At 53.5% G+C, this 118,546-nt stretch overlaps 2 protein-coding genes and 1 non-coding gene across 11 annotated transcripts; 1 reads left to right on the top strand and 2 right to left on the bottom strand.

Moving 5' to 3' along the window:
• The first annotated feature begins 22,910 nt into the window (after positions 1–22,910).
• On the top strand, positions 22,911–30,635 carry COMP (cartilage oligomeric matrix protein). Its single transcript, XM_025989849.2, has 19 exons — positions 22,911–23,105; positions 23,344–23,429; positions 23,795–23,846; positions 24,294–24,463; positions 25,137–25,274; positions 25,557–25,631; positions 25,726–25,884; positions 25,992–26,096; positions 26,184–26,291; positions 26,517–26,676; positions 27,268–27,386; positions 27,602–27,654; positions 27,754–27,935; positions 28,098–28,276; positions 28,382–28,430; positions 28,775–28,971; positions 29,602–29,774; positions 30,217–30,356; positions 30,445–30,635. The coding sequence occupies exons 1-19, from the start codon at positions 23,027–23,029 to the stop codon at positions 30,489–30,491; spliced, it is 2,271 nt and encodes a 756-aa protein (XP_025845634.1). The 5' UTR covers positions 22,911–23,026; the 3' UTR covers positions 30,492–30,635.
• A 443-nt stretch (positions 30,636–31,078) lies between these two features.
• CRTC1 (CREB regulated transcription coactivator 1) lies at positions 31,079–109,264 on the bottom strand. Of its 9 annotated transcripts, XM_072721164.1 has the most exons (16): positions 108,864–109,264; positions 66,550–66,666; positions 65,285–65,332; positions 63,595–63,732; positions 62,522–62,583; positions 60,687–60,781; positions 58,162–58,247; positions 53,815–53,855; positions 53,080–53,300; positions 47,630–47,763; positions 44,692–44,844; positions 44,533–44,583; positions 42,320–42,424; positions 39,188–39,274; positions 38,395–38,575; positions 31,079–36,687 (listed from the first exon to the last, which is right to left on the bottom strand). In XM_072721164.1, the coding sequence occupies exons 1-16, from the start codon at positions 108,987–108,989 to the stop codon at positions 36,476–36,478; spliced, it is 1,857 nt and encodes a 618-aa protein (XP_072577265.1). In that variant the 5' UTR covers positions 108,990–109,264; the 3' UTR covers positions 31,079–36,475. The 9 variants fall into 9 exon arrangements, with proteins under 9 accessions (XP_072577265.1, XP_072577269.1, XP_072577266.1 ...); XM_072721168.1 differs by lacking the exon at positions 65,285–65,332; XM_072721165.1 differs by lacking the exon at positions 44,533–44,583.
• On the bottom strand, positions 57,852–57,953 carry LOC112913332 (U6 spliceosomal RNA). The gene has a single exon (XR_003233663.1). It is a non-coding gene; the product is annotated as a U6 spliceosomal RNA (small nuclear RNA).
• Positions 109,265–118,546: the final 9,282 nt, after the last annotated feature.

Here is a 118,546-nt window from a genome sequence, read left to right on the forward strand (position 1 = left end):
AGGATTATGAGTTTAAGCCCCACGTTGGGCTCCATTCGTATAAAAAAAGTGCGTATATTTTTTAGTTGGATTGTGTTTAACTTTATAAAGGTCATCAGGCTATCTGTGATCTTAGAGGGACTTACTCTTTTTCAGGTGGTGATTCTATTTCTGAGCTGAGGCCACTTTGACATCCATCCCTCAGGGCATGCTTCTTGATGGCTTTCTGACCTCATTCAGCATGGAGGTAGATTCCAGGTTTGCCCGGCTATGGACACCTCCAACACATCCCTCAATTGCTCTTGGGCAAATCGCAGGGCACGTGAACATTCCATTGGCGGAGGAAGGACCAGCTGGCTTCAACACGGCCACCATAACACACCAGGACCGTCACCCGGGAGGTGAGAATCCTCCCGGGAGCCCCATTCCGACCACCCTGGGCATCATCTCAGTTGGTCACTTCTCCTAAACAACCAGATGCAAAGTGGTAGATGACGGAGATACTCGGGTTATTCTGATGCACCACTTTAAAAAATTAAATTTTTTAAAAAATTGAATTTAAAAAACTCACAAAACATAAAAGTTACCACTTCAGCAGTTCTAAGGTGGGCAATTCAGGGGTATTTAGTGCATTCACAGTGTTGTGCAACCATCAGCTCTATCTAGCTCCAGAATATTTCTATCACCTGAAAATGAAACCTGGTAACTTAAAAAAAAAATTTTTTTTTAGGTTTTATTTATTTATTCATGAGAGACACAGAGAGAGAGAGAGAGAGAGAGAGAGAGAGAGAGGCAGAGACACAGGCAGAGGGAGATGCAGGCTCCATGTAGGGAGCCTGATGAGGGACTCGATATCCCGGGACCCCAGGATCACGCCCTGAGCTGAAGGCAAAGTCTCAACCACTGAGCCGCCTGGGCGTCCGAAACCTGGTACTTTTTTTTTTTTTTAATTTTTATTTATTTATGATAGTCACACAGAGAGAGAACGAGAGAGGCAGAGACACAGGCAGAGGGAGGCAGGCTCCATGCAGCGGGAGCCCGACGTGGGATTCGATCCTGGGTCTCCAGGATCGCGCCCTGGGCCAAAGGCAGGAGCCAAACCGCTGCGCCACCCAGGGATCCCGAAACCCGGTACTTTTAATGAGACTTCTAAAAAAAAAAAAAAAAAAGAGACTTCTGACCAAAACAAAGCTGCTGTCTAATGGGCATTTAGTTTTTGTATGTTTTTCCTATTGGGGAGAAAACTGGAAGTTTTGTGTGTATGAGATGGAGGGTCCCCCACTGTAAAAGGAATATATTCTTTTTTTTAAAGATTTATTTATTTATTTATTTATTTATTTACTTACTTACTTACTTATTTATTTGAGACACAAAGAGGCAGAGACACAGGCAGAGGGAGAAGCAGGCTCCATGCAGGGAGCCTGACGTGGGACTCGAACCTGAGTCTCCAGGATCAGGCCCTGGGCTGAAGGCATCACTTAAACCACTGAGCCACCCAGGCTACCCAGGAATATATTCTTGATTGTTAGGAAAGAAAAAACAAATTGGACAGAACAGAAAAGTAGGATATAAGACACTGGAACCTCACAACCCAGAACACAGTGTCAAGCGTGATCCCCTACTCCCACGCTCACAGGAAAAAAGCTGACACTAGCAAGTGCCGACGAGGGTGGGAGGAACCAGAACTCACGTCCAGGCTGCTGGAAATGCAGAATGGTGCAGCCGCTTGGAAAGGCAGCTTGGCAGCTTCTGCAGGAGTTCATCATGGACCCACCACAGAGCCAGCCTTGCCCCTCCTTGGGGTTTCCTTGAGAGAAAGGAAAAGTAGGTCCATCGAGGGCCTGGTGCAACTGCTCACGGCAGCTTTATTTGTAATTGTCCTGTACTGGAACAACCGAACCATCCGTCATCGGGGTGATGGGTGAACCCACAATAAAATACTTCTCAAAGATGACAAGGCGTGGACTAAGGACACTTGCCACAACACGGATGTACCTCCAGGGCATTAGCCGAGTGAAAGAAGCCAGACCCAAAAGGCGACACACTTTGCCATTGTAGGAAGTGTGAAGTACTGTAAAGTGACAGGAAACAGATCAGAGGTTGCCCTAGGAGAGGCGAGAGGGACGGATGAGATAGGGCAGGAGAGAACATTTGGGAGTGATGGCTGTGTTCACTATCTTAATCAAGGTGACAGTTTCATAGGTGTAGACATATGCCAGATGTATCAAACTGTATACTTTAGGGCCGCCTGGGTGGCTCGGTGAACTAAGCATCTGCCTTTGGCTCGGGTCATGATCTCAGGGTCCTGAAATCGAGCCCCGCATCAGGTTCCCTGCTCAGCAGCGACTTTGCTTTTCCCTCTTTCTCTGTGATCCCTTTCGATCTCACTCTCTCTCAAATAAATAAATAAAATCTTAAAAAAAAAATTCATCATTGAAATTTAAAAGAAAAGTCATTTCGGACCATGCCGAAGCCGCATGGAGCTTCCGCCACAGGTGTGTGTCTCTCTTGGCCCAGGCAGGGTCTTGGGTAGGTCTTGGCCAATCCCAGGCCCATCCCACTTGGTGACTTTAGCAGAGCTGAGCTCAGGTTGCACTCCTGAATCCACCCGCCCAGGTCCTGACTTCACAGCTCTGCCCCACATCCTGGTCCAGCCCCTCCTCCAGTTCCCTGCCAGCCTCTGCGGCCAGGAAACTGGAATTCTTCTCTCGTACCAAGAGAGGTCCCTCAAGGGTAAGCAGCGGCAGTGGCTGCTGCAGGGAAGTTCCACGACTTTGGAAAAAAAGCATATTTCGGATCATGCAGCTGCTTCTCCCAGCCTAGCCAGGAGCATTTCTGAAACCCCCTCTCTTGGGGTCCTGACTTCCGCACATGTGGCCCTCACCCTGCTCCTGCTGGGAGGGAGGCAGCTCCAGCAAACCTGGACCCCACTTAGGGATCCCCCCAAGAACAGTGGGCTCTTGTGGGTTTCTGTGGGCACCCCTCTACGGCCCCACTCTTGCTTCAAAGGAGCCCTTTGTGGAACATGGATGTGTGGCCAAGGCCCCAGCGACGCCGGTGGGGAACAGAAAAATAGGCATGTGTGTCTATTTTATAGCTCTTCTCTGCTCTCTGAACGGCCTCTTTGAAGGTAACGATGGGTCACAGCAGGCCTCGGGTGGGAGGACAGTGTGCGGCCACCTTGATTCTAATTTGACCATACGTTGCTTTTTTGGGGTATGCGCTGGGGTGTCTGGAGAGGTGGGTTTGGGCTTGGCCTCAAAGCTCTGGTTCCCACAGAGACTCAAGGCTCCCATTGTGGGCTGCCAGGCTCCAAGGAGGAAGGCAGCCCCTGGGGACCCCCTTCTATTCCCGCACCAGGCTGCACGCCGGGATATATTTTGGATGGAATTCCACTGTGGCTATTTTTGAAGGTGCTGGGGTGGGAAACTAAATCACCCCTTCTCGCAGGCCCCGACCCCATGTCACTGTCCCCAGTTCACAGCAAGCTGTGTGGCCTCTTCCAGCAGGGGGACGGACGACCAGCAAAGTCATCCTGAATCAATAACTGGAGTAGCGTGTCAGGAGGTGACCATAGAATCAGAAGGGGAACGGACCTCATCACACTCACAAGGACGATCGTCGTCCAAAGTGGAAAATAACAAGTGTTGTCAAGGATGTGGAGAGACTGGAAGCCTCGTGCACCGCCGGTGGGAATGCAAAACGGGGCAGTGGCCGTGGAAAGAAGTTTGGCGGGTCCTCAAAAAGTTAAACATAGAATTATTTTATGAGCCAGAAACTCTGCTTCTGGGTGTGTACCCAGAATAATTGAATGTCGGGTCTCAAAGAGATTCTTGTACATGTATGTTCACAGCAGCATCGCCCAAAGGTAGAAACACCCCAAGTGTCCAGAAACAGAGGCGTGGATAAACACTGTGGTCCATGCACACGGAGGAATGTTTCTCAGCCATAAAGAGCACTGAAGCTCTGATACATGTCATATCATGGATGAACCTCGAAAACATCGTGCCGAGGGAAAAAAGCCAGATACAAAAGGGCACATCGTGTGTGATTCCATGTGTATGGAATGTCCAGAACAGACAAACCCATGGACACAGAGAGCAGGTTAGTGGGTGCCAGGGGCTGGGGGAGGGGGAGCTGGATGACAGCTAATTGGGATGGGGCATTTGTGTGGGACCAATAACAATTATCCGAGGGGTATCTGGGTGGCTGCTCAGTCAGTTGACTGGCCAAATCTTGATTTTGGCTCAGGTCATGATCTCAGGGTCATGAGATCCAGTCCTGAGCCAGGCTCCATACTGTAAGAGTCTGCTTGAGATTTTCTCTCTCTCTCTCCCTGTGCCCCTCCCCCTGCTTGGGTGCTCTCTCTCTCTCTCTCTCTAAAATAAATAAATAAATCTTTTAAAAAATCATTTGAGGGGCAGCTGGGTGGCTCGGTCGGTTAAGTGTCTGCCTTCGGCTCAGGTCATGATCTCAGGGTCCTAGGATCAAGCCCCACATTGGGCTCCCTGCTCCGCGGGAAGTCTGCTTCTCCCTCCCTCCGCTCTTGTCCTCCACTTGCTCTCTCTCACTCTCAAATAAAATAATACATAAAAATCTTTAAAAAAATAAAAGAACACACAAAAAAATAAGTGTTGGCAAGGATGTGGAGATGCTGGAACCTTTGTGCACTGCTGGTGGGAATGTGAAATGGTACAATCACTGTGGAAAACAATATGGCAGTTCCTTAAGAAAATTGAAATAGAATAAATAATCCAGCAATTCCACTTCTGGGTAGATCCCCAAAGGAATTGAAAGCAGGGTCTCAAACAGATACTTGCACACCCATATTCACAGCAACATTATTGACAACAGCCAAAAGGCAGAAGCAACTCAAGTGTCCATTTACAGATCAATGGATAACCAAGATGTGGTGCGTCCATACAGGGGAATATTATTCAGCCTTAAAAAGGAAGGCAATTCTGACCCAGGCTATAACATGATGAACCTCGAACATTACACTGAGTGAAATAAGCTGGTCACAAAAGAACAAATATGGGATGCCTGGCTGGCTCAGCCTGTTGAGCATCTGCCTTTGGCTCAGGGCATGATCCTGGGTCTAGAGATCGAGTCCCGCACCGGGGTCCCTGTGAAGAGCCTGCTTCTCCCTCTACCTGTGTCTCTGCCTCTCTCTGTGTGTCTCTCATGAATAAATAAATAAAATATTTTAAAAACCCCACAAATACTGTGTGGTTCCACTTACATGAGGTTGCTAGAACAGTTGGATATATGGAGACAGAAAGTAGAACAGTTGGGTGCCAAGGGCTGAGGTAGAAGGATAGGGAGTCAGTGTTTAGTGGGGTTTCATTTTGGAAGATGAAAAAGTTCTGGAGATGGGCGTCAGGGTGGCTCAGTGGTTGAGCATCTGCCTTTGGCTCAGGTCATGATCCCAGGGTCCTGGGATCAAGTACTGCATCAGGCTCCTCGAAGGGAGTCTGCTTCTCCCTCTGCCTATGTCTCCGGCTCTCTCTCCGGGTGTCTCATGAACAAATAAAAATTAAAAATCTAAAAAAAAAAAAAAAGAACCCAACCCAAAAAACCCTTTGTTTTCTGGGTGTGCATGTGTCTGTCTTGATAAATCTGGCACCCCTACACTCAGGACCGTGCTAACCCTCCAGCATGGGTCTTGGGGGTTGTGTGACACATGGGGACAAGGCAGTGGTTGTGGTCCAGCCTTATGCAGGGGGGCCTGAAGGACAGTGGAGGGACATCCTTCCCCATAAGCAGAGCTGTGAGGGCACCCCTGGCCACCCACTTTGAGGGAGGGGGAGGTGACTCGGGATAAGAGTGTGCATGGATTCCTGGGCTGGGGCCACAAGGAAAAGGACAGAGGCAGGTCCTCCAGGACCTCAATGTCCTCCAGGAAGCATCTGCCACAAGGAGCTTGGAGCCACCACACAAGCCACAAGACTTGGCCAGGTGATATTGGCTGCCTTGGTCATTTGTCACGTGACAGGCTCATGAACAGAGGGGTCTTGGGTCAGAAAAAGAGTGGGACATAGGGCAGCAGCAGGCACCCTCACTTACGAGGTTGATCCAGCTACCACTGCTTCTGGAATAGTCCAGCTTATGAGCAACAGAGAGCAATGCTGATATGAGGCAGGGCCAGATGAGGACTCCTTCAACCTGGCCTGGACCTTCTCACAGCTCCCATCCCTAAGGCTCTCCCCACCCCCCTTCCTCCTCTCCTTCTCGGGTGGCACCTGAGTGGTCTGATGGCCCTGTCAGCCTCCATCAGCCCCCTCAAACCTCTACCACCTCTAGTCCCTTCTAGGCGCCCCTGTACGTAAGGTCCCTCCCTAGACATCATCCATGCTCACAAAGACATGTGTCTACCTCTTTGCAGGCATGGGGGTCAAGAGGGTACACTGCCTCTGCCCCAGCATGTGCTGTTTTTCCCACTTACAACGTATCCTCCAGGTAACACTTTATCGATTCTCACAGCACTATTTGTCCTCTTTTCTTTGAGGTGACAAATGTCACCTCATATAACATAAAATTCACCCTGTTAAAGAGGACAATTCAGTTGGCATTTAGTACATTTGCAGTGATGTGTAACTATCACCTCTCTCCACTTTCTTTTTTATTTTTTTAAGATTTTATTTATTTATTCATGAGAGACAGAAAGAGAGGCAGAGACACAGGCAGAGGGAGAAGCAGGCTCCATGCAGGGAGCCCGATGGGGGACTCGATCCTGGGACTCCAGGATCAGGCCCTGGGCCGAAGGCAGACTCAACCGCTGAGCCACCCAGGCATCCCTCTCCACTTTCAAATAATGTGTTTAAAGATTTTACCCTGATGTGGGGCTAGACACCAGGACCTTGAGATCATGACCTGAGCAGAAGGCAGACGCTTAACCGACTGAGCCACCCAGGCGTCCTTGTTTTGTTTTCTTGACAGCAGCCACCAGATGCGGATGTGGAAATATCTCATTGTGGTTTTGGTTTGCATTTCCCTAATAATTAGTCCTGTTAAGCAGCAAACACCTCTGGGACATACTGATCCTTTAAAAAAAATTCATTGTTGATCTGAATTCAAATTCAGCTGGGCTTCCTATATTTCTGTTTATTTTTTCCTTGCAGTGAGGTACACAGGATGTAAAATTTGCTATTTTAACTATTTTTAGGCCCACAAATCCATTGGCATTTAGTACGTTTACAATGTTGTATAAACACCACCACTATCTAGTTCCAGAACTTTTTCATCATCCCGCCACTCCCACCCCAAACAAAATAGGCATCTGTATCTTATCTGGCAATCCTAGCCCTGGGGCAAAAAGTATAAATGCATATTCTTGTTTAGCTCATGGGAACTGAACTATTTCTCATCCTTCTTTCTTTTCCTTTTTTTTTTTTCTCCTTCATCCTTTTTTCTAATTGGAGTAGAAAAGAATGCGTTCACTAACCCAGTGGCCATGTGCCACGTGCAAGTGCCATGTACCAGTGATGAACTCCGGTGAAGCTCCTCCCCACAGCACAGCAGCTGGGTGAGGGCAGCGACTCGCTCAGGCCTGTGGGGGTCCACGCTCATTCCCCAGGGCCCACCTAGTGCCGAGAGAGGCCGAACTGGAAAAGTAAATGGAGATGTACAGGGAGCCACCCCTGCATTCTTCAGGCCTGTGGCGGTGGCCTCTCTGCAGGTGCAATACTGGGTACCTTTTAATGCTCTGGCTGGGGTGGGGGCAGCTTCAGAGGCCTCCTATGGCCTTCCCCACTCATCCCCCAGGCCAGGAGCTCAGTGGTCAGAGGAAGGCCCACCAACTCTCATCAGTTCTAATCACACACTGGGAATCCAGGGAGCTGGTCCACTGTGAGCTGAACTTTGTCCAGGACCCTGTCCATTACCAAGACCCCTCCTCTGCCAAGACCTCAGGCTCTAGATGGCCATGGTACCTTGTGGTCTCCAGGGATCAGTGTCAACTCAGCCTCTATGTCCGATAGTCCTTGAAATGTCTGGGTGCCCCCTTCTGCAGTGAACAGTGCCTCAAGGAAAGGACTGCAGGTCACTATGGGGAGGAACTGGGGCTGTCATAGCACCTGATAGCCCTTCCATCTGGCTCAGGCCTGAGAACCATCCAAAGGGATTGTTCTCAGCGTCCTACTCCTCTCTTCTTCCTTTCTCAGGTTCTGGATGTTAATGAAGAGGCGCCTTCAATGACTGCCCAACCATCTCATCCAGAGAGACATTTGTTAACTCCATTAACCATCTCCATGACTCAGTGGGGGCTTGAGCACCTTGCCTGGCATCCCAAGCATGTTCTCCCAAAGAGGGAACCAACAGGATATGGTATATCAAGAGGCTTATTGCATGGAGCTGGCTTATGCAACTGTGGGGGTTGACCAGTCTGAAATTCGTAGGGCAGCGGGGCAGACTGGAGACACAGGGCGGCACTGATGCCACAGTCCACAGGCTGCCCAAGACTCTCCATAACCGGGATGCCTGGGTGACTCAGCGGTTGAGTGTCTGCCTTTGGCCCAGGGCATGATCCCAGGATCCGGGATCGAGTCCCACATCAGGCTTCTTGCAGGGAGCCTGCTTCTCCCTCAGCCTATGTCTCTGCCTCTCTCACTGTGTTTCTCATGAATAAATAAATAAAAATCTTAGGAAAAAAAAAAAAACAGCTCTCCATAACCAAACCCAAGCCAGGCTCCTCTGAATCCTCTTCTTGACTAGGCCCAAACCTTGACCTATAAAGATTTGAACAAAACACAAACATGGTGTCTAAAGGCTCAAGGCCATATCCCTAGGATGACCCTAGCTCCCTTAAAGTACCTGCTTGAGAACACTCAAGGCTGCTCAAGGAATTGGCCATCTGATCCAGTGACACCTGAAGGTGGGCCCTGTCTCCCAGCCTCTGGGGTATGGGAGCCAAACTTCCAGAAGCACAGTTGGCAAACCCAGATGGGTTTAACAAGGACCAAGCACCCACCCCTCCACTTCCAGTGTTTTGTACTGGTTCACTTCCCTGACTACAAAGCCCCCCTCACCTACCTCCCTGTCCCCCAACATCAAATGGGTGTTGAGTTTGCCTAGTGCAATAGTTATGTTCCTGGGCAGGCCTGGTGGCTTAGCGGTTTAGCGCTGCCTTCAGCCCGGGGTGTGATCCTGGAGACCCGGGATCGAGTCCCACGTCGGGCTCCGTGCATGGAGCCTGCTTCTCCCTCTGCCTGTGTCTCTGTCTCTGTCTCTCTCTCATTCGCTGTGTCTCTAATAAATAAATAAAATCTTTAAAAAAAAATAATAATTATGTTCCTAAGATCTGTCCTGACTTCAGCTAGGGTCTGGCTTTCTCTTGGACAAGGTGGAACTTGCTCCTCCCAAAGGAAACCTCAGTTTTGCTCTTGAGGCCTTTGGGCTAACTGCCACCCTGATTACGTGGGGTCAAACGGCCTGGATGTTAATCCCATCTACAAAATACCTCCGTGGCAACACCCGGGCTGGTGTTTAATAGTGGACGGGGCGTTCTGGCTTAGCCATGTTGACATGTAGAACTGTCCACAGCACTGTCTCAGGATGATCAAGGGCTCTGGCCGGACAGGTCCCTCTTGTTCCCACTTCGTCCCCGGCACCCGACGTGGGACTGGTACACAGGGGGAGTAATTGCAGGTGTTTGTTGAGTGAATCATGGGAAACACATCTGGCTTCAGCCCAGGCCTCTAAGGAATTTCTTCTCCAGTCTTGGGGGGGCAGGGGTGAGGGGAACTTTGCTGTAGCTCCAGCGTCTCTGCAGAGCCCCGACCTCTGAGGAGGGCAGAGGAGGGTGGGCGGGGTCCAGGCCTCTCTGCAGAAGGAACGGCAGCGTGACGAGGCCTTTCCACTCTGCGGTCAGACTCCTGGCCCCGAGAGCCGTAAAACAGCCCTGCTTGGACTGGAAACATTTTCCTTTAATATGTTCCTGGAGGCGTTGGCAGGGCCTGTAAGGAAAATTTCAGGGGAAGAAAGAGAGAGGTCTTCAGCAGCCACTGAGGCCTGGGAGGTGGTGGCCAGACCCGTGGCTTTGGGGGTACCCAAGCATCTTGAGGGGCGGTTGAGGGACCTGGGTAGGACCAGGCAGCTGTCAGTGCGTTATCTGGATCTAGGAGAATCCTGCGGACTACTGGACCTCCCTGAACCTTGTGGTAGCGGGGATGGCGGGTGGCCTCACCAGTCAGAGACAGTTCTCCACAGGAATTTGTGTAAAGCTGCCTGGAGATGGTCTCTGCAAGCATGAGCGTGTTGAACCCACAGGGTGCTGAGGCCTGGGGAGGGAGCCCCCAAGGGCCTGGCACAGGGCAACGGGGTACAGGTCTGATGTGCCTTCTCCTATGGCTCCGCATTGCCCTGGGATGGAACCCAGACGCTGTCCTCCCAGGTGCTGGCACCCCATCCAGCTCTAACACCTCAACTCCCCTCACCCCATGTGGGCCTGGCCCCACCATACCCAGTTCTAAGAACGCTGCCTCGTTCTCTGTCATCTCCAGGACTCTGCTCACTCTGGTGCCCATCACCCCCAAGCACCCTCTGTGGCCTCTGACTTGGCTTATTCTCATCCCTCCTCCAGTTGGAGCTTAAAGGTCCCTCCTCCTGGCCCCCCATGGCTGCCTGTGTGTCCCTTCCCCTCATCAAACCCAAAAGATCCTGACATGTACTGAGAGCAATTCTTGGTTATAAATCCTGGGGTGTTTTGAGGAGAGGTCAGGAGGCCTTGGAGGAATAGACGTTTCTCAAACTTTGTCATTGTGACTGGCATGCCCCTAGGTCCCCAAGAAGATACAACTCCACTAAGTGTCAGGCAAGATAGAATTCACTGGGAATAAAACACAGTTTGTATTTGCATATGAACACACGAAGATGATCATTCCTTTTTTTCAAAGATTTTACTTATTTATTCATGAGAATGCACAGAGAGGAGAGAGAGAGAGAGAGAGAGGCAGAGAGAGAAGCAGGCTCCATGCAGGGAGCCCGACGTGGGACTCGATCCCGGGTCTCCAGTATCACGCCCTGGGCTGAAGGCGGCGCTAAACCGCTGAGCCACCAGAGCAGCCCCAAGATGACCATTTCAAAGACTGGAGAGGGCAGCCCTGGTGGCGCAGCGGTTTGGCGCTGCCTGCGGCCTGGGGTGTGATCCTGGAGACCCAGGATACAGTCCCACGTCAGGCTCCCTTCATGGAACCTGCTTCTCCCTCCGCCTGTGTCTCTGCCTCTCTCTCTCTCTGTGTCCATGAATAAATAAATAAAATTAAAAAAAAAAAGACTGGAGAGTATTTGGAAGAAAGTTGGGTAGAGGTATCTATGCTCAGGGGTTGAGGTAGGTCTCCCGAGGTGCTAACATTTAAGCTGAGATTTGGAGGATGATAGGAAAGCATCATGTAAATATGAAGGCTGAGCATCCCAAACAGAAGAGATGACTCGTGGGGCCCTGGGGCAGGAAAGAGCTTGGGTGCTGGAGGAACACGAACGAGGCTGGTGTGGCTGGAGCGGAGCGAGTGAAGAAGGACGCATGCTAGAGGGATGGGCTGAAGCCGGATCACATGGGGCTTTGCAGGCCACAGAGAGAAGGTGGGTTTTATTATGAGAGAAATGGGGAGCCATGAAGGGTGTGTGAGCAAGGGAGGGGAACATGATCTGATTTATGATTCTGAGACATGCCCTGTGGCTGCTGTGGGGAGGAGGCTGGGGCAGCGTCCAGGCAGGAGTCGGGAGGACAGGGACCAGGGCTGGATGGCAGGAGAGAAGTGGTTGGATTTGTATATTTTGGAAGCTGAGGAGACAAGAGCTACTGATGTGCTGGACACAGGGGGGCAGGGAGGAGTCTCAGACGCCACCCAGGTCTCAGGCCCAGCGCTGAGTGAATGGTGGGGTCGTTGCCTGAGACAGGAAGACTTGGAGAGGTGACGTCAGGGACCAACAGCCCCACCTTGGCCGTGTGCTTGTGGTGTCTGGTCGGACCCATGTGCCTGGGCTGGGCTGGCCAGGCTCCAGATGGAACCACGGGCTTTGCAGGCAAAGAGTGGCCTTTGCTGTCTGGGCCTGGACGGGATCCACCAGGGAGAGGCGGGCAGGGGGCAGGCCAAGCCCCCGACGCCCAATTTTTGTGCAAGCAGGCAGGGCCCACCCCAGGTCCTTTTGTTCCAGCTGGAAACCGGGACCAAATCAAAAAGTCCAGATGTGGAGTTGGATGCAGTCCCGTGACCGTGCGGTTTGGGGAGGCCCAGCAGCCAGGCGTCCAGTGGGTCAGGCCTCCGTGTGGCCTCGCTGGCCACCACCCGGTTGGGTGTGGGGGGCAGGACGGCTTCAGCTTTGAGTCTCTGGCTGCAACAAAGGTTAAAAAAATAATCACCAGCACCAAGACCCGGCCCCTCCCAGCTTCAACCCCAGTGCTGGGTGGAAAAACAGGTCCCGGGACCCCCGCCAGCCCACAGGCCTGAGACTTCCCCAAGGGCCAGGCCCATTCAGGAGCAGGGGCAGGGGTCAAGAGGGCATTAAGCTGGATCCCAATCCCTCTCTACCCTGGTGACTCAGTTTCCCATCTGGAAAATGGGGCATTGCTGTGGAATCACGTCATGCTCAAGTTCTCCTGGAGCACCTCCTGTATACCAAGCCCCCTGCCAGGTGCTGGGAACTTGAATGTCAGACAAGCCAAGGCTGGCTCTGCCCTCACAGCCTCCCAGGCAGGGGGGATGAGACGGAAGATTTGCTGGACAGGGGTGGTCACCTCCCTGGGCCTTCGTTTTTCCAACTCTATGATAGGGAGAAAAATAGCTACCTCTGAGAGTCATCTTTATTCCCGTGACAGCTTCTCCATGCCGGACTGTTAACCATTCAGCTTGGAGCATCCGGTGGTCCCAATCCGGTGGAAGATTCCAGGGCAAAGGGGCAAGTTGGCTGTTTAAAATCAGGTTTTCGAGGGGCGCCTGGGTGGCTCAGTGAGTTAACCATCTGCCTTCAGCTCAGGTCATGGTCCCAGGGTCCTGGGATTGAGCCCTGCATCAAGCTCTGCATCAGGTTCTGCCTCAGGCTTCCTGCTCAGCAAGGAGTCTGCTTCTCACTCTGCCCCTCCCCCATTCCTGCTTGTACTCTGTCTCTCAAATAAATAAATCAAATATTTTTTAAAAAAATTAGTTTTCCTGATCCCAGTTGCTAGGAGGAAACAGTTCAATGCATGGATGAAGAAGACGCAGACCAGTGGCAGGGGCTGGGACAGGAGGAGTGGAGAGGTGTCGTTTAATGGGGACAGAGCTTCACCTTTCAAGATGCAAAGAGTTCTGCAGATGGCTGCACAACAATGTGAACCTGATGCCATTTAAAAATGATTCAGATGGCAATTTTTATGCTATGTGTTTTTTACAATAAAAGCTAATTTTTTTTAAAAGAGGGAAAAAGGTAGAGTTTGGAATCAGGTCTGCCTCCTGTTTACTATGTGGCCCTGAGTGAATGTCTGACCCTCTCTGGGTTTCTGTTTGCTCCCTGTCTCCCTCCCTCCCAGCCCTGGGTCTAGGTCACTGCCAAGATCTTCCAGATTCCCTTCAATTTTGCATTTCTCCATTTCAGCCCTTTGGGGCTTGATGCAGGGCTGGGAGCAAGGGAGCCGAACATCACTTGAGCTGCCTTCGAACTGGCGATGGGGTGAGGAGGCTCCTCCTGTGGGCTCCTCCACTACCCGCCAGCCATTTGGAAATAACAGGCTGGCGGTAGCAGCCGTTCTGGGCAAAGCCCGTTTCCTGTGATGTTCAAGGTTGCCTGGTACCCGGGAGAGGTCAAGAGGCCACCAGAGTAGGGAAGGGCTTTGGAGCTGGGCCTGGAGCTGCCCCCAGTGGCACCTTTCCAGGGAAGCCTGGGTCAGAGCCGGGACTGCCATCTTTCCTAAGGGCAGAGGGCAACAAGAGGGGTCTCTCATAGTGTTTGGAGATGGAGGTAGGGGATGGGAGCTTGGCCCACTACCAGAATCACCCCCATTAAAGCAGGTTGAGCCTAACAGCCTGTGATCCAGAAAGCCCACTGAGGCAGGAGTGAGGAGAGGGGATCCAGTCTCTACTGTTTGCCTATTCAGAGTGGCATCCAGGAGGGACTGACCATCACCACCACCACCAACCCCCCAACACACACACACACACACACACACACACACACACACCCCTAGAGAGGCTGGTCAGGCTGGACCATGGTGATTGGTTCTGGGAGGGGCATGGGACCCATGCTGGACCAGTGAGAGTCAGCCTGGAGATCTCCCCTGGGCCAATCAGGGGAAAGGTGTTCTGTTTCCTCTAGACCTTGGCCTGGAGAAACGTAAGCCTGGCCCCACCTGGCCGCCCCAAAGGGCAGGAAGAGAGCTGAGCAGAGAGGTGCAAATCAGATACCACCTCCCAGCCACTAGGATGGCCATCATCACAAACCTAAAAAAGGATCGTTGTCAAAGATGTGGAGAAGCCGGGACCCTCAGGCATTGCTGAGGTGGGAGCGTCGAGTGGTGTGGCCACTGTGGAAAATGATGCGGCAGTTCCTCAGAAAGTCAAACATCGAGTTAAATGATTCTGGAATCTCACTCGCCAGTTATGCACTCCAGAGAACTAAAACAGGTATTCAAACACTTGGCACAGAGATGCTCATAGCATTCATTACGCACAATCGCAAAAAGGTGGAAACAACCCAGATGTCCATCGACTGGAGAACAGATAAACGAAACGCGGCACACGCGTAAAATAAAATGCTCTTTAGGCATAAAAAGGAACGAAGCTCTGATACAAGCTGCAACGTGGATGAACCTTGAGGACACACTCCGTGAGAGAAGCCAGATGCAAAAGGACACATGTTGTATGACTCTGTTTATATGAAATGTCTAGAACAGGCAAATCCATAGAGACAGAAAACAGATTAGTGGCTGCCAGGGGCTGGGGGAGGGGACAGAGAGTGCCTGCTAATAGGGACCAGGTTTCCTTTTGGGAGGAGATGAACATGTTTTGAGATAGAAGAGATTATTGCAAGGCATCACGAACACAATAAAAACACTAAATTGAACAGTTTAAATTTGTTGAAATGATAAATTTTATGTCCTGCATATTTTACCACAAATTTGTTGGTTCTTCTTTTTCTTTCTTTCTTTATTTATTTTTAAAGAATTTATTTATTTATTCACAGAGACCCAGAGAGAGAGAGAGAGAGAGAGAGAGAGAGAGGCAGAGACACAGGCAGGCTCCATGCAGGGAGCCCAACGTGGGACTCCATCCCCGGGTCTCCAGGATCAGGCCCTGGGCCGCAGGCAGCGCCAAACCTCTGTGCCACCGGGGCTGCCCTTCTTTTTTTAAAGGAAGAAGACAGCTGACAGAGACACAGAGCCTGGAGGTTTCATTTGGGGCTCTGGGTCCAGCCATGTCTGAAGGCAGCCCTCCAGAGATGGGCTTCCTCTCCTTCTAATTTGGCATTTCAGAAAGTCAGCTATGTTTGTTCTTGCCCATGTCCCCATCATGATGGGAAGATCCTCACCAAAGGTGCTGGGGGTCTGAGGAAGGTCTAAACCTCACTCCCTGGCCCACTGCTGTCCCATCTGTAAGATGAGAGGGGGGCAAGCTCTCTCCATTCCAGCAACAGCAGCTCCCAGTTTGCACTCACTAGGATGACATTTCACTGTCCATCACAGGCCTGTGAACAAGATGTCCTGAGCTCAGCAAAGGGAAGAAATTGCCAGGGTATGTTCCTGCCTTCCATGCTGTGCCACCTCTGGAAGCAAACTGTTGGGGCCTCAGGAGGAAGGTGGCTGGGGCCCCGAGAGGCAGCCTGGCAGGTGCTGATGAGCTCATGCTTAGCATCTGATAAGGTGGGGTTCAAGCCTTGGCTCTTGCCCTCCGTGATCCTGGGCCAGCAGTCTCCCCTTCTGGGCCTCAGTTTCTCCTCTCCAAAACAGACAGGTTTTTCTGGGGGTCAGGTGCTGGGTGAACAGTTGCTGTCTCAGGAGAGCTCATTAATACGCGGATGTGTCTGGTGGAATCCGAGCTGGACTAGGAGTACTGGTGTGGCCAGCGACGGGTGCTGGGGAGCAAGGGGGGCGGACAGCTACCCAGTTTACTGCCCCGGCCAGAGGGGGATGTGGCCAGGCTCTAGCCGCCCCTCTGTGCCGTGTTGCTATTGGCTTCCAGAAGGATATGGATGTAGAAGTAACTCGTTGATTCTTTTTCCACTTGCTGCTGAGCACTCAGCGTCCCGGCGCGCCTGGCCGGAGGCTGGCACTGTTTCCAGGCACCTGGACAGCCTCACTTGGCCCTGGCACAGGGACTCACTGAGTGCTTGGCGGTTGGCGGGCTCCGGGTGTCAGCAAATGGCGTGGTCCTTTGCTCCCGTGGCTGCTCCAGAGATGGGGGAAGAGAGCACCTCATAGCTCCCATGGCCTCCAGGAGCCTCCCTGGCCGGCCGGCCGACAGTATGGCCAAGAGAGTGGTTCTGTTGGGGTCAACTCGGAGACTCCCTCCTGTGGCACCTCAGATGTGGGATGCCCCTGTGCCGTGCCTCAGCCTCCCTGGGGTCCTGTGGCTTCCACCGTTACAGCTCTGAGCTTCCACTGACGGGCAGCCACATCACCCTGCGTCTGTGGCTTTGTAACACCATGATCCTGCGGCTCTAGGATGCCACAGTCCTGTGGTTTTAGCATACTGTGGGCCCATGTCCCCACTGACCCATGACACTATGACTTTGTCATTCCTTAGTTCTGTGTCTCCTTGTTCTGTGGGCTCATGACTCTTGGATTATTTGGAAGTTCATGCCTCTAGAAAAGAGTAAGTCATTCAAACCAGTGGGAAACAGAGTCAGGAAGTCTCATGGGGTGAGTGTTCCAGTGGCACCCTCCCCCCAGCGCCATGTGGACCAACAGCAACAATGACATCACCCGTTTTCCAGAGGGTTCCATGTACTTGTCATTGTCCCATAGCTCCCTCTCAGACTATCCTGACCATTGCTGTGGTTTGGCCATTCCTGGAGGGTTTTATCTCCCTTTGTGGCGCAGGAATATGGACACACAGGTCAGAAAGCCTGGTCTGGCCTGAGGGAGTAAACTTTAAGTTAGGCTAAATAGGGGTTGGCTGGGTAAAAAGCAGGAGGAAGAGTGCTCCAGGAAGAGGACACAGCCTGTGCAAAGGTCCTGAGATGGGAGAAGCTGAAAGGTAAAAGGTACAGGGAGGCAGCCAGAGAGGCTGCAGTGAGGCCTAATTGTTCACTTCCCTTTGTCTCAGGTAGGGACTTCAATTTCATTCTTTCATGGACTCCTTATAGTAATCACTGAACGGGGTTGCCACATAGCCAGAGAAGCTCCCAGGGGGTTCAGCCTAGCTAGCCAGCCACCCATCCACCTATTCACCCACCTATCCCCTCACTCATTCATTCATCTGTCCAACCACATGGCTGTCCATCCATCCACCCACCCATCCATTCCATCTATCTACCTACCCACCATTTACGCATCTATCCAACCATCTATTCATGATCCATCCATCTACCCACTCATCCGCAACCCATCCAACAATACAAACATCTATCATCCACCTACCCATCCAATCATCCATCCATCTACTCATCCAACCACCCATCCACTCATCATCCTTCCCATTTGTCCACCCAACCATCCATCCATCCGTCCATCCACCCACCGACTCACCCGAGGAGCCCAAACATGGCTCATGGCTCTGTTCCTGCACAGGGCACCCATCACTGCACCCCTCTCTGTGATCCAGCCCTCCTCCCCCTCCACTGCTCCCTCACCCCTCTGCTCCAGCCACAGCTGCCTCCTCGGTGAATCTCCAATGCATCAGACCCCTCCCGCCTCTGGGCTTTTGCCTTTGCTGTGCCCTCTGCCTGAGGCGCTCATCAGCCAAAGTCCATTCACCTGCCCTGGTCTTGGCACCAACATCCCCCCACAGTAGTCTCCCTGACCCCCTGGGCTGCGTCTCCTCTGGCCCAGCCAGCTCCTACTTCTGGACAGCAAGCATTCCGTGCCACTGCATGCACTTGTCCACCTTTGAGGCCACCCACCTTGGGGCTGAGAAGCCAAGACCACCTCTTCCCTGTTGGCTTTGAGGCAAGGGGTCTGTATGGTGGGGAAATTGTTTCATCTCATCCCACTGATCAACAATCATTTCTTTGGCACCCAATTGTGCCAGTTTTCCTACACTGGGGCTGGGGCTCCTCCTTGCCCAGTACCCTCCCTCCCCCACTGGCCCATGCTCTGGTCTGGGCATCTGCCTGCCAGGCAGTCGGTGGGTAAACACACCCCGCCCTCTGCCTCCTGCCCCATCCATCACTGGCTTGAACAAGGGCCTCCTGTTAATGAGCTGGGGTGGGGGCCAGAGAGGGGTAGGAGGAAGGAGGATGAGGAATTGGGGTCAGGGCTCTGGTTCCCATGCTGTTGCTCACCCACCCATCCTCCCAACAGCTGCAGAAGCCTGGATGGGGGACACTCTCCCTATGGCCTTCATGGGGGAGGGGAGTGTGTGACTGCCCTCTCTGAGCATCCAATGCCCAAACTGAGGCCACAGAACGAACCTATCTCTCTGAGCCTCGGTTTGCCCGTCTGTAGAATGGGGACGTTAGTGACTGCCTCAGCGCACTTCTTATCAACTAATGTATTCAGTTCTCATGACGATCCCAAGATGCAGGGACTCTTCTTGCCCCCACTTCACTGGGGTTTTTATTGCTCCTGTGCACAAAACTTTAGTCATTTCTATTATTCACTTCATTAAACAGAGAAAGAGAAAAAGAACAAAACTCGTGTAGTTAGCCGCACAGGCTATCTCTCTCCCTGTAATACAGACACAGGCTTGTTTTACTATTACCTACAAAACCCTCATTAAACGTGAGAGGAGAGAAGAGCACGGTGATCATTTGCCCTGCCACAGTTGTCTCTGGAAAATTGTAACTTCTTTCTCCAAAATCAGTGCCCACTGAACAGCACATTGGTCAATTCCAGTTGGTTCCTCGTGAGGTTCTTTCCCCCCTGCAGCGACTCTTCAGGATACTCACTAACCTTGAGAATTCAAAATCCACATTATAATACACTTTTGAAAGTGGCTCTGCCTTCCCTCCAAAAAATAAAAGAAAAAAGAAGACACTGAGGCACAGACAAGTTAAGCAATCTGCCTCAGGCCCCACAGCAGAGCTGGGTGGGATATGCAACCCAGAGCTCCCAAGCCAGAGAACAAGACCTTTGTCACTGTGCCCTGCTGCCCCCATGATGGTGAGCTCCTGCCTCCTGGGGCCGGGGAAGGGGGAGCAGGGAGGTGAAACCCATAGAAGTGGTATGGCAAGATTTTGAACCCTTGGCACTTGCTCAATAAAATTGTAGCCACTATATTTATTGTTGTCTCCTTTCTTTATCAGCACCTTTCTGAGAACCTGGGGCAGAATGGGGACAGAGTTGGGGCAGATGGAAAGTGGGAGTGTAGGCAGGGCTTCTTAAAGTTTCCAGTGCAAGTCAGAGGGAGGTGTGCCTGACTCCAGTGCCGGGTGGCACCCTGGCACCCACTCCCCCACCCCCAACTACTTGATCCTTCTGGAGAGATGGGTCCAGTGGGGCCGTCTGAGGCAGGCTGGGTCAGGCTGTCAGCTATGGATGCAGCCGTGGCCAAGTGGCCTCCCTCACTGCCCTGATGAATTCCCCAGACCCTGGGCCTGTGGCTGGGCCCGCCCAGGGCAGGGCAGCTGCCTTCCCGACATACTTTCCCTCTGGATTCACGAGGAGAGGCGGCTGGGTAAGCTGGGGGCGCCCACATGTCTCCTGGCCCAGCAAACCCCTGCCAGGAAGGGCCCGGGGGCCCCATCACACAAGCACCAGCCCCTCTGCCCCAGCCTGGCCAGGGTCCCGGAACCACCGGGTCTGGTGTGATGGGAAGGGGAGCTGGCTGGGGCGCCAGCCAGAGGCTCAGGCCAGGAGGTCCTGGGCAGCAGGATCTTCACAGCTAATGAGGGGCCTGGGCCAGCATTTCTTGTCTGGATTCCGGGGCCAAGGGCAATGGTGGGGGGAAGTGTAAGGGCCTTCAAGCTCCCGCCTTCCCCAGTTCTAATTCCTGCTGTATGACCTCGAGCTGTCTCGTCTCCTCTCTAAGGAAAATGTGAATAAGGGCAATCTGAGTTGTAAGTGACACAGTGTATAAGTTCCCTATTGCATAGCAAGGCTAATACTGGAGCCAGACATCCGGCACAGGTTAGCTCATTCAGTTGTCTCAACAATGATCACCTCCATTTTACAAGTGAGGAAACTGGGGCACAGAGAGGTCAAGCAACTTGCCCTAAATCACACAGCAAGGCTGTGTCCAGCCAACATTTGAACCTAGACCATGTGGCCTCCAAGTCTGTCCTAAAGTACAGTGGGGGCAGGTATTACTCCTATTAACAGTAATGATGTTATGTTAATGACAAGGAATTAGAAGTGATATGCTAATCCTAGGAGGTACCCTCACAGCTCAGCAGCCTCTTCTCACTCTGCACTGAGGGATCCCCAGGCTGTGAGAGAACAAAACATAGACCATCCCAGTTCCCGGAGTCAGGCCATTCCAACCTTCTCTGCCAGGAGTATCCTGCTAGGGGTCCCGGAGAGCCACCAGCCCCTGAGCCTGGCCCAGGAAGAGCACAGAGGGCTTCATGGAAGAAGAGGCAATAGAGCCTGGACTTGAAGGATGGAAGAAGGTATTTGGGGTGATGGGGAACAGTAGCTGCAAAGACCCGGAAAGACACCTAGAGTAAGTTATTCTGTAACGTGAGAATGGTGTGGTGTGCACGAGAGGAGTCACTGCCTGGAAAGAGGATTTCAGGGTTGGTGAGATCCAGGAGGCAGGAGCATGAAACTAGAATGCTCGTCTGGGCCTCTGTTGTCTGCTCTGCAAACTGAGACATCCTCAGGATCTCTGCCTTTGCCATTCCCCCTGTTTGGATGCCCTTCCTTGCATCTCCCCCATGGCCTGGCCATGAACAAGGGCACGTGCATCCAAGTTCCAGCCTCGTGCCCAGCCTGTGGCAGGGGCCTGACTTCCATGCGCCCTTGTCTCAGCAGCATGAGGTACACACAAGCCCACAGGCTCTGCTGGAGTTGTGGTTTTCCCAAGAATTCCAGTGCCAGCCGGGAACGGCCCCCACGTACGGTGGATGCCAAGGAAAACAGGAGGTGAGCTCATGGCCCGGCCACAGGCAGCAGGCAAGGTGGGCACTCTCAAGGCACAGGCTTCACTAGAAATGCCCAGGTTGGGGCTGACTTCTCCCACCCAACCTCCCCACCAGGCTCCCAGCCTTCTCACTCACCCTCTGTGGCTCCCTATTGCCCTAGAAGGCAGCCAGAGCTCCGCACTACTGGTACCACATCTCCTGAGCCCCAACATCTCTCCATCCTGAGATCATTCTTTCTAACAAACCAGGCTCATTTCTGTCTCAGGGCCTTTGCGTATTCTGTACCTCTACCTGGAATGCCTATCACCATCTTTTTGCCTGGCCATGTCCTCCTCAGCTTCCTGGTCACAGTTTAGTGTTCTCTCCTCCTCTGAGAAGCCTACCCAGATTCCCCACCCTAACCCCAGGCTATGCCAGGCACCTTCACTGGAGCTCCCACTGGTGCCTGTGTATCCCCATCACAGCTCTGGCCCCTTTGCATGATTATGCAGCCTCCTCCCCACCCACCTGGGCTCCTGTGGAGGGAGGAGTCCAGTCTGGCTTCTTCATCCTATGTCAGGAGTCCAGCCTACGACATGATATACAGTAGGTGCTCAATGCGTATTTGTGGGATAAATAAATGTGTCTGAAATTTCCCCACCTCCAAGCCATAATTCTGCTGGAATTGGAATTCTCACCTTTCCCCTGCTGATGTGAGTCCTTTCTTTCCTTCAGGCTTTCCTTCCACCTCCTCCAGGAAACCCTCAGTGACTTCTCTGCAGCCTCCCAAGAGAACAGATCTGGCTATGACCCTACTCTGACTTCACTCATGCCCCTTGCAGTGGCTTTAGGCTAGCCACTTCCCCTTACCGGGCCTTAGTTTCCTGATCTGTACAATAGAGGCTTCAAGCACTTGGAGGGTGGGGTGGAGAGGGTTAACTCCAGAAAGTTGAGGTGTTTTGTAGCTCAGGAGCAAGGCTGGGCTGGGAGGGACGGTTTTCCTGATTAGCAGTAATTTTTATTTTTATTACAAGCTGTTCCCACAGCAGCTGGAGCAGAGCTCGGAAGGTATGGCGAAGTCTCCACTAACAGAAGCCCTGGCCACCCCCCACAGATCTCCTCCAGCTGGAGCTCTTTCATTTGTGCACTCCCCTGCTGAGGATGGGCTTCCACACAGCCCACTACACAGATTGGGAAACTGACTGGGCTCCCAGCCAGGCTGCCCCCACCCCCCACTCACTAGCCAGTGAACCAGGGAGAGAGAAGACCATAAATCTGTTCCCAGATTCACTTACAGCTCTCTAGACCTGGGCAGGGAAACTGAGAGTCTCTGCTCTCACTTGAGCCCCATTTTCCTGTAATAATGATAACCATTAACAATGGTACTTATTACCGCCATTGTGCAGGGGAGGAAACTGAGGCACAGAAGGACATCATTCGCCCCATTTTGAAGCAGCTGAGTAAGGAGTGGAGGGCCAGTCAGCCTGACTTAAGCAGAGCGGGGGGTGGAGGCCCTTTTAGCCTCTCTTGATTTTGTTTCCCCAAATGTGAGTTGAGGGGAGCCGCCATGGGGATCGCCTCGCACTCAGCTATGTCCCATCCTTGGCATACAGCAGTCATGCAGTAAATACGGCTGTAAGAGGGCTGGAGGGTGATCACACCTGATAACCCGCCCCACCGACCTCTACATTCAGTTTCCCCCGTGACTCAGTTTCCCCCCTCATGTCCAGGTTCGGCAACACCGGGCGGGGCCTTGAACGCAGAGGCCAGCGCCATCTGTTTACCTTGCGGCTGGGCGCTGGGCAGGGCCGCGGGTGGGCCGTCCCGGAGCCGGCTGCGCCCTCCCGGATAAATAGGCCCCGCGGGCCTCGTGGGCAGCAGAGAGCGAGCTGCAGTCCAGCTCCCCGCCGCCGCCATGGTTCCTGCCGCCGCCTGCGTTCTCCTGCTCACCCTGGCCGCCCTGGGCGTGTCGGGTCAGGGCCAGATACCACTAGGTAAGCCGACCCTTCCCCCACGCGTGGCCTCGATCCCCTACCACACCGGAGGACCCATGGGGCCTAGGGTCGCGGCTCCTAGGGGCCCGGGACTGTTCGCCGGGACGTGCAGGACGGAGAAAGCAGGCAGCAGGGCAGAGGAACGGAGGGCGTCCCGGGTCCCCGCCGAGGCTCCGTGAGCACTGGGGTTGGGGGTCCCCAAACCCCGAAGCCCCATCAGCGCCCCCTGTCGGCGCAGGTGCAGATCTAGGACCGCAGATGCTTCGGGAACTTCAGGAGACCAACGCGGCGCTGCAGGATGTGCGGGAGCTGCTGCGGCAGCAGGTGCGGGCCAGGGTGGGGAGACAGGGAGTGCGGGGGCGCGGAGAGAGGCCTGGAAGAGGAGGGGGAAGGAGGATGGGAAGAGGTCCCGGTGGAGAGGGAGAGGGTTCTGGGTACCAGATCCGGGGAGGAAGTTAAAGAAAAGAGGGAAGGGGGAGTTCCAGGAGTAGAAGGTTCGGCGAGAGAAGGCAGGGGTCTGTAAGGGAGAAAAGGAAGTCCCAGGGAAGGAGGGGAGGGGCTGGGAGGATAGGGAGTCGGGAGGGAGGGGACGGGGGTGTTGGAAGGAGTCTGAGGGAGGGGAGGGGGACCCAAGGGAGGAAGAGACGGATAGGTCCGCGCCGACTACACCCCGTCCCCTTGCACCGCAGGTCAAGGAGATCACGTTTCTGAAAAACACAGTGATGGAGTGCGACGCGTGCGGTGAGCGCAGCTGGGGCGGCAGAGCCGCGGCAGGCGGGAGCTCGAGAAGAGATGGGGAGACAGAGACAGAGACAGCGGAGGAAAGACGAGGAGGAAGAGACAGGAGGAGAGGAGGCTGACAGAGATGGAGAGATTGGATGAGGGATGGAGAGAGACGAAGGAGGGGAGGCAGAGACTATGGGAAGGGAGACGGCGGACACGCGAGGAGAAGCAGAGGCCGTGCGAGGGATGCAGGGAGATGCGGAGACGCTGAGGGAGAAGCCGGAAACGGACGGGCACGGAGATACAGAGGAAACCTGACGGCCGGGAGCGCGGGGCGGGGCGGGGCGGGGGCTGAAAGCCCGGGATCTCGCCACGCCCGCAGGGGCGGCCCCAGGAAGGGACGTGGTCGGGGTAGACTCTGCCCCCGGGGCGGGGCCCTGAGCAGCCCTCCTGCACTCCCCGCAGGGATGCAGCCCGCGCGCACCCCGGGGCTGAGCGTGCGGCCCCTATCCCAGTGCGCGCCCGGCTTCTGCTACCCCGGCGTGGTCTGCACTCAGACCGCAAGCGGCGCGCGCTGTGGCCCCTGCCCCGCGGGCTTCACCGGCAATGGCTCGCACTGCGTCGACGTCAACGAGGTGCGCTCGCCCCCCTCCACCCCGACGATCCCCCTAACGCCTGCCCCCACGACTACCCACCTTCCCAACAATCTCCTCCCCCGATGAGGGCACTCACCCGGAGGACCCCTTCATCTCTGGGGGCGTACGTCCAGACCACCTTACCGGCGGGGGGCACCCACCCCGACCACTTCCCTCACCACCAGGGACGCCGGTCCCGCCAACCCCTTCCGTAGCCAGTGACGCCCGCCCCGACCACTCTCCTACCGCCTGGAGTGGCCCTGCCCAAAGACCCTCCTCACCTCCGGGGCTCACAAGCCCCAGCGACCCTTCTACCACCACGAGGCCCCCGCCCGTAAGACCCTTCCACCGCCGGGCACGCACGCCCCGACGACCACTTCCTCCCTCTGCTGGGGACGCCCGCCCTCGCAACTCCTCACCCCGCCCTTGAACAACCAGCCCGCGCCACTCCCAGCTCGCCCCCCTCTCCGCCAGGTCGCTCCCCTGGCCGGATCAAGGCAAAGTCGTGTCTCACCCCTGGGATGGTGGCCTCTGCCCCACAAGGCAGCACCCCCCCAAGTGCTGGCTAATGGCCTGAATTTTCTAAGCTCAAGCCCCCAAAATCCTGAGGCGCCGCTCTCGAGGGGGCCCACCTCCCGGATCCTCTGACTCCCCGTGGCCCTTCCTCCCCCAGTGCAACGCCCATCCCTGCTTCCCCCGCGTCCGCTGCATCAACACCAAACCCGGCTTCCGCTGCGAGGCTTGCCCGCCGGGGTACAGCGGCCCCGCCCACGAGGGCGTGGGGCTGGCCTTCGCCAAGGCCAACAAGCAGGTGAGGGCCATGGAGGGGTGGGCGCCAGGAGGGAATGGGGGGGGGCTCATTTTGTTCAATAAACTGGTCCTCCAGCCTTGCGGCCAATTTCCTACCTCGCTCCAGCGGGAAGGGGTGGGGACCGCGGCCTGGGGGATGGACAGAGTAAGGGTCCTCATTAGGATGGCTGAGGTTGGAGGAGGAATGTAGGGGAGAGGTAGGATACAGAGGGGACGTGAACCCGGTGGGAGGTCTGGGGGTTTGTGCGTGTGAGCAGTGACCTCTGCGCCCCCTGCCATCCAGGTTTGCACGGACATTAACGAGTGTGAGACCGGGCAGCATAACTGCGTCCCCAACTCCGTGTGCGTCAACACCCGGGTAAGGCCCGGGAGGAGTGGGGAAGGATGGAGACACTGGGGGTGGGTGCGAAGCGGCAGGCAGCCCAAGCTCACTGCCCACGGCCCCGGCCCAGGGCTCCTTCCAGTGCGGCCCTTGCCAGCCCGGCTTCGTGGGCGACCAGGCGTCTGGCTGCCAGCGGCGCTCGCAGCGCTTCTGCCCCGACGGCACGCCCAGCCCGTGCCACGAGAAGGCCGACTGCATCCTGGAACGCGACGGCTCGCGATCGTGCGTGGTGAGTGCGGGCGAGCAGGGAGGGGCGTGGCCTGGGTATGGGGGGGTGAGGTGGGCTGGGATGGGTGGCGATCACGCCGGGGCGCCAACTCGCTTCCCCACCCGCAGTGCGCCGTTGGCTGGGCAGGCAACGGGCTCCTCTGCGGCCGCGACACGGATTTGGACGGCTTCCCCGACGAGAAGCTCCGCTGCTCAGAACGCCAGTGCCGCAAGGTGGGCGGGGTCTGAAGGGCGGGCACGGGACGGCGATGGGCGGGGCTCGCTGGCCACGCCCCTCACGCCCGCTGTGCCCGTCCCTAGGACAACTGTGTGACGGTGCCCAACTCAGGGCAAGAGGACGTGGATCGCGACGGCATCGGAGACGCCTGCGACCCGGATGCTGATGGGGACGGGGTCCTCAACGAGCAGGTGGGGCCTACGTCGGATCCTAGGCAAGGCTGGGTGGGATGTGGCTTGGGTGAGGGAAGTGGCCTCAGAGGATGTGGACTCGGGGGTCCGGGAAGGATGAGGGCGGCTCTGCGGAGGAGGCGGGGCCTCGGAGATGGGCTGGTCTAGGGAGTGACATTTGCCCCTCCGGGCCTGGTTCCCCCCCCCCCCGCCCCCGCCGCCCCCTTAACCGGCCCTGTCCCCCAGGACAACTGTAAGCTGGTGCGGAACCCAGACCAACGCAATGCGGACGGCGACAAGTGGGGTGATGCTTGCGACAACTGCCGGTCCCAGAAGAACGACGACCAGAAGGACACAGATCAGGACGGCAAAGGCGACGCCTGCGACGACGACATCGACGGCGACCGTGAGCGCTGAAGCAGGGGGGAGAAGAGAGGGAACCGGCACGGAGGGGTGGGGCTTGCCTGAGGGCGGAGCTCGCCTAATTTTGGAAGCCGCAGTGGGCGAGCTCCCCCTGGGCTCTGGGGACGACCATAGACTGTGTTCTGGCGGGCAGAAAAACGCAAGCTGGGACAGGGCGCAGAAGGTAAAAGGCAGGAACATTTGGAGGGGGGGGGGGGGGAACGTGGGCCCTGTGTCAGATGCTGCAGGGAGTAGTAAGTAGGAGAACAGACGTGAATCTGGAGTTTAAGGCCAGGAAGGTGCCCATTTTATACCTGGGGCAGACATGTAGGGTGGTGCATTCACAGTGCCAGCGGAGGGTCCCCCTGAGCTTTGCTTGTGAGATGACAGCCAGTCCCCTCACCCATCGTCCATTCATTACGTCTCTGAAGCTTGGGCCGGTAAAGGAGAACTTGATTTAACTTTGTAGCTACTGGGAGCCAGGAGAGGCGTGGGACTCTGTCCCAGGCTAGCCCCAGGTTTGCAGCTGCCTTGCTGAAGTCAGCCTTGCCCCTCCCCCATCTTGGAATCCTTGCTGTCCCCCTACTTCTTGCAGGGATCCGAAATACGGTGGACAACTGCCCAAGGGTACCCAACTCAGACCAGAAGGACAGTGATGGTGACGGTGTAGGAGATGCCTGTGACAACTGTCCCCAGAAAAGCAACGCAGACCAGGTGAGAGCGGGCTACACACCAGCTGGGTTAGATCCCTGAGGTGAACTCTAGACTAGTCTAGACTCTAGTCTAGTTAAGAAGACTGAAATCCAGTCTAAGCATGGTGGGGGTGTCCCATGGGGGTCAGGATGACCTTGGCTCTGGAACTGGGTGTGGGTGGGAGGCTTGTGAATTTCCCTGCCCTGATTTCGGACTCCTGCATCCACCCTCCCCAGAGGGATGTAGACCACGACTTTGTGGGAGACGCTTGTGACAGCGACCAAGACCAGTAAGGAGGCCATGTGGGGTGGGAGTGGGGACCGAGGGTGGGAGGCTCCGACCCAGCACTCTGGGAAATCTCACTCTGTGTCCCACTCACCAATTCTAGGGATGGGGATGGGCACCAGGACTCACGGGACAACTGCCCTACAGTACCGAATAGTGCCCAGCAGGACTCAGACCACGATGGCCAGGGTGACGCCTGCGATGACGACGATGACAATGACGGAGTCCCCGACAGTCGGGACAACTGTCGCCTTGTGCCCAACCCAAACCAGGAAGATGTAGACCGTAAGGCAGGGGATGGGGCCTGTGGTGGGATTGAGGCTGGTGTGGCAACCTTGGCAGTTATGGGCGGGGCTGGGACGTGGTGTGGGCGGGACCGACAGCAGGTGTGGGCATGACTAGGCCTTGAGCGATGTTGGCGCTGACCCCACCGCCTATGTCTCTCAGGGGACGGTGTGGGCGATGCGTGCCAGGGCGACTTCGACGCGGATAAGGTGGTGGACAAGATCGATGTGTGTCCGGAGAATGCCGAGGTCACCCTCACCGACTTCCGGGCCTTCCAGACTGTCGTACTGGACCCCGAGGGCGATGCGCAGATTGATCCCAACTGGGTGGTGCTCAACCAGGTTGGGGCCAGGGCCCAAGGCAGAAGGTGGTGGGAACGCGTCTGAAGCTGGGGGCGGGGGAACCGAGGGCCCACGTGGCCCTCCTGAAGCCCTTTTTCCTGTCAGGGTATGGAGATCGTGCAGACCATGAACAGCGACCCCGGCCTGGCTGTGGGTGAGACAACGAGAGGGGCTAGGCGGTGCAGCCAACCAGATAGGGGGCGTGGCCAGCGGCGGGTCTGAACGCAGGAACCGCAGAGCCAGCTTGGGTCTGGGGTCAGCGGCTGGACTGTTCTGGACTCTGAAGGACCGTGGCTCTGGAGGCTGTCGAGGCTGTCGGCCGACTCAGGGGCGTGGTCATGCCTTCGGCGGTGGGGATGGGGCGGGTCTGTGCGTGGGGATCTGGGGCTAGGCCGCAAGCTGGACTCCGAAGCCACGGGGGCGGGGTTGGACACACCAGGGCCCCGGTGGGGGTAGGGATAGCGTCCTGGAACCCCACTGGTACCCTCCTTCCCCCAGGTTACACGGCCTTCAACGGCGTGGACTTCGAAGGCACGTTCCACGTGAACACAGTCACAGATGATGACTATGCTGGCTTCATTTTTGGCTACCAGGACAGCTCCAGCTTCTACGTGGTTATGTGGAAACAGATGGAGCAGACATACTGGCAGGCGAATCCCTTCAGGGCGGTAGCTGAACCTGGCATTCAGCTCAAGGTGTCTGTGGCCCTACCTGACCTCTCGGTCTTTGTGCTCTCTAGAAAGCCCCAAATCCTTCCACGGACTCCCAAAACCTTTACAGCCCTGTCCCCAGCATCAAGCTACAGACCTCAAAGTCCTCCCAACCACCCCCCTTTGGATTCCCACAGGCCCTCAAACACTCCTCCCAGGCCCCCAATCTTCCTTTGGGCCCCAAAACCTTCTTATGGAACACTAAACTTTCCTTCAGGTTCCAAATTGTACTGCAGGATCTGTGGGCCCTAGTATGTCACTGAAACGCTGCAGCAAACTCCCCAATCCTCTTATCCCATGGACACCCAAAACTTTCTAGAGGTCTCTAAATCCTCTTGCAGACCCCCTCCAAATCCTCTCAGACCCCAAACCTGTCCATGGACTCCCAAATACTCTAATGAGATCCCGGACCATCCCTGCCCCCAATATCCCACCTGCAAATCTCCACATGACCCCTAAGAAGGCTTCCTTGCAGGTTTCCCATCCAGGCACCCTAACCACCCACCCCCCACTGCCAAGACGTACAGCTCCCCACCTGTCCCACAATGCAGGGTTCTGGGGCTCCAGTAGCCTATGCAGTCTCTGACCCTGTTCCTCTGTCCCTGGGCTTGGTAGGCTGTGAAGTCCTCCACAGGCCCCGGGGAGCAGCTGCGGAATGCACTCTGGCACACAGGGGACACAGCATCACAGGTGCGGCTGCTGTGGAAGGACCCCCGCAATGTGGGTTGGAAGGACAAGACATCCTACCGCTGGTTCCTGCAGCATCGGCCCCAAGTGGGCTACATCAGGTCGGGATCTCATCCCTTGCCAATGGACCAGGAGTCCCTTGCTCTGTCCTGGCTCCTAGAGATTCAGGGGGCCTCAGTCCCCTTATCTGTAAAATGGAAATGATGTGGGCAATTAGAATGAACTATGTTTGGCTCTGGGACATGACACTCCTCCTGGGACCCAGGACACAGCAGGTCCTCACATAGAAGGTAGGCTCCCTGTTTCTCAGTCCCCACTCTGCACTGCCAGAAAGTCCGGGCACTCTGGTTAGCACCTGCTGTGTCCATCCTCTCACACAGGTCAGAAGCCCTACCTGCCCTGAGTGTGGTCCAGGCGGTGGGGGGGACATGGCCCCCACTCCCAGATAGGAGGGGGGGAACCCATCTTCCAGGACAGACGCCAAAGTCTCAGAGGGGAGAGCTTAGCCCAGGGCCCTGCCTCACTGTCCTATCCTCTTCATAGAGTGCGTTTCTACGAGGGTCCTGAGCTGGTGGCCGACAGCAACGTGGTCCTGGACACAACCATGCGGGGTGGCCGCCTGGGGGTCTTTTGCTTCTCCCAAGAGAACATCATCTGGGCCAATCTGCGCTACCGGTGCAATGGTGAGGGGAGTGAGCATCTGCCAAGGAGGGTGGGGAGTTCATCCCACCCAGACTCACCCCAACTCACCTGCTTGCCCTTTCTCCCCAGACACCATACCAGAGGACTACGAGACTCAGAGGCTTCTGCAGGCCTAGGGATGGGGGTGGGGACCCATTGCTGGAAGATGGCCACCATCGTGGCTACCCTCACTGCGACAAGCAGGGAACTTGGCACCTGGCTCCAAGAGGTAGCTGCCCTAGAGGGGCTCAGAAAGGACAAAATAAAGTGTGTGTGGTGGAGTGGCTGGCTGTGGTCTCTACTGCAGAGAGATTGGGGGTGGGGCCTCTGAGGGAGGGCTGAGCAGGGACCCCAAACTCAGCTTGCTGCTGACACCCCTCCTGACTGGCTAGGGCCCAGCAGCCTGACTAGGAGTGTCCAACCCCGATATGGGAGGCCTTAGGCCTGCTGCTGCACCCTATCTACGTGAGGTCTTAGGCCTGGATCCCCACCACTGAGTGCCTGCCCCAGGATCCTGGAGGGGGTGGGTCCTTCCCCTTCCAGACAGGCCCAACTAGCTGGCCAGGGGTGGGGGTGAAGGGCTCATGCCAGTGTGCCCATATTCGTGTGTGTGTGTGTGTGTGTGTGTGGCACCTATGTGTGGCTCCCACCAGGTATACCTTACTAGGTCCATGTTTCATCCCCAGTGTGGGGGGAGGCGCAGGAAAAAAGGGGAGGAGGCAGAGACGAAAACATTGGATTTTTATTATGTTTCATTACAAAGGATGCAAAGGTACAAAGACAAAAGCGTCCACGCCAGAGAGGATGGGCAGGGGCCGGCCGAGTGCGCCCTGAGCCGCCCGCCCCCACCCGCCATGGGCACCCAACCCACGGCCCACGGGACATCCACAGCAGAGTGTACATGCTGGGGAGGGGGGCAGAGCCAGCCTGGGGACAGAGGAACACAGGCGGAGCAGGGCTCGGACCAGCAGGTTTGCATATATCAGTGGTGCCGCCCAGGGGGGCAGTTTTCTATGGCGGGGCACAGCGGGGTCAGTGGACCTTGGCTGCCAAAGCCCCCCTTCTCAGGGCCTGGTGGCAAAGGCCACGGCTGTGTCCACCTATCCCAAGTGGGCAAGAGGTCAGAAGTGATGGGCTGGATGGGTTGGGCATCAACTGCCCCCAAACTCCAGAAACCTGCGAGATGGGGATAACACCACTCCCGGGATGTACCAAGTGTCCCTGGCATCTTGGGACAGGGTACTGAGGGCTGGCCAAGAGGACAGAAGGCAGAGGGAACTGTCTGGAGCCAGCATCACTCTGACATTCAGCCCTTACTCCTGACCCTGCCAGGGAAGCTTAAGGGCTCAAGACCCATGGGTCTGAGCCAGTGACAGGAGGGAAACTGAGGCCCGGGTCACAAGGATCTTTTTCCAGTTGCCACCCCCCCATACCTCTGAGGTACCCTAGCGCCCAGGCCTGGGTGGGGGCAGGTCACCTCACCTCCCTCCTGGGGAGTGGCCACTTTGGAGAGAACATGTCTGTGGCCAGTTCCCTGTGGCACACGGAGGGTTATAGAGGTGCCTGAACCCCACCCAACCAGGAACCCTGGAGGCCAAAGGCCAAGAGAAACCATGGACTGAGACAGTGCAGGCTGGGCAGGGCCTGATGGGGGAATGTTCCAGGAACCCCCAGTCACACACCGTGAGACTCCCAGGAGGTGGGGGCCCAGGTTCCAAGGAGAAAGGAGCAGCGACAAATCCGGATGCCCCCATACCTAGGCAGGCCTCCAGCAGTGGGGGAAACATGCATTCCCCACACCCCTGGAGCTCTGCAAGCCAAGTGGGAAGGGCTCAGGTGGCCACAGCTCCCTTACTTGGAGCACCCACAAGCAGTGACAGGACAAGTCCAGGGGCACTGGGTACCCTCGACCTTGCAGCCCCCACACCCTACCCCCACACTGTAAATACTGTGGCCTCTTAACCACGGTTCTATGAGAACCCAGGGAGGGTGATGGGTGCTGCTGCTGCTGCTTTGTCAGGACCAGGGTAGGGGATGAGGGCCCCCTAATACTACCAGGCCTTACCACACCCAGCCTGTACCCAGGAGTGGGGATGCTTCTTTGGGAATGCAGAAAACCCAGAATCCAGTTGGGGGTGGGAGTTTGGAAGGATATTTGAACCAGCTCAGGGTTGGCTGAGATGTGGAGGTCTGGGGAGGGGGGCTCAGCTCCCCTGAGGGCCTCTCGAAGGACAGCCCCTCATAGGGGCTTATCAGGTCCAGGATGCCGGATGTGGGGGAAGGCAGCCCCTGCTGCCTGAGCCCCGCCCAGCTCCCCCACAGACCTGCACCTGCTCCCATCCTGCCTGACCAGGCTGCAGCTAGCACCTGGCATACAACCTGCAAACCGTACACCCACCCCTAGACATAGGAATGGACATAGAGCCTTCTCACCCTCCGTGTGGGGGTCTCATGGTGTCTGACATCCAGCCTTGCCTGCTCCACTATGACACATGGGCCTCACAACAGGGCCCACCTGGCTAGGCAGCCTCCAGGGAGCGCAGCCACCCAAAGAAATCAGGCCACACACAGTCAGAACCCTTCTTCCCAACCTCCAAACCCCAGAAATAGACAAGATCAGAACGCAGCTGCAAAGGCAGGACCCCTGCCCTTAATGCATACCCCTGGGGCAGGCGGGTGGCTCAGAAGCCAGCAGGGAGGTCTATTTGGAGGTGCTGCTGTGGCAAGGGCCACAAACACACACGGCTGTCCTTCCCTTAGGCCTGGCTGTTCCCAGGGAGTCCTATGGACCACAATGGCTGGGCAGACGGGACCCACCGTAATTTTGCTCTGGCTTGGCCCCCACAGGGGAGCGCAAACAGTTTTTGGATGCCGTTAGCTGTGGGCCTCTAACGTTTGCTGAAAGGTCAATCTGCCTCCTGAGCTTTCCACTGCGTGTTCAGAACCCCTTGCCCCAAAGGGCAGGCCACCCCCAGCCCTTCCTGCCCAGTAGAGTGCCGGGAGGAAGCAGGGTATGTGAGAACAGGGAGGCCGCTGCAGGACGCCCTGAAGAGCGCTGCCTACCTTCCCCCTGGAAGGACTCAGTGGGGATGGAGGTTGGCATGGGTACCTGTGACAGGGAACACAAGTCTGACAAGACCCCTTCTCCTCCCCCACATCAGCCCTGGACACTGTGGAGGGTGACTTTGATGGGTACGTGTTGAGGGGACAGGGGCATAAGCCCTCTTCTCTGGAGAACACAGTGAGGGGCTGATCCCAGGCTCTACTTTGGGCCACAAGTGTCCCTGGGGGTAATAAACTGTCTTGGGGGCTGGGGAACAGAGGGTAAACTGAGGCAGGCGGGAACATACTTGCTTGTTCCCGGGGCAGAAGTTCACACAGCTAAGAAGACTGAGATTGGGAGCACTGGGGGGCAGTGGCGGGGGGACAGACTGGCTTGGCCTCTGACTTCACGTGGGCTGAGCATTCCAGGCCTGTCCCGAACGAGCGAGTGAGCAAGCGAGCACACAGGCGGCGGGTCTATATACAATATTCAGGGGCCCCGGCCCACCCCTCATGGCGCAGCTCACCTAAAATCACAGTATTTTCACATCACAAAGGGCTGGTTCCCTTAGGCTGTCCTGTTTCAGGAAATCTTGGCAATTCAAGAATATTTAGTAGAGAAGCAATATTTAAGAAATAAGCACAATCCCCCGTTGCAGACCTCAGGAGGCCTGACCAGGCCCAGGCAGGAGTGTGAACCCTTTGGGGACACAGGGACATCTGGCCACTGGCTCCTGGCTGGGACCCCCTCCCTAGGCAAACTGCACCTATGCCCGTCATGGGCCAAAGTGGCCATGTAAATACAATGTCACCTGTGCCCCTGGCCCAAGGGATGTGGGACATAGGCCGCAGGGGGTGGAGGCCCTCCCTCTCCTGCCCATCTGCACTGAGGACTGGGCGCCAAGCAGACAGGAAGGAAGGATGGGCTGACGAGGCTCCTTCACAGGGTCCCCGATGCCTTGTTTGAAAATTGCATCCAGGAAGGTTGCTTGTAATTTTATTAAGGCCATTTTTTTAAAAAGTTCTACACACAAGTCTAATGATAATCAAACTCTTCTATGTACATGTAGTTTTTCTTTTAAAAAAAAAAATTCTCTTTGCTCCCAGCCCCTGCCTCAATAAGAGGCTGGGCCCTCGACTGGGACGGACTGACCCCATGTCCCCAAGCCCACATGAGGGCAGCAGGGGCCAAATGACTGAGGAAGGAGCCTTCTTGCACCTGTGGCCGCCCAGACGCTTGGCCATGTGCTAACAGCCTGGCCCGGGAACGAGAGGGAGGGATGTCGCTGGGATCAATTCTGGCTCCCACAAGGACGGAGCCAAGGGCTCTCAAGACCTAGAGGCAGTGGCTGCAACACCACAGATAAATTATGCACCGAGCAGAAGGTGCCAGCCCAGCCTGCAGGCCAACGAGCCAGCGAGAGCTCGAGATCCAGCTTTGAAGGGATGAGACAGAAGTTTCCACCTCAGAGCAGCAGACAGAAAACAAAGACACCCCTGCCACTTTACCCCCAGGCCCTGGGGGGCACATGGACAGCCCCCAGCATGGCGGCCAAGCCCAGATGGTCACCTCAGCCTCCAGAGCCACTTCAAAAAGCACTCGGAAAGCTGCCACTACAACACACACTGCTCTTTGCCTCCAAATCCAGCCCTGCCAGGAGGAGCCATGAAAGGGGTGGCTGGAGAGGACAAATGTCAGCCGGTTCTCGGGGGTGGGGTTGGGGGAGAGGGCAGCCTCATCACGGGGTGGGGTGGGGGTGTTAGGGCAGAGGGGCTGCAGCTGCTGCCAGCCTTGGGGTCTGGGACTAGTCCTCCCTGAGGACCGGCAGGCACCTTGAGGGTGGCCAGGCAGAGGTGGATCTTCGAGAGACCCTTAATAAAAGCCGTGGCTCCTTCCTGGGAGTCTGCCACATGGCTGGAGTGGAGGCACCTCCGGCCACTTGGAGCTTCTGCCAGAGACCCTAGCAGGCCCAACCCGCCCTCACTCAGCCCTTCCATTTAGAGATAACGTGCGCCTTAGCTAAAACGGCCAGAGACACAGCTCAGACCCGGCAGGCAGCAGATCGCTTCCAGTTAGCTTAAAAAATATGTAACATGGGATTTCTGGAATAAAAACATGCTCTCAGGCAAGTATTGGATTGAAGGAGTCAGCTACTCATCTACAACAAAAGTGTAAATACAAACCAAAAGAAACAAATAAACAAAAACACAACAAAAATACCCTGGCCACCCCCTCCCCACCCCATTCTTTAAATAACAGTAACAGTGACCACGGTACAGAGAAGAAAAGATGAAAACAAGTTGAGAGATGAAAACAACCCCCAGAAATAATCCTTGCCTCCACATGCAAGCCCTGGCAGGCCCCTTCATCCTGGCCAGGGGGCTTCACTTTCAGGGCAAAGGTGGCCATAGAGGGATCTGGCTGGGGGTGGGCAAAGCGGGAGCATGGGTCCCGGGAAGATTTAGCTGCTTTGCATGCTCTGTTCACACCTTGTAGTCTACCTCCATGGGACGGATTCTAGCATTCTCTGAATGTGCTCAGAAATATAAAAGACAGCAGTCAAAATAGTGTTTATTTCACTTTGTGTCTGCCCCTCTCTGGCACCTTCTCCCTTTGGCAGGGTGGGGCTGGCTCGCTACCTAACCTTGGGCTGGGGGTGGCGGGCGGGTAGGGGGGGCCAGGAACGAAGGAAGGCAGTGAGAGCTGGACAACAGTCGGAAAATGCACCTCAGCCCACCGCCGCCATGGACCACAGCGCCCCCTCCAGGCCGGCGGCCCTGCCCAACATGCTTTCCGCATTTTACAGGGGGACGGCTCATGGCCCAGGGTGGGGGGCGAGAGAGCACGCGCAGGGAGGATCCGCGGGGGTGACACGCGGCCTCCCGAGGGAGGTGGACAGCTGAGGGCGGGCGGGTGGGCAGGGGGCGCTTGGCGGCATTGCAAGCTCAGAATCACAAGCTCGGCCGTTTGCGAAGGACGGAGCGCGGCCGTCCCTGGGCTCAGGGAGACGCCGTCGGGACCACTGACCGGCGGGGTGATGGAGCCGGGGGCTGGGCGGCGATGTGCCAGATGTGCAGCTCACAGACGGTCCATCCGGAAGGTGTCCTCTGTGGCCGGGTCGGCCAGGACCATGTCAGGGTCGTTGAGCATGTGCAGTCCGTCCAGGGTCAGGGGGTCAATCTTGAGTTCATCCAGGGGGAACTGGTTGTCGGAGTCGAAGCTGACGTCACCGACTCCGGCCAGTGTGCTGGTCAGTTCTTTAGAGAGGCTGGGAGGGGACTCTCCCGTCACTGGAGGGGAGGGCACAGGACAAAAGTCTCAGTGTGGCCCTGGCTCCCTGTTCTCAGGTCCTGTGCCTCCAAGCCCCCCTTAAAATGCTCAGGGAAGAGGGGCTTGGGCCACACCAGGGGTGCTGACCTGGGGGTTTGCCAGGAACTGGCAAATGTCTAGGGACATGTTTAGTTGTCCTGACTGAAGAGGGAATGCTGCTAGCATCGGGTGGGTGGAGACCAGGGAGGCTGCTCAGCACCTCAGAATGCACAGGATTGTCCCACCAACCCAGGGAAAGGTCCAGCTCCATGTATTAGCAGTCCAAGGCTGGGAAGCCCTGGGCTAACACCTATGTCACAAACATTCAGTGTGAGCGGGAAGGGGCAAGGGCCTCTCCTGCTCTACCAGGATATTTCCTCTATGTGCATCACTGAGAAGCAAGCTGGGGTGTGATTCCCCCCCACCGCCGCCCTGCGAGACCCAGGTTCAAACCTGGACTCTTTCTTCCACTTGCAGTGAGACCTTAGGCCTTAGTCTCTCAATATGAGACAAGGGCATAAAAGTCCTGGTCTTGGGACTCCTGAGTGGCTCAGCGGTTGGGTATCTGCCTTCAGCTCAGGGCGTGATCCTGGAGTCCCAGGGATCGAGTCCCATATTGGGCTTCCCGCATGGAGCCTGCTTCTCCCTCTGCCTGTGTCTCTCATGAATTTTTAAAGATTTTATTTATTTATTTATGAGAGACACACAGAGTGAGAGAGACAGAGACACAGGCAGAGGGAGAAGCAGGCTCCATGCAGGGAGCCCGATGTGGGACTCAATCTTGGGTCCTCAGGATCACACCCTGGGCTGAAGGCAGGTGGCACTAAACTGCTGAGCCACCCAGGGATCTCCAATAAATAAAAATCTTAAAAAAAAAAAAAAAAAAAAGCCCTGGGCTTTCTAGGCTTTGGGGGGGCAGAGGGGCCTAAGTTTTCTTGTGCATTTGAAGCTACTGCCCCCAAAGCATCTATTGCAGACTGATGCTCACACCCCTCAGGTAGGGAGGAAGCACTACATGTCGTGGTCGGGGGGCGCTTCTGGGCACAGGCGTCTTCTCCATCCTGGAGATGTTAGTGGGACCACGAGGGGGTGTCAATCTTAATCCTGAGACAGTCCTGGCTTGTAAGGAAATCGCTTTCTTTCAATAAAACTCAGAATCTACAGGATGGGGCAGAGGCAGCAAAGGGTCTGGGTTCCATGCTACATGGAGCAGGGACTTACATATGTGCTATGCATGTCCCTAGACGTCTGGGTGCTGTGCTTAGGCTGTCTGGGGATTCTCACTGCAGTGTGTGTGAGTGGTTGCATGTATGCTGGCTGCATGTGACAAGCCCTAGCAAGCAGGGCTCACCCCCTAGTCACCATTATACTCAGCTAATGGGGTTCAGGGACCTGGGTAGCAGAAGCAGGGCGGGGTGAGTGACTGGCTCTGTCCTCTTCTTGCTCTGACCATGGGGCACAAGAAGCCTGGTCCAGGGTCCAGTGTGTCCCCCGGGGCCTATTCCAGAGCCCAGCAACAAGTCAGAGTTGGTGGGGTCTGGCCTTCTTTGAACCAGTCTTAATACGACTCATCCTGCAGGGCAGGAGCACCATCTCCCCTGAGAACAAGGCCTCTTGAAGCTGCCAGGCCCCATGGAGGCACTCTGCCCAAGAAGCCCATCCAGGATGCCACGGCCAGGTGGCCTCACCTGTGAGGATGATGTTGGGGATGCTGCTATGGCTGGGGTAGCCAAGCTGCTGCGTGTCTGGCAGGCTCCCATGGCTGCCTGTGAGGCCCATCATGGCCGCCTGTGAGTAGTTGAGTGTCGAGCCCGGGCTGTACAGGCTGCTGGAGCTGATGGCATTCTCCATCATGTTGAACTGCTCCAGCTGGGGGGAAGCACACAGCATGAGGCTGGCCCTGCTGAGCCCCTGGCTATTGCTGGCTGGCTTGTCCTGCAGCAACTGGGACCAACTCCTCTGCAACAAGCCCAGCGCCTGTACTCAGATACTGAGGGCGCTGTTGAATATGAGACTCTTACCCTAAGGTCTCCCCCTCCTCCCTCTCTGAACCTGCCCAGGCGTGTCCACACACGGCCCCTTCAGGGCTTTGCTGGATGGATGGATTGATGGAAGGATGGATGGGTGAGTGACCTGCTCCAGGAAGAAGCCAACCCTACTCATGCCCACATGCCCTTGACCCTGACCTCTACACAAAGCCAGCTCCACCTCCCAGCAAACCCACATGCACAGCCCACGCTGAGGTGCCAATGCTATAGCCACTGCCTGTCCCTGTCAGTGTTCACTGCCCACCCTCCCTACCCCTCTGCCGTTGGCCTTATTCTGTGGGCCAGGCACAGGTGCCTGAGGAGATAAAGCGAAGCCACCCCTATCCAAGGCCTGGGACAGGAGGGAGCCTTAGGAGCGAAGCTCACGCCCGAGGGGCGGGCGGGGTCCGGGTAAGCGTCTGCTGTGGGCGCTGTGACCCGGGCACCCGCTCACCTGGTGGGACAGAGCATTGGCCTGCCTGGCCGCCATCTGCTGCTCATAGTACGAGTCCCCAAACACGCTGCCCAAGGTGGAGGAGTGCTGCAGACAGAAAAGAGGCCTGCTGTCATCACGGTCCCCAAGACCAGGTCAGGGACTGCTGGGGCACGGTATCTCCCACAGGCTGGTTGTACCCATAGGGAGGCCCTGAAACCCCCCGGGGAAGATGCTCAGGATAAAGTAGGTTGAGCATCTATCTCAGGCCTCCTGGGACAGTCCACACCTTCCAGGATGGAGGAGTGCCCCCCCCAATCCCAGGATGTTTCTTTTCACTACCTGCTCCTGGGGGGCCTCTGTACCCCAATATCCCCCAAAGCACCTTCTACCATCTCCTCTACTTGAGCTCAGGTATGAGTGAATCATGTCTCCATCAGATAGAAGACAAGGGGGCCACAGGGATCAAGAAACCCCCCTGACAGGTTCCAGAGGAAAGCATTGACTGGGGCCAAGGTGTGTGTGTGGGGTGCTCTGAATTTCAGCATGGGAAGTGCACTTGATGACCCTTGTAAGGCCCCCAGCGAGACACGGGACATGGTGGCAGTCCATATACACGTGGACAGGATGGGTGCACAGAGCCAGATGCCAGCTGAGCAAGCACAGGACAGGCACACAGAAAGCTACCTGCCCATGGCTGCCTGCCTGGGGGACCCCAGGGCCCATGGGTGGGCAGGGAGCCCAATCTCCTGCTCCTCTAAGGCCAGCTGGGGGCCAGGTCTGCTCCTGGGAGAAGAGCAGGGGACTAGGGACCCTCACAGGCAGTAGAGATGCCAAGAAAAGGAGCTTGGAGCCCCTGCCAGAGAGAAATGGCAGAATGGAGCCTGGTGGGATGTGGGAGGGAGGAGGGGCAGCCAGTGTGTGGCCAGAGCTCACATGAGGCACCAGGCCTCAGGAAACACAACCACAGCCCAGACCCAAGTCTGTTTCCTCCTTGGTGAGTAGGCTGAGAGCAGAAAAACAGCCAATTTGGCAAAAATGTCACCTTTGCCCTCAATATAGTTAGCTTCAGTTTTGGAAAATGGGGCTGCAAGGTTGTGGCTAGGTTTCCCCACAAAGGAGGAAGCAGGTCTGTTCTGGGATATGTTTCCATCCCCATGGCCTTGGCATCAAAGAGGCCTGTCACAAACAGGGGACCTAGGCTAAGACTTCTTTTGTGAGGCTGCCATGAGTTTGAAGAAAGGTCCGCTCAAAATGGAAGGGAGGAACACAGCACATAGTACCGAAGGCCAGCTGCTTAAGGCCCACGGTACAGACCAGATAACAACGTCCACTTGAGGCTGGGTAGGCTGGGGAGAGGAGGGGAGGCCCAGGCCCACAGGACCACTGAATGCAACCTGGGGACGCAGCTGCAGTGCGAAGCCACCCGGCCTCCACCCGGCACGGTCTGCCCCCCAAGCGAGTCTCTCGGTCATCTTAAGCCCATGTCTGGTTGAGTACAGACAACCTGACAGCCCTGACCTCATGGCTGCTTGAGCTGCCAGCCTCCTTTGCAGCACCCAGTGACTGGATGGACAGACCAACACACAGACATGGGCTTGACGAGACAGCAACACACTTTTTGTCTAGGATGGATGAACCCCCTTTGGTCTTGGCAAATCTCTCCTGGGACAACTGCTCCACCCTTGAATCTCTGTCCTGCTGCCTGTGTAAAAAGGCACATTACTCAAGGACCAGCCCCAGAGACAGGCCCCACTTGCCATTTCCCCTGCCTGGACCCCTTCTCCCATCTCTCAGCATCCCATGACACTCCATGACCAGACTAGCCATTTTTTGGGAGTCACAAGAGCTGGGAGCTAGCATGGATGTATCGAGAGCTTGCAGACTCCAGGCTGACCTCTGGCCTGCCCTGAGCTCACTGATGCCTCCCCACCTGCCTATGGAGCAGGAAGCTACACACTGATGGTCCCAGCAGGACCCCAGGCCACTGCAGAGGAGTCCTAGGAGAGCCCCTCCTATATAGCAGGTGGAACCATGAGGGCAGCCTTCTTGAACATGATACCCACCATCTCAAAACACAGGGCCCAATTTGGGTGCACCTCTGAGAACTGGGGAAGTAAGGACAGCAGGGCACATCCCCTGGGACAAGGGAGCCCAACATTGTTCTTGCATGGTCCTGTCTGGTGGAATAGCTTCTCTCCCCTCCTTAGCAGGGAAGGAAAATCCTATTGTCCCTGGGGCCAAGAAGGAGGCTTCAGGGCCTGGGGCACTGCTCTTTCGCAGCAGCTCCTGGGAGTCTCTCAGCTTGGTGACATTTTGGGGACAGAGAGGCAAGGTCCTGAGGAGGCTCTGCAGTATGGAAATTTCGAGCCCAGATGTCAGCTTTGTGGGCACCTCCTCTCCTCTGGTGGAATACTCCAGTCAGGATTCAGCCACCAGGTGAGTGGTGCTAAGGGGAATTCTGAGGTACCTGGATGTGGGTAGGTATGCATGTATGTGTGCCAGGGACTGGAGTCCAATTGTGTTGGGGGAACACCCAAGTCTGATGGATGTGGTCAAGCCCTGCCTGTAGCGTGAGGCAAGCCTCAGTCTCCTCATCTGTTGAGATGGGGACATAGACCCCTGAGAAGCTGTGGTGCCACTCAGAGGAGCTTCCTTTCAGGACATGCCTTCCTGTCCTGAGGCAGAGGGGAGAAGAATCTGAGGAGTCAGGGTCCCAACCACAGGCCAGCCATCACCTCAGCTGTGTCCCAAAGCAGGAGGAGAACCCCTCCAACTTCTGGAAGTCTCGTATGGGCAGGTGCAGGGGGGCTGTGTGCACGGGCTGTTTGACACATGCTCTGAGCCCCATGCTGAGGTGTCCCCAGCTGCTGGGCAAGAAGCCAGGGTGTGGCCAAAACTAAGGTGACTAATGCGAGTGAGGGGCCCACCACCTCCAGACAGGGCTCTGCAAAGGCCCCAAAGACACAGTGGGGACATGGCAGCTCCTGGGCTGGGCCTGGCGGGCAGTGCCTCCTTCTCCCTGCCCTGTTGGAGTGGACAAGATGGGATGCAATGAGGCATGAGGCACAGGTGATGGGGGACAGATACATGGGGGATGCAAAGCAAGGCTGGAGTGCAGGGTGCTGGGAGAGGGGAGGCGGCGTCCCTTACTTGTGGGGAGCTCCCAGGGGAGAAGCCTTGATTGGAGACAGGTGAGGTGGGAGACTGGTTAGCCGGGGAGCCGGCACTAGCACGGTACTGCTGCAGAGCCGGCGCCTGTGACAACAGACAGGTCAGGACGCGCGAGGGGCCCCAGGCCTGGCATCCTGGGACTGGCCATTCCCCACTGGGCATCCCCCCAAGACACCTCCCACCACCCATCAGGTGAACAGAGTGTCAGGAGTATCTGCAAGAGGTGTGGACCCCTGAGCCCTGTCTGAGCCTGGGGTCTTTTGGGTGCCTGCCTCCAAACCCAGCACCCAGAGGGCTGGGGGGATTGGTCGGAGAACTCAGCTTCACGGAATCACACAGAGGGCTGTGGGAGGGGGACGGCGGGGTCCACCTTGACTCAGCAGGCTTCAGAAAACCCCCATGAATGCACACTCACACCCACACCCACATACATGCGCACACAGCCACATGTGTGTACATACAACAAACACACCCACACACAGGCGGGCATGGAAGGCTGGGGCAGGGAGGTGCTGCCTTCTGCTGCCGACTCTGGGCAGCTCCCTCGGCTCTCTGAGCTCCATCTCTGTGCTCTAGCACATCCTGTCCACCACAGGGGGTGCTGGGACCAACAGCAAAGGCCATATGGGGCACGCCCCAGAATAACCAGTCCTGGGCAATCACTATCATTGGCATCACTTGGGACAAAACTGACTGGTACACTATCCAGAGACCTCCAAGGGGCAGCAACCTCAACTGAAGGACAGAGGGCCTTAGCTTCTCACCAGGGGCAAGATGGGCTGAGTCAGGACCTACTGTGTGCCTCTGGACAAACTGTCTGACTTCTCTGGGTCTGTTGTTTACTGAGGTCTGGATGCCTAGCCCAGGGCCCCATAAATGCTTGATCACCCCCATTTCCTCAGTGGTCTGTTCTGAGTAGTCTGGGATAGGGACTGAGCCTATCCCGGAGGGGTGGCGGTGGGGGGTGGGGATGGGAGCTCAATGAGCAAGGTATCAGTGTTTGGAGGTACCAGCACAGTCACTTGGCAATGACTGACTGGGGGCTTCTCAGAGTTGAAAAGAGGAAAATGTCCAGAGGGATATTCTTGCCTGCCTGCACTAGCAGATACTCAAGAAGAGGCTACAATCCCAAGGGAGCCAGATGTCCCTGGTGGGGGTGCCGGGCAGCACACTCACTGGCCTGAGAGCCTGGGGAGGTAATGTCTGTGCACCTGGCCCGGACACCCGTGCCTCCATTGTCTGCCCAGCTCAAAAGTGAGGCACCACTGTTGGAGGGTGTCAGGGAATGAGGTAGCCTGGCAGGCTCCACCACCAGAGCTGCCTCCACACCAGCTGTGTTTCTGACAAAGAAAAAACTTGCACACTTTCCTGTCTGGGGTACCCCTGGGGTCTGCCCTATGAGGAGTCAGAGAAGTTTGGAAACAGGTCTCCATTCACCCACCTGCCCAGCTCAGGGGGACCTCGTCTTTGCAGAGCACATGATATTCTGATGACGTTTATTTTGGGGTTGGCAGCCAATGGCTGAATGGAGAGGACTTGCTGTACCCCAAACATAGTCCCCGTACCTTGGATAAGGCCCAAGGTAGCTGTGATCACCCCCTTCCCACCAGGGCAAAAGTCTAATCAAGAAGGCTTGGGGTATAGAAGTCAAACCAAGCACCCATTAACCTGAGCCCAGGAAAGGGGTCCCATGGGTTGAATGTCCCTCTTGGCCCAGGGCACTGTGCACTGCATGAACCACAGTGGGGGCTTTATACCTTCTCCCCCTCCACGTTCCCCTCCATCTCTGGCTCCCAGAATCTGTTCTCCAGGCCCTGAGAGCTCTGTGTCCTCCCTGCCTCCAGGGGAGCCATTGCAAGTAGCAAGCGCTGAAGTACTGGACAGCAGGGGCCATGGGGGAACCTTGGCAGCCAGATACAGGGTGGCCCGTCTTGGGTGAAGTTTGGGGCAAAGGATCTATGCTTGGAGTCTCCACTTCCTCATCTATACATGGGATGACCTCAGCCCAGCAGTGTTTGCCTCAGCTCTGACCCCTGGCCACCCTGGCCTTCAAGTGGAGTCTCGAGGAGGCTTCAGTCAGATGCCTGAGTGTCTTTGGGTCTTGGGAGCCCAATGGGGGTCTCCCATAGTTCCCTGGATCCTCCTGCATGAGCCCCCCAGCCAGGCCCCACAAAACCCCATCCTAGGCTTACCGAGGTAATGTCGATCCCCATTGGCGGCTGGCCCGGGTTCTCTGGGGGGGACTGGGGGAGAGAGGACGGTACCGTGACCGCGAGTGGGGGCAGCTGGGGGCCCCGCGTCAAGCTGGCACTTGGCATCAGGGGGCCACCTGGGGGGAGGCCGACGGGCACCTGCGGGGGTGGCGGGGGCGGCTGCTGCTGGGATGCGGGCGGTGGCGGTGGAGGGGGCTGGGGCTGCGGCGGCGGTGGCTGCTGGGAGCCTGCCTGGGTGAAGAAGGCGTAGGGCAGCTGCTGCTCCAGAGACAGGGCATCCATGGCCACAGCCTGGGGGAAGAGGAGGGTGTCAGGTGGGAGGCTACTAGGCAGTAGGGGCCAGACTGTGAAATACCTGGTCCCTAGGGATGCTCTATGGACTAACATGCTCAGCAAAGACGTCACAGATAAACAAAGGGACATCCAGACCCCAGATAGGGGAAGCACAAGCCTAGAGAGGGCAGGCCTTGTCCAGGGCCAGAGTAACAGGTTTGCCTGTGGGTGGACAGGGCCTGGACTTCTAATCCAGTTGAAAGTGCTCTGCACCCAACAAAGTTTTCCTTTGTCTTTGCCACACACCAAGAGGTAGGCCCCACCTTTTGTACCCCCTCAGGCTCAGGAGGTCCCTGGCCTCACTGACCCAGAGTTTGCTCACTGCAGGCAAGCCCAGGGTGCCACATTCCCAGCAACCCAGCAAGCAGCCTGTGCCTAGCCCACTCTGGGCAGGGAGGAGTTAGAGATGGTATGGATGATACATGTGCTGGTGTGGCCACTTGGTAATGACCAGCTCAAGTCTTCTTGGAGTTGGACAGAGGAAAAGTTTTCCCTGATTAGAGGGAAGCCTCCACAGGAGACTGCATGTGACCAGGAGCTATAGGATCTAACTCTTAGCAGAACGCCCAGCCTCTAAGAAGCGATGGTTACTTCATGAACAAAAAAGGAGTCTCTAGCAAAGGAAAGCAGGTCTAAGGGAGAAGAGCAAAGGAACAGGGGTCACAGATGGAGAGACTGAGGACATAGTGCCCAGATTTAGATCCTGGTATTAACAAGTAGAAGGGAACTGGGCCTAGGTCTATCAGAAGATATGAAGCAATGCCTGTCAGTTTTGTTGGAGGTGGATAATGCCAGTGAGGTTATGTTTAAAAAAAAAAAAAAAAGAAACAAAAAAACAACAAAAATGTTATACATTAGGGATCTTTAAAAAGTAAGATGAATAAAAAAAAAAAGTAAGATGAGATGGGCAAATTCCTAGAGACACACAAACTACCAAACTGACACCCCCCAAAATAGAAATTCTGAATAGATCTATACCAAGAAAGGAGATTGAATCAAAAACCTCCCAATGGAAGATATTTGCAAGTGACACAGCTGATAAAGGGCTAGTATCCAAAATATACAAAGAACATACAAAACCCAAAACCCAAAAATCAAAATAATCTAATTAAAAATGGGCAGAAGACATGAACAGGCTTTTTTCCAAAGAAGATATACAGGTAGACAACAAAGATGGAAAGATGCTCAACCATCACCCATTGTCAGGGTAATGAAAATCAGTATCACAATGAGACCTCACCTCACACCTGTGAGAATGGCTAAAATCAAAAACACAAATAATAGGTGCTGGTGAGGACACTGAGAAAGGGGAACACTCCTGGACCGTTGGTGGGAATTCAAACTGATGTAGCCACCATGGAAAACAGTATGGAGGTTTCTCAAAAAAGTTAAAACTAGGGGCGCTCAGGTGGCTCAGTCTGTTAAGCGTCTGCCTTCAGCTCAGGTCATGATCCCAGGGTCCTGGGATTAAGCCCCGTGTTGGGCTCCCTGTTGAGCGGGGAACCTGCTTCTCCCTCTCCCTCAGCTGCTCCTGCTGCTTATGCTCTCTTGCTCTCTCTCCTCTCTCTCTGTCTCAAAAAAAAAAAAAAAAAAAAAAAAAAAGTTAACACCAGAACTACCCTACAATCCAGCAATCACACTACTAGGTATTTACCCAAAGAATACAAAAATACTATTTCAAGGGGATACAAACACTCTGATGTTTATAGCAGCATTAGCTACGATAGTCAAATTATAGAAGCCCCTCAAGTATCCATTGACTGATGAATGGATAAAGATGTGATATATATAAAATAGAATATTATTCAGCCATTAAAATTGAAATCTTGCCATTTGCAGCAACATGGAAGGACCTAGAGAGTATAATGCTAAGTGAAATAAGTCAATCAGAGAAAGACAAAGACCATTTGATCTCAATTATATGTGGAATTTAAGAAACAGAACAAATGAGCAAAGGGAGAAAAAGAGAAAGAGAGAGAGAGAGAGAAACCAAGAAACAGACTCTTGACTATAAAGAATACACTGCTGGTTACTAGAGGGGAGGTGGGTGGGGTGATGGGTGACATAGGTGATGGGGATTAAGAGACACACTTGTGATGAGCACTGGGTGTTGTGTGGAAGTGAAAACCTCTCAGTGAAAATTACCTCAGACCAGTGGCTTTGCTGGTGAATTTTACGAAATATTTAAAGAATTTACACTCGTGCTTCTCAAACGCTTCCAAAAAAACAGGAAGGAACACTTCCTAACCTGTTTTATGATTCTAAACTAAGTAAAAAAGAATCAAATTACTGAAATCAAAAATGAAAGTGGGAATGTTATTATCGACGTCAGAGAAATAAAAAGGATTGTGTTATGAACAGTCGTATGCCAACACACTGGATAACGTAGATGAAAGAGACCAATACCTAGACACACATGAGATACCAAAAAAGCATATGAAACAAAATTATGGTAAACTGAAAAAGGAAAAAAAATCCACCTCTCTAAACATTTTATTTTGGAGAATTTCAACTAGATCCTCGAGGGAAAGTAACACAACAAAAAACATCCACACAATCTGCCCACAACAGATACAGGAAACTCCAGGCCAGTAAGTCATGCTCTCCATGTTTGAAATTTGACAAAAGCCAAAAGTGTTGGGAACCTTTGTCTTCAGGCTTCTATGGCCCCCAGGAAGTAGAGGGAGGTCTCTCAAAGGGGCAGAACCAGCCACACCTCCCCCACCCCACCACGCCCTCACACCTGAGTGATGGGTGACAGCTGGGAGAGGGTGGGTGACACCTGCTGGGCCTGCTGCCTCCTCGCCTCCGTGCTCAGGGACAATGGGCTGACACCAGCTGGGCGATGCTGTGGTGAGGAGCCTGGTGTGCTCATCCCTGAAAGGGAGGACAGGAGAGAAGGGTGGGCATGACGCTAGCCTCCAGAGGGCTGCTCACACATCATAACTGCTGAGAACAGCCCAATCCATCAGACAGAATCCATTGTGTCCTGATCACCAAAGCCATGGTGCCCCCTCCAAGGCCTCAATACCTATGTGGGCTCTGCTCTCCTTCCTGACCCATCCCCAAGCTGCCCAACACTCTCCCACTGATCCTGCCATCTCTCCAAGAGGGGTGTCTCCCACAGGCCCTGCCAATCAGCACTTCCCTGTCTCTGGACCACCACATGATTGGCTCCCAGATAGACAGGTGACCAGACTGGCCCAATGAGAGCCTGCCCTGGGACTCTGGATGGAACTCAAGGGGGGAGGTCTGGAACTGTGTAGAGGGTGGCTGCAAGCAGAAGAGCCAGCTGGAGAATCAGGGGCTGAGGGATAAAAGCAGCACCTGAGCCCCTGATCCAGCCATACTGGTGCTTCCTGGTTTTGCAAGATAATCAATGCCTTTTCAGGATGCCTGAGTGGCTCAGTGTCTGCCTTTGGTTCACGGCAGGATTCCCCCGGGTCCAGGATCGAGTCCTGCTTTGGGCTCCCTGCATGGAGCCTGCTTCTGTCTCTGCCTATCTCTTTCTCTGTCTCTCTCATGAGTAAGTAGATAAAATCTTAAAAAACAAAACAAAACAAAACAAAACAAAACAAAACAAAAAAAAACAATGCCGCCCCCCTCCCTTTTCTTATACCTAAACTAGCTTAGGGTTTGGTTAGCTTCAAGAAAGCTGGTCCTGGGGGCACCTGGGTGGCTCAGTTAAGTGTCTGCCTTTGGCTCAGGTCATGATCTCGGGGTCCTGGGATGGAGCCCCACATCAGGCTTCCTGCTCAGTGGGAAGTCAAGTTCTCCCTCTGCCCCTCCCCCGACTCGTGCATGCTCTCTCAAATAAATCTTAAAAAAAAAAAAAAAAAAAGCTGGTCCTGTCCAGACACTGTAGTTTCTATAGAGCCTCATGCTCTCCTTATCGTCCTTCAACAAAGTTGTACTTTCCTGTCCTGTAACTGCTCCTTCAGCTTGATCTTCCACCTCCAGACCTGTGTATCTGGCAGCCCTCCCCCACCCTTCACCCCTCCACCTCATGTGCTTTCCATGCTAGACCATCAGCCCTGCTAGAAACTCAGTTACTCTTTACCTTCTTCCAATACCCCTGTTCCTGACTGAGCCCCTGCCAGGAGGGCTCCATGTTGCTCCTTTCCTCACCTCGGCCCCTGCCCTCAGCAATCCTATCCCTAGATGTGTCTGTTGTGAAGGAGCTGAGTGAGGTCAAGTTCAGTATGGCAGCAGTTGGAACCTGCTGGGTTATCCTGGGGCACTGTGCCAGAGAGGCAACAGGCCTCCTGATGCTTGGGAGAGCCCTGGGGGCTTGGCCTGATCTCCCAGACTTGGTTTCCTTATCCTTGAGATGGAAATGATAACAGCCACCCTCAAGAGTTCACTGCAAGGGCTGTAATGAGACTGGGAGCAGGCTCTGAAGACAGTCTGGCCTGCAGTCAAGGCAGATGCAGGAGCCTGACTCACCCAGGGTAGCTGGGCCCATTCTGCTGAGGGCATCAGATCAACCTTGTTCCAGCGGGTGAGACAGCAGGTTCACAGGCCAGTGGGAAGGCACCCAGCACACACCGAGGGGAGATGACAGGCAGCCTTCTCTCCACCCAGGGCAGCTGCTCACTGGGGCTGTGTCATCTGTGTGCGGCAAGCCTGGTCACGCCTGCACTTCCCCTCGGGCGCCCTGGCAGCTCCACTTAGCCAGGCACTTCAGGAGGGTCTGGCACCACTGAGTGCTCCCAAGGCACAGCCCCAGATTCTAGGTTATGCACAGACCTTGGGGACCAGAATCAGGCTGCTGCAGACACAGCAACATCAAGGAGGAGCCTTGACAAGAACCCTGAGCAGAAAGAGCCCAGGAGATGCCTGGTCAGAGAAGAGTCAGGACCACGTTCGACTGGCGGGTGGGCTGGGGCAAGGGGCAGGTCAGTCAGGGCTGCTCCCTCTCCTTCTCCAAGTGTCCACTGCCTCCTATGTCCTTCAGGCTGAAAACACCCACATCCAGGGAGCAGATGTCAGGGCTTGGTAATAAGCAGCAGAGGCAAATGTCAGGAGAGGGTCAGTGGGGCAATAGGGGCCTGTGGCAAACTGGACCATGTGAAGGCACAGGACCTCAACCCACCACTGCTGGGCCTTCTGATTCTTCAAGAGAAGCCAGGAATCCAGAGTTTTAAATGCACTCTCCTGATTTTTAAATGTTGATTCAAACATCACGCACCCAACTGTGGGTCAGACAAAATACACCGGTAGGCTGGATCTGGCACTTGGGCTGCCAGCCTCTGTCTATCCAGAATACAAGGGAGTTTTTAATCCTCTGCTGGGCTGCAGAGTGAGCTCCTGGTCTCACACTGGGCGGCCACCACCCCAGGAGAGGCCAGTTGGGCCAGGAGGGTGGACGGATGCCTTGCTGTTGAATTCCTTTTGGCAACCTGGATCACCTTTGGGAAAAGGAGTGAGGCCAGCTGGAAGGGAAGTCTGGGGAGGGCAGGGAGAGCTGCCAGGGGAGGGCAGGCCAGGTGGCAGGGGCCCAGCCTGAGGCACGCAAGCCTTGTGTGCGGGGCCGGCAGGCCTCAGAGCTGTGCCAGGAGGACCTGGGCCTGCCCTCCTCCAGGTTCTGGCCAACAACCAGGAAAACGACCTCAGCAAATGTTTAAGAGGACGAGAGGGGCCGCTGTCTCCCTGGCGGCAGAAGCCTCCCATTCTTCTCGGGGCTCACGTTCGATTGGCGGGTGGGCTGGGGCAGGGGGCGGGGCGGGGAGGCGATCACCACGTGTGCCAGGGGCCAGCGGCTCAGCTTGATTTAAAATGTGCCCAGAAAGCAAAGCCCCTGCCAGGCGAGCTGCTAGAGCGGCAGGTTCGCAAACAACTGAACACATGTCAGACATTACGGGGCTGACGCTCCCAGCCAGGCGGGCCAGGGTCTGGGCCCCACGCTCGGGGTCTGCGCTTGCTCCTGCGTCTATGGCTTTCACATGTGTTGTGTTTTCCTGTGCTTGTTTAGACTCGGCGTGGGCCAGAGGTGCATAGCTCCCGGGTGGGCGCTGGGGGGCTGCCAAGGACCCTCTGGAGGGGGGCGTGGTGCTCTGGAGGCCACGGCGAGACATGAGGAGAAAGATGGGGGGGCCAGGAAACAGTGGTGTCTGCACAAGGGGGCCCTCCCACCGGCATCCGCAGAGCCAACCTTCTGATTTCTTGCTTTGCACAGGCCTGTGTGGATGTGCTGCCTGCCCACCCACATCTCAGGGGGTCATGGGTCTCAGGCTCCCCTGCCTCTGCTCGTTTGGTCTTTTAGGCCTTCCCTGGGTCAGGGGCACAGTGGGGGCTGGCGCCCTCTGCCTGGTGGCTGAGCCTGGGTGGGCCTGGGGCCAGCAGTGCAAAAGCAAAAACAGCCTTGGTGCTGTTAGACTAGGGTCCTGCTCCTCTCCACACTGTTCTGGCCTCCATTTCCTTGTCTGGAAACTGAGAAACACTTGCACCATCCTCAACAACCCTCACTTGCCTCTGGCCCTGTCAGCACCAAAGCCAGGAATGACTCCAAGCTCCTCAAGTTCCTCTGCTCCCCACATTAACCCAGCTCTCAGGCCAGCCAACCTCACTGGCAAGTCTCTCTAGAGCATTCGATGGGGCCCTGCCCTGGCACCGCTGCCCCTCCTGATGGTCCATTCTCCTCAGGCAGCCGCATGGGCTGTGGCCAATGGGAATCTGAGTATGTGATTCTCCCTCAGAAAATCCTGCATGGTGCTGCCCACCAAACTTGGGGCAGAGGTGTGACAGGCAGATGGACAGAGTGAGCATTGGCTCCCAGGCAGGATGGAGGGCACAGCAAGGTGGTGCTCTCACTGGCTGCCAAGTCCTGACATGTGTGGACTCACAGAGGAGCCCCCCACAGCCCATCCTGCCTGTCCCACCACAAGGCTGTCGGGGCTGCCCTATCTCCTTCCTGGATGCAAATCCGCACATTCTACATCAACATGGGTGCAAGAAACATGGCGGGGGGTACATAGGGGTCATAGTGGGGACACAGGAGAGGTAGGCCTGACCCGGGAACAGATGAGAGCAAAGCAGTGACTCAAGAGCAGCAGAGTGAATACAGCAAAGTAATGCAGGGTGAGAGACTGGGGGTGAGGGTGTGTAGGCAGGGAGCCAAGACGGCTCATGGAGAAAAAGAGGTATAAGTGGGCATGGAGTGGGCAGGGGGTCCTGCAGCCACCTGGAGGAATAGAAGGACTGTAAGAGAGGAGCAGCATGTGCCAAGGCCCTAAGATGAGCTCACTGGCTGCAGAGGAGATGGGGGGGGGGGCAGGGGTAGGGGTGGGGACGGGAGACCAAATTGGAGGATAAAGTGGACCTCCCAAGCCCCAGGGGTCTCAGGTTTTCAACAGGAGGGAGCTGAGGACCACTGCAAGGTCCCGAGCAGACAACATGAGGCGATAGCCATTCCAGGTAAGAAAAGGCTGGGAGTTGGAGGGTCGGGTAGGGGGCAGGCAGGTGGAGGCCATGCAAAGTGGAGTGGGTCCAAGTTGGGTCGGGTCCTAATTCTGGGGCTGACAGGATGCATCAACAGGTCAGGGCAGGCAAGAGAACACAGGAATCAAGCCACTGGAAAACAGTACTGCTCGTCCCCAGGGGAGCAGGATTGGGGCAGCACAAGGGGGCCCTCCCACCGGCATCCCCAGAGCCAACCTTCTAATTTTTTGCTTCACACAGATGTGGGTGGGCAGGCAGCACATCCTGGGAGACATTAGGATGGTGAGGGGCCCGTGGGATATTCCCATGGACATGGCTGGTGTGTCCCAAGCAGATGGACACCATTAACCACTGGATGGGAGGGTGTGTGGAGGGAGCAGGTCAGGACTGGTTCGGTCCCTCTGGGAAGAGCTGAAGACAAGGGGAGGCAGGGGGAATGCTGGTCAAACCCTTGGGGACTCCCATCCTAGAATGTTCTGGACTCACCCCGACTCTCTGAAGCCCCCAATATACCCTCAGAACCACTGTCTGATCCCTGGGGACCTCATGAGTTTTCCCACCCCCTAGGCCTTTGCCAAGGCTGTGCCTTCTACCTGAAATGCCAAGCCCCTGTGGTAGGTTCTGCCTCCCATTCCATGCCCAGCACTCTAGATGTCACTCTGCTAAATCACCATTCAAACCCATCTGTCATCTTCACTAGATGTTGAGCTCTGCCAGGGAAGGAAGTTCTCCCACCGCCCGGCCTGGCCTTACCCTGGCTGGCGCCGCCGATGCCCAGATGAGTCAGGTTGGCTGCAAGGTTGCCGGTGCTGCTGGAGCTGCTGAGCGCAGGGAAGGTGGGCTCCTCAGGGTCCAGTGGGGTCGGGAGGGGGGAGGGGAAGTGTATGTTGGTCAGGTCAGGCAGGGAGCCCCCTGTGTTGTGGGTGGCGGGGATCAGGGCTGTAGTGTTTTCCTGGTCAGCGGATGGAAAGATGCTGGGGGGAAGGCCAGACAGAGGGGGGAGGTGAGCTCTCGCCCCGGCCCATTCTCCCCTAGAAACTATGGCGGGGGGTGGGGGGAGACTGTGCCAAAACACTAGGGGGCACAAAATGGTACCCGGAGATTAGGTGCTGCCATGATCAGAAATGACTGTCAACCTGCACCTCCAAGGGGACATTAGGAAGCAACCTCTCTATGCAGGATAGGGGGCTGGGGTGAGGGTCCTCCTGCTGCCCAGGGGACAGGGTCTATCTGATGAGCTCTCAAGCTGGGGCTGAATGTATGTGTGTGGGTGTCTCAGCTACCGCAAGCAGGGAGGGGTATGTGGGCCCCTTTTCCCTGCACCCCCCAACACCCCTCGGCCCCGGACAAGGCTTGTTGGATAGCTGCCAGCGGTAGGGCAGCCCTCTTTTCAGGACTTGCAGCCTCCTGAGTGGACGGGAAGTCCTGGGGTCATCTAAACAGCCCCAAGAGCCCTGGGCATGCAGGGTGGGCCCTGCTGAGACTTACTTGATCCCAGGGACCTCACAGGACTTGGGCCTGGACCCCGTCTGAAAGAGAAGACAGCAGAGGCTGAGCAGACCTCTTGGTGCACTGTAGCTCCTCAGGGCGCAGCTAACTCTACCAGAAGGGCTGAAGATGCTCAACAAAAAGAGAGTTTATCAGGTCCCAGAATGTCTCACAAACCAGAACCAGGTGGCCCTGAAGGCAAAGGGACCTGTCCCAGACATGCCTAGGGGCAAAACCAAGTCTTCTATGAAAAGGAGCCTCTACAGCTCCCACCTCCAGCTTCTGACCTTGGTGGCAGGCAGACAGGCACATCCCAGCCTAGCTCTGCCTGTCCCTAAGGTGGACACAGCAGAGGGGTGACATAGTCCCTTGTCAGAGCAGGCATTTGGGAAGAACATGGCTTGTCCACTCTTCACACCTGAAAACCCTAGGGGCATGCCACAGCTGTTAGACACCAGCTCAGCAATGGGGCCACTGGAAACCCTGACACCCTGAGGCCAATCCATTCCATTTCCAGATCAGAGCCAGTAGGGCTCCTGGGAACAGAGCTGCCTCTGCTCAGCATCCATTTGTGTATAATAGACAAGTACCTCATGCGGGGCAGCATGAAGATACAGAGGGCGCTGTCCATGCCCCTAGCTGATCCACCTACCAGTGGTCCCTCAGCTGTGGCTCCCACAGGGACCCATGGTGCTGTATGTGCTCCCATGCCCTCACCACCTGAGGGTGAAGGCTCTGGCTGCCCTGTGGTCTATGGAAAGGGTCCCAGGGAAACCTTGCCGGCAGCAAGGCCCTCGTTTCCTCCTCTTGAGCTGGGACCATGATGCCACCGGAGAACTGCAGGCTCTAGGTAGACCCCCTAGATGCTCATTCAAGGACAAAGGAGGGTACTCTTCAGATGGTGGCAGACATGACTGGACAGGGCCTACGTGCTGATGGAGGGCTCCAGCTGTGTCACATTCCATAATTCCCTATTCGCCTCGCAGGCCCTCAGGCTGATGTGTTCTTTAGGGATTACCAGACATAAGAAGGTGGATGCACGGCAGAGGGCTGGGCTGGCGGCCTCTCTGTGCATGCCTAGCGTGCGCGTGGTGGTGAAAGGCGGTGTGCTGGCAGTGACTGAGGAAGCTGAGGGGTGGTGTGTGACCAGCAGTGTTAAGCCTCTGCAGAGAATGCCAGAGGAACAGGTTTCTACTTGGCCACGGACTCCTTAATTCTGTGAGTAAACACTCACTTCATTACCGGATTTTTGCAAAGCATGATGACAATGCTTTCTAAAGAATCTTTTCAAAAGCATTCCATGAACATTATGGAGATAACAGTAGATTTCTAAACAGTATTAAAAATTCACCCATCATTGCCCCCCAACCCGAGCCTCACCCCACTCCCAACAAATCCAATGGAATTCCTTTACTGACATCTTACAGACACATCATTTCACATACTAGTTAGAAGTTGAGCCACAATGCTGGGTTCTGCCAACTTTTTCTCACTCCCAGGATGTCAAGTGTGTTTGTACCAACACTCACCATCTTCACTATATGGCTCAGCAGCACATACAGCTACTCATAAGGACCCTGATGTCCGTCCTTATCCATTCCTCTGCAACTACATATTTCAATTGCTTTTCAGTTTTGTTGGGGTTGTTAGAATTCTTTTTGAGTGCGTTTTTCCCCCGAATATGAAAATCATCCGTATTCCCTGTGCAAAACTGGAACATGCAGACAGGGATAAGGGCTGTTGGTGGCACCCACACCTGCCACGCAAGACGACACGCCCCCTCCCCTTGCAGGTCTCCCTAGGCATCTGGGTATAGACAGGCATACCTTGAAGATACTGTGGGTTCAGTTCCAGACCACCCCAATAAGGCAAATGTACCAGTAAAGTCAAATGAATTTTTGATTTCCTGGTGCATATAAAAGTTATGTTTACCCTATCCCTCAATTGAAGTATACAAGAGCAGTATGTCTAAAAAAAACAAAACAAAACAAAAAAACAACAAAAAAAACCCTTATGTACCTTAATTACTTTATTGCTAAATATATTGATCATCATCTGAGCTTTTGGTGAGTTGTAATCACTGATCAAACATCACAAGACAAAAATAATAATAATGAAAAAATGTGAACAACTGTGAGCATCACCAGAATGTGACAGAGACACAACGTGAGAAAATTGCTGTTGGAAAAACCACACTGATACTCATGCTCAACACAGGATTGTCACAAACCTTCAACTTGTAAAAACCATAGCACAATAAAGAAAAGTGCAATAAAATGTCCATTTCTAAATTTTGTATGCCTTTCTAAATAGCTTTATCCTGTTCTTTCCAGACAGTATATTATCAGGAGTGTCACTCATGACCTCTACAGCCATACCACCCTGAACACACCCGATCTCATCTGATCTCAGAAGCTAAGTAGGGTCAGACCTGGTTAGTGCTTGGATGGGAGGAGTGTCACTTATGCCTTTAAAATTCCTTCAAAAATCCCAACTCTAGGGGTGCCTGGGTGCCTCAGTCAGTTAAACATCTGACTCTTGATCTCAGTTCAAGTCTTGATCTCAGGGTCAAGAGTTCAAGCCCTGCATTGGGACATGGGGCCTACATTAAAACAAACAAACAAAAAATCCCAACTCCATGGGATGCCTGGGTGGCTCAGCAGTTGAGGATCTGCCTTCGGCTCAGGGCATGATCCCAGAGTTCTGGGATCAAGTCCCACATTGGGCTGTCTGCATGGAGCCTGCTTCTCCCTCTGCCTATGTCTCTGCCTCTCTCTCTCTCTCTCTCTGTGTGTGTGTGTCTCTCATGAATAAATAAATAAAAATATTTAAAAAAGGGATCCCTGGGTGGCTCAGAGGTTTGGCGCCTGCCTTCGGCCCAGGGCATGATCCTGGAGTCCCAGGATTGAGTCCCATGTGGTGGCTCAGAGGTTTGGCGCCTGCCTTTGGCCCAGGGCATGATCCTAGAGTCCCAGGACTGAGTCCCATGTCAGGCTCCTTGCATTGGAGCCTGCTTCTCCCTCTGCCTGTGTCTCTGCCTCTCTGCCTCTCTCTCTCTCTCTCTTTCTCTCTCTCTCTGTGTGTGTCTCTAATGAATAAATAAATAAATAAAATCTTAAACAAAAATATCCCAACTCCACATATGTGGAGCTTTCCATATGAGGGACTGAGGATAATTTCCTTATGAATCCCCCACTGTTGAACATTCAGGTTGTTTCCAGTTGATTTTAAAAGCTCTGAACACACACGTTTGAGGAACACGTCAGTGTGTGCTCATTTGTCACCTCCTGACGATTTCCTGGAGGGGGATGAACAATTCATGTTGTTGCCCCATTCACCACAACTTGACCAGCAACAGGTTGTAGGTATTTTTTTTTTTTTAATATTCAAAATAACTTTAGTGTTAAGTGCATTCTGTACTATTCAAATTCTTTGAAATCTATATTCTAGAACATGAGAAATTTGTTTCTGGACCTGGAAATAATACAGAAATTCCAATTCAATTGGAAATTCCAAGTAGACTTTGTAGTTTAATAAAAGTTGTAGTTATTGGGCAGATGAATATAAGTTTTTTTTTTTTAAGATTTTATTTATTTATTCATGAGAGACAGAAAGAGGCAGAGACATACGCAGAGGGAAAAGCAGGCTCCTCACAGGGAGCCTGATGCGGGACTCAATCCCGGAACCCCGGGATCAAACCCGGAGCCAAAGACAGATGCTCAACCGCTGAGCCACTCAGGCATCCCAGATGAATGTAACTTTAAGGATGACTGTCAACATGTATAAACACTGACAATTACCCAATACTATGGGTTAGCAGAAAGATCAAAGGTTACGAACTAGGAGGTATAGGTTCTAAACCCTGAGTATCTTTACAGCCTTGGACAAACCACTTAAATCTCCAGAGCTTCAGCTTTTTTTTAAAGCTATAACTGACTTATAATATTGTATTAGTCTTCGGTTATTATGATTCAGTATTTGCATATATTGTGAAATGATCTCCATAGTAAGTCTAGTTAACAGCCAATACCACACATAAAAATATGGAGCATTTCATGAATTTGTGTGTCATTCTTGTGCAGTGGCCATGCTAAGTTCTATATCATTCCAATTTTAGTATATGTGATGCCAAAGAAAACAAGTATTTTAACTTTTCTTGGTTTCTGCCAGTGTAACAAGCCTGTCGTCCATGTTAAATAGGCCGATACAACTGGTCATCTGAGTGAGGTTCACACTTCAGGGAAGGCAAAACTTCCCTGATGTGCTATTTCGTCACTTTCGGCCAGGCTATGCTTGAATAAAAAGATCAAGAAGGAAAATTGTTTTTGAAAGCCCTTAGACTCTTACCTTCTTGGTGTCCCATGCTTGCTTAGAAAGATTCTTATCTGTCTCTGATGTGGTTTCCTCCATTCCTGGAACTGTTAATAGTAAGACTAGGGTGGGGTGGGGTGGGGGAGAGAAGGATAATCAGAACCTTTTTACTTTGAAGCTATGTCGCACCAAGCGAAGAGCTCCTTTGACATATACAGTCACAATCCTGACACAAATGTAACTGCCCCAACAGTAACTTCTGGGGATTGCACTAAAGCACAAGAAAGAATTTGATTCAAAGCAAAACAAAAACACTTAAAATAAGTCAGTGGCTCTGTCAGTTGAGTGTCTGACTCTTGGTTTCAGTTCATGTCATAATCTCAGGGTTGTGGGATTGAGCCCCAAGTTGGGCTCTGCATTCAGTGGGAAGTCTGCTTGGGATTCTCTCTCTCCCTGTCCCTCTGTCCCTGCCCATGCTTAAGTGCATGCATACTCTGTCAAATAAATAAATCTAAAAAAAAATAAATAAGTCAGAGACCCTGTGACTTAAAAAGAAATGAAAATATGGGGATCCCGGGGATCCCTGGGTGGCTCAGCGGTTTGGCGCCTGCCTTTGGCCCAGGGCGTGATCCTGGAGTCCCGGGATCGAGTCCTGCGTCGGGCTCTCGGCATGGAGCCTGCTTCTCCCTCCTCCTGTGTCTCTGCATCTCTCTATGTCTATCATAAATAAATAAATAAATCTTTAAAAAAAATGGGGATCCCTGGGTGGCTCAGTGGTTTAGCGCCTGCCTTTGGCCCAGGGCATGGTCCTGGGGTCCTGGGATGGAGTCCCACATTGGGGTCTGTTTCTCCCTCTGCCTGTGTCTCAGTCTTTCTCTGTGTCTATCATGAATAAATAAATAAAATCTTTTAAAAAAAATGAAAATAGGAGCCCTGGAGCTGAGGACATGTATCAATTCTGCCGCCCATGGGACCAACCCAGGCCTTGGAGGCCTTCAGGTTGCAGAGAACAGCAGAGAAATCCTCCTTCCCTCCTTGCCCCACCCACCACCTTGGAGTCACCTGCCTCCTAGCCCATGATGTTCAATGTCAGTGTGGGGCTGGTTGATCTATTCATTGTAGCAAATTAGTTGCAATGCCAGCCAGCCCTACAGGAGGAGAGGAGGGGAGGGAAGGTCTGAGGAACTAGACAGGCATCCTTTAAGGCCCTGGAACCAGCTATGCCTGAAGGCCCCTTTCTTTGGACCTTTTGGTTAAGGTGGGATTAAACATTTTCTTTATGAGTCCCAGTTTCTTTCTGCCTCTTGGAGGTTTAGTCTTTTACTTGCAATAGAGCCATACTGAACCACAGGCAGATGGGTCAACTCTTTTTTTTTTTTTTTAAATTTACTCATAGAGACACACACACACAGAGAGGCAGAGACACAGGCAGAGGGAGAAGCGGGCTCCATGCAGGGAGCCTGACATGGAACTCGATCCCAGGTCTCAAGGATCACACCCAGGGCCGTAGGTGGTGCTAAACCGCTGAGCCACTGGGGCTGCTCAACTCCTTCTTCTTAAAACCTAGAGAGACCAACTATAGCAGGTGGGAGGGAAGCCAGGCTAACTCCCTACCCTGTCACTGCTTGGGTCCCTCCTAAAGAAACAAGGGCAGTGACATGTCTCCCCTCTCCCCTCAAGGACAACTGGACTCTGAGCGGCCAAGGGCCCCTGGGTTGCAGCTCCCCTCCATGGTCACAGAGTCCCAAGGAATAATGACACTTGCCCTGGAAAGCCTATCTTGAAAGTCTCATTTTCTTGGGGAACCCACCAAGGAGACAGTATCCTCAGATCTGCTCCCAGTTTTGGAAGAGGAGGGAAGAGGAAAGCACCAGGTGCCCTGTCCTCTTCACTCTTGGGGCATCTGGAATCAGCACTTTTATTATAGAGATAGTTCCTTCTATAATCTCACCTTCCCGTCCGATGAGCAGTGATCCCTGGAAGGTGGCATGTGGACAGCCCTACCACTCTGCATGTGCAGAGCTCACTTAGAGAGGAGACTAAGCAAGAGGTGGGAAAGAACCAGCCCCATTTCCCCCCACAGTAGGCAGAAGGGGCCCAGGGTCTGTGAACAAGGAGGGTTCTGAGCTGCAGAGCCAGAAAATGGTCCAGTGGGAAGTCCTAGATTGAGCTCCACCTAAAGCTGAACATCTGGCTCTGGACTGCTTGGTCATGAGTTGATAAATGCCTCCTTTTTGCTTGGGCTTGCTGCCCCCTACAATGAAAGAACCAGGAAGGCCCACATACTATGTGGCCATGCCCTGAATTCATGAATGGAAGCCAACATGTGTTTGCAGGAGCTGTTTTCTCTGCCTAGAAAACTCCTATGCGCTCTTCAAAACCCAACTCAGGCAGCATCATCTCTGAAAATTTTCAAGCCACTCCCCTTGTCCCACAGTAGCACCCACTGACCCTGCCTTTGCAGATCTGTCCACTTATGAGGTTGTGACCTCTGGGAGCACAGGGACCACCCATTGGACTCGCTTGAACCAAGGAAACATGCCCATGTGCCCTGCCAATACCTCTTTTCTGGTGTGCATCCTGGGACCCGCCTGTAAAGGGCTCTGGCTGGGTGGGTGTCATTGTGCTCTGGTGCAGGGCAGAGTCAGAATTGGTCCTGAGGAGAGAAGAGAGACAGTGAGCCTTGGCTCCAAAGGGGACAATGGAATTGTCCTGGCCCCACTCTATCCATGACATGCTGAACAGGACAGGGTGGGAATAGTGGGTTATATATGTGAGCTGTTTTGCATAAAACGCTAAGGACAGTGTTCTCAAAAGGACCACAGGAGTGACCATGATTTTCATCTAAAAAGCCAGGTGAAGACAAAAAACTGCAGAAGAGATGTCTCTCCATTACTAACCAGACCTTCCCCACTCCCATACGGTCTGTGGGCTTCTCTGCTTTGGGAGAAAGGATGGTGCCTTCTTGCTGAAACTCTCTGGAGAGGGGACCCCATGGTCCCACAGTGGCCCAGCCTTGGGAGTACAAGTCCCAGCCCACACTGGGTCCCCTTTTGGTGACAAACACCAGTGGGCAACCCTGCCCCAGGATGCTCAGTTGCAAACCAGGTGTAATGAGAAGGGGAGGCAGTGATATGAGGCTCAGAGTACTACCCAGAAAGAATGCAGTCCCTGGGAAGGGGTGTGGCAGGAGGGCTGCCAAGAGCTCTGCCTTCTGCATCAGGAATAGAGTAATTCAATGTACTCCCAGCTGCAGGTGCCTGGAGAGAAGATCCCTAGAAGAGCTCCTCAGGTCCCCAGGGAACTGTGGGCACCCGAGGGGAGCTGGGCAGATGAACAAAGGGCAAGTCCAGCACGTGACTGGCAATTTGGGCATGAAATAAGAGCAGTAGGAATCCAAAAGGGACATCCCAGCCACTGAAAGTGACATGGAAGAAAGTTCGAGAAGAGCAAGTTACAAAGGGTTGGGCCAGCTGACTCTCTGACCCTGGGGCCAGACAAGCAGTGAGAAGCTGATCCAGATCCTAGACCCCCACCAGCTGTGTGTCCCTGAACAAGTATTCTGACCCATCTGTGTTCACTTTCCTTCTATCTAAAATGTGGAGAATAAAAGTACCTACTCCACAAAGCTCTGTGCATTTTATATCAGTTAATGAATATGATGGCTAAAATAGGGCCTGATATATAATACATGTATGGTAGGAATTTAATTAATTATTAAATTATACATTACATATGATAGTTCATATATATATGTATATATATACATATATGCATTTTTTAAACAACTTACTTTTGATCTTTGGTGAAATCACCTATATTTTTTTCACGTGTGGTAAAATATATGTAACATAAAAATTATCATTTTAACCATTTTTAAGTATACACTTCTGGTGTAAGTAAATAGCAGGATGGTGTGCAACCATCCTGCTATTTACTATAGGTATTAATAACTATGTTGTTATTCTAGATCTTTGTAGAAAATGGTATTATCAATTTTTCCCCCCCTTCTAGGTAAACTTATATGTATTCCTAATCTTCTGGTAATAAATGTATAATACTTTTATAATCACATTTTCAATGACTGTTCAGCAATGTGGGAAACTACTCATAATAATACATGAAAAAAGACAAGTTACAATACTGAATATCCAACCTAATCCCAACTCTGTCTATAAAAGAAAAAAAAGTCATGGAAGAAAAAAAATAAAAATCCCTGGAAGACTCCAAAGCTATGACCTTGGTGTTAGAGGGATAGAGTTGATTTCTAGAAACTTCTGGATACTTCTTAGTTTTGTCATTTTAAAGTGACTGTATATTGGTTTTCCAAGCACAAGCATGATGTAAGTTTGTTTTTCTTTCCAAGAGGGCTGAGGGCCGGTTCTGGGTCACTGACCTTCTCCAGCTGGTGTCCGCGGGCGGCGAGAGGTACACGGTGCCGTATGGGCAGCTGTCCGCTTGAGTGTGAGTTAAGGGGACAGTACTGTTGGCTCAGGCCCCACCTCGAGCCCCAGGAACCTCGTGGCCAGGCTGCTGGGAGCCTGCAAACAGCTGGGGCCGCAGGGCGGGGGCCTTTCCTGCCTGGCTGCAAGCAGCCCCCGGGGTTCGGCCCTGTCCACCTAGCACTCAGCACTCACCCCCTGCAAGCACACGTGCGGGCTGCACCCCTTCCAAGAGGGGCCTCGCCTGTGAAATTGAGGCCCATGGGGGGCAGTGGGGAGTCTAGTTCAGCTGACCTGGGTCTTGACTTTTAATTCTAGGCTGACAGGGCAGCTCCCCAGGCCTGAGGGCTCTGTCTGGGGCCCAGCTGGTTGGGCTGCCCCAGCCACGTAAATGAGAACTGGGAAGTAACAGGCATTCTCTGTTCTAGAATGCTGAGAGTGGCAGGGGGGTCCAGAGAGCAGCCACTTAGACTCTTCTTGATGGAGGAGCCTGGCTGGCCAAGTACCAAGGGGCAGCCAAGTCTTGGGACTTGGGGGTGGGGGAGAAAGTCCCGACAATCTCTTCTTGGCCAAGGTGCAGAGGAGAGTTCTTCGTCTTCAGATGGAGCCTCCCTTGGATCTGTCTGGGTCTGGCTCAGACCCCCACCCCAGCCCTGCTGCCTGGGCTCGGCTACCCTCCACATGGCCCCGACATGTGAACACGTTGCTCACAGCCTTTCTGGGTTCCACTGCCCAGCCAGGCTGCAGACACAGTGTGGTCTGACCTGACCCTCCCCAACCCTCACGGCATGCTGCACGCTCCAACAACCTTGCTTCCTGTGTGCCCCTGTCCTAGTCAAAGGCCTCCAGCTAGCCACCCTGCCTCCTCCAGAGTGGCCCTCAACTGCGCCCTCTCCTGGTGCTGCCTGGGAATCCTGGGGGGCTGGAGCAGCCCTTATTCCAGCTCCAGGGCTGGAGGCTCAGTCAGTGAGACTCCAGGTCCTGCAGTCACCAACAGTCCCACCCCCGTCCTCTGGGTAAAAGATATCTGCCGTCCATGTTTGTCCACTGACAAGGGCCGGCGATGTGGGGAGCCAAGCCGGCCACGCTCTCGGTATACTCTGTCCACCAGCCCGTGGTGCCGGGTGGTTCGGCTGGTGTCCAGGCCTGAGGACTGGAAGGGTGTCTGGGTGAGGAGGGGGAGGGGAGGAGACCAGAAAAGAGAGAGAAACCCAAACAGTTATCAGCTGTGATCTGAGATCCAACCCAGGTCTGCCCCCAGGATCTGACCTCAGGGCCCCCCACTCTTGAAACACCCTTTGTCACCACTCTGCAGCCTGGACAGGCTTCCTCCTGCAGCCAGGGCCCCCAGCCTTTGAGCACTGCCGGGGTAGGGGAGAGCTGGGAATCCTGGGTGCCGGGCGGCAGGCGTGCAGTGCAGCTGGCATGCACGGGCCAGGCAGAGCAGCACAAGCTCGGGGCCCGGTGCCGGCTGGGGTGCCAGGGGTGCAGACGGCCCAAGCGCCCCCCAGCCTTGCCAGGTGCAGACAGGCCTCCGCCTTCTCTCTCTGGGCCTGGCTGGCCTCCTCTTCCCACCTACGTCATCCCTGGAGGGGCCTGCCAAAAGACAGCCCCCAGGGCTTCCAGCCGAGGACGTCAAGGGGCCCACCTGGCCAAGTGCTGGCTCCCCGGAGGCTCCTTATTGAGCCCTGGCTGGTCTTGATTTGAGATGAGCCCCCCACGCTCTCCCCCACCATCTCATCCCTTCACCACTGGAGCCAAGCATAAGCACTTTCCAGAGCCCTGGCCCACAGCTTGGCCGGAAGGGGCTTCCTTCCAGCACCTGGGGCTGGCACGAGGCCTCCGTCCAGCCCTTGCTCCCTCTGCTCCATGCCCCTGGGGCTCCTGGGAGCCTGCTCCCTGCCTATCCTGGTGCCATGGGGCCGCTTGCCATCTGACTAGGGCAAGACTGGCAACCTTAGCCAGCTCTGGAGGCAGCCGGTCCCCTCCAACCCCCACCATCTGGCCCTTGGGCCCTTCTGTCTTCTTTGGGCAGCCAGGCAAAAGCAATTTCCTTCCGGAAGACTGCCACTGGCTGGAATCACTGCTCTTCCCTACCCATCCAAACGCCTGGCCCAGTGTTCAGGGCTGACTGTTCTCCCTGGAGTCTGGGGCCCCCTGTCCCTCTCTGACACAGAAAGGGCCCTGATGGCTTGCGTCTTTCTGCACTTTTGCCTCCAAAAAGGCCTTGGGCCTGGAGACTTCAGGGACTGAGGGAAGGTGGGAACCCTGCCATCCAGGCACAAACACCGGAGGGCAGGGGCTGTCCATCTCCTCCCAGAGATGCCTAGAAGGCCGGAGGGGAAACCAAGGCAGCTGAAGCAGAGCCAGAGGCAGAGAGAAGCTCAGGCCCAGCCACAGCCCAGCTTACCAGGCTGCACCTAGGATCCACACACACACTTGTATGCGCATGTGTCACGAGAACGAACCATGCAGCATTGACGCCCATGCTCGGATCCCCTAGGCAGGGATGGGGTGGGGGAGGTGGGGGAGCTCTCGGCGCAACCACACACATTTCCCCCCACCCCCGTACAGGGCAGGGGGAGGTGCGGAGCAGATTCACTTCCGTTTGGCAGACAGGACACTTCCCGCCAGGCCACTGGGGCAACCACGCAAGGATACCCAGCACCCACGCACGTGCCAGGGACGCCGAGGCCTCAGCCCAGGGGCTCATTTACCAGAGAGACAGGAGCCGCTGCCAGGGCCTCCCCCAGATATCCGCTGGGCTGAAAATGCAAAGAACCGAGACTTTGAGACACTCCTGCCTCGTCCGGCCCCCCAGCAGGATGCCCAACAGGCCCCAGTATACCCTTGGCCCAAGGGGGCTTTACGCCAGCCCTAGCCAGGGCCGTGCTGGGGGAGGGGTGCCCAGAGAGATGCCCTCCTTGATGGAGAAGGGGATGGGGGAAACAGAAGGGGAGAGGCAGGAGAAGGGGAGAAAACTCAAACTAGGAAGGGCCTTGACAAAGAGGTCAGGCTCTTGGAGCATATTCAGAATCAGCACAACAGCCCCACACGTCTGCTCCGGCAAGGAGGCCATCTGGGAAGGGCTATGCTCTGAAGAGCCCAAGGGATGTGGACCTGAGCCAGTCTAGGGAACCCCAGGCCAGTGCCCTGCTGCACCCCAGCAATGATATGGGAGGAGTAGGAGCTGGGGAGTGACTTGAGAGGGTGGGGGGACTGAGCTCCATGAGGGACAGGCCTCGCTCCACCTGGCCTGTCAACACATGGACAGACGTGGCTGTTTCTGAGGCCCTGTCCCAGCAAAGGGGTGGGTGTGTGGCCGTCTGGTGGACCTGTCCCTACAGAGCCCACATAAGCTGGGGGTGGCCCCGGCTCTCAGCTCCACTTCCAGGCTCATCTCACCCCTGCTTCCACTTGCAGACCAGGGTCAGGGCACAGCCTGGGGTAAGAGGCCAGCCCTGCACCCACCGCGTGGGCCTTATCTCTCATTATTTATGATAAGGACGTACACGGCGGCTGTGTGGCCTGCGGGAGCCGTGTTGTGTGCGTCTCTGCCAAGAAACGTTTGCAGACAAGTGGGGTCAGGCCACAGGGCCTCCTTCTGAGAATTGCTGGGCTTGCGGATTAGTGAGGCAGGATGGAGCCAAGCCCCAAAGGCCCCGAGCGGTTCCCGATGCCGCACAGCCGGCCAACAGGTGTAGCGGCTGCCGAAACGCTCTTGGCCAGACCACAGCCTCGCTGCGGGCTCTGCTGACAGGGGAGAGGCAGGGGGGGTCCAGGCAAGGCCTGACCAAGCCATCCCAGGGACAGGAAAAGAGTAGGTGGGGGCAGGGCGAGACAGGCTGCGACAATTATTTGGTGACTCCAGCTATCCGCAGCGGCTGACACACACGCTTGCTCGCTCTGTGTCCAGAGTGGGGCCCAGATATGATGTACACCAGGTGGGAGGCTGTGCAGGAGAGGGGGGATGGGGGCTCACCTGGAAGGGCAGATCCACGGTGCCACTCCCAATCTGGTTCACGTTGGGCAGGGACCCGCCGTAGTACTGGCCACGGCTTGGGCCCAGCTGCAGGTACTGAGACTTCTGGAGCTGGAGCTGAAAGAGAAGCCAGCAGCTACAATGTGGGCCTGAAGCCCTCCAGAGTACATCATGAAGAACGCCACCTCAGGGGGACCAGGAAGGAACCAAGTGATGGGGTCAATGGCACCAATCCAGAGGGTGTGGGACCCTGTGACTCAGATACTCAAAGGAGCCAGGTGTCTCTCCACCCAAAACAGCAGAATCAGAAGCCCAATAGTGTGCCCTGTGGGGAGCTGCCCCCTTGAACTCGGTGGTGGCGGGGGGGGTGGTGGGCGCTGCTGGTTTACTTGCACTGTTTGTGAATGAGCAAGAGAGTATGGGGCAGACCTGGAGCCCAGAGCCTGGGGGGGAGGCCCCTCACCCACCCTGGGGAACCATTTCTTATCAGCCAAAGACTGCGTTCCTGGGGCACGGGCCAGAGGCTGCAAACTGACGCCTGGACAGAGGAGAAATCGTCTTTCCAATGGCCTGAATCCGAAGGGCCGTTTCAGAAGCACAGCGCTGGTTTTCAAAGTGCAGGATGTGTGATCCCTCCGGCACCATACATGGGGCAAACGGACCTGCCAGACCCCACCCGAGTTGTAAGGGGTCCTGCCCAAGCCCCCAGGCTCCTTCTGCCTGGCTTGCTGGCCCACTGGAGCTGGGCCCAGTGGAGAACCTTCATCTGGGATGGCCTCATGCCTGCGGAGCCCTCCACCCGTCACTCACATGGGGATCTGTCCCATGGGGCCACACCTCTGAACCAAGAGCCCAGCTCCCTGACCAGCCACGGCTGCCTTGGGGTGAGGCTGGGACCTGGCCTCCTCCCCCTTGAATAGCTGATTCCACTTTCCTGGGAACAACAGCAGATGTCCCTGGCGTGGTCAGCGCCACTCGTGGCCCTCACAGCTGAAGGTCCACAACACCTGCCACACACACACCCGGGGAGGCAGGCGTCATGTCTAGGGGGTGGTGGCTGGGCAGTCGGGAGGGTGGGCGTCTGTTCTGGCTCTGGCTGGGGCGGTTGCTAGGGTCCACACTGTGTACACAACAAGGCCGGCTCACGTTCCCTCACAAACAGCTCCTGGCAGCACTCTGTGAGCTGGCTGCCCGCACCGCCCCGCTCTCCCACGCCATCCCCTGCTTCCTCAGGGGCCTTGGATACTGGACAGGGAGGTGAGGCCCGGGAACTGGCCGCCCGCCCAGCAGAGCACCTCACCCAGGTACACAGCTGTTTCCTGTAAGCTATAGTGGTGTCAGGAGGGAGACTGCCTTCCTTGTTTCATCCTTCACAAGTGGTTCCTGGGGTCTGCAGGACCTGGCCCAAGGTCTGTCTCTGATGGCTGGAGATGCTCACTGTGAACATCCCACTGCGTTCCTTCCACCCCACAGTCATTCAAGATGGAATAGGCCAGCCCCCGGCCAGGGGAAGGGGGAGACCAAGCAGCTTGGGGCCCCCACCACTGCCTGAGCACAAGTCACCTTAGACCCAAGACATCCAAGTGCTTCCTTGTGTTTGAGCCTTGTGGCAGAAGCCAGCATTGCATCCAACTCTCAAGGACCACGTGGCCCCCTTTTTGGCCTCGGTTTCCCCCTCCCATTTGTCCAGGAGTGTATGGGAATGCCTGGCATGTGAAATAGGAAGTACTTACACCACATGCATTTTTGTCACAGGCTGAACTGCCAGCTCAGGGAGCCCCAGCATCCCATCCAAGCACCCCACAAAACCACCATGTTCCAGTACAGAAAGAGCCTGGTGTTGGGGACAATCTACAGGACTGGGAAGTGACACGATGCTCATGCTCACGTGCTATTGCGACACCAGTCCTCCCAGGCCCTGCCTCTGTATGCACCCTTCTCTCTAGCAATGGCCTCCTACCCACCTCCGCACTTTACCACAGGACTGTCAGGTTTTAGAGTACAGTTTCTGGATTTGGAATGGAAGGTGTGCGGGGCCCTGTACTACTTCTGGGGGACCCTGTGCCTGTCCCTGGTTACATATTAGCTGCACAGGAAAGTGTCCACCTGACCTAGAGAAGTCTGGCCTTTGTCCCCCAGCTCCTGAGAGGTGGAAGCCCTCTGAACATCCTGCCTAACAAGACGATCTTTGTTTGCCTGGGGCCTGGGGTGGTCTACACCAACACTGTGATTTAGGGCAGGAGGCTTGGGTCATGTGGAATCAGCTCGCCCTCTACTGGGGCTAGAGACGGAGGTCACCCATGTGGTAATCAGCCAGCTCCATGTGGGTGAGCCCCAGTAAAAACCATGGACACCAAGGTTCAGGGAGCATCTCCGGATGGCAGTACACCCTGCATATTGTCACACAGCGGTGCTACAAGTGAAAGCTGTCCACACAACTCCACAGAGAGGGGACAACCGGAAGTTCCATGCCTGGAACTCTGCTGGGTGCCACCCCAGACACCTCTTCTCTTTGCCGATTATCATCTGTGTCCTTTTGCTTGTAGTAAACAGTAACTGGAAGTGTAATGGCTTCCAGGGAGTCCTGTGTGCAAGTGAACTGCTGATCTGAGCATGGTCTTGGGGTCCCCCTAACTTTGCAGGAGCTAACTGCCCCCAGGCCTGGCCAGGAACCCCCAGGGTACTGAGGTAAGAAGATACCAGCCTGGGGCCCCCTGCCCAAGGACCTGTTGCTTCAGAGGCCCCACGGGAAGGAAGGACAGCAAAGTGACACCACCAGGCAAGACCTGATAAGCTGCTGAATGCTGAAGTGTGAGCCTCTTCCTATTGCCAAGCCACAGCCCCACCTGCATCCTTCCACCCAGGAGTCCTCACTGTGCAGCCCCCCCAATGGCACCTGCCCTAATCTTGCCAAAGGGCTCTGTAAACCCAGCATCCAAGCCAGAGCCTGTGGCTTAGCAGCACCTGCTCACAGAATACATGTCCGAACATGTGAGTGAGTGAGTAGTGAGTGAGTGAGTGAATGCCACTGTTCCTGTTCTCAAGGGCTGACTTTCCCAAACCAGGTGACAGGCCCATTTAGAGACCAACACAGCTCCCAACACTTAGAGGCTCGAGGTCAAAGTAGGGTTTGGATGCCTCTGCCTCCCCCCACCCCATCCTCATGGCTGTTGGAAAGGGCAGTGAGACCCAAACAAGGCCATCATGTACTGGAGGACATGTGCTAGAATAGGAGACCCACATCTCCCAGGGCTCCCCTTGTTCCCTTTGGCCTGTGGTTAAATAGCCTGGGGTGAGTCCAGGCTCCCCAACTATGAGTGGACCCCACTCCAGATTCATAGGGCCTGGGCTGAGAGTGGGTGAGCACCCCCATTACCCATGCTTTTGCCATTACTTCCTTGCCTTCTGCTCTCCCCACTCCTTTGCCTCAAAGCACCCTGAGTCTGTGTGCCCCCAGGTCCTGGGCCTCTAACAGCCCCATGCCCATCCCACAGGCCTCCCTGACACTCTACCCAAGAAGCAGCACCTTCAAATCACTATCACATCAGTCTCTAGCTTGGTTTATGTTGCTTTAAATAAAATTTTCAATGCAGAAGATGTAGATTTACAGAAAAACTGCAGATGATACACTGTTCCCTTACAGCCCTTACCCAGCTTCCCCTAAAGCCAGGGGCAAAATTAGGAAAGTGGCAGTTGGTGCAGCACGCCTGGCTAACCCAGACCTACTTGTGTGAAGCCTTAAGTGTGTCCCATCAGGTTTGCTGTACTGGAAACACCTTTGTTCCATGACCCTGCCCACCATTCACATCCAGTCCCCACCAGATGGTGGGGACCCAAGACTCAAGGTCTGCTGGTCACACTGTGTCCACTGCCAGGACTATGTGTGGTCACGTTGGACCCCCAGTAAGTACTATCATGTGTCTGCCTTACCTCCTACCAGCCGGCTGTGGCCTCAGATCTTTCCAGAACAATATTCTCTTCCATGCCTCTCAAATCCTCTTTCTCTCAGGTTTAAACTGACTGAACAAGCAGCAGGAGGCCTGAGGGGTCAGAGATACCTCAAGGCGGAGGCCACCCAAGATAGATGGCCAAGAAGTGTAGCACAGACCCTGGCCACCCTGTGCTCAATGTCTCCCCACCCCAAGCATTACAGATGGCACCCCTGGTGTCCCTGAGCCCCCACTATGGGCACAGAGCCTTTCCCAGTACATTTAAGCTACCACAATAGTCCTACCTCCAGTGTCCCAAGGCTACCGTAACAAAAGACCACAAACAGGGTGGCTTAAAACAAGAATTTACTCTCACAGTTCAGGAAACAGAAGTTCAACATCAAGATGTGGGCAGGGTTGGTTCCTTCTTTTTTTTTTTTTTTTTTCAAGATTTTATTTATTTATTCATAGAGACAGAGAAAAAGAGAGAGAAACAGAGGCAGAGACACAGGCAGAGCGAGAAGCAGGCTCCATGCAGGGAGCCTGACGTGGGACTCGATCCAGGGCCTCCAGGATCATGCCCTGGGCTGCAGGCGGCACTAAACCGCTGTGCCACCGGGGCTGCTCTGGTTCCTTCTTGAGGCTCTAAGGCAGAGTCGGTCCCAGGCCTGTCCCAGCTTCTGGTAGCTCCAGTACTCCTGGGCTTGTGGCCACATCCCTTCAGTCTCCGCCTCCACCCCCACATGGCCTTCCCCTATGTGTGTCTCACATCTCCCTCTCCTTTCTCTTATAACACCTGTCACTGGACTCAGTGCCCACCCTAATCAAGAATGATCTCAAAAAAAAAAAGAAAAAAAGAATGATCTCATCTTAAGCCCCCTTAATTATATCTGCAAAGACCCTTCTGTCAATAAGGTCACGATCTCAGGTTCTGGACTGTGCTTTTTGGGGGGATACAATTCAACCCAAGACAGGCATTTTGAGGGGAGCAGCAGCACATACCATTTTCCAGATGGGAAAGGCAAGACTTGCTAGGCAAAGGAACTGCCCAAGGTCACCCAGCTTGGAAATGGCTGAGCAAGACACAGACTCTACTTCTGGAACTTGATCCCTGTGTGGCCTGCAGACAGGTAGGCAGCTGGCACCACATAGTGTCATGGGCCATGTAGCATCATGGATAAGAGCACATTAGCTCCTCTGGGAGCTTCCAGTCAGAACGTCAATCCAATGACAAGTCTACCACCCTGACTCCATCAAGGTGAGACCCAACATATGTCTCTGTAAAAAGCCATTTCGGATCCTGTCTCAGCCCGAGGACCCTTGTTTCCAGGCAGGGTACTCCCACTTCCTGATACAACACCCCATGCCTGGACCACCTCCCTCCACTACCCCACACAAAGTCCTCTCCCTTGTCCCAACCTGACCCCCACTCCCTCTGCAGAGCCCTATGTAAATGGTGGCTTCTCCAGCCTCTCCCAGCCAACGCACTTTCCCATGTCAGCACAGTGCATATCCCCCACCTCCATCCATGCCCACAACCCCTGCTGGGCACATCCCCCAACCCCGTTGGTACCTACTAGCCTGGCAGAGGGGAAGCCACAAGATTGGGGAATGGGGGCCAGTGGCCCTGGGAAGGCATGGTATGATACACACACACACACACACGCACATGCACACGCACACGCACACACATGCTTCCCCAGCACAGCCCCCAGTTCTCCAGGACCCTGCACAGGATGCAATGAGATACACCTACCTGCCAGCCCCTCCCAAGTCCTCACTCTCTAGATGAAGCTGGCCTTGGCTTCCCCCCACCCCCAACCCCTACCAGCAATCACCATGGCAACTGGCTGGCCTTCTAATGAGATTAAGGGGAGCAGACCTGCTGAAGGCTGAGCTCTGTCCTCTGCAAAGCCAAGACAGGCATGGGGGCTATGCTGCAGAGGGCGAGGGAGGAGTTGTGTGCTCCAACCTGATGTTAGTTCCCCATCACCACCAAAAAGGGCCTGCATGGTCTGGCCCTCTGTTCTCCACCACCAGAGCTGGTTGCTGCCTCAGTGTTCACACTGGCACTCACTCCTCCACTGGGTCAGCCCAACACTGTGCATCTCTTTTCCAAAGGATCACTTTTTCCCACAGTTCACTGTCCAAACCCACCTGACTGAGGTCTATCTCCTCTTATCAGACTGTCAGCCCCACAAGGACCCTGGCACAATGGAGTAGCTTGGCATCCACGTGAAGAAACTTGTCTGGATGAACACATGAGTGCAGAATGCACTCAGGGTCCCACACAGGGATGATTTTCCTCTTGCACCCACACAGGACTACTTGTCCCCCCAGGTAAATCGAGGCCCAAGGGAGACCGGCCAGCTGCCCAAGTGCAGAGGCAAAGAACCACTGTGAGAGGGAAGTAGAGAGTGAACACTCTCTGGAATGGATCAGAAGAAACCTAGGGCTCTGGGAGAGACAGCTGTGTACACATAAGTATCTGACCAAGAAGGTCCATGACTGCTTTTTCTTTCTAAACTTATTTATTGAAGTAAGATTCACAGGCATAAAATGAACCACTTTAACACGTAAAATTCAGTGGCATACAGTACATACGCAATGTTACATGCAACTATCACCTCCATCTAGGTTCAGAACATTTCTACCACCCCAAAAGGAGACCCCGTCCCCATCAGCCACTCTCCACCCCCCTTCCCCAGCCTCTGGCAACCACCAACCTGCCTTCTAAGTCTATGGATTTGCCTGTTCTAGACATTTCACATAAATGGAATCACATAACATGTGGCCTTTTATGATGGGCTTCTTTCACTTAGCACAATGACTTTTTGGTTTTTTTAAAGTAATCTCCATGCCCAATGTGGGGCTCAAACTCATGACCCCCAGATCAAGAGTCACACCCTCCACCAACTGAGCCAGCCAGGAGTCCCTCATTCAGCACAATGGTTTTAAGGTTTATCTGTGCAGTAGCATATGTCCAAGATTCTTTCCTTTCTGTGGCTGAGTAATATTTCCATTATAGGGATGGACCACATTTACCAATTCAGCTGCTCATGGACATTTGGGTTGTTTCTACCCTTTGGCAATTCTGATTAGTACTGCTGCAAATTGAACAGGTGAGTACCAGTACCTGTCTCAGTCCCTGTGTTCAAATCTCTAGGAATACAGCTAGGAGTAGAATGGCTGGGTCCCATGGTAATTCTGTATTTATCTTGTTCGGGAACTGATGGACTGCTGTCCACTGCACCATGTTACATTCCTGCCAGCAGCACCCGAAGAGTTGCAATTTCTCCACATCTTCACTAACACTTTCTAGTTTCTGCCACATGATGGGTGTGAGGTGGTCTCTAACTGGTTTTGATTTGCATTTCCCTGATGATTAATGATAGGGTACAACTGCTCGTGTGCTTATTGGTCATTTGTATATCACCTTTGCAGAAATGTCTATTTGAGTCTTTTGCTCATTTTTAAACTGGGCTGTCTTTTCCTTGTTGCATTCCAAGAGGTCTTTATATATTCTGGATAACTTTTTTATATATATTTTGGATATTAACTGCTTATCAGCTACATGGTTTGCAAAAACTTCCCACATTGTAGGTATTTTTTAAAGATTTTATTTATTTATTCATGAGAGACACAGAAAGAGAGGCAGAGACATAGGCAGAGGGAGAAGCAGGCTCCCCTGCAAGGAGCCTGATGCAGAACTCGATCCCAGGACCCCCGGGATCATCACCTGAGCCAAATGCAGACACTCAACCAGGGAGCCACCCAGGTGCCCCATAGGTTGTCTTTTCACTTTCTTCCTGGCCATCAGATGCATGAACATTTTTAATGTTGATAAAATCCAAATGCTCTATTTTTTTGTTGTTGCCTGTTTATTTAAGTAGGTTCCATGCCCAGTGTGGAGCCCAATGCAGGGCTCAAACTCATAACCCTGAGATCAATACTGGAGCTGAGACTAAGTCTGATGCTTAGCCAACTGAGTCACCCAGGTGTCCCTGCTGCTTACTGTTTTACTGTCATATCTAAAAATCCATCACCTCAGGATGATTCACACCTGTGCTTCCTTCCAGGTTTTCTAGATTTAGATCTTAGTTAGTCTCTGGTACACTGTGAGTTAATTCTTAAGTTTGTTGCAGCCCGGGTCCCACCTCACTGGTACCTCCCCCGCAGGAGGGCTCTGCACGGAGGAACACCCAGCTGACCCTGAGGAAGTGTGCTGGTACGCTGGAGTGGCTCATCTAAGTCTGCTGAGCGCGGGAGGGAATACTGAATGAAGGAGGGAATGAATGAAAGCGTCACAGGCGTGTGGCCTAGCGTGGATTCCAGGCTGAGTCACCCCTGCCCCCGGCCCCCTGGCCGACTGAGACACTCCCCAGCTGCCTCCTCACTCGTTCCCAAAGTGTAAATACAGAACCAGATACACAAACACCGAGTGCGCCTCGGAATGCCTTTAATCAGGCTCTGCTGCCGCTGCCAAATTCCCAACCCTGGCTGAATCACAGGGTCCTCTGTGAGCACGTTCTGTTTCCCTTGTTGGTGGTGGCTGGTGAGTACAGACATTCCGGCTGGGATGTGTGAAGGGTCCCTTGGGGTCTGAGTGCAGCACAGCTGGCTCACAGGGGCCTCTTTCTCTGTGAACAAGACCCCGGCCCTGCCAGCCGGCTGGGAGCCAAACCTGGGTGGGGACTTGCAGCAGCTCGAGACGGGGGACATGGCTTCACCTCCATTTTACAAGGGGGGGCGGGGACTGAAACACTAAGGGACAACAGGCTTATCCCCAAGTCACTAGGTGACAGGAGGGGGTTACAACCCAGGATCTTTCTTCAGCAAGGTCCACAAGGCCCTCCCGCTTTCTGCCTCTGGGCCTTTGCACCCAATCCATTCTTTTCTGGAACCTTCCATGGAGCTCCTTCTCATCGTTTAGGTTTTAGCTCAAATATCACCTCCTCAAGAAGCTCTTCTTGACCCCCTACTTCTAAAATAACCCTCTGTATTAACTCTGGCTGCCGTAATAAAATACCACAGACTGGGCAGCTTGAACAACAGACACTTATTTCTTCCAGTTCTGGAAGCTGGAAGTCTGAGATCAGGGTGCTGTGCCTATAAGAGCCCTCTTGCTGGCTTGGAGAAGGCCACCTTCTCCCTGTGTCCTCATGCGGCCTTTCTGGGTGGTGCGTGTGGGTGGAGAGAACTGTCCTCGTTCTTCTCCTCATTCTTCTTCTCCTCCTAAGAATGCCTGTCCTATCAGATCAGGACCCCACCCTTATGACCCCAATTCAACTTTGTCACTTTCTCCTCACAGACCCCATCTCCACATACGGTCATATTGGTGATTAGGAATTCCACATATGAACTTGGGGGATACAATTCAATCCACAGCACCCCCTCATGGATATGTTGCCTGCCTGTGTCTGTCTGGCAGGCTGGTCTGCCCTAACAGCTGGACCCCTGCTTGCCAAGCCTCCACAGACACCTCAGGGACCAGCGCCTAGCTCCAGGAAGTGACCACTGAGAACTGTATTTGGAATTGGAAACTTCAGCCTGAGTCCTCTGGGAACACCCACAGCTAGCCAGTCCCAGACAAAGCCCAGGGACCCCAGGAATGTCCCAGCAGGAGCCCCCAGGGTGCAGGGTGCGGTGGCCTTCAAGGAGAGACCTTGGGGCCTGGCCCTGGAGAGCCCAAGAGTCAGTGAGGTGAGAGTGACAAAGAGTGCATGCTCCCCCAGGGCTGCTGAGCTGCCGAGACATAATGTGTGGAAAATCAGGGGCACCGCAAATTGTCCAAGTATAAAATTATGTGCCTATTCACTGGGGTCATGGGCTGGAGGATGGATGAGAATACCTGGAAAGCAGCTCAGGCAAGGGAGTGTGACAAAGCAGGAACAGCCTGAGGTGGATCAGCTCAGCCCCTGCACTGGGCTAACCCCTGGCCCCCAAATTTACACCCATCTGGAACCTCAGAATGTGACCTTGTTTGGAAATAGAGAGTTTTGGGACACCTGGGTAGCTCAGCAGTTGAGCATCTGCCTTCGGCTCAGGGCGTGATCCTGGGATCCAGGACTGGGTCCCGCATCTGGCTCCCTGCTTCTCCCTCTCCCTGTGTCTCTGCCTCTCTCTCTATCTGTGTCTCTCATGAGTAAATAAATAAATCTTTAAAAAAAAAAAGAAGACTCTTGATATGAAGTCACCCTGGTTTAAGGAGATGTCTGAATCCTATTACTGGTATCCTTATAAGATGACACAGAGGGGAGCCTGGGTGGCTTAGCGGTTTAGTGCCGCCTTCGGCCTAGGGCATGATCCTGGAGTCCCTGGGTCGAGTCCCGCATCGGGCTCCCTGCGTGGAGCCTGCTTCTCCCTCTGCCTGTGTCTTTACCTCTCTCTCTGTTTCTCATGAATAAATAAATAAAATCTTAAAAAAAAAAAAAAAAAAGAGGACACAGAGGGGGCGCCTGGCTGGCTCAGTCAGCAGGGTCTGAGACTCTTGATCTTAGGGTGGTGAGTTCAAGCCCCACACTGGGTGTGGAGATTACTTAAAAAAGAATATATATATATATATTCTTTTATATTCTTTATATATATATATATATACACACACACACATACATATGCACACACATATATACATACATATATTTTAAAAAGAAGAGAACACAGATACAGGAAAAAGGCCACGTGAAGGTAGAGGCAAAGATCAGTGATGCAGCCATAAGCCAAAAAACCCCAAGGGCTGCTAGCAGCCATCAGAAACTGGGAGAGAGGGCCTAGGACAGGTTCCCCTTCAGGATCCCCAGAAGGAGCCAACCCTGCCCACACTGTGATCTCTGACTTCCAGCCTCCGGAACTGTGAGAGAGTTCCTGTCATTTTAAGCCTCCTGGTTTATGGTTCTCTGCTATGGCAGCCCCATGAAACGAACTGCTACAGAGTAGAGTCCATAGGGGACCCAGGGGAAAGCAGGGCTACTCAGCCAAGCTTGGGGTAGGAGGAGATCTGAAAACTAAACAATCAGGGAGGGCCAACCACGGGGCCCCTCAAAGAATAAGCCAGAAAGGGTCCAGGCAGAGGGAACGAACAGCAGGGGCAGAGGTGAAGGCCCAGGGAGAGAAGGAGGAAGGACAAGGCCAGGCCAGCTCTGTAGAGAGGTAGGGAGAGTGACACTGGAGCCCAGAGCAGGGTAGCACAAGGGGTGGTGAACTCCTGGCTGGGGACTCAGCGATTGCTAATACCACAGCTGGCTCACCAAGCAGGAGTGTCCCTGTACACTAACAACTGTGGAGGGGCCTAGGCCAAGAGACACCCACCGTTAGGTCATGGGGGCTCCCACCCATAACCTCATGCCAACCCCATGCCAAGGTCCTGGGGGCTGTACTAAGTGGGGTAATATGGAGGTGGGGTCTCACCAAACACAGTGCTCAGCCCTGAATACACATGCCTCCAGCCTATGTCTGGGTACCACGTCCTGCAGGGCTGGGGTGGGATCCAGTGAGCAGTGACCTGGGTAGCATGACTCCGCCAACCATTCCCACACCCACATACTGACTGAAGGGCTGCAGCATGTCACTGTCGGACCCACAGGAGGCTACACACAGCAGGCCATGAAAGTGGAATGTTCACTCACCCACCTCTGCCTTATATACAAGCCCAGGTAGGTCTGGGAAGTGTTGGTGGTCAGAGGGAGACATGAGGGCCCCGAGCAGAAGACAGGGCAGTACTCTGTGAGGTCCATACACGGCCCAAAAGCAAAGCTCAGTGCCACCAGCACAGCCACCTACAGACGCAGGCCACCTCTTGCTGTCATCTGTGGAGGCCACGGATGACCCTGGACTGCTGAGGTGGCTTTTTACATTCCAGGATGTCTGCTCGCCCTGGTTCCACGTCACAGTGGCCACAGGAGAAGAAGCCGACTGGCCCCCGAGGGGAGAGGATGACCAGCACACGAGAGCCACCCCACACCCCACCTGTCTGAGTGCCAGGTTCCCACAGCACAGCTGAGCATGTTCAGTGCTGGCCAGCATCCCCTGGGACAAGCGGCTGACCCCAGTACACATCAAGGCTCTGTCGCTCTGTCCAAAAGGCCAGCGGCAGCTGGCCTCACCTGTGACTTCTGGAATCTCTCCCAGCCTCCACGGGCTGCCCGGCCCTGGCCCGCCAAGAGGCTCTGGGGAGGCCACAGGGTTGGACTGAGGCAAACAGAATCAAGTCAACTTCTAAAGAAGATCAGGCTTAAACAAGTCACTTGGATCTGTTGGTTATGACCTCGTTCTTATGTGACTTGCTTTCAGGAGCTGATAAGATCTAGATCTCTGACATTTTTAAGTCCAAACCACTTGGACACTGCAGCTCTTTCCGGGTTTTGCTAGGCCACTATTCATTCTACACAGCTAATTAAGCTGAAGAAGCCTGGGAATAAAGTTTGGAACAAGGTTAAGAAAGTTCCTTCCCTTATAACAAAAACAAAGAGAGCCAGAAAGAGGGAGGGAGTCAGGATGGTGCAGGTAGCAGGGCACCAAGAAAGGGAGTGCTTCTCCAAGAGCAGGGACCCTGAGTCCAGAGGCTCTCTCTCTGTCCACTCCGACTCTCGGGCACTGTACAAGTTTCCTAGGGCTGCCGTAACAAACAACCACAAACCAGCGGGCTTGAAACAACAGGAATATATTCCCTCAGCACTCCAGCGGCTGGACAACTGAAATCAGGGCGTGGGAAGGGTTGGATCCTCCTGGAGCCTCTGACAGAGAATCTGTCCCAGGCCTCTGATCTGGCTTCTGGTAGCTGTTGGTGGTCCATAATGTTCCTGGACTTGTAGATACCTCCTTCCAACCCTTACCTCTACCTTCACACAGCCTCCTGCTTGTGTGTCTCTGTACCGTCTTCTTATAAGAACACCAGTCGCTTTTAGGGACTGCTCTTCTCCGGGACACCCTTCTCACACTGACTTGATGACATCTGAAAGCCCTTATTTCCAAAAAGGTCTCGTTCACAGATTCTGACTGGACACAAATTTGAGGGTGGGGGACATTTTTCAAACCATCACAGTCACCCCATCCTGTGTCACCGCAGGTCCGTGCTAAGAACCTCTCATGATGGCAACACCCTCAAGCTCAAGCCCTGGTCCTTCCCCTGTAGCCAGCCCTTGGGCCTCCCCTCCCCTCCTGAGCCTCCATGTCTTCTGCTGATCACCTGAGAGCTAAGGGGTAAAGCCGGGTAGCACACGGACCCACCCAGTACACATCAGCCACAGCAGAAACAACTGGGACCCTGCCAGGCAGGTGGCCGGCAGCGTCTGGAGAGTCATTTGGCAGTCTGTAAGGAGCCTGAACAACGCTCCTGCCTTCTGACCCACTAATCCCACTTCTGGGAAGCTCTCCTGAGGGAGATCGTCCAAAACTCAGATTTATGCACAAAAATGTTCCTGCATCATTGTTGTCAGAGCAAGGAGCTAAACTGTGCTGCAAGATTAGGCCAGGCCAGGGCGGAGTCTTCAATTCTGGAGAGGAGCAGGGGACACGTGCCCCCAGGCCAGAGGTGGAGAGGAGGGACACAGAGGTCAGTTCATGCAGGCACAGGCAGACCTGGAATAAAGCCAGGCCATTCCCTTTCCAGGGACATCCCCAAGTGGGGCTGGACACTGGAGTGCACAGGGAGATAGGGCAGAGGAGCAGGGTGGCCAGCAGTCCCACAAATGCCCCTTGGGACAGGAAAGAAATTCTCCAGAACAAAGGAAGGGCTGTGGAGAAACATATAACTGGGGTGACCAAGGCCACCTGAGCTCAAAGGGGGGCTAACACTCCACGATATCCCTTCCAGGTCAGAGGCTGAAACAAATCCATAAACAGGCCAATGCAATGATCTGGACAGTAAGGGGTGCTGGAGAATGGGAAAGGCTCTCTGAAGATCATGGAGAGGGATCCTTCAACCTCAGTTGAATGGAGCTGGGGAAGGGGGATGCTCCAGGTGCAGTGGCCCCACAAAGTTTAGAGAGGAGGTTCCCCTACACAGGCTGAGGGGCCTGGGGAGTGGCAGAAGTGTGATCCTACATATGGACAGTGAGTCACAGACATCAGCCTGGTATACTCAGGACAGAGGGGCACCCCCAGCACCAGGCAGGCCCCCTCAAAAAGGGCACAAAGATGGGAGTAGCAGGTAACCATGGGGAGGGAAATGGGTGGGGGATGGGCAGGCAACAGGGTTGGAAGCCCCTAACTGACAAAGTCAAGAACACAGTAACAGCAAAATCCAGCCAGAGCTTCCCCCTGCCTCATGTGGGTGTCATTTGAGCACTCAATGCAGGTAACTCAAGTACATGCAGTGGGTTCTTCCTTTGTGTCCTTGAAAACTTACCTCCCTGTCCTCACTTCTGGAATCTGTGACTGACCTTATTTAGAAAAAAGGTCTTTGCAGATATATAATTAAGGTAAGTATTGGGATCCCTGGGTGGCGCAGCGGTTTGGCGCCTGCCTTTGGCCCAGGGCGCGATCCTGGAGACCCGAGATTGAATCCCACATCAGGCTCCCGGTGCATGGAGCCTGCTTCTCCCTCCGCCTGTGTCTCTGCCTCTCTCTCTCTCTCTCTGTGACTATCATAAATAAATACAAATTAAAAAATTAAAAAAAAAAGTATTTTGAGATGAAGCAATCTTCCTGTTTTATAGGGGTGGGTCCTCAATCTGATGACAAGTGTCCTTATAAGAGACACACAGGGACAAGGCCATGTGGAGATGGAGGCAGAGACTGGCATCACTCAGTTCAAACCAGCAAATGCCAGAGCCCCCAGAAGCAGTGAGCAGCCAGGAAGCATCCTCTTCCAGTGGCCCTGCTGACCCCTTCCTTTCAGATTTCTGGCCTCCAGACTGTAGGATACTAAACTCCTGCTGCTGTAAGGCCCCCAGTGTGTGGTCCCTGTTACAGCAGCCCCAGGACACACACACTCATGGCGCCCCTGAGCCAGGGCCCTGTTCCCTTTCTTTTTTTTTTTTTTTTTTTTTTTAAAAAGATTTATCTATTTATTTTGAGAGACACAGAGAGGTAGAGACACAGGTAGAGGGGAAAAGCAGGCTCCCCGCAAGGAGTCCAATGCAGGACTGGATTCCAATCCCAGAACTTGGAACTCTGATGCCAAAGGCATCCGCCCTCCATCGCTGAGCCACTCAAGAGTCTCTACCTCTTCCTTTCAACATGAAAATGAAACTTAATTCCAGCAAGCACAAAAAACAACATCTCTGCCCCAGCCCAACATCTAATAGTCTCAACTTCCACAAAGTGGACAGGGGACCCTGAGGCCCTGAGGATGCCGCCAAGGACCTGTGTTTGTGCCATGCTTCCCTCGAGGGATATCATTACTGTTGATACACACCCTGCCTTCCAGGGGCTCTGAGGGGATGGTGGCCAGGTGGTGACCCTCTCATCTGGGCCCCACATCCCTCCTGCTCAGAAGCCCTTCTGACCATCCAAAGCTCATGGCTCTTTTACGCATCCCCACCCCAAAGAGCCCCAAGGCAGGAAACATCAAATAGATAAGCACATGCCCCAGAGTTCCTCACAAGGTCCTCCATCCAGCAGGCACCAAGCCCACTGCTGGGAATGCTGCCCTGAACCTGTCACAGCACAAACATCTGACACTTTAAACTGTAGTGTGGTGGCACTCCACATCCCCAGAGGCTGGACAGCCCCACAGCGGGATAGAGCTCTACGCTTGTTGGCCTTAGTAGGGTGGATGCCCGCCCTTCCCAGGGCCTTCGCATCCATACCTGGCTCACAGGTACTTCCTGAGCACCAGTATCAGGGGCAGAACACTGGGGCAGACAGGAACAGATGTGAGGAGACTGAAGGTCAGGGGCAAACAAATTTATAAACTGTGGATGAACCATTCATAACTGCTGAAGGGTGGAAACAACCCAACAACAAAGAGGTAAATAAAACATGGTCCATCCACACAGTGGAATATCATTCAGCCATAAAAAAGAATAACCCCTCAGGTGGTTGAGTGTCTGACTCTTGGTTTTTGCTTAGGTCATGATCTCATCAGGGTCATGGATGGAACCCTGAATTGGACTCCACACTCAGCAGGGAAGTCTGCTTGAGATTCTCTTTCTCTCTCTCTCCAACCCCTCCCCTGCCTCCCCCAACCCCATGCCTGCATTCTATAAAATAAAATAAATAAATCTCAAAAAAATTTTATTTTATCTTAGTTTAAAAATTGGGAGCTCTTGGTAATCCTTGGTGTTTCTTGGTTTGTGGCCACATCACAGCAATCTCTGCCTCTATCCTCCCATGGCCTTCTTAGAAGGACACAAGTCATTGGATTCAGGGCCCACTCTACTCCAGATGATCTAATCTCAAAGTATTTGACTTAGTCACACCTCCAAAGGCCATTTTTCCAAATTAGGTCTCAGTCACATGTTCCAAGGGTTAGGACCTGCACATATGTATTTGGGGGATACCATGCAACCCATTCCACCAGGGCTGCTGTAAGGCTTATGGGGAGTAGGGTGTTGTCCAGTGTGCACATGGCCTGTGTCTGTGCCCAGCCATGCCCCTGGTCTGCCACTCCCTGGCCAGAGACCACAGCCCAGTTTGTAATCACTTGGCCTCAGTTTCCCCATCTGCAACATGGGGCTAGGAGTGCCTCCTTGGCAAGATGGTGGAGTGGTCAGATGATTCCCACACAGAAGTGTCACATGGTGACTGGGACGCAGTGAGCCTATGTACAGACACCAGGGGCCCATAGTGCATGTCCACAAAACCCACGGCTCTGTGCCCAAACAGCAGAGACTGCATCCACATTCAGCTGAGACTCTGGCCTCACTGGGACCCAGGTACCCATGTGCTTGAATGTAAGGCAGGTATGTCACTGAAACTTTCAGGGGGCCTTACTGGGGGCCAGGGGACCTGCCTGATGGAGGATCTGTTGTGGGTTGAATTGTGTCTCCCCAAAATATACATCCATGTCCTAACCACCCTGTACCTGGGCATGTGACCTTACTTAAAGACATCTTTGAAGATGACATTAGTTAAGATGAGATTATACTAGAGTAGGGTGAGTCCTAATCCAATGACTGGTGTCTTTATAAGATGACAAGAAGCTGGGACGCCTGGGTGGCTCAGTGGTTGAGCGTCTGCCTTTGGCTCAGGGCGTGATCCTGGAGTCCCAGGATTGGGTCCCACATGGGGCTCCTTGCATGGAGCCTGCTTCTCCTGCCTCTGCCTGTGTCTCTGCCTCTCTTTCTGTAACTCTCATGAATAAATAAATAAATAATCTTAAAAAAAAAAAAAAAGATGAGGAGAAGCAGACACAGACACACAAGGAGACCATGTGGAGACAGAGGCAGAAACTGTGGTGATGCAGCCACAAGCCCAGGAATGCCAGAGCTTCCAGATGCTGCAAGAAGCAAGGAAGGATCCTCTCCTAGGGAGCCTTTGGAGGGAGCACAGTCCTGCCAATTCCTTGATTTTTCAACCTCGGGCCTCCAGAAATATAAGAGAATAAATTTCTGTTGTTGAAGCCACCCACTTTGTGGTTATCTATTACAGCAGCCCCAGGACACTGAGATGGACATGAGACCCCACACATAGGTGTGTGTTGTATGTGGGAAGAGAGAGAAAACTTAAAACTTGTCATTTCTCTGCCTTGACTCTGAACACACCCTTAGGTGCACACAGCTTCTGAAACGCGCGAGTACACTTCTCTATTTGTAGCTGAGGGAACAGATCCTTCGCAGTTTAATTTTAAATCTTGTTACCAATTGGATAACACAAATCACCAGCCGGAAGGCCGGCCACTAGAAATAGGGGCTGCCTCTCACCAAGGGGCCCCTCGGCCTAGGCTGGGAGCCAGACAAGGATGCTGCCACCGAGACAGGTCCTGTGCCTCCCCTGGCCCATTCCATCTTGAAAACATCAGGCTGAGTTTCTGACAAGTGCCAGACCTGCTCCGGGGTGTGGGGTCCCAGAAGGGACAAGGAAGTCAGCCTTTGTTGTGCTAGGGAGTCAGCACCTACTGGCTTCCCCTGACCCAGGTGTCACAGGGCAATCGGCCAGCAGCTGCCTTGGGCTGATGCCAAGCAGATGACTTTTGAAAACGGTATCGACATGCTGACACACAGCCTTGCTCAGGTTCTGGGATGAAGCCACCTCTTGCGAGCCACTCCTTCACAGTGCTGCCTCCCTCCAGGATGGCTGGCAGGGGCCATGGGAAGATAAGACAAAAGCGAGATGCCCTCATTACCATGGGCCCAAAATAGCTTTATGCTCCATTTTTTAGACACAGCACAACTACAGAGTTACATAATGACAATGAAAGCCATTTTGTGGTCTGTAAGGCAGGATCCCGGAGGCTGCCCAGATTCCCCCTCAAACCCCTATCCTGGGCAGCACCTGCCCTAAGCATGGGGATGAGGCAGGGTCGGCCCTATGGCTGTTTCAACATCCTCAGACCACATGCTTGGACTGGTGAGATGGGCCCAGCACAGAACCGTGTGTGGCACCAGTAGCTGGACAGGCGACACAGCAGAGTGACCATGAAGAGATAAGGCCAGAGGGCTGGCCAGGATGGGCTGGAACAGGTCCTAAGTGCTGTACCGAGGTGGCAGGAGAACACTGTGGAGTCGCCCTGGGGCCCCCCTTTCCTCTCCCCCTTGTCTCTTCTGTGAGAAAGTCCTGGCAGCTCAACCTCCAGAGTTATGTGCGACTCTCACCCTGATCCCAGCCCATGTCATCTTGCACCAGGACACCCACCAGGACCTCCTCCCTAGTTCTGCCTGAAGCCTTCTGTTTCTCTGCACACCGCTGCCAGGAACCCTCCTTTTCCTTTTCTTGATTAATGAAGTTCAAATCATTTCCCACTCCTGTTCTAAACGCACCAGTAGGTTGCCATCGTATTTAAAATAAAACCCAGCCCAGTTTAAGGGCTTCTAAATAAGTTAAACTGAGTCATGACAGGGCACAGCAATTCCACTCCTCAGCGTATACCACAACGAAACCAAGATGAACGTCTATGTCCACACTTGCACCTGTGTTCCCAGCAGTCAAAAAGATGGGAGCAACCCAAGGATCCATCGATAGATGAACGGATAAACAGAACACAGCCCATCCACACAGTGGAATCACTCAGCCATAACAAGGCACAAAGCCCTGACAAATGCAACAACTTGGATGAACTTCGAAAACACCATGCCCAGTGAAAGAAGCCAGTCACGAAAGACTGCATGTTTCATGATTCCATTTACATGAAATGTCCAGGACAGGCAAGTCTCTAGAGACAGAAGGCTGATTAGCAGGTGTCAGGGACTGAGGGAGGGGTCTCCTTTTGAAGGTCACAGAAATATTTCAGAACGAGATGGTGGTGGTAGCTGCACAACACTGTGAATGTACCAAATGGCATTCAGTTGTTCTTTTGAAATGGTTAATTTTATGCTATCTGAAAGTCACCTTGATAATAAATAGATCACCAATGAAAATCAAACCGGACCCCATCACCAGGTTGGCCATGCCTTGCAATCTTCTCCCTTGCTCCTCGTCCCATCTCCCGGGCTTCCTCCAGGACCTCCAGCTCTGGAGATGTCCAAGCCCCTACCCCCCCACCTTAGGCCTCTGTCTGTGCCAGCCCCGCCCCCTGCCCCTACTCCCCTCAGTTCTGGGAATGGCTGTGCCTGGGCTTGGAGGCGGCATGCCTAGCCCCCTCCATCAAGAAGCCTCATCTGCTCCTCTCTCAGGGCCCAGGAGGACAGGAACAGTGTTGCAGCTGCCTGGGGTCTAACAGGGGCTGCCAATGAGAGGAAGGCCTGGCCCCTTGGCTCTGCCCCTGCGTGCAGTATGTGGCGGCAACTCTGATCTTCTTCATGGACCACTGAGAGGACTGAAGCTGGACTCTAGGGCTATGCTTGACCCTGAGGACTACTGCCCAAAGGCTATTAATGCACCCAGGACAGAAGACCTGGAAGAGACAGGCTTTGTCCTGAGCTACACACACCCTGGACCCCCATGAACTAGAGGATCCCCAGGGAAAAGGTGCCAGGGCTGGGGGGGGCCCTCCCCTTGACTCCTGACTGAAGCCCACTTGGACACCCACTCCCAAACCAAGCAGTCCTCATTTCTGCCCCCACCTCACACTTGTCAGGATTCTCTCGAAGCCCCCCAGATTCACGCCTCCCACCCAGTGCCTGCCGTCCTCCCGAGGAGGCTGTACAGATACCACAGGCAAGCATATGGATACATCTCACTCCTGTGTGTGCACAGAAGCACCCATGCATACTCAGGCACACACTCCAACATATATGTGTTCATACACACCCAGCTGCCAAATGCATACATGCACACACAAGTGCACATTACTTATCCACACACTCCCATGTGCACACCTATTCACAAATATTCATGCTCATTCACTGGTGCATGCTGACATGTGCACAAATTTATGTCCTCCCCCAGGACGGCATCTCTCACAGTCCTCCCAGCTCAGTCCCACACCTACCCCAGCACCCTAAGCCGTCACCTTCTCCCACACCTCTATCCAACTGGTCCAAGCTCCACTGTCACCAGCCCCACAAATGCAGAAGCCTCCTGCCTAGGTGCCCAAATCAATTCCTAGCCCCCAATCCTCTCTGCAGGTGGCAACCAGAGTCTCACCTAACTGCCTACCTAAGCAGGCAGGTCCTAGAGCGCCTCTCCTCACTGGGCCCTCTGGCTCTCACTTCCCCAACAGCCTCTGCCAGCATGGAGGCCCTGCTCCCCAAAACACACCCTTACCCCGGGGCTCCACAGGAGCTGCACCCAACACCACCTCCAACAAGGACCCTCAGACCAAGGTCCCCCACCTTGGGCTGTGGGACCCACGAGGTGGGCCGTTGTGCGCTCACCATGGAATCCTCTGAGCCCCTGAGGCTTCTCCCTGGCTACAGCAGCCCAGCATGGGGCTGGGCCCTGGACATGGTACCCCCCTCCATAACCCTCTCCATCACATAGCTGCATACACGCCCCAGGCTAGGACTGCAAGAATGCAGGTGGCAGCTCCAAACAGCAGCAAAGTGGAAGCCACGTTGGGAAGGAATACCAACCATGGCAAACCCAACTAAGGAACACAATACAGCACTGAGCAGGGCAAGCATACTCACTACTCAGTGGAAACAAACCTCAAAACCCAGGACAGCTCAGAGAGACACCAGCCCTGGGGGTCCATGTGCACACAGGCAAACAGCACTCTGTTCTGGGGTATAAAATACCATGACAAAAGCAAAGTGCATGGCGCATGATGCCCACGCACTAAGTGTGGTGGGGCAGGAAGACATGGGTGTCAAGGGGGATGTTTCATTGCCTGCTCTGTGTTTAGAGCCTTCACTGTGGTGTTGCCTCATTCATATATCTTCTGTTGTGGGTTGAATTATCCCCTCAAAAGGAGATGTCCGAGTCCTAACCACTGTACCTGAAACGTGACTTTGAAAACAGGGTTATTTGCAGATGTGATCAAGTTAAGACGACAAAGCCATGCTGGAGGGGGATCCCTGGGTGGCTCAGCGGTTTAGTGCCTGCCTTTGGCCCAGGGCGCGATCCTGGAGTCCTAGAATCGAGTCCCCCGTTGGGCTCCTGGCATGGGGCCTGTTCTCTCTCTGCCTGTGTCTCTGCCTCTCTCTCTCTCTCTCTGTGTGTGTCTATCATGAATAAATAAATAAATAAATCTTAAAAAAAAAAAAAAAAAAAAGCCATGCTGGAGTGGGGTGGGCACTAACCCAATGAATGATGCAGTCCTTCTAAAAGTCAGGACAAAGATGCACAGGGGAAAATGGAGACTGGGGCGAGGGGGCCTACCACCAGCTGAGGACACCAGGAGCCACCAGAAGCTGGAAGAGGCAAGGAAAGATCCTCCCCTAGAGTTTCCAGAAGGAACGACCAATCCCTGAGATACTTTAATTTCAGATGGCTTGCCTCCAGAATATGAGACAATAAATTCCTGTTGTTTTAAGCCACCAGATTTGTGGTTATTTGCTGCGGTGGCCCCTAGGCACTAATAACACATAGTTCCCGAACCATCCCCTAATGCTCCCAGGAGACCCTCCCCAAGACTGCCCTTAGGCTGTGCACAGCAGAGCCCAGTGGGAGCAGGGAGGGCCCTCAAAGGCACTGAAGCAGGATATGGTGCTGGGGAGGGGGATGGAGGCCCCTGAGGCTGTCACTACCCCTCAGAGCTGGGAACAGAAGCCTCAATCCCGCTATTCTGAGATACTGAAAACTCTGCAAAAACCCTTCTGGTGGGTGTGGCATAGGCCAACAGCAGTGACATCTGATCAGTGGACAGGAGGCTGCCCTATCTGTTCTCAGAGCGTCACTTTTGCTGCAAACATACTACCAGGACCATATTAGGAGGCTGCCAAACTGAGGGTGTTCCCTCATGACAGCATGCATGCTGCACCATCTTCCCAAAAACTGAACCAATAGGATTTCTGGGGCACTCAGTCTGCCACGTGTAGGGCCTGCCTGGCACCGTGACACAGGCTGGAGGCCAGTAGAGGGTTATGTGGGCCCCAGTCAGCACCCCAATTCCAAGGCTTCTGGGTGGGCCCCAGTGCAAGGAGAAGAGGCCAGCTTAAGCTGCCCAGAGGAGGCACATGGCTGCTATTTCCAGGGTGGGTTTCCATACTCGGGAGGCCCTCCTGCTAGGACAGGGAATGGACTGCATGAATACGGGGCATAACTGGGCTGGGGGCACACTGGCAGCTGTGGCACAGGCATCTGGGAAAGACCCCTGGATGCACACAGAGGTTCCCCACTTCAGTCCATGCCCTGGGGCTCTGGCCTGGGTGGACTGTGTAACATCCTTGGCCTTCACTTCTTAGCACATGAATGGAATATTCCAGATGCACCAGGGCAGCAATCCCAGCCTTCATCAGTTCCTTGGGACACTGAGCTAAGACTAACCAGAAATGAGCTTTACAATTACAGGGCCATGAGCAAATGCCACAAACCTCAACAATGTAAAGTAATAACACACCCAATTAAATAAGGAATGACTGGGGAGGGCAGGTGGAGGACCCAGAAGTGGGCAGAGAGCTCCAGGTCTCAAGCAAGGGTGCAGCCAGGAGCATGGAAGAAGTAGTCTGCAAAACCAGTCTGCTCTTGGAAGATAGTCTGGTGGTTCCTCAAAAAGTGAAACATAGATAGGCAGCCCAGGTGGCTCAGCGGCTTAGCGCCGCCTTCAGCCCAGGGCGTGATCCTGGAGACCTGGGATGGAGTCCCACGTCACGCTCCCCGCATGGAGCCTGCTTCTCCCTCTGCCTGTGTCTCTGCCTCTCTCTGTGTGTCTCTCATGAGTAAAAAAAAAAAGAAAGAAAGAAAGAAAGAAAGAAAGAAAGAAAGAAAGAAAGAAAGAAAGAAAAATTAAAAAGTGAAACACAGAATTACCACATGACCCAGCATTTCCACTCCTGGGTATAGACCCAAAAGAACTCAGGTGTTCAAATAAACACACACACACACACTCACAGCAGCACTAGTTACAACTGCCAAACAGTGGAAACAACCCAGGTGTCCATCAAGGGGTGAATGGATAAACAAAACATAAACAAAATTGGTCCTCATTGTAGAATATTACTCAGCCATAAAAAAAGGAATGATGAAGCACTGACATAGGCTACAATGTGGATAAACCTCAAAAACATCATACTGAGAGAAGCCAGGCACATAAACCATGTATCATACAATCCCATTTACATGAAACATCCAGAACACGCAAATCTATACAGACAGCAAGTGACTGCCAAGGGCTGGGAAAGGGGCAGTGACTGCTAATAGGGCTGAGGTTTCCCAAGGGGTGATGGAATTATTCTGGACACACACAGAGGTGGTGCTTGTACAACACTGTGAGTTTAACAGAATATGTGGGTGGCTCAGTTGGTTAAATGTCTGCTTTTGGGGATCCCTGGGTGGCGCAGTGGTTTGGCGCTTGCCTTTGGCCCAGGGCGCGATCCTGGAGACCTGGGATCGAGTCCCACGTCGGGCTCCCGGTGCATGGAGCCTGCTTCTCCCTCTGCCTGTGTCTCTGCCTCTCTCTCTCTCTGTCTCTCTGTGACTATCATAAATAAATAAAAATTAAAAAAAAATTTGAAATACTTCTAAAAAAAAAAAAAAAAATGTCTGCTTTTGGCTGAGGTCATGATTCCAGGGTCCTAGGATTACTGGAGCCCAGCGTCCGGCTCCCCGCTCAGTGGGGAGTCTGCTTCTCCCTCTCCCTCTGGCCCTATCCCCTGCTCATGTTTTCTCTTTCTCTCAAATAAATAAAATCTTAAAAAAATAAAAAACATTGTGATTGTACTAAATGCCATGAAATTACTTGCTAAAAAATGGTGAATTTTATTATGTGAATTTTACAATTAAAAAAAAAAAAAACAAAACAAAACATGAAGAAACGAAAAGCATTCCAAACATTCTAGCCAAGGGCAAAGTGCATGTGAGCATGAAGGTGAGCCCAGAGTCTCATCCCAAGCCTGTGCCTTTGGGACAACAGCAAGGGTAGGGGACTATCACCAAGGACTGCATTTCTGCCCTTAGAGCAGTGTCACCTAACTGGGAAGCCACTGTGATCCCACGTATATACTCAGAAGAAGAGCATGGCCTGCCAGAGACCCTGGGCCACGTGGCTTCTTGGTCACTGCACCTCCCCTCTGCAGGCAGCCCAGGAATAGGTGGACCCACAAGGCCCCCATTCCAGGAGTGACTCAGCCGCCTGTCCACTGCAACCCAGATACCCTCAGGGTCCACTGGCCCACATCAGAGCCCGCCACCTGGCAGGCAGGAGCAGGGTGGCTGCAGCTGCGGCCTTCCTGAGGTCTGTGAAGCATTTTAAAGAATGTGAACTGGGGGCCAACTTAAAAAAAAAATTTTTTTTTTAAATTTTTTTTTTAATTAACTTAAACATCAGAATTGCTGGCTTCTCCTGAAATACCAGAAGTGCCAACAACTCAGGGCCGAATTCCTGGCTGGCGAATTTTTACCAGCCAGCACAGGGCCAGGCATAAAGGCACCATGGGTCCCCTCACATCCCACACCCAACCCCCAGGCTCCAAGAGGGTCAGCACAGCCTGAGGTCACCCAGCTGGCTGTAGACCCAGGGCCTCCAAGCCTAACTCATCCCGCTGCCCTCACTCCAGCTCGGCAGCTGCATGGCCTGACCCAAGGCCTGGAGGGAGGGAGCCCCCACCCCATCCCAAGAAGCAGGCCAACTGGGACGGGAAGGTGCAGAGCTAGGATGCTGCATGCGGGCCAAGCAAGGCCCGGAATGCAGGTCTCACCCTGAGCCAAAACCCCAAAGAAATCCACTGCTGCCTGTTCAGCATTTAACCATTAGCAGTCCAGGCCCAAGTAGATGCTGAGAGGCCTGCAAAGCCCTGGGGAAGGGGGGCGAGTAAAAGGAGAGGGGCGAGTAAAAGGAGAGGAGAGAGCCAGGCCTAGGCACAAGCTTGCTCATGAGCCAGAGGTTCCGGGAGGACAGCCCATACTACAACCTTACCCAAAGCACCCACCTGAGGAAATAGCTCAATACAACACAGAAGCCAAACTGCTCATACTGGCTCCCATCTTTACCCTCTAGCAGTCCCTGAAAATTCTGCATGTCTGGCCCAGCTGGCCACAGCCAGCAGGGCCAGTCCTCTCCAGGGAAGGTCCACAGGGCATTTCCTGGGGCCAGCAGGACAGGAAGCCTGGGCAGGCAACCGGAAACAGAGGGAATCCGTTACCCAAGGCTCCTGGAAAGGAGGCTGGCAGAGGAAGCCAGCAGGCCCATGCTAGCTGGGGACAAGCTCTACCAGTTCACGAGCTTGCCCCTAAGCACAAGGCACAAACAGGTCCTGGTGCACTCTGGACAGACAGACCAGTGGAAAAGGAAGGAGGTTGAGGATTTCCGAGTAAGAGGGCTTGTGCTGAAAACAAGCAGGAAATGGGAGGGAGGGGAGCGGGGGAAACAGGCAGGTGGCCAAAGAGGTGACATTGGAGCTGGGAAGAGGATTCTAGGCAGGAGGCCCAGCGAGTGCAAAGGCCCTGGGGTCAGAATGAGCATGATGGGAGGAGGATCATCATGGAGGGGACAAGGGGCCAGGCCGCCCACCAGTAAGCAAAGAGGTGGGGTGGGGGGAGGGTTCAGGGCCTCACTCTAAGTATGATGAGAATCCACTGGAAAGATTTAAGCCAAAGTGACCCAAGCCACCTTCTCTTGCACAGTGTCTTCCGTGCCAGAAGGAGGTGGATTGAGGGGCCAGTATGGGGCAGGTAATGTGGGAGTGGATGGTTCATTTTTGGTAGATGGAACACAGAGCAGATGGGACCCCCAACCCCAGTGCCTTCCAAGATGGGGCCCAATGAGACATATGGATGGTTAGCCACTGCCAGAACAAACGAAGACTGCCCAGGGCAAGAAGAACCTAGAGGCACATCTCCTGGAGGCTAAGTGCTCCCAGGTAGCACCCCTGGATGTACTTACAGCTTCCCAAAGGGTCCCCAGGAGGGTGTGCACAGGCACAACAGCTCACCCCAATTCCTGTCCAGAGCCTCTCATGGACACAGCCCCCCACCAGACACTCTGTTTCTCCCTATTTCACCCCCACGTGGATGCTGGACATCCTCCCTCCTGATGTCTCCTTCCTTCACATCCTGACACCAGCATAGATCACATGGCTACTAGATGATTATGAAAGGTGTCACAGCTGTCCTCGCTTCCCAGCACCCTACCTGTCTCCTGAACCAACAGGTGTGCCCCCCACTGCAGGGTTCCCATCGCCACCCTCAGGATGAAGTCCAATGTGCCCGTGGGGACATGAGGCCAAACTGGGGCGCTCCCAGGATCCCGTCCCCTTGGGCCTGGCTTCTCAAGCACATGTCCCCCACACCAAGCCTCTGCAGCTGCTGTGCCCCGGAAGGTGCACCTTCTCCCACCCCTAGAGGCAACCACACTCAGGATACTACTGTGCTCACTGTAGTTGCCCCCAGGCCCCACCTGGCACCTGCTGCTGCTCCAGAAGCAGCTACAGCCCCTGCACACCTCCAGCTCCAGCAGGCTCAGGACAGGTACCAGTCACACATCTGTTGACTGGAGGTACCAGTCACACATCTGTTGACTGGAGGAGCCCAGCACCCATGGCCACCCTCACAAGGGAACCCCCTCCTGCCCCTCATCCCATGGTACCTCCTCTGGCCTCTGCTTCGTGGTCCCCTCCCAACTCCTTCAAACATGACTCTGTGAAGGCTCAGGCCTTCAGGTACCTCATGTGCCACTCCTCGGTGTCAGCCATCAACTCCTGAGTGCCACCTAGCCCTAACCTCAGAACACCCTCCAAATGCTCAGAGGAACCTCCTCTAACCCACCAGCCCCTAGACCAGGCTCGCATCCTCCCAAATTTTCCATTCTACACTCCTGCTCCTCCTGGCCCTCGCAGATGGCACCATGATCTTCCTGTGCTGCAGCCTGTGTCCCCCTCGCCCTCACCGGCCTGGCAAGCACCTCTCACAGCTCCTGAGCTCTCCAGGACTCCATGCCTCCTACACCTGGTCTCTTGCTACCCCCCCAACCAATCTTTTCTCAAGTTCTCCCTAAAATCCAAAGCTAATCCTGGGTCTCCCCTTCCCTACCACATTGGCTAGCTTCTGGATTGTGTCCAAGCTCCCCACCTTGCTCTTGGGGCCCCTCCAGATCTGACTCCCACCCATCGCTCTCTTCTCTCACCACTTGTCCCCCTACCCAGATTCACCTTACATCATAGTCATGTATCAGACAATCCCCTTCCAAGCTTCTGTGCCTCCGTACACATTATTCCTCTTCTTCCCAAAACCATTTCTCTCTACCCTCTCCTGTCTCACCACAGAACTCTCCTCTTCCAGGCAGCCCTCCCAGCTTGGCCCCACCCTCCCATAGCCTCTTTTCTCCTGGAAGTTAGTAGCTCCTCAAGGTAGTCAGCAGACACAACTTCCTCCATTAGCACCAACTTGTGCAGGTACAGTCCTAAGGGCTTGTTCATGCACTGACAGAGTTGACTCCCCGCCCCAAGTGTATCTGAGGAGTGGCCATTGGGAACCTGACAAGACCCAGGTATATGTTTGCCCAGGGTCACCCAGCTGGGAGAAGGAGAGCAAGACTTCATATTGTTAAGATGGCAATACTGCCCCAAGCAATCTACAGGGTCAGTGCAATCGCTATCAAAATCCCAACAGTGATTTTTGCAGAAATAGAAAAATCTAACATAAAATTCATATAAAATCTCAAAGGACCCCAAAGAGCCAAGACAATCTTTAAAAAGAAGAAATTTGGCAGACTCACACTTCCTGATTTCTAAACTCACTACAAAGCTACAGTAACAAAGACAGTATGGTATTGGCAAAGAAACATAAAAACCAATGGAAGAGAAAGCCCAGAAATAAACTCTTACATACACTGTCAAATGATTTTTGACAAGGGTGCCAAGACCATTCAACAGATAAAGGACAGGCTTTTCAACGAGGTGCTGGGAAAACTGGATCTCCACATGCAATGAATAAAATTGGACCAACACCTTATTCCATATATAAAAATCAACACGGATCAAAGACTGAAAGCTAAAACCATAAACTCAGAAGGAAACAGAGGAAAAGCTTAATAATATTAGATTTGGCAATGACTTCTTGGCCATAAAACCAAAAGCACACTCAACAAAAGAGAAAATATATAAATTGGATTTTATCAAAATTAAAAACATTTGTGCAACAAAGGACACAAGAGACATAGTGTAAACGCCCCGTTCTCATGGAACGCGAGAAAACATTTGCAATCATATACTGGATAAGGAATTGATGTCCAGAGTGTATCTAGAACTCCTACAACCCAACAACAAAAAATAAATTCAAAAACAGGCAAAAGACTCGTGTACACATTTCCCCAAATAAGATCTACAAATGGCCAATGTGCACATAAAAAGATGCTCAACGTCGCTCATCATTAAGGAAATGCACATCAAAACAATGAGAGCTACCTCACACCCACGAAGATATTAAAAAAAAAAACACCACCATAGAAGGACAAGTATCAGTGAGGATATGGAGAAACTGGAACCTTGTGCATCACTGGTGGGAATGTGAAATGGTGCAGCCACTGTGGAACACAGTCTCCCAGTTCTTCGAAAAATTAAACCGAAAATTACCATATGATCCAGCAATCACACGTCTGCATATATGCCCCCAAAATGGCAGCAGGGATATGTACACCCATGTTCACAGCGGGATTCTTCTCAAGAGCCAAAAGGTGGAAGAAACCCTAGTGCCCACTGAGAGAGGAATGGATAAAATGTGACGTATACATAAGATGGAATATTACTCAACCTTGAAAAGAAATTCTAACACACTACAACACAGAGACGCACTGCAACACTGAAGATGTTCTGCTGAGTGAAACAACCCAGTTACAAAAAGACAAATACCAGGGCGCCTCAGTGGCTCAGGTCATGATCCCAGGAGGTCTGGGATCAAGCCCCACACTGGGCTCCTTGCTCAGCGGGGAGCCTGCTTCTCCCTCTCCTATTCCCCCTGCTTGTGAGCATGCGCATGCTCTATGTCAAATAAAAAGGGGGGGGGGCTTAAAAAAAAAAGACAAATACAAGTCCATTTATAGGAATGGTCAGATTCATAGAGACAGAAAAATAGAAGAGTGGGCACCAGAAGCAGGGGGAGAGGGGATGGGGAGTTAGTGCTTAATGCGGACAGAGTTTCAGTTTTGTAGGAAGAAAAAAAGTTCTGAAGATGGACAGTGGAGATGGTAGCACCACAATGTGAATGTGCTTAACACCCATGAGCCACATTTACTCCTTTTTTTCAAAGACGTATTTACTTGAGAGTGAGAGAGAGACAGTGCACATGCATGAGCAGGGGTAGGAGGGTTGGGCAGAGGGAGAGAGAGAATCCCAAGGTGACTGCATTGAGCACAGAGCCCACACAGGGCTCGATCTCAGGACCCTGACATCATGACCTGAGCCGAAATCAAGAGCTGGATGCTTAACCAACGGTGCTTCCCAGGCGCCCTGAACCACACATTTAAAAATGAGTAAGATGGTAAATTTTATGTATGTTTTACCACAATTTGAAGAAAGGAAAAATATAAAAAGAAAATCAGCACTGTGGGATTCCTGCCCAAAACACATCACCCCAGCTCAATTGCAAGAAAACATCAGACGAACCACCCTGAGCAACAAAAAGATTGAGCCCTTCTCATCAAGAGGCTGAATGTCATGGAAGACACAGAAACCCTGAGCAATGGTCATGGGTTGGAGACATGATGACCAAATATGACACGGAAGCTGGACAGGAACTTGGATCAGAAAAAAGTCCATCAGGGACATCTGGGGGAAATCCAAACACAGTCCGGGTCTATCTAGTCAATAGAAGTGTGCTGACAATGCTTGCCCCGGTTGGACCATCCCACCCTGGTCACATGACATGTTCACAGAGTCAGGTGGTGAAAAGGTAGGGAAATGAACGGTCTATACTCCTTGCTGAAATCTAAAACTATCAAAAGAAAAAGTTAAGGGGGCACCTGGGTGGCTCAGTCAATTAAGCGTCTGCCTTCAGCTCAAGTCATGATTCCAGGGCCCCATGACAGGCTCCCTGTTCAGCAAGGAGTCTGCTTTTTCCTCTCCCTCACCCCCTCCCCTATGCTCAAGAGCACCAGCACACACACACATGCACTCACTCTCTCTCACACTCTCTCAAATAAATAAAATCTTTAAAAAAAAAACTGAAGAGAAATGAATGCACCCACTGCCCACCAAATAAAACCAAGCAAATGGTTCATAAGCCATGTCACAGCATTGGTCACATGTCAAGCCCCAGCATATGGGTCCAAAGCGTAAGACCCTGCCCTCACAGCTGCCCCATAAAGGCACCCTGATGCTGGGGAGGCATGGAGCAAAGCACTTAGGGTGAGCATGTCCTAAGCTGTACAACTCTACAGATGGGAAACTGAGCCACTGAGACATGGAGTCATTTGAGGGAAGCCAGCAGAGGCGGGGCTTGAGCCAGAGGGAGCCACCTGGCTAGTCTTGCCGGGGTGACAGAGGGGGCTGTGGGCAGGCTCTGGGCACAAGAGGCGCCCAGTAGGGCGCTGCTATGGACCCTCGGGGCTCTTCCCTCTGCCTGTGCAGAGCCAGCGGTGAGGGAATTAGCGTCTCCTTGCCACCTGCAGGCAAAGACTGAGGCTGCTGGGCCTACAAATCACTCCCCGGGCTGTGCATTGATTCTGTGATGGTTTAATGAGCCGCTCCCATCCTAATTACAGCTATCAAACCCTGCCTGCCTGGGAGGACAGAAGGGACTGAGAAAGCTCACAGGTGCAAAAGGACCCGTGAAAGAGAGCCACAGGAGCCTGTCTCTTCAGTTACTTGAGAAACACTGAACTTACCGAGAAAGGCTTTGTAGCCAGGCTAGGAGGGGACACAGAGACTCCCTTGTGATATGTGCTCTTCCGCCCCGTGCCCCCACCCATCCAGCCCCCTCCTCCCCCCCCATCCAGCCACCCCCCCCACCCCACCCCCCACCCCCGCCAATGGACTGGCTGGCTCCACAGAGCCAGCCCCGGGCACTCTGCCTGCCTGGGCCGACACTTCCTCCCAGAGATTTCCAGGCAAATGACCAGCTGGCATGCACCCACCTGCCCTCTGTGCCCAGGTGAGCTGTGTCATATGCACAGAAGAAATGGGAAATGCTTTGGGTTTTGTTTTCAATTTTCACTGAAGTTTTGAAACATAAATAATTTCTTTTGTTTTTAATTAAAAAAAAAAAAAGCGTGGCAGAGAGGTTCCCTGCAAGCCTAGCAGGCAGGGAAGGCAGCCTGCAAAAAGTTCTCAGGGGACTCCACTGCTTGACAGTGAAGCCTAGGAAGTGAAGAGAGCATGGAACTCTGAGGGTGCAGCTGGGAATGGGTGCTGGTCCACTAAACAGCTAACTGAGGAAATCTGCCCTTCAATGCAGAGACTTACTCCTCTGGACAAAACGCCATACCCCAGCTTTGGGGTGAAAACCCCATGACCACTGGGGTATCAGGCCGGGGACAACAGATAAAGAAGAATTTCACATATGAAGTTAGGACTCTAGTCTCTGCTGCAAAAATACCTTTCCTCAGTCCAGGAGCCACCGGAGCACAGAGTCGAAGCTATTTAATATACACCCCCCCACCCCCCATCACCTTCCTGGGGAATCAGATTCCTGATTCTTGGATTTAAAAAAAAAATCTCCCAAGTCAGCAAGTGTTGGTCTATAATGATCTTGGTGGGCGAGGGGGAGGGAGGGGAGGCATTTGCCCCAGCCTCCTCTCAGGTCCCTGCAACTCCCATATGGCAGCCAGAGGGATCTTTGCTAGACCAACATCTCACATCATAGCCCAGCTTAAAATCTTCCCAGAGCAGCCCGCTACCAGACCCTGACCACTGACCAGGGCCCACGAGTTATCATTCACTGAAAGGCTTCATGCTCTCCATCCCCATGGCTCATCCTCATCCCCTGGGCTCAGCTCAAACATCACCTCCCCCAAAGGGTCCCCACCCCTTTCACTCTCTTAGACCCATGACCTCAGGCCTGGGAACCAGCTGGCCACTGTTTCTTGTGACTTGTTCTGCAAAGCATCCCCAGGACACAGCACCAGGCAGGTGCTCAATAAATACTAACTAAAGGAATGGACTTTCCAGTCCAAACAGTAGCCACTGCACAGAGATCCCACTGTGCCATTCTGATGCTTTTTTTACACTCTCTCCCAGGGCACCACACTGCCCCAGGCCCACCGGCCCCAAGCCCACATGGGTCTGCAGTCCATTCCATAACACATCATACCTGGTTGACACTCAAACTTTCTCCCAAACTGAAGCTCCAGGAAGACCACCATGCTACCCTCATTGCTCCATGCCCCCTCAGCACCTCATACATGTTCCCAGATTGAGAATAGGAACATACTCCTGCTACCTAAGAGGGGGAAGCCTGGCTGTGTGGTGGGAAACTGGCCCTATTAAAGGACACTTGCATCTAGCCAATTCCAGAATGAACCTGACCTCAGGGATTTCACAGTCCAGTATCTGCTTAGCACCTGCTAAATGCCCACTACGTGCCTCCTGAGTATATTGTGTGTGCTTGCTGAATTCCTGCTGAATGCTTGCTGAATACGTACACTGTGTGCCTGCTGAATGCTTGCTAAGTACATACTGTACTTGAGCTAAATGCCTGCTGAATGTCTGCCATGTGCCCACCAACAGTCCACTATGTGCCTGCTGCCAAGTGCTGCTGAGCACCTGCTAAGTACACACAGTGTGCCTGCTGAATGCCTGCCATCTGAAGAGTGCCCACTGAGCGCCACCATGTGTTCACTGTGCACACACCTCCAGAATCTTAGCATCAGTGACCACGCAGTGAGCATCTATGTGCTGGCCCCATTCTGGAAGTGCTACATGCATTAACCTAAATCTGACCACAGTCCAACCAGAGGCCACTGTAACCCCTGGTTCACAGAGAGGGAGCAGAGCACAGAGAAAGCACACCCAGGTTTAAACTCACCCAGGGAGGGTGCAAACTCACCCATGGAGGAAGCAAAAAGCCCAGCAGCAATGGCCCTGGGCCGGGCACCAGGTTCTACAGAATCCCCCCACAGTTCCTATACTCCGTTTCCATTTGGCAAATAATAAATATTGACTCTCTCCATGTCCTTGGCTTGTGAGGCAGGCAGTGGCTTCCTTGTTTGCGCACCTGGACCCCCATCCGGCCAGCAGCACCACAGCCACACCCAGCCAGGGCAAGGTACCCACCTCTGCCCTGGGGTCAGGCTGGATGTGGTAGCAGGAGGAAGGGGAGGGGGTCAGAGACACCCCAGCCAGAAACAGGGGGCCATTCCATCCCATGAGCTCCAAGGCAAAGTGGGACTCTCCCACCCCTGCCCCTTTCTCTCTGGTTCCCCCATCGCAGCCAGGGAGCTCCCACCTGGCCCTCCTTCCTCTCACCTCCTGATTAACTCTGACATTATTACCCTCAGAACGTCCCAAATCAGCACTCCTTTTGTCCTCACCATGGCCCAGCCCAAGCTGCTACATGCCCTCTCCCCGCTGTGGGGCAAAATGACACATGAGACAACCAAAAATGTCCCCAGATGTTGCCAAATGCCCCTGGAGGAAGAATTGGCAGGGTGAGTATCCTGCGCCACCTATCTCTGATGCTTCCCTGGCACTGTGCTCAGGCCAATCTCTCCCCAGACTAGATTCCAACCCCAATATCAGCATGCCATTTCTCAGAGGGGCTTACTTATTTATTTATTCATGAGAGACACAGAAAGCGAGAAGCAAAGACACAGGCAAAGAGAGAAGCAGGCTCCCTGCAGGGAGCCTGATACGGGACTCTATCACAGGACCCCAGGATCACGACCTGAGTCAAAGGCAGATGCTCAACTGCTGAGCCACCCAGGTGCTCCCAGAGGGTCCAATTTAGAAAGAAATCCCTAACATCAAGGACTCTTAATCCTGACCCCTGAGGTACCTTTGCCTCATATCACAAAGTAGTACCAGGGGGAGCCCCAGACCCCTGAGTTAAACCCAGAAACCCCCAGCACAGAAACCAGCAGGAAAGGGCTGACATGTAGCCTTCCACAGTGCCTGTGATGGCCCAGCTCTGACCCAGAGAAATCTAATTAACCCCAACCAGGACCACAAAGACAACTGCAAGGACAAGAATCACCTTGCACAGTCCCCCAGGCCAGCTTTAGGAACAGTGACAGTGGAACACTTCCTTGGCTCTATGGACCCACAGATACCACCAACCAAGGGCCAGACAGCTGGTTCACACCCCTGACTGAGGCTGACCCTCTCCCTCTGCATGGCACAGCTCTGGTGACGGCAGTGCACAGGACTCCCAGCAAGGCCTGTGTTGACCAGGTCTTCAGGTCCTCACTCAAATTCAGGGTCCCACCTGGATCTGCAGAAGCAGAATCTGAAGAGGAGCCCAAAAGTCTTCATCCTTTAACTCACAGGTAGTTTAGAGGCCCTCAAAGTGACAGAACCACCACCTACCATCTTCCAACCTTCCCTGTTGCTCTAAATTAGGTCTCAAACTGTGGGTAAGATCCATTGTCCTGGGACCCGCAAACTACTTCTACAAGGCTCCAGATGGTAAATATTTTTGCCTCTGTAGACCACATGGTCTCGGTCGAAATGACTTAACTCAGCCATATATAAGACATAAACGAACAGGCATGACCATGCTCTAATAAAACTTTATTTACAAATGGCATTCCACATTAAATAGAAGGAACTGATTTTATCAATTTTCCATACACACAGTTGGGGCAGGACTATTAGAGAAAAGTTATTTTGATTATATGTTTGTTGTTGGGTGCTGGGATGCCATACAAACACTAATTTCTAACTATGGGTCAGAGTCAAGGAAGTGAGAAGGTGCTGTTCCTCAGCCAGTGACACCCCCCACCGTGCCCAGCAAGTGTCTGCTTGAGCCCGTTTTCATTTCATAGGCACATGCTCAGGAAAGGAACTCCCATGCATATTGATTCCCTAGGGTGATGGCAGGTGGTCAGGGCGTACAGAGGTAGGGCCCCCTGCTCTGGGGAATCCAGGAGGGCTTCCTGGACCTGTAGCATGCATGGGCCTGGGTGTGAGCTTAAGGAAGGGATCTCTGCACAGGACCTCAGGCTGGTAGGAGACACTCAACAGTCACCTGTGGGAAGCATGCATGGAAAGACTGGGAACAGGGCTGGGGCTCCCATGAAGTCTCCTTCCAAACGAGAGCTTAGAAGCTTGTCCCTTGCAGGCTGTGGAATGGAACACCCAACCTGACCTAGGCAGTGACTTTCACAGAAGAGCCATGAGTCACAAACAAAGGTGCATATATTGCACCCCTCAGCTACCACCTCTGTGACAACAATATTCAATGGCAAGAAATATGTCTCCTCGGGTCCAACTCACAGGAGGAACATCTTCCAACATGCTTAGCTGCAGAAACAATCACATCTCACAGAAATCAAGGCCCAAGTAGCACTATACGTGCTCTGGCAAGCAACAGAGGTTCTAGTCTGTGATTTTAATTTCTTGTTTCGGACACGTTGTGTGTGATTGTCTCAGGGTTGAGCACCAACTCTACCTCTTCTAAGCTAGGACACCACTCTGGGCCTCAGTTTCCTATCTATACAGTGGAGAAGACGACAGCTCCTCTCTAGGCAGGGCTGAGCTCAAGAAGAGCAAACTTGACCCACTGCCTTAGGATTAAACTCTCATCTTGCCCCTGGGCCTTGCTCCTACTATTATCCCCCTGGCTTATTCACCATTGGCTCGTACCAGCAACAGAGTGAGGATCCCCAGGCCCTGACAATGGATGAATGAAGGGTCCACTCTACGCCTCAATGGTGAAGGCCACACGACCTGTATGAGCAGGCCAGAGATGGCCAGATGTGTGCATCTGCAGACAAATCCCAGGCCCACTGTCCCGAGGTGGTTTCAACAAGGCACCCAGACTCTGCCTTAGCCTATGGGGAGAGCGACCTGGAGCCACCATCACAAAGGACCACAAAGTGAGAAGTGTAAAATGACAGGACTTTATTCCCTCACAGTTCTGGAGACCAGACTTTGGAAATCCAAGGGTGGGCAGAGCCACATTCCTTCCAGAGGCTCTAGGGGAGGATCTTCTCGGTCTCTTCCAGCTTCTGGGGGCTCCCAGCATCCTTGGCTCATGGGAGCATCACGCCAGTCTCAGCCTCTGTCATCATATGGCCTTCTCCTGTGTGCGTCTGCATGTTCTCTTTTTTATGAGAACGTCAATCACAAGAGTTAGGACCACCCCAAATCCAGGATGATCTCATCTTAAGATCCTACTCTTATTTCATTGACAGAGACATTTCTTCCAAATAAGGTCACGGCCACAGGTTGTGGGGGTGAGAACGTGGGCAAATCTTTCTAGAGGCCCCTATCCTGTTCAGCCCAATACACAGTGTGCAGCTCACAACCTGGAGAGCACTGAGCCTGCTGGGGCTGTCTGGGGGCGGGAGATGGCTCACTCCCTCCTCTCAAACAGAGCAGCTCGGGGAGTCCTGCATGCGTGTGTGTTGAGGCTGCAGATGGCACCAGACACTTGAAGCAGCCGGCACAGAGGCAAACAGTGCCAAAGCCAGGACTGGGGCCAGGACTGGGGGCGGCCTTCACGCTCAGCTAACCCGAGCCACCACTGCGCTATGCCTGCCGCCCAGGGACCCGTTTTCCTCCAGCCTGTGCAGAGCCACCCCCGTAACAGGGCAGGGCCAGGAGAACACCCTTCTTCGGCTCAGCCATAACTGGCAGCCCTGGCTGGGCCACCACAGACTGGACTGCTTTGCTTAGCGTGTGGGCTTTTTCTGGCCCAAGTGGTGCTCCCGGGGATGCTTAGTGATCAGTCACACACAGAGCCTGCTGCATCCCGAGTCCCTGGCAGGCAGGTGACACACCCCATTCCTTCCCCTCACTCCCCTACATGAGATCTACCTGCACATCCGGGCAAGTCTGCTGCCAAAATATCACAAAAGCCAGTAATCCTGGTCACTGCCACAGAGATCTCTCTGCTCTGGCCACCTCTCCTCAATCCGAAACCCAGGTGCCACAGCAGCCTTGCACTGCCTGCCTGCTTCCCCTCTTACCTCCTTGCCTGTTCAGCTCATAGCCATCTTTGTGAGACAGGAAGAGTCCTAAGACGGTTAAATGGACAGTCACTCTATGATCTGGCACCTATCACGTGACCTCCGTTCCTCGGTATATACTCAAGGGAGAAGAAGACCTGCACCCACACAAGCTCCTGGGCGCAAACGTCCATGGCAGTGATACAGTGGCCATAAGGTGGAAACAACCCAAATGTCTACTGATGGATGGATATATGGAATGTGCCAGGGCCACAAAATGGAGTATTATTCAGCCTTAAAAAAGAAATGACACACATGCCCAACACTGTGAATGTACCTAATGCCACGAAACTGCCCACTTAAAAAATGGTGAAGGTGGTGAATTTTCTGATACATATATTTGTTCATATATTTTTTATAAATATTTTATACATATGTATATATATAACACCACAATTAAAAAAAAGAATGTAGCACTGACACACACTACAATGTGGATGAACCTTGAACACATCGTGCTGAGGGGAGAGAAGCCAGACACGAAGGACCACATGTTTCATGATTCCATGTATATGAAACGTCCAGAATGGACAAATCCATAGAGACAGAAGGCAGATTAGTGGGTGCTAGGGGCTGGGGGAGGAGGCGTGGGGCTTCCTTTTGGAGACGGAAACATTCCAAAGTTGACTGCTGATGGTCACACAACTCTGTGAACGTGCTAAAAACCACCGAATGGTATACTTCAAGGAGGAGATTGAATGTATTCAGAATCGTACCTCAATAAAGCAAAGGAGGAGGCCATTCGCCATCACAAACCTCCGCAGGGCTCCTCCCTCGGTAAAATCCAGGCTCGCCAAGTCACTCCAACCTCACTCCAATTCTTGCTTCTCTACAGGCCAGCCTCACTGTCTTCTGATGTAGCCTCAACCTCGCCAAGCCTTTCCCACTTCAGGGCCTCTGTGCCTGCCTGTCCCTCACCTGGGGCACTCTTCCCCAGTGAGAGGGAGTGGGGCTGCATCTCATTGTTAGAGTACCAGCTTCCCACCCTGGCCACTCCCAACACATCACTCTGTTGCATCCCTCTGAGAACATCTGTGTTGTTCATTTGCAGCAATTCACCTGTCCCCACTAAAACTTCACCAGCTCCCCAAGACTGTGGCCCTCACATGCCTCAGATGCTGTTTCCCCAGCACCCAACATAGTCCCTGGACAGTCCCTGAAATGTGCTGCCCCAAGCTCAGAGGTCAGGATTCTGAGGCCCAGAGAGGTTAAGACAACTGCCCAAAGTCACACAGCAGAGCACCACAGCTCTCCCGGCATCTTGGGCTCTCCCAAGTCTCAAGACAAGAATGGAATATCCATATAGCCACTCCTCTTCCCTGCAACTTGAAAGTGGTCTCTCTGACATCACACCTCATGTCCACACCTAACCTAGTGCTTAGGGTCCCTGCCCCTGGGTAAGATCACAGCATGGATTTATGCATCAGGCTGAATGATTGCTGGCTTTCACACAGTAATGGCATGCCTATCACCACCAAGAACTGCAGACTGACACATGGGAGCATGAATTAAGGCTCTACTCATTCCAAGAGTAGGTATGCTACCCTAAAGAATTCATGAGAAGAAGCAGGTACTAAACCAACCACATCCCACCTGTTCACAGGTATAGGTAAAACTTTGGCATATATTACAGGGGAAGGCTGCAGCCACAGGAGGGCAGAAAGGGAGCCTGCATCAGGTGGGTTCGCTCACCTGCACCTGCACCAGGCACTGCAGATGTGCCACTCATCACATGCAACAGCCAAACAGGCCTATAAAGAGCTTGCTCAACCTGGTCCCAGGTGTGGGAAAAGCTACCAGCCCATCCAAGACGCCACAGCCATACAAGTGGGTGCAGAGCTCTGAACTCTATCTGCCCAGGTACAAAGCTTGTACCCCTGCCCATTCAACATCTCCTCCAGACTGAAGGGTTTTTAGCCTCAGCACTGCTGACGTTTAGGACCGCATCACTCTCTGTGGTGGGGGCCATCCATGAATCGTGAGGTGTTAAGCAGCATCCCTGTTCTCTACCCACTAGATGCCAGTAGCACCCCCTCCCCCAGACGAAACAACCAAAATGTCTCCAGACATTGCCTAATGTCCCTGCAGGACAGAATCGCCCCCCGTACGGAACACTGCTCTGTCTCATGAGATCCAGTGTAAGCTCACCTCCGCCCAGGGTCACGCCCAACTCCCAGTATAAAGGAAGGTAACAGAGAGGGAGGAAGGAACAGAGAATGGTTACCAGAACTGAGAGAATGACTGTCTGCATATTTTACAAATCTTTTCTAACTCCATCAATAGATGACATATAAGCAAATGTGCTCCATGCATTCAATGGAGTATTACTTGGCTATTAAAAGCAATGAAAAAAAATAAAATAAAAGCAATGAAATGGGGATCCCCGGGTGGCTCAGCAGTTTAGTGCCTGTCTTCGGCCCAGGGCGTAATCCTGGAGACCGGGGATCGAGTCCCACATCAGGCTCCCTGCATGGAACCTGCTTCTCCCTCTGCCTGTGTCTCTGCTTCTCTCTCTCTCTTTATATCTTATGAATAAATAAAGTCGTAAAAAAAAAAAAAAGCAATGAAATTCTCTGATACATGCTAATGTGGATGAAACTTGAAAATATTATGCTGAGTGAGAGAAGCCAGACACGAAAGGTCACATGTCGTACGATCCCATGTATACGAAACATGCAAAATAGGTAAATCCATAGACACAGAAAGCAGACTGGTGGCTGCCATGGGCCAGGGGAGGGCAGAATGGGAGTGACTGCCCATGAGGATGGGATTTCTTTTGAGGGTGATTAAAGTGTTCTGGAATTAGACACTGGCAATGGTTGCACAACTCTGTAAATATACTAAAATCCACTAGCTTTTACACTTTCAACAGGTGAATTATATGTTACACAAACTATATCTCAATAAAGCTGTTATTTTAAAGAAATCTTTTTAAATACAATAATACATTTCCAACCTCAATGCAGAAACCAGACCTCCCGTCGTGACGACAGCCATCAACCTAATATGACCTCCTTCTTCCTGTTACACTACATATACCTTCTGCATGAGGCAAGATAAAGTGGACATTCCTGCCCTCAGAAGCCCTGACTTATAGGAACACTCAAGGTACATGCTTGCTTGCTTGCTTTGCTTGCTTTCATTCATTCAATCACCAACCATCTCCTTCTCTACATGCTAAGCAAAAACATGAGCTGCTAGAGCAAGAACAGGCAGTACCTGGTCAATGGTGAGCACCCTAACAACATGTGCCAAACAAACACACAGAATTGAAGATACACATTCTAGCCTATATGGTCGTGATCTCACAGAGAAACAGGTGAGTAATTAGAAGAGTTTGACTTGAAAATTGCACCTGAAGAATTAGAGACTGAGGCTCTTATCACAGAGGTATGTCTGCCTAGAACAGTCAGATCAGAGGCCGAGTCCAGAAACCAGCCATATGCATGTCTGCAGCTCCCATCCAAATCCTCCCTGAGGCCTTAAGATGCAGGACAGGGGGGAGGGTCCCACCACTCTATAGGAATGCAGCAGAGACTTACTGCCACCTGTGCAAAGCGTGCTCTCCTCCTTGACCCACAAGGACTTGCCAGACACACTCGACAAAACAGGATACTAAAGGCCTGAGAAGCTTGGTACCTCAGTGCAGTCATGTGGCCAGAGAGCTGGGCCCAGAGAAGGGCCAGGCCTCCCACTCCTCTAGGGGCCAACAGTAGCTTCCCAGGTGAGGTGAGCAGGTAACCTGGCCTGCCTCTACAGGCCAAATACACCCAGCAACTTAAGGAAGAATTGTCCCTCCACCCTGGTCCCGAGAGACCAGGAGCCATCCGTGGCCAGCTGTCCCTTATCTCAGTGGGAGGAGCACACCTGGTCCCCACCATATGGGCTACCTGAGGAAGGGGTAGCTGTCTCCACTCCAAACTCCAGGATGGAGAACAATCTGCCTTCTTGACCACCCTCAGGTTCCCACAGGAGAGGGCACCAAAACTTTCCTTCAGATAATCCAAAAGGGAGAAATACCTATCCCACCTCAAGTCTGCAAATAGGGATACCTGTCCTTCCTCCAACAACCAGGGAGTGAAGGCACAGGTGACAAAGATGTAGAAAGAACCTGTCCCTTCAGATAGCAATGATGTGGGGACAGCTGTTCCCCTCAGATCTCAGTGATGTGGGGGCACTTATCCTGCACCAGGTACCAACGATATGGAAACACCTATCCCCCTCCCCAGGCAACAAAGATGCTTACAAGCAGCGCCCAGTTCATACACCTCACAGTGCCATCCTGTCTCCCCTAGGTAGCAGTGATATGGAGGCATATGACCCCTTCAGGTAGAAGGGATATAGAGACACCTGTCCCTCCTCAGGTACAGTGATGTGGTGGCTGGCACCTATTCCCTCCAGGTAGTAATGATGTAGAGGCCACTGTCCTCTCCGGATAATAATGATGTAGTGACACCTATCCCCACCTCCAGGTAGCAAAGATGTGGGGGCACCTGAACCCTTTCAGGTACCGGTGATGTGGGGGCACCTTTCCCGCCCACGATGTCCGGGGCGTAGGGACACCTGTACCCTCTGTCTGTGCCAAGCCCCGCCCCGCCGCACGCGCCCCGCCCCCGCCGCGCGCCCCCCGCCCCGTGCACACGCCGGACACGCGCCCCCTCCCTCTCTTCCCGGCCCCGAAGGGTCGGCGCGGACAGCCCCCTTACCCGCGCGGCCCGCGTCAGGCTCAGGTCCTTCATGACCTCCTCGAAGGCCGCTGTCTCCTCTGCCTGCTTCTGGTTGTGCAGCGCGATCTTCTCGCTGAATTTCCGCGGATTGTTCGAAGTCGCCATCTTCTCGCCGCCGCCTCCTCCTCCTCCTCCTCCTCCTCCACCTCCTCACCCCCCCCCCACTCGCCAGTGCCACCGCGCAAGCGCCGGCCGGGCCCGCGGGCGGCGGGCAGTGCGCAGGCGCGTTGGTGGTCGTGAGTGCGGCGCAGGCGTACGGGAGCGGCGCGCGGCGCGGGGGCGACTGCGCATGCGCACGTCTCAGGGGCGCGTTTGGGTCCAGCAGAGGAGGCGGGAGGCGAGGGGCGGGAGGTGGGAGCGAGAGTAGGTTTTGGGCACATGCGTAGTGAGTAGACTCCTGGCCCGCTGGACAGCGGCCGCCTGGCTGTTGGACAAGCATGGTTCGCGGACCGGCTGGGGCGCCGGAGCCCCCAAGGAGACCGCCGGACCCAAAACCTTCCAGTTTACAAGGACGGGGCCAGCAAGCCACAAAGACAGGTAGCACCCCGATGCTGAGCCGGGACTAGGACTAGTTTGAGACCAACCAGTCCAGGGAGTTGCTCATTCATGCATTCATTCATTCAACGAATATTTATTGAGCGCCAGTATGTGCCAGAAACACTGGGGAAAAGGCGTGAGCAAGCAGATGTGGTCCCTGACCTGATGGGGTGCGCAGTTAGGGAGGGGGGACAGACATAAGCAACCAACAGATGACCCAAGAACATTTCTGATGGAGATAATTGTGATGTGGAAAATAAAACTAGTAATGGACTGGCAGGATATTGATGATAGGAAGGGAGGCTCCCAGCCACCACTGTCAGGGAAGTAGGGAGGCATTTGAACTGAGACCTGAACCTTGCCAGCAACCTCCACAGCCCAAAATCCCAGGCATCGAGGCGCCTGGGTGGTTGTGGTTGAGCATCTTCCTTCGGCTCAGGGCGTGATCCCAGGCCCAGTCTCACATCGGAATCCTCGCAGGGAGCCTGCTTCTCTCTCTGCCTATGTCTCTGTCTCCTCTCTGTCTCTCATGAATAAATGGATAAAATCTTAAAAAAAAAAAAAAAAAAAAAAAAAAACAGGGATCATCTTTAACATCTTGCTTTCCCTATCACCTTACATTTGACCAGTTTCTACTCTCTGGACTCTTAATCCTGAAGGAACATAGGTTTGCCATGGGGAGCTAAAGGAAAGGCCCAGAAGTCCCACCTAGACTACATCCCGCAGTGAGAAGGATAGCAGGGTCTTCCCAGTGGCAGGAGGGTGAACCAGGGAAACAAGAATGGTTCTGACATCTAACTCTCCCTTCCCAAGCAGAGGGACCATGACCACCAGTATCAAATACTGGTTTATATTCAGGAGGCTTCAGGGGTTTCTAGGCATGGACAGGGTAGGAGCCAAGAGGAGCAGCCAGGGGAATATGTGATAGCTCTAATTGCACAAAAAGCACACTTAAAAGAAAGAAGCAAAGAGAAAAGAAAAATTGATTTTTATTTTTATTTTTTTTAATATTTTATTTATTTATTCATGAGAGACACAGAGAGAGAGAGAGAGAGAGGCAGAGACACAGACACAGGCTCCCATGCGGGGAACCTGACGTGGGACTTGATCCCGGGACCCCAGGATCATGCCCTGGGCTGAAGGCGGCGCTAAACTGCTGAGCCACCCAGGGATCCCAAAAAATTGATTTTTAAATTTTTAAAAAAGAGATTTTATTTATTCATGAGAGACACAGAGAGAAGCAGAGACATAGGCAGAGGAAGAAGCAGGCTCCCTCTGGGGAGCCTGACTCCGGACTTGATCCCAGGACCCTGGGATCTACCCTGAGCCAAAGGCAGATGCTCAACCACTGAGCCACCCAGGTGTCCTGAAAGATTGGTTTTTAAAAAGCGCACTTTTTACTAGGGTGAGGGGATGGCTAGAGGGGTTGCTTGTGGTGATCATAGGGAGACACCAGTATTTTATGAACGTGCTTTTTGTTTACACTTTACAACAGTTTAGTGAAATATCCTTATATTAAATATATATAGATAAATTTAAATTTGGAGTGCCCTGGGCACTACCATGATTTTATTTTATCCTTTTTGTTCATATGGTTTTGAGCATTTTCATGATCTTCTGACCTTTCTGCCTATGATGCTTGTATCTGCCCTCCCATTTTGGGTACCAACAAATGAACTGCCCTTCAGGAAACATTCTGCAATTTTCAATCCATGATCTATGGATGGGGTGGGCTTCATTACCCTGTCTCCCCACAAACACACCTTCCCAAGTTGGAAGTCTTTGCCAATCATCAGAGCCCATGGCTTTGCTGTCATGATTGGTTCAAGGCAGGCATGTGATCCTATTTGCCTAAAGAGAGGCAATTCTGGAATTTTTGCTTGGACCACTGGAAAGAGAAGCACCCTTTTCACTTGGATGACTGGTTTGAAGGATAACACAGATTTGCAGTGCCAGAGGTCACTACTTGAAGAGAGATGTCCCAAGAGAGTGACCCTACACAGAGAAAAACAGTGCCAAAGTTAGAGAGACACTGAACTCCTGGATCCAGCCATGCCTGAAGCTAAATACTCCTGCATTTTCATTTTTTAAAAAGATTTTATTTATTTATTCGTGAGAGAGAGAGAGAAAGGCAGAGACACAGGCAGAAAGAGAAGCAGGCTTCATGCAGGCAGCCCAATGTGGGACTTGATCCCAGGACTCCAGGATCATGGCTTGAGCCAAAAGTAGGCGTTAAACGCTGAGCCACCCAGGGATCCCAGTACTGCGTTTTCATGAGCCAGTAATTCTCTTTTTTTCTGAAGTCGATTTGAGGTTTATTTTCTGTCTCTGGCACTGACTGAGACCACAGCTTCTGGGAGTCAGGTGCAGAGCTGGGCATTCTACAGATACGGTTTCCAGTTCCAGCCATCATCCTGTAAGATTGAAGAGGAAATAGAGACCGAGCAGGAATGGCAGATGCCTGTACCAAGTTAAGTGCTAGAGCCAGGACTAGACCTCAGGCCTGATGACAGAGCTCGGCTTCCTTTGCTGCACTGAGTTTTGTAAGGTTTAAAGGCTGTTAACACATGTCAGGTGCCTGGCTTATAACAAGTGCTCAAAAATTGCTGGTTACCCTGATCACTTACATATGCCTGCACTAAGCTGGTTTCTGGGCAGAGTAAATAAGAAAGAATTGGTAGGTAGCAGGGGTTATCAGGTCACCAAACCGGGCCATGCCCGCAGAGCAGAGGTAAAGAGCCAGTGCTCGCCCTACTCACCCCCATTCACCCCACACCCAGGCGGTAACTCAATCCGTCCTAAACCCTGGTGATGAGTCAGAGGAAGCTGTGAGCCTGCTTATTGCGCAATTGCCGGACAGGGACCCAAGCCCTCCTCCCGCTCCATTGACCCCCAGCCCTGAGGAAGGCGAGGCTGAAGCGTCTGGTGACCAGGGCAGAACCCAACCCTGCTATTTTTTCTTTTTTCACTCATCAAAGAAAGCTGCTAATGCCAGTGTGGCCCGGGCAGGCTTCTCAGAGCAGCCCATGGCCTCTGTAAATCAGGGTGGATCTCATGATCCCCATCACACTCATGAAAAAAAATCCACCCTCCTCCGGGCAACTCAGGAGGCCCTCATCCCCCTTCCGCCTCCCTGGCCTCTCATTTCAGCCAGTCTGGCCTCCTTGCTGTACCACCTCCAGATCTCTGCACGCCCTGTCGCCTCTGCTGACTGCTTCTGCGTCATTGTGGCACCTTCACAGCTGGCACCTTCTCATCTTTCAGGTCTCTCCTCTGAGAGACCCTCCTTGAAGGCCTATCTGAAATATGTCCCTGCATGTGTGTCCCATGACCTGGGAACACCCCACTCTCTGAAGGCAGCTGTTTCCAGGGTCCTATCTGCTCCGCTCTAGACCAACTGAGACCAGAAGCTGAAAGTATGTTCACCCTACCCAAACATTCCCAGACTCAGGTTCCCTGTATAATGCACAAAAGACACAGACACACCAGTTGCTTAGTCTTAAGGCTTATTCTCTGGGGCGCCTGGGTGGCTCAGTCAGTTGAATGTCTGTCGTCGGCTCGGATTGTGATCCCAGGGTCCTGGGATTGAGTCCTGTATTAGGCTCCCTGCAGAGCCTGCCTCTGCCTCTGCCTCCCACTCTCTCTCTCATGAATAGATAAAATCTTTAAAAAAAGAAAAAAAAAGGCTTATTCTTTATCCCTTGAGGCTCTGAGCACTTTAAGCCTCTTTTGTTTTTTTTAGAAGATTTACTTATTTATATGAGAGAGAGCATGTGTGCATGCACACACAAGTGGAAGGAGGGGCAAAGGGAGAGGGAGGAAAGAATCTCAAGCAGACTCCCTGCTGAGCACAGAGCCTGATGCAGGGCTCAATCTCACAATCCATGAGATCATGATCTGAACCGAAATCATGAGTCAGACGCTCAACTAACTGGGCCACCCAGGTGCCCCTAAGCCTCATTTTATACTTGCCTATTCATTCTGTTTTCCTGGGTCCCCAGAACTAATACAAAACTAGGCACAGATGGAGAATTAGGAAGTGTTTGTTAAGTGAATCATTTTTCTGCCTGGAAACTCCTATTCATCCCTCAAAACCCACCTTAAATGTCCCCCCCCCCCACGCCGAAAGCCCATCCTAACCCCTAAGGAGAGCTGTGTTCCTCACTCTAGGGCACACCCGACCCTGGGTCCTCCTCCAGCCAGTCCTGACCCAAAGGGGCTGGGAGTGTCCAATTGTTGAATAGTTTCACTTTAGTTACACAGCACATCCAAGGGTGAGCTAAGTGAATCCTTTTAAGCCACTTCCTGCTGCCTGCAGGATATGGTTTTCTCTCCTTTGCTTCAGAGTTCTGCCTGACTCCATTTGTTCCTGGCCAGCTTCCCCAGCATCATCTCCCACTCTTCCCTTTCTCACGTCCGCCACTCCAGCCTTGCTGCATTCTGCCAAAGGCTGTCTCCCTGCCTAGAATGCCCTTCCTCTGCATCCAGGCCATAGCACTCCTCAGCATTAAGCTTCTAAATACAAGCTTTAAATTAAAACCTAAACTCCTGGGGTGCCTAGCTGGCTTAGTTGGAGGAGCACACAACTCTTGGTCTTGGGGTCGTGGGTTCGAGCCCCACATTGAGTGTAGAGATTACTTAAATAAATCTTTTTCAAAAATGATAAAATAAACCTAAACTCCTGAGCATTCCTGTATGGTCCAGCCCTTACCAATTCTCCACCCATGTGACAACGGGGAAGTGACTTCACCTCTGTGAGCCAGGCTGGCTTGTGTTAAATGTGGATGGTGGTACTCCTCGTTGCAGGCTCTTGGGAAGATTAAATAGATAATGCACGTAAAGCACTTAGCTCAGCGCCTGCTTCCTCGCAAGTATTCAATAACTGTTAGGAAAGAAAACCCTACCTCGAGATGTTAGTTTTCATGCCTTGCTTTTCTACACTGCCTTATATGGAATCTTAGTCAATCCGGGGTACCCACATCGCATAGAGGTGAATTCGGGCCATTGGAGCGGGAAGGCAAAGAGGAAAACCATCCAGACCCTGTCTTTGACTTCCAAACCAGGCCCTCCTCAAAGTTTTGAAAGGCAAAGGAAGAGCCAGGTTTGATTATGAAGCAAAAGGGAAGAACCTGAAGGAAGCCAGAAATACCAGGCATGGAACTCACCTTTTACCATTGAACAGGAAGAGGTTAGCTAAGGACCTAGGCCCCTTGTCCCCCCATCCCAGGCTGAGTGTAAGTGAGGGGGGATCAGGGCAGGGCTGCCAAAGCTGAAACTGAGGGGGTAGGGATCCAGAGGATGGCTTTATGGGATGGCAGGACAGGAGCAGCGCCAATAGTCCAGTGCCTCCCTGGCAGCCACCCATGCTGAGGGGATGTCTGGGGTAGGCCTTCCAATGACACCACGGTGCCCTGACACTTGGACTCCCCAACTGAACTCACCACACAGACCCTCTCCCTACAGCCCAAAAGCCCAGGACACTTAAAACCCCAACCTACATAACAAAAAAGAGGACTGGCCACCAGGGGGTAGATTGGCTGTAGGAGCAGTAGAGCAGGCTTTTCTCTTTGGTGACCCAGCATCTGAGTTCCCATCCAAGTCTGGGAAGTTCCCACAAGGTCAAGTAAGCCCCACCGACAAGAGAAGCCTCAAGAACAATGGTACAACTGATCAAACTATGGGCCTCAGTCCCCCTCTTTTCCTGTGTCCTGCCCTTTGCAACACCACTATGTAGGTCTTCTTTCTTAAGTCTGAGGATATGTCCCCAGCCCTGATTCTAGACTTGACCATATCATTTGCTTTGGCCAAAGGCATATGGGCAGAAAAAACAGCATATGATTTCCAAATCTGGACCCTGGTAGGCTCACGATTCCACTTGTCCTCTGGTACCACTGTAGAACACAAGTTGGCCAGCAGCTAGTCCGAGGAGGATGTAAGACAGGTGGATCTGAGACTCCTGCCTTTTCCACAGCCTTGCACCTGGAAGCAGAGCATGCCCAGCCGAGGGCAGCCTAGAATGAGCACCCTCCAGCCTAGTCACAGGCACATGAAAAACAAACATTCACTCTTGCATGCCATTGAGACATGGAATTGTTTGTTACCCAGCAGTAACAGCTAGTACACTGATATACTCCTTTTCCCCACTCCATGGGCATCTGGTGCATTGACACACAGGATGTGGGCTAGGCCAACAGGATGTTTGCATTCTGGAACAAGTGGTGCAAAGAAGTAGCATTGAGACGGGAACATCTGGTTTTCAGGGGCAGCTATGGCTGAGTGCCAAGGGCAGATGGCAGTGCCAACTGAGGCATCTGGATTCCATGGTAATGGCAGAAGTGTCCTCACCAACCAGTTAGTTCCCTGGCATGATTTCAGCTGATCACCCCAGCTGCCTCGCCCCCTTAGTTCCTACTGTTTTCTGAGCCTGATTTTCCAGCCTTCCTGCCACTTCTGTGAGGAAATGAACATTTTTGCCCTTTAAATCAGCCAGAGGCAGTTTCTGTTGCTTGCAATAAAAACCGACTTATATAAGATGGGCACCCCCCCCCCAGCATATTACATTTATAATGTAATTTTGAAATCTGAGTTACAAGTATTAGAATATCTGACTATTAGTATCTTAAGCAACACAGGCATTGTGATTTCTCATTAAAAGGAGTTTGGGGGACTCCTTTTAATGGAGCCTGGATGGCTCAGCAGTTGAGCATCTGCCTTTGGCTCAGATCATGATCCCAGGTCTGGGGATTGAGTCCCACATTGGGCTCCCTGCAGGGGGTCTGCTTCTCCCTCTGCCTATGTCTCTGTCTCTCATGAACAAATAAATAAAATCTTAAATAAAAAATAAAATAAAAGTTTGGAGGGGCATCCAGGTAGCTCAATTGATTAAGCATCTGCCTTTGACTCAGGTCATGATCCCAGGGTCCTGGGATTGAGCCCCGCATTGGGCTCCCTGCTCAGTAGGGAGCCTGCTTCTCCCTCTCCCACTTCCCCTACTTATGTTCTCTGTCAAATAAATAAATAAATAAATAAATAAATAAATAAATAAATAAATAAATAAATAAATTTTTTAGATAAAAGGAGTTTGGAGGTCAGAGGTTCCAAGGTGGGACAGGCAGCCCTGTGATTTCAGGGCCTCCACCTTGGGAGGCGACATCTCTGCACCTCACTTAACTTGCTCCTCATGGCCACAAGATGGCTGCAGAAGCTCCTGGCATTGTGTCCTCACAGGAAGCAGTAAGGGAGGAAAGGGGGCAATAAGGCCTCTCGGGTGTCCAGAAACCCCCACCCCAGACCTCTTCTTAAAGCTTGCTGGCCAGATCTGGGAAATGTGCCCAGATCAAAAACAACCCCAGCAAAAGGCATTGCCAAGAATGGCTCAGCCAGATCCTAAATTAACCCCTGAGGCTGGGCACACTGCTGCTGGCACCAAATCAGGGCTCTGTTGGTAAGGAGGGAAAAATGGCTGCCAGGATGGCAACTAGCAGGGTCAGCCACAAGATGTAAGCTGGTACCTTGTTGCAGGCAAGAGTGCAGGCAGCATCATGGCCTTCTTGCCCTTGGGGTACGCAGGCAGATGGTACCCACAGCCACTGGAGTGGATGAAGCTCTGCTCCCACCTCCCATCCTAGGACCTCTCATTTGTGTGGTAAACACTTCCACAGTGCCTCCAAGGCCAGGTGCCCCTAATAAAACCTGTGCACCGAGTCTCCACCACAAGAAGCAGAATCTCTGGGGCCTGTGAGAACACAGGAGAAGGAGCTACGTTCTCGGAGACAAAGCCAGGGGCAGGTTTCCAAGCTGGCCAGGTCCAGGGCAGATTCCCACCTCACACGGCTCCCCAGAGGCCCCCTTGGCCTCACTTGCTGCGAGGCCCCAGAAGTCACACTTGGCCTGCCTCTAGCGGGCCTGAATCCCACTGTCCCGGGAGACAGTGTTTTCCCACAGCCCAAGCCCAGGTGTGGAGGGAGGCTCCTGCCGGCCGCATCCACAGTCTTGGTGGGGAAGCAGGCCATCTGGAAGCAGACAGGCTTTCCCCAAGCTCAGTCCCTACACGCAGTGGCTGGCCATTCATGGTCCAAGCTGCCCTGGGTGAAGGTGAAAGGAGGAGATGAGGTGACAGGCTCCAGACCCCTTCAGGGTGCTATGCAGAGGGGCCCAGGCTGGTCCAAGGATGAGTGTGAGCATGTTTGTGTGAGCAAGCACGTGAGCATGTCGTTGAGCATGAGCAAAACTATGTGTGACCATGTGAGTGTGCATGTCACAATGCATGAGTGCAGGTGTGCATGTAAGCTTACGCATGTGCGTGCATTTGTGTAAGCATGTGTGTGCAAATGCATGTTCCGCCTTTCTCTGAAGGACACAAACGTTCACAAAGTGAAGATTCAAGCCAGTTTCTGCTAAATTAAAAACAGCTTTTTCGTGTTTAAAGTTTACAATACGAAAAATAATTTTCCTTTCTTCCGGGGGGGGGGGGGTGAAGAGGGAGGGGCAGGGGGCCCCTGAGAACATTCCATGAACCAGCCCAGACGGTTATGCACAATCGACCCGGTTAGATACGGCAGCGCCCCCCTTCCCTCTGCAGCCCCACCCCCTGCGCCGGCACCCCTGCCAGCTCATTGGGGACAAGATGTTCTGAGGTGTGAGCTGATCTGGGGGGACTTGCAGCTGGCAAAAGATTCTCACTGCCCCCCTGAAGGGGCCGTGCCTCTAGCAGGGAAGGGTTCTTTTTGGGGGAGCTCAGGTCGGGGTGAGGGGTGGTGAAAAGGGACTGGAATGTTCTGGTAAGTCCCCAAGGGCTGCTGCTTTCGTTTCAATGCCCCTGGCAGCACGGGCTCCTTCCTGGTTCCAAACCAAGTTTTTATTTCAACGCTGCCCCCCACCCACACACCCAGCCTTGCTCTGGGGCCCTGATGGCTGCTGCACAGGAGCACCAGCCTGCGAGTGCATTTTGAGGGTGATCTTGGAAGCCTCCCCTCTCAGAAAGCTATCCGTGAAATGCAGGCATTCTCCAACATACAGGCCAGTTCTCAGCGAGGCCAGCCATGAGAGCAGAGGTTGGGGGCAATTCACAGAGCTCTTAGGCCCATATGGAATGGTGATGACTTCATGCTTCCTTTAGGACCTGC

This window comes from Vulpes vulpes, chromosome 9 (genome assembly GCF_048418805.1).
Source record: "Vulpes vulpes isolate BD-2025 chromosome 9, VulVul3, whole genome shotgun sequence".
Lineage (NCBI taxonomy): Eukaryota > Metazoa > Chordata > Mammalia > Carnivora > Canidae > Vulpes > Vulpes vulpes.

Excerpts from the sequence above, each read along its gene's own strand:
- COMP (XM_025989849.2), top strand. The coding sequence starts at position 23,027 with ATGGTTCCTGCCGCCGCCTGCGTTCTCCTGCTCACCCTGGCCGCCCTG. Across the intron at positions 26,292-26,516 it reads ACGGGGTCCTCAACGAGCAG|GACAACTGTAAGCTGGTGCG; the intron begins GTGGGGCCTACG and ends CCTGTCCCCCAG. Across the intron at positions 27,936-28,097 it reads AAACCAGGAAGATGTAGACC|GGGACGGTGTGGGCGATGCG; the intron begins GTAAGGCAGGGG and ends TATGTCTCTCAG.
- CRTC1 (XM_025989595.2), bottom strand. The coding sequence starts at position 108,989 with ATGGCGACTTCGAACAATCCGCGGAAATTCAGCGAGAAGATCGCGCTG. Across the intron at positions 58,248-60,686 it reads GGATGCACACCAGAAAAGAG|TCTTACTATTAACAGTTCCA; the intron begins GTATTGGCAGGG and ends ACCCCACCCTAG. Across the intron at positions 53,301-53,814 it reads TGTGAGGTCCCTGGGATCAA|CATCTTTCCATCCGCTGACC; the intron begins GTAAGTCTCAGC and ends CCTTCCCCCCAG.